The sequence below is a fragment of the Diadema setosum genome, chromosome 12, assembly GCF_964275005.1.
Source record: "Diadema setosum chromosome 12, eeDiaSeto1, whole genome shotgun sequence".
Classification (NCBI taxonomy): domain Eukaryota; kingdom Metazoa; phylum Echinodermata; class Echinoidea; order Diadematoida; family Diadematidae; genus Diadema; species Diadema setosum.
The window spans coordinates 7,264,322-7,408,500 of record NC_092696.1 but is presented as its reverse complement, the minus strand read 5'-3'; the positions used below and the strand labels follow the sequence as shown (position 1 = coordinate 7,408,500).

The following is a 144,179-nucleotide window of genomic DNA, read 5'->3' as shown; positions in this document are numbered from 1 at the left end:
GAAATTCTGAAGCTACGAAAAACATGTTTCTTGCAGCAATTGTTTTATAACCTCTCAGAACAAAAAGGAAACACCAAACCTCTTTCTGATGTGAAGAGAGTAATATGCATTTTATTTTGTGAAAATTAGTCCAATCATGACTAAGTAGCTTTTGTTTGGGTAAGGTCAATTTGAAAATGTGAGTGGAATAACAAAATTAATGGAAATCTTGTGTAATTGATGAAGAGCAATGATCGGAAAATTTATCTTTTCTTCCCTTGTGGGATTAGGAAATACTTTATTGCTATGTCTCAACGTCTTACCCCTAAACCATCTGTTGCTTAATTGCCCTTTCGAAAATCACAGTTACACCCTTGTGTGTTTTTATGTGTAGTATGTATAGTATGTTTGCACGCCCAATGTGTGGTGCATGCATACATTGTATGTGTTCTTGTATATGTGCATGATGTTGTGTGTGAAAATATTCAAGTTTTTTTCCTAATTCAACTTCTCCATCTATCCCTCTGCTGTGCAGTGTGATTCTGATCAATGTAAAATGATATAAAAATTCATTTAAATTGGATGGAATTGAACTCATTTTGCACAAGAAAATCTATGAAAAGTTATCAAAATAGGCACAGAAACTAAGTACAGAAGTAGATGCAAAGATGCATGAGCAGGTAATAAACAGGAGATCTATCTAGATATATGATGTAATGAAAGCTTTAAGTCCATATAATGAATAAAAGTGTAAAATAGAATGGAACCAACTACAATGGCTTGTAAGAAAACTTGTCAGTTGTTTTAGTTGAGTGAGTACTAAGATTATCTAGTAGAGAAATACAATCTTGAAACACGAATCATCAATAAGGATCAGGATATTAAATTTCTGTCTTTTTAATGAACAATAAGTTGTATTATTTACTGCTTTGTGAGAAGAGAAGAGATTGAAATTGCAACCTATTGGTTCTAAAGGGTCAATATGATGATTTTTTTTTTGTCTCAAACAGATTTAATGAAGTACTAAATAACTTTTTACAGTTTTAGAGAATGTGTTACCTATGCCTAAAGTTAAAGGACAAGTCCACCTTCACATACATATGGATTGAGTGAATGCAACAATATTAGTAGAACACATCAGTGAAAGTTTGGGGAAAATCTGACAATCCGTTCAGAAGTTATGAATTTTTAAAGCATCTGCGCAATCACTGCTGAATGAAGAGACTACTACAGTGTATGATGTCACATGCGTACAACGGTATAAGGAAAATAAAAAGAGAATTTCACAAAACTTTGTTTTTTGAATAAAGTGCACATTTCTTCGACTCGTTACTGACGTATGTTAAGGGAAATATCATTCCTCTTGCCTTCTGAAAGAGAGAAGTCGAGTGTTCTTTTGTTATGCGAGAAAAGTGAAAATATTATTATGTTGAATTTTCTTTATACTTTCTTTATATCGTTTTACTCATGTGACATCACAAGCTATCGTAGTCTCCTCATCCAGCCGTGACTGAGCAGAAACTTCAAAAATTCATAACTTTTGAACGAATTGTCCGATTTTCCTCAAACTCTCAGTGATGTGCTCTACTAATATTGCTGCATTCACTCAACCCACATGTCTATGACGGTGAACTTGTCCTTTAAACATTTTTTGGTAACATATGTAGCAAATAGGCGATGCCAATAATTAGACAATTTTTAACTTGACAAATGAGTGCGAAAGTAACAGATGTTGTTTGTGTCTATAGACAAGGAGTCAAATTATAATGTGGAATTTATTTGTGAAAATGTGGAAATATTACATCTGTTCCTGTTCCCCACGTGCCCTGTATTTAGGCCCCATACCAGGAAAGTATTGTAGTTTTGCTAGCATACATGACACGTAAAACATAGCTTAGATTTGTGGTAATAGCCAAATGGAAATGGACTCATTATATCTTTATCTGTCTCTCGATCCCTAACTATCTCCTCCCCCCCCCCCAAAAAAAAAACAAAAAAAAAAAAACACCTGTCGCTCTCCACAACTTGTGCTTGGATGTGCATTGATCCAGTCTTGGTATACATCCCACATCAACAAAGACCCGGAGGAGCTCAAGAAAGACATCGAGCGTGAGAAGAGGAGACAGATGAAGAAGAAGGAGAAGAAATTACAGCAGGAGATTGACCAAAAACGGATGCAGAGTGAGGTATATGCGTACTAATTCATCAATCAATCAGTCAGTCAATCAATAAATTGCTTAATCAATCAATCAGTCAGTCAGTCAGTCAATCAATTAATCAATCAGTCAGTCAGTCAATCAATCAGTCAGTCAGTCAATCAGTCAATCAATCAATCAGTAAGTCAATCAATCAGTCAGTCAGTCAGTCAATCAACAATCAGTCAGTCAGTCAATCAATCAATTAATCAATCAATCAATCAATCAATCAATCAGTCAGTCAATCAGTCAATCAATCAGCCAATCAATCAGTCAATTAGTCAATCAATCAGTCAGTCAGTCAATCAATCAATCAATCAGTCAGTCAGTCAGTCAATCAATCAATTAATCAATCAATCAGTCAGGCAGTCAATCAATCAATCAATCAGTCAGTCAGTCAATCAATCAATCAACCCATTAATCAATCAACCAATCAATAAGTATATAAATAGACAGATAGATAGATGGATAAATGAATGAATGAATCAATAAATGAATAAAGAAATGAGTGGATAAATGAATGAATGACTGAATGCATGAATGATGATAAGGTTTAGGGTTTCATATGATAATAAGTCATCATATTCCTCTGAATCAAGAGTTTAATGATTGTGCTTCTGTGGTTTACCATTTGGGAAATTAATATCGAAACAGATACACACACATCTGAATATTTACCTCATACACACAACCCTCCTTTAAATACTTGTACCTATAGACACATACTCATGAATATCACTTATGTATGTGTGTGTATGTATGTCAGAACTCAATGTTATTCGTAGTGCAATAACTATATTTTCATTTTAAACTTTAAACTTTTGTTTTGATTTCATGAAAACTCCATTGATGCTTTAATCTCCTAATGTCAGTCCCTTTGTGTGAATTCCTATGTAGATTGATGCTGTTCTAGGCGATACAATGTATGAAGAAATCAAGAATCCCACCGTAAGGTAAGACTTAGTTGTTGTTGTTGTTGTTGTTTCACACACATCTTGATTGGGAATAAAACTAACCCAGGTTTCATCAGAAAGGGTACTTAAATCTTTGCCTTGGGCTTGAAAAGAAAAACAAAACATTCTTGTTAATGCTAATTTTGACATGCCTTGTTTTGTAATATATAAAATGAAATGGTTTAGACTGGACTGGTGTTTGAAGTGTTTTTTGATTGTGATGAACCTAATAAAATTAATTTGTCATTTATCTTTAAGCCAAGGAAGCTGCGACATTGGTGACGGAGACTAGAAAATGTATATGTTGTAAAGTATACAAAGTTTGATGCCTTTGATGATATTACCTCCTTTGTGAATTTCAAAGTGTATAATTTCGATATTGCATTATTGAATTGAAATTATATCATTTCATTTAGCAAAAGAAAAATAAGCATAGTTTTACATGGGCATATACACAACAAAATTACATGTAAAAAACAAAACGTACGTGAAGCATGTTGCTGTGGTGTTAAGAAATGGCCCGTTGCTTTTAAATACCTAATACCCTTCACAGGGGCAGATCCAGGAATTCCATAAAGTGTGAGCGCTTTACAAAATTAATGAAAAAAAAAACACTCTATTTTTTATATCTTTTATTTAAACAAAAAATAAAGAGGGGACGCATGACTGCCTAGATCTGCCACTGCTTTCTTAGTGACCATGTGTATCCACTTAACTCACTCCTCCCAAAATGGCATACATCTGATTAATGTCTTTCTTATCATTTTCTTATCAGAAAATTGTATATATCATTAAATGTTTAGAGGCAGGCAAATTGTTTAATATCAAAAGAAGATGTTAAAGAACTATTTCAGCAAGTCAAGGCATTTGGGTCACAAATCATCATAAAAGTAAGGTTAAAGTAATGCAAAACACTGATAATGAGATAACTTGAGTAACATCATAGTTTTTCTCCTGCTAACTTTCTTCCCTAATCACCAAAATATTGGCCGGCAGGAAGCTGAAAGAATCAAAAACAGACCGCTGGAAACCTACGGAAGATCCAGTAAGTCGCATCAAAGGGTTCTTTCTCATTAATCAATTATGTAGAGTGTCAAGTATATTGTTGAAAGTGTATAATTTGTGACCCTCCACCACAAAACCAACAAAAAGTCGCCAGACATGGTTCTTTAGTTAAAGACAGATTCTGAAAAAGCAGACTCTAAGCTTTAAATTGAGGTATAACCCAATTCAAATCTAAATATTGGAAAGAAAGCACACACTCTGGAAAGTGTGAACTGAGAAAAGAGGCTCGGAAGTACAGGGTCGATTCAAGCGTTTAATCTTCACCAACCCATGCTAGCTGTGGGATGAAAGGGACAAACAGACGATGTAAACCACCGAAGCAACAACAATGAAGGGATTATCACATTGAGCTGACATTGAGCATGTTGTGTTAATACATTCTGTCTATGATTAGTGCCAACTTTCAAAGCATTAGCGTCATCCATTCAAAAGTTATTAGACTTGAAAGTGACGAGTGTGCAAAGGATTTCAAAAAAATGAAAAGGGGCCTCTAAGACATACCTGATCATTCTACTCCCCCCCCCCCAAAAAAAAAAGGGGGGGGGGGTTGTAGAAAAACTGCTGAAAGCAAACCTTCCCATTCATGTTGTGATCCCAAACTAAAGAATAATGTAGAAAAAGGATAGCTCTTTCAGAAAATATGAAAAACACAAGATTGACTCAGTTGACCCTTTTCACCTTTTTTGAGTCCTCACATAAAATTAAGGGGTGCGACTTTTCGTTGGTTTTGTGACGCACGGTCACATTTTGTCACATCTTGGATGCATCTTTATATTCCCTCTCCACAAAAATGCAGTTTGCTTTCTTCTCATTATTCTGTAATATTTTCGTTCAAAGCACTCAAGTCCTATGATATTTGTGCCACAGAAATCATGGACTCAATCGTCATTACTAAATTGGCAACTCTGAATTTTACAGTGTGTCCTATAATTGCAAAAGATTGGGTGCAACTGATTACATTCATTATCTCTGTGCAGAATCCAAGACAAAATTAATTTAAAAAAATGCAAGGTTGACAGAAGAAAACAAGAGCTATAATCTTCTGTGTCTTACCAATTTAATGAATGACCTAATTTTATCATTATGCAATTTCTGGATAATTTTACAACTAAAATCAAATTGTTAAAAATCAATTATGTGAGCAATAAATGGCCTAATTGGAAGAAATTTTATTACTTTATTTCATGAGACAATAACCATGAACCTAATAAAAACTAAGAAAAATTAATACATTAAGCATTGATTAAAACCAGGAAGTGTGTTTTCTGAGGCCAGATTGGATATATCAGATCAGAAAAAAAAAAAAAATTAAAGTTACTGTTCCTATGTCCCCCTTTTCACCCCCTAGGTTAACTCGAGGAAACGGAGGAGCGAAATCGCGGATGATCATGGTAGCGGCGAGATACCTGTCAAGCTGGTGACTGCACGCCCTCTTGAGTCCATGGTTTGTATAATTTCTGTCGTAGGTGAAGGTGTAACTATTACCTGCTACGTTGATAAAGTGGTCCTTTACTATTAAACTGCCACACTACCATACCAGAAGCATTAGAATGGATTTGTTGGGGGGGGGGGGGGTGTTACTCTTCAGAAAATAATGAGTCAAAGTTTGAAAACAACTTGGTATCATTTTCAGACTAGCAATATCATTGAAATTTTGTCTTCAAATTCTTTCTACAGGTATTTGATATAGGATTTGAATAGAATAGGATGTCAAATGATTCTATAGGAAATTTGATGCAGGATAAGTTCTAAGTTTAATGTCATACGAAAACATGCAGCACTATGGAGGCAGTCTATTTCTTACAACTTGCACAAGAGTTTTTTTTTTCATTTCAAAGAAATGTTTATGGCACCATTTGCTGTTTCTTCGTGTCATGGTGCATCATGCTTTTTTATTGAATATTTGTTCATTTTGGGTGTAATGTATGGAAACAATAGAAGGAACAAATAAAGAATGTTTAAGACCCTCGATCACTACTATTTGTATGTGATCGCAAGAACACAACCACCTCAAATGACTATTGTTACTGTTTTTGCTATTAATAGTATACTCATTCTTTATGTTGCCATGTTTTATTTTGTTTCATTTTCCTTGTAGATATTTGTGTTGCCTTTCTGATATTTAACTGATTTTCTTTTGTTTCTTAACCTTTAAATTGTAATTGTATTCTTCCTTCTTGTTATGATTTGACAATAGGCTCCAGTTGCTTCAGTTCCAAAGGACCAGCAGATCAAGAAGGAGATACAGGAACTTCTCAAACGGGGAACAAGACCAGCCCCTGTGCCGGGACCCTTTTTTAAGAATCCTCCAGGACTAACTGACGTGAGTTTCACAGTTCAAAATTCACCTGAGTATGTCCTAAGTATGCTAGGGTTGCAAAGTGGCTGGATACTTCCTACTTGGCTCTTATTCATTATTCATTTCTTCTCCCCCTACTGACTCTTGACATCCAATTATTTTAACATACATTATGTATTTGCCTTCATGTTAATATCTTAATCTCTCCTGTTGTACTTATTCTGTTTGTTGTATATGATTTATCTTTTACACTAGTACTTTGCTTTCAGATGGATATGGAGACTTGCAAATCTTAAATATCAATTTTTTCAATCCCCTCTTCAGGCTGAAGTCAAGGAGGTTGCAGAAAAGAAGGAGCGGGAGGTGAAGCTGAGGAGAAAATGGGCGGAGGAGAGAAAACGCATCGAGCGCATCCTGGACGAGGCGTTTTCTCTCAGCTCCCCCACCTTCCAAGATCCAGCGACTCCTCGGGGTAGCTCTCCGTCCGAGAAGCCTTCCAGGAGGAATCCTGTCGCACCCGATGCAGCCGGAAGGAATGAGCGTGGCCAGGGACCTGACAGAGGAAACGTAGACACTCTTGGATCGCTTGATCGGCAGAGATACACTGGAGGTGGCGTGTCAAATTATGGCTATGTGCCAGAATATGAGAGCTACCTCCCAGGGATGACTTCCACCCGGTTACCATGGCAACAGTTGGGAAGCATCCCCATCTATGAGACCCAGCTGGGAGTGAGGGACCCCATGATGGACCCCTATAATCAGAGACCCATCCGACCTGTACCCTTGGAGTATGAGTTCTTGCCCTCGCAGTTCCGTTCAGAAGGGGCAGGACCAGCGTACGATGTGAGTGTGTCCCCTCTCCGGACTAGGGGTGCACATCACGCGACTTCGCCATACCCGCCGGATCCAAGGAGGGAACTCCTCAGAGCAGATCTGGACAGGAGTTTGGAGATATCAATAGATAGTAGCCTGCATCCAGTGGTGGTACCCTCGAGGACTAATGGGCCCATTGGTCCTGCATCCGCCCATGGGCGAGAGGGAGGAGGAGGGGGAGGAGGAGGGGGAAGAGGAGGCAGAGGAGCAGGAGGAGGAGGAAGAGAGCCATCGCAGGAAACAGAGATGCAGCTCATCCGTGAGGAGAACGCATCCATGCAGAGGCGCCTGGCCGAGCAGGGACGGAAACTGCAACAGGTGCTAGCCATGATAGGGCAGCCCAACACGACAGTCGACCAGTTAGGGAGCGATGTGACCATTGGGAGGGAGGGGAAAGGGAGTAAAAATGGAAAGGGGAAGCCGTCGAGTGCAAGGACGCAGCGGAAGGTCATCCCACTGAACTCCACAAAGCCAGTGGATGGGCCAAGCACAACAGCAGCTTGGGTTGTGAGTCTGACCAGCTAATCAATTTCATTGAAAGTAGTGAAGCCTTCCAGTGTAAGGAGGTTAAAGATAAATACATTATATCAATGTAGACTGTAGCCTGTAGATGAAAATGATCATATGTGACCGTGCATCACAAAACGAACAAAAAGTCGCACGCACTGATTTTGCGTGAGGACTAAAAATAGGTGAAATGGGTCAACCTAACCAACATTGAGTTTTTCATATTTTCTGAAAGAGCAAGTCTTATTCTACATTTGTTTGTATGTCAAAGTTTGGGATCATAAAACAGACAGGATTTTGTGTTTTCAGCAGTTTTTCTCAAAAACATTTTGTTGGAATAGTGTGACTAGTTATTTCTCATAGAGCCCTCTTTTCATGACTTGGTAAAGATTAAGCGCTTGAATAGACCCTGTACTTCAGAGCTTGTTTTCTCAGTTCACACTTTCCAGAGTGTGTCCTTTCTTTCCAGTGCTTACATAGGTTAGGAGAGTCCATTTGAATTGGGTTATGTATCATTTTAAAGCTTAAAGTCTGCTCTTTCAGAATCTACTCTTAACTAAAAATCCATGTCTGGCGACTTTATGTTGGTTTTGTGATTCAGGGTCACATATTGTGATGTAGCACTCTAGGTAAGTGAACAAAGTGGTGATACTTTGGTTCATTACACTAGACTATTACTGCTGCTACTACTACTATGACTGCTATTACTACTCCTACTACTACCACGACTACTACTACTAATACTACTACTTCTACTAGTACTAGTAGTAGTAGTAATACTACTACTACTACTACAACTTCAGATACTATGATGGTAACTATCATTTCACGATTTGAAGACTCTGTTAAGGGAATGTTAAGATATGATCATAAAGCAACTTTCCAAGAAGTACTAGTTATGAGAAAGATGCATGAATGACCTCAAAATCAGTGAGAATATTTCATGGTTATATGTTTTAGCCCTCTGCATGCAATATTGTTTACCTGTTCATCGATTTGTGTGTGTAATTTGTGCACATTTGACTCATTGGCAAAGAAAGATTTAATGACAACTTTTCAGTTAAGGACAAAATAAACTCATTGGTAAGGATGCTGTGTCAGTTTCAGTCTCCTGTTTTCACCCTCCCTCTACCAATAAGAGAATGTTTGGCAGAAACCTTCTGTCACCATCTTCTCTGGAGCTAACAACAAGTTTTCTCTCTTTGATTTGAATCAGGAGAAACATTCCAGAGAAAATGACACAGAGCAGACCCATCCAAGGACATCAACCCCCACCAAGGACAGCTCGATAGCACTGAAACCTAAGTCTTCCCAGGGGGAGGGTAGCATTGTCTTGGAGCACCATGTGGAAAAGCAAGGTGATGCATAATTATGTCGTTCATTTTCATCTCCTTGTATGTTGTCCTAAGTTATATTTTTGTCATTACAATTAGAATCCTTGCATATACTTCTCAACACGTTAATAGATCATTGTTTTATATTCCTAAATTAGTGTCTGCAATCTATCCAATTGTTGTTTAGCTTTCATGGATGAAATGCTGGTTGTGAAACAAACATTAGCAGATGCTTAAGCAGCAATTTTTGAATATTGAACTTGTGACCTTACATTTTGAACATATTGACGTAGAAGGCCATTTTGACAAAACCTGCATATATGTGATATACTGACTGTGCCTGTATTACTGTATATGAGTGAGACCCCGTTTACAGTGCGAGGCTCGGCCGCGGCTCGGCCGCGGCCGTGCCCAGCCCCGCTTCAGTGTAAACGCGCAAAAGGCCAAATGCGAGGCCAAAATTGGCCTCGCATTTGGCCTCGCTCTGGAGGTGGTCTCGGCCGCGGCCGAGCCGCGGCCGAGCCCGGCCTTTTCTTGGTGTAAACCAAAGACGCTTAATAAATAAGACACGAAAGTGCGCGCTAATCCTGTACAAAACAAATGGACAGCGCGCGGTCTTCAAGCGTATACGCACATCACCTGAGACGCGCTGCCTTGACGCTTGATAAACAACAGCAGCGGCTTCAGGGACAGCGCGTCTCAGGTGATGTGTGTCTTTGCCTGAGACGCGCTGTCTTTGCAGATGTTGTTGTTGTTTATCAAGCGTTTTTGATTGTGAGATCATGTTGTTGCCAAATTTTCACCTCCACAAAATAATCCTTATTACTCTAAAATCTCGTTCTTCAAAATAATCCCCTTAATCGATAAAAAGCTACGACTATAATTTTTAAATCTTTTTAAGATGACAAGAATACCACTACCTTTGGAAATGAATGATGTTTCTAGGTGTACTGAGTTTGTACTTAGCTCTCTTTTGTATCGTCATGTAGGGTAGCCATTTTGTGTCCATCTTTATCGCGCGCCTTCGTATCTTATATCTCTACTATCTTTCAGCGTGTTTCTACAGAACCCCAAATTCCGGGTCTATCGGATTGTATCCGATAGAGGGGGCTGTAGAAACACACCAGTAACGGTTTCTTTCCGATGCAGATTCCGATACCGATTCCGCTTAACTTAACCGTCTAATGAGGTAGTTCTTTCCGGGGCAGTTTCCAGTGTCAGCGCTGTAGAAACACGCCAGGTTCAATAATCCGATACTGACCCGGAAGACAATCACCAGTTTGACACACACGTGTACGGTAATGTGGCCATGACTTTTATGTTTTGCATGCAGGCTGCCTGCAGCTATTTATCTAACGTTAGTTGGGTGTCTCCAACACGGCCGAGTATCAGGTTCTAACGTTACTAGTCACAATTTGCCTCAGATTTGACAAACTTGTAAAGAAAATACTCTGAATTTTAGCATAAAGAAAAGACACACGAACAGGGGCAGGGGTGTTATTTTAACACCGTTGCGCTGTGATTTTAAAACCAAGGCAACTAACACTAGTAACAGTTAACGTTAGATTCGAGCTAGATCTACTAGACTACTCAGTCTAGAACCTATCGCTAGTTCTACGACTTAGTACGAGTACGACTAACTTGTTACATTCTATTATTGACAATACTGTACTACTAGTACTAGTACTAGCGCTAACAATACGTGTGAGATGCACATTGGGGTCTAAATAGATATTCTAGGCCTAATTAGTAATACTTTTTAGTTCGGAAAAGACAAACTGTAATCAAGTCTAGCACTAGCAAACTAGTGTTAGGGTTTGTTTTACGAACTTTTTGTCATTATTCTAGAGGTTCGTTACTAGGGTCTTTTATAGTTTGTTAATCCGACAAAGAATCAAATATGGATCTTGGTAGGCCTAGGGCCTATAAAAATACGACGTTTCGTTAGTCCGAAAATGAAAGGAAATTAAAACATTGATTTATCGAAACATTTAAAGCACATTTTGTCAATCCAATAACGGAAAGAGTGAGTCCACTTGGGGTGTAACGTTAGATGTCTAGTTAACGTTAGATTTAGAGGCAGGGTGCCTAACTAACAAACTTTAAAATCAACTCTATCTAACGATAACCGTTAACTGTTTTGTGAGGCATCCTAGCAACAGCTACTTCTATTCTAAAATCTAACGTTGACTTGGAATATAACTAACGTTAACGTTACAGTTCTAGTGTAGTAGGCCTAGATGTTCCATAGACCCGAGTTTCTACCTGAATTAAATCCTACCTGCCCGAAGAAAGAGGTCTAACACAGTTAACGTTAGCCCTAACGTTAGGCCTTTGTTCTAACGTTAGGACCCTACTTATAAATCCAATGACACACAGTCGATCCTTAGTTTAGTTGTAACGTTAGGCCGTTTGTGTTTAATACTCTTAACAGTTTATAGACTACTGAATAGTTTAATTTGTTAAGTTAGAGTGGTTCTCTAGGTCTAGGGCCTAATTAGAGGGGCCCTGAAATTCAAATGCATGTAGATTTGTGTTGATTTTAAATACCCTCAAGTTCTCAACATCACTTTATTGGTGAAACGAATATTCTAACGTTATAAACATTCCATTTATTTTTAACGACTTTTTCTTTTCTATTCTTCAGATTAGACTCTAGAGTTCTATTTGGCAACGCCCACAAAAAAACAAAACAAAACAACACACACATTTCAAACTTACATGTTAGTTCTAACGGGCTAAATAACAGCTAGATCTACTTTAAGACATTTATGATAGAAACATGCAACTTCTAATCTAAGTTATGCTGAGTCGAAAGGAATGTGCATTCCAAGAATCCAAATGTCTTTTGTTAAACATTTCTCATTTTCTGTACTTCAGCAATGATTGACAGATGATGTCATCTCAAGAATATTTATATCAGAATAATACTTAGACTGGATCTAGTTCTAACTGCTAACTGTTAACGTTAACGTTAAAACTATTGATTAACATGTTAGTTTTGTCAAGACTCTAGTCTAACATTAACAAGTAGAAGTAACATTAGAGCTAACAAGTTAGATAGTATCCAGTCGCAGTAGACCTAACGACTCTAAGTTAGGCCCTATGGCCTATTTATGGGATCATCTGACAATTGTTAATGTTAGATATGTGTAGTTTTACAATACTGCAACCAAAAGTGTGACATTGTACTACAAATTAAATTCCACTAGAATGACCTCAAAATAAGCTTCATTTTAATGAATAGTGACTTCTTGATATTCAGGGTTGTACAGAGAGATAGTGCACAAAAAAGCTCTGTAAAAAATTAAATCAGAAAAATGTTATTTTGTGTACATTCCTATAGGGAAATCCATTGAAAATGCTTGGTGTCCTATGTAACATCCGTTACATAGAATATTGAAAATAATTTTAAACACATATTGTTGATCACAAAATATTTATGAACTTGATTTGTTAATAATGTAACTAATGTATTGTGATAACAGTGCAGAATTTTACTGTTTGTACTTATTTAGGCATTTTCCAAATATGCATAACGCGTGTCGCAACGCGCGTCGCGATTGGACACGAAAGAGAAAGAGGCAAATAGTTTCTTCCCAAATATTTTATATAATTTATATTCTTTTCTTTTGGATACCTATCCTGGAAAGGAACTCAGAAAAATCAGAAAGGCCAGTAAATAGTATTGGAAATGTACAAAATAAAAGATCAAATCTTCATGTGTAACGGTGGTTACATTGGACACCAAAAAATTGTTGATTTACCATTGTTAATTTTGACATAAAGATGTAAATATTTTGGAACAAAAGTCACATATTTTTCATCCCCCATTGAGCTCATTAAAACAGCAAAAATGCATTGATTTTCAGAATTCCGATCAACCTTTTCTAGGATCTCTGTGTAACGGTTGTCGCGTGGACACCAAGCGTAACACGCGTTACGCACTGTTTATAATGGCATTTTAGGAATGAAAAAGGTTTATTAACAGGATTTTCTTTACATGTCATTCCAAATAGGCATGTTCTGGAATAAGATCAGTCAAAAACACTTATAGAAATATATAATTTAGTTGAGTGTGATGCATTTGATCTTAGGGGTACTAATCATGTCACAAATTTGGTGTCCAAAAATGGCCAATTTTTAAGGCATATTGTTTAAAATATACATGAAAAATGTAAGGTTTCATATGATTTTATCTCCACTGTCTCTCATATATGTGGGCTACATATCCTGAAAGTTTTAAGTCTTAATTATGTTTAATTTTTGAAATAGGGCTAATCAAACTTAATCACCTTAAATCTCTGCAGTATTGGAAAAATACACATATAGATCTATCTATAACGTTACACCTAAAACGTGTAGAACCATTTCTAGGCCCTAATCTAAAATAATTTTTTATCTTAACTTGTTAACGTTAAATGTTAGGCTAGAAATATGCCTAGCCCAACAGTTGAGTAGAGGTTCTAGAAAACTACTTCTAGGAATCCCCTACTCTAACTTGTTAGAACTAGTTAGAATCTAGATAGGCCCTAGAACTTACAGAACTCAGACGCGACAGAAGCTGTGTCTCTGTGAACTGATGTTGTCTCGTCACATGTGATAATCCAGTTACAAAAATCCAATCTTAAAATCCGTGAAAAATTGACGAACCAAAGAATTGGTAGAAAACTAGTTTCTAATCCATATAAACGCTGTGAAGAGCTAACGTTAGAGTAGGAGCCCTAACGTTAAGTTAGATGAAAACAAATTCGTCCAGCAGCCGGTTGTAACTTGTAATACCCACACTAGGCCGGCTGTGCTCAGTTTCGTTCAATCGGTGATCGCATCCGCATCATCAGTAGATGCTTGACCCGGGCTAGGGCCCACAATGCACCAGCCAACTTTCCAGACATCCGGTCACACCTGCATTCAGGTGGAGAATCGGATTCAATCCGATTATGCGCTTTCTGTAGAAACAACCCGGTTCTGCGTTAGCGCACTGCTTGATTACGCGCTTGCAAATGCTAGGTCTATCGGATTCTCTGTAGAAACACGCTGTTTGGTGTAAACGCAAACTGGGCCAAATGCGCGGCCAATTACGCGGCCAATTTTAGTCTGGCTTCCAAACCCTCTGCATGTATATTTTGCTATTCAGAATATTTACCCCCTCAACGTCGAAAACTAGTATAGTTTAAGGTGGTTTTGTCCTGCAAAGGCCTTTGCCCGAACGGCGACTTCGTCGCCACGGAATTCATTTGGCAAAGGGTCTGAAAACCAAACAATACCAAATTGCATTTGTTTACAAGCAGAGCGCCACTACGACAAAATATTGAAAGGTTTGAATCAAAAGCGCGGCCAAGCCCGGCAGTGTAAACGGACAAAATTGCGGGGCCCGGCCTCGCAATTGAGGCTGGGCTCGGCCGCGGCTCGGCCGCGGCTCGGCCCAGCCCTGCACTGTAAACGGGGTCTAATATAGTGTAGGAATTTATCATTTTTTGTGTAGGTTTGTAGTATATGCAAGTAATGATATTCATTTATATCTATAAACCTCTTTGTATTAATGCAGATACCAAGAGAAGCAGAGAACCAGTGGAAAGCAGTAACAAGTGACCTGTTTTGTGAACAGTATTACTACTTCAAGGTTTGCAGTGTGAACGCTCCCTCATATGAATTACACTTGACTCTCTCCACGCCGGAAAGGAATGACAGTGAAATAATTACGTGAGCACATTCCAATACCTCACTTGAAAGTGAGGAATAGTTTATTAAGTGTGAATGTGTATTTTAAATGGTGCACAATGACTATGGAATTGGCAACATGCAGCTGTAAGAATCTGAAAAGTAAGATACATGCCATATGGACTCTGTCATGAGGACAAAGTTGTTTTGGCTCAGTGGTTAGAACCATGAGGTGTCAATCCCTAGGTTCCTGGTTCAATACTCCTAGCTGCAGCAGTTGTACCCCTGAGCAAGAAACTTTATCCTCACTGCGTACTCCTCTGGAGGGGACTCCAGTTCTCAGTCCAGCAAGTGGTTGCTTGCTTTCTACAAATATTCATTGCTTCCTAGCAGCCACGTAAAACAACTCAAAATCAAATCGAATTGAAAGCAGAACACTAAATCACCATAGAACTGACATTTAGATAGCACTGTTGTTATCATTTTTATCGTTATCATCATTACTGTTATGATATCATAATCATCACAATGATGATGATGTTTATTGTTATTGTTACTTACATTGTTATCAATATGACTAGATGTACCATGAGGTGTGCCTTACAAATTGCCAGAGATCAAATGCCATTTTAATCTAAATTATTCCTAATATTTTTTTTAATACATAGCACCTTGCCGTAAAATGTTTGTAGTATAGAGATCACCATACAGTAAAATATATTGCAGCATTATCAGTACATCATATCTAAATATGTAATGCAATCATAATGGCCTGAATTCACACAGGTAATTTGAATAAAAATTCGAATTTTGTTTCTAGACACGCCCAAGTGCAACATAGGCATAAGCATATTTTATATTTTTAAATATATTTTACACTTGGGCGTGTCAGGTAGCATTCATTATTGGATGGCTTCTGATGTATATGATGTCACAATGGGATCGAAATTTGCATATTCCATGGACTAGATTTAAAATGCCTTTGTGAATCCTGGCTCACGTTTGCCAGCTGTGAATAACAAAGGTCCGGGGACATGAATAATTCATTACAAAATGAACTGTGTGCCAAATTGAATATTGTCAGTGATGTTCCTTCAACTCTTTGCTTGAAAGGTTTTGTGCAACAAAGAGACAAAATAGACCTTTTGATCTGAATATCTTGCAGTTGCTTGTTTTGGGCTGTTATACTCATATGTCTCTCTCTTGCTGTCTCTCTCATTTTTTATCCTTAAATCTTTTTCCTCCTTTCTCTGTCTCTCATTTGTTAAAAACATTGCATTAATCTGTTCAAAACTTAATCTGTCAAAAATCGCTTCTCAAAGTAAGAGAATTATGTCACTTATAGAAGAGCTACCATTACCACAAGCTATGAATTATGTTATGAATAGAATAACATGTATGGATTAAGTTTGATGTGCTGTGCAAGAGATTTATTGTGATTTTACTGCTGTTCCATGGATAGGGAGCAAAGTTTTCCACGTGACTTGCCAGTTTGTGAATTACTGTGTCAAATATCATTTGTGTTTTGAATACAGCAAGGCTAATCGTTAATTTTGGATTTCCTGCCCGCTTACGTGAAATAGATGTGATCTGATATTTTCTTTCAACATTATGCGCCTCCCTTAATTCCTACTGAAATATTCAGGTACTATATCTACTCATCTGCATTATGCCCTGAAGATTGAAAAGATAGCACACACATATACCATTTCCTACATATTATTTTCATTTTTCAAAAAAAAAAAAAAGCTTTGCAGAAGAAAAATAATCTCTCAAATAGCTGATGTAATATCATAAAGGCAATGCATTGACAGGGACAGTCATAAGGACACTGCAAGTCAAGGCAGGAAAATCATTTTCATGGGAAACTTCTGAATATATAAAAAAAAAAATGCTACTTTGGGATTCTTCCCGGGGCAACATTTCTTTCTTTTTTTTCCAATCAAATAACTACCTAAAATAGGAGAGAAAGCCATTGCAATACCAGCCATTTGTTTAGAGGTTTACAAAGTGAAATGAGTTGATATTGTCTTCTAGAGTGTTGAAACAAGAAAAAAGCCCACTGGTAGAAAGAAAAAATGAAAAGAAAAATGACCCACTGGTAAGCCCTAAATTGACTGCACGGAGTAGAACCCAGATGAACAGAATGTTTGAAGTTTCATATAAATCAGATTAAAAAGAATATTGAATTTCAAAGTTTAATATATTTTCACTGAATAAAGATTATGACACATGAGCCTATTAGTCAGCCTAGACAATGAAGATTGCAACTCTCAAAATAATTTCCCTTTGGTTTGTGCAAGATGTTTGTTAAGAATGGACATTATTATGATTTGTTTGATTAATCATTAATTGTTACCTGCAACACAACAAACCATTGATATAAATAATGTGTTTTCCTTTTCTCTCCTGTTGAAAGAGAAAAATTAGTGAAGCATTCTTTACACTTCAGTATAGGAGATCATTAGGCTATTACATCCCCTCAGATTTGCATAATGTGGTTACTTCTAATACACATGTTACTGATTTCTGGAAAAAAGAATATACCTTTTTAAATTCAATAACTTTCTTGTCAAGATCTGAGTATGATGAAATAAATAAATATATTTTTTGTTGCTTGATTTCCATATTCGAATCAATCCAAGCACATTGTGGAAGCGCACTTTCAATGACATTATTAGACATGATTATGAACAGTAAATTTAATTTGTCTTTTTTGTGTGTTGGCCTGAAGAAAAAGTTAACTAAACTGGGTATTACATGTGTGGTCACAACAGTTTTCATGTGAGCAAAAATGCAATCTTTTGCCTTCAGTATGTGATTGCTCGTTCTTCTTTGTTTTATTTTTTTTTATAATGTACTCCTGAGTAGAATGCCCAAAATATTGAATTGCCGCTTAGTGCTGCTGATATTACGTCTTCGGTGTGGATCTGAAAAGTGAAAAAAAAAATTGAATAGGATGCATCCATTATCGTATAGATTGATGACTTGTGGCTTAGATGCAGTCATGGTGCTTGCTGCTTGTAAAGTTTGTGAGGAGTTGATAAGATGAATGTGCTGTGACAATCAGCAAATTTCGTGATTATTGTGTCTAAGAAAAGAACATAGAAAATGCCCTTTTAAAATGATGACGTCAAGGGTCAAATGTGAAGTGTGCAGATTTCAACAGTGTGCCAATGAACTAGAAGTGTGCTACAAATGGTGTAATCCATAGATTGACTTCCAGTCGTTTGGTCTGATTTTCTCCTTCCTGTGTGTTGCAAGAGTCCCTTTTATGGATTTACCTTGAATAAGACTAGATTCTTCACCAGAATACCTAATGGCGATGTTGAAATACACCCTGCAATTTGCTAGAAATATTCTGTCAACCTTGCCTATATATTTAGTGGAATCTGAGGAAATTCCTGCAGCTCACGCGAATTTCGACTTTTAAAATAGAATAGATACATGTTCATGGCCATCTAGAAAAAGATTTTTATTCGACTTGGCCAATTTTTTTAACTTGTGCGAGGTCCATTTTACAGGCAAGGTTTACTGTATTAATTCAAGTGTGCAGAAGTTTGACGCTTTTATGAAGTTGCAATATTCATAACAATTTTAAGTTGCCTTTCACACGAAGAGTAAACTCTTGCAAAAAAAAAAGTAAAAAAAAAAATTCTGGAATGATGAGAATGATGTTTTTCAGGATGTCAATAAATAATTGTTGACAAAACAATTTTATTGATTGTTAAATGATATTATGTAATTTACCTCGCTTTGATTACGCGAAAATATCTGTATATAGTATTGTGTGTTCGTAAGTTTGCGAGCGTCTTCTTTACTGAAATTACACTCATTGGTGATGTTGTCAAACCTTGATACGCTTACATTCTAGAAATATTCTTTCTGGAAATACTTAATATTGATGTTTGAGGTTCATTTCTATATGCTATATGCCACTACGTCTTGACTATGTTGTGCCCATATTTACTCAAGTTTGCCTTTTCGTACATATATTTTTAATTCACATGGTTGCAGTGTAAGCATTGTGTTAATGTTGGAAAACAATGAATATTAGTTCGGAATGTGTTTGCAATATATTTATGTCGCTTTTTGAACTCATCATGCCTTGTCATATATTATCATAGTAACTTATCTACCATATGAATTCTTCATGTCAGTTTGTGTACCATAAGACAGCTAAAGGACTATTTTCTTATTCTAAGGGTATTTTACTGCTCCATTCACAGCTGTAGATGATATAGGACATGTAAAAGTCAGTGGTTATAATATCCTTTTTTTATCATTTCTTTCCCCGTGTGCACCACGAGACTGTGTAATGTGAAGAAATATGGTTTTCATTATCTCTGATTACACTTTATTGCTGTGATGATGATGATGATGATGATTATTATTATTATTATTATCATTATCATCAATCGTATTCTCATTATTATTATTGATAATTGGGGTTCAACCTACATTGACACCATCTCCATAGTAAAAGTGAAATTGCACTGCATTTCCATGTTGTCACTGACGGCACATTACATGATGTTGGCAAGGATTACAATAATAATCAAACATGGAAAAAATTATGACCATTTCCAAATGTTGTTCTCAACTTTTCCAATGGTTGGACTGTTGGATTCGCCAATGTAAAATATTTTAGTCTGTTAGTGTGAAAATGTACAATCATGTGACATCGCCAAGAAAAGCATTAAATTCAGGTTTTTAAGAAAAATTCCCCCTTAATGACAAATCGTTAAGTGTTATTAAAACCGGATCGACATTGTAGACCCTAGGTGTGGAATATACAGATAAAAGACTTCCGCTTGTCACCCTCAGTATCCATAGGAAATAGAATAATAAGTTTCTTATTTCATTCTTGAGTTTTTATATTTTTTTGTAATGACAGTGATGTTGATTTCAAGCACTGATTATTGTTTGTTTCGCAGTGTGCCGATTATTGTTTGATTCGAAGTGTGCTGTAACATAAAGGTATTTTACTGTGTCGTGTATGATGAGCCAAAATCATGTATCTAGATTTTTTCCCCTCCAAACAGGCAAAAGAATGGACATTATTCCATTCTGCTTTGATAGTGATTAATTTTGATGTGGGATGGTGCAACCACAATTGAAAATAAACAGCAAACGATAATTTGGCTGTGTTGGGTAAATGTAAAATTGGTTAAAATATAGCTGCAGGAAGCTATGCAGGTTGTGTGTCTTGTTTTCAACTTAGTGAGACAAGATTGTTATAGTAGGAAATACTGGTGGGCAAACCTGCATAAACCTAGCCTTTTGCAAAGGCAGCTCGCAATATTTTGTGGACGTGCACAGCCACAGCGAGCGTAGCGAGCTGCGAGCGGAGCTTACATGTGTAGCTCGTTCTGATCGCTGTGTGCGAGTCCATTGCAAACTGCCTTTGCAAAAGGCTAACATAAACCCCATATTTGAGTTGATCAGTGTGTAAATCTTACAGCTTGTAGACACATGGTTTCTTTATACGGCCTAATTTATCATAATCGCGTGCTGTACTTCATTTATCGTACTTGTTGTATAATTATGTTTCATGATATCGAGAATCAAACAGGGAGTAGTGAGGGAAAAAACAACAACTGTGCCTTCAAAAAGTGTATTAAGTACACTCATACTGTGTTTATACAAAATATAAATGTTGATATAAATATAACTATAAATATGAATATAAATACATACAAATAGATATAAAAAATATATAAATAATAATACGGCATGTCTGGTGCTGGGTGCTACGTGAGCCTATTGTCAATCTGAACGAGTCAGCTAACCACGTGATGAATATTCATGAGTGTCACTTTAATTCACTTTGTGTCTCAACACCATACACTGCCGCATCCGTGTGTAGTGTGTAAAGACCTAGTAGAATTTCTAATCAGTGTATTATTTTTGTGCTAAGCACCAGTATCAAGTGACCAAAGTGTAATGTATGAAAAATATGTACACTTTCACTTTAATATTACTATTTTTCTGAGTTGCCCATCGATTGTAAAAGCACTTGTGTGCCAATTTTTATTGTGAACATGATAATGTATCTGCAATGTCGTGAAGAAGCTTGCCGTCACATTCTCAAATCGTGAGTGCAGTATAATGAACGAAATAAAAGAAAAGAAGATAACGAATCTTACTTTATCGATTGTTAAATATATGTAATATATATATATATATATATATATATCACTCACATATATCTATATCTATATCTTTTATATCTATATCTATATCTATATCTATATATATGTATCTTTCTCTCGCTCTCTCTCTCTCTCTCTCTCTCTATATATATATATATATATATACATATATATATGCTATGTGTATCATGAGGTTGTATTGTATCTTATGAATATATAAAGAGAGAGAGAGAGAGAGTAATTTAGAAGTGAGAGAGAAAACTTATGTCAAAATACAAGAATGAATAAAGTACTAACAACCCGCAGGATGACGCAGAATTTAACCTCACATGTTGGAGAACGGGTCTAAATTCGGTAGGTCCTATACGTTAAATCAGTCATCCCCTTAATTCACATATCAAAAACCACAAGATTCAAGAGTTACAATCGGGGAATTACTTGTGACTCACATCTTAAGCAATTGCTTGAGTTCGACCTTTTGCTAAACGAGCTTGTGCTTTTGCTTGAAGCAATTGCATACAAGTAATTGCTAGTTTTATGCATTCGGCCCAATAAATGTGATGTTTGCTTACGTAGTAGGTTCACAATAGGCAACACAATAATGGTAATGACTGGTAATGTTCTCCCAGCATAACTTATTACTAAGTACGCTCCGGATAATGGTACCTTGGAGCTATACCACACAGGTAGGTTCATGATGGCACCATGGACCGTGCAACTTTGGTTAAGAAAAGAAACGAAGCTTTGGAAGCCTACGAAATTGCTGAGGCCAAGTATATCAAAGATTAACGCTACTTTTACGTAGCTTTGTTCTATAGAAGAGCTGCTGTAGCCGACTTTGTTAAAGCTCGTGCCGACTTCGATGTTGTTGTTGCCGATGATAAAGAAGAGAAAGAGAGAAAAACTGACAAACCTGTAAAAGAAGAGCTACCACAAAAGTTATTAAGTCAGTAGTATGATGCGAGCGAACTCAAATTTTTTTGGTGTAATCACATGTACATAAATATATGTAGGCCTATAATACTTATACACTATTATAATGCAATCAATGAGTTTTGACATTTGCGGGACGCGTTATGACGTTTGCGGGTAATTCTGGGATTAACCTTCATTCACCCACCAAGTTACATCCATTTTTTTTTTTTTTTTTTTTTTTTTTTTTTACAGACAGAAGGACAGACAGGCCGGGGGTGGGGTGGGAAGAAACTCTTCTTACCTCCCTGTACAGATAAACGTTCATCAAATTATAGTACGATTCACTATTTTTTCATTATTCTAATGGAAGCAATGAGTTTTGGCATTTGTGGTTGACGCGTTATGGCATTTGGAGTAAAAATGGAAATTTTGACATTTATGGTTGACGTGTTATGACATTAGTGGTTATTTTGACATTTATGATGGTTGACGTGCATGTTATGGCATTAGTGGTAATTTTGACATTTGTGACCGTGCACCTCAAAACGAACATAAAGTCGCACACACTGATTTTGCGTGAGGACTGAAAATAAGTGAAATAGGTCAACGTAGCCGAACTTGACTTTGTCATATTTTCTGAAAGAGCGGGTCTTCTTTTACATTATGCTAAAATTTGGTATCATAAAACGGGCAGGAAAGTGTGTTTTTTTAGCAGTTTATCTCGAACATTATTTGGTAGAATAGTGTGATTAGGTGTGTCTTAAGAATCCCTTTTTCATTTCTGAAAAACCTTGTCCACACTCTTCACTTTCAACTCTAATAACTTTTGAAAGGATAGTGCTACTGCTTTGAAAGTTGGCATTGATTGTGGACGAAATGTGTTAATGAGGCATATTTAATTTCAGTTTAATATGATAATCCCTTCATTGTTGTTACTCTGGTGGTTTACTTCCTGCTTTTTGTCCCATTCATCGCACAGCCAGCACGGTTTGGTAAAGATTAAGCGCTTAAATAGACACTGTACTTCAGAGTCTCTTTTCTCAGTTCACACTTTTCCTGAGTTTGTGCTTTCTTTCCAATATTTAGATAGGTTAGGAGAGTCCATTGGATTTGAGTTATACATCATTTTAAAGCTAAAAGTCTGCTCTTTCAGAATGTGGTCTTAACTAAAAATTCATGTCTGGCGACTTTTTGTTTGTTTTGAGGTGCAGGGTCACATTTGTGGTTGACGTGTTATGACGTTAGTGGTAATTTTGACATTTGTGGATGACGTGTTCTGACATTTGTGGTTACTTTGACATCAGTGGTCGATTTTGACATTTGTGGGCTCTACACACGTACAATCAATCGAGCAACCAATCACAGAGCGACCTATCCTTCAGCAGACGCTGAGAGCTTCACGCGTACAAATATCACGCACCACAACAACAAAGGCTCATTACCACAACAATGCCTCGTACGAAAAACCTCAACAGAGCCGAGCTGCTTAAGAGAGCTGAGACAAGGGCTGCTAGAGCGAAAGTTTTAGCTGAAAAAGCGGCCGAAAGAACAGCGCGTAAAGAGGCTGACTTCGCTAAAGCTGTGAAAGATCTCTCGGCCGCCATTGAAGAATATAGCAAAGCTTTGGCAGCTGTGGAAGCTCTACAAGCTGAAGAAAAAGTTGAAGTAGAAGCTGTCACAGCTGCTCGCGTAGTTGCCCTTGCAGAGGAATCGGTGCACAGGAAACCCAAAGCACAATTAGGTGAAGAATCTGTAAAAACATTACCCGGGAAAAGTGTTAGATCTATTACACCTATAAGAGCCTTGAACGCACCGTCTACATCGTCTCCAATGTCTACATCGTCTGATGATTGAGCTGAAGAAAAAGTTAAGGCTGAACTGATAGAGCTTCTGTTTGCTGTGGAAAAGAAAGAAAAGAAATCTGAAGAGAAAGCTGAAGAAAAAGTTGAGGCTGAACTGGTTAAGCTGCTGTTAGCTTTAGAAGAGAAAAATGAAGAGAAAGTTGAAGAAGAAGGAAAGGTTGAAGAAAAACATAGAGATAGCGGGGCTGAAGAATTTTTCTAGCTATGAAATCTGCCAGAGCTGTTGAAGCTTCCAAAGCTGCTACCAAGTCCCCTGTACATCGAGAAAGGTCCGTTTGAAAGGATCACGCAGTCCATCGCCCGAGTTGTCCCAAACGTCGAACCTCGTTGAAGTAGATTACAAACGGGTCTTTGGGGAGTAAATGCCTTGGAAGACCCACCATTTTTATGCATAGAGACAGACCACGATGCATAAAGAAAGAACACATACAAAATACACATTCCGCCGTAGGAAAATTCGGTTTTGAAGCACGCACGCACAGTCAATCAAATAACCAAGCTCGCAGAGTAAACTATTTGTACTGGAAATCGCATGCGTATGAGCTTTCAGAGCTAAAGCAGCTGCTGATGTCAACGTTTGTAAAGATTATGGAAGCTAGAAGTTGAATATTTCAGATTATATATTGCTCATGAACGGGTAATTATTGTGTAACCATGATTCCCGGAGATTGTATAAATATAACCTCTAATAGTTGAAACACTGAGAGATAGAGTAACGCTTGAAAGATAGCTATACTACTACCAGCGTTGTTGATGTTGACAAGTACATGGAACCGGTAATGACTATCATGGACACTAGGGGATATGTTATTTTCACGCAATATCATAAATATATACCTCGTCAATATAATGCAAGTTTGGATTAAACACAATCGCCTATTTATACAATATTTTCCTAAATTACAACATTTTTTTTAAGACCTCTCTCACTCTGCCACCTTCTGATTTGTCTCTCAAATTGTTTGAAAAATTGATTGACTTAGTCAAAGAAAAATACGACACCTGTGCTATTACCTCAGTCAACATTTCTTTTTCGTCGCACCTGAAGTTTTGCCCAGATGTGATGGAAACTATTTTGAAAACATTCACAAATTTGCACATCCTTAATAGATTTGCGGGATATCACCAAAACCAAATACTACATTCGGATTCGATAAAAGAGGGTGGACAGATAAAAACCTATCCCAAACTTCGCATCTTAGATATCGGTTATAATTCGGCTATTTTTTTTTTTTTTTTTTTTTTTTGTCTATTGTGATGGTTATTGTGATGTTTATGGTGTCTAACCCCATGTTTTAGGGGTCAAGGAAATGGAATATACTGATTATTCTAGTGTAAAACCTAATCTTCCACAATGATACTAACCTTTTTCCCATATGTATAGGGTTAAATTTTCCTTCTCCTTTACCTCTACTTCAACCGCCATTTTTTTTTTTTTTTTGGTTTTTTTTGGGGGTATTTTTTTTCAAGTCACGTTAACTACCGTACTCTTGATAACAAGACTTAGTTCTAGCTATCAATCTGGTGTTTTCTACCAACAAAAGAGCAGAAAATATACAAATAGGTTACATTATACATGTATGTGACATGCAAACACTGGTATGTGGCTGGTGCATTTAGGGTGCATAACTGTTAACCAGTGCTAATACTGTATCTGATTTATTGTGCCCATTGACATTTTTTTTTTTTGGTTATCAAACCTTTGATAAAAGTGTACAGTTCTACTGTAGGTGTACAAATTGTGAAATGACTTGAATAAGCCTTCTTTGATATACCAATTGTCCAGCACAAAGGTAATGTTTCGGCTGGATGATGCATCCCATGAGCCAATATATTGTACATGGAAGAATCTGCATCAGTAGTACTGTCTGTACATCAGCTTGCTTTGGTCATCACCAGTGCTGATGCTTATCTGTCCCTTCATTCTTTCTACGTGCTCGATTCCATATGCTTCATGCTCTTGGTCTGAACACATACCAAGGTACCTGGTACAAGTGCAGATACAAACTCAGTAGCATGTCATATTTCTTACATTTTTTATTGATGGCTTGGAGCAGGTGCCCTTCCAGCTGTGATGGTTACTCGCACCTATTATCTCCTGTTTCTTATATTTTTATTGAGGGCTTGGAGTAGTTGTTCTACCAGCTGTGACGGGTTTTCGCACCTTCGAGCAGATCAATGTAGGCCCGAATTTACAAAGAAGGTACAATTTTTGTCCATGGTTTAAACCATGGACAAAGACCGTATTTTTAAACCATGGACAAAGACCGTATTTTTGTACGGAGCGCTAAGTGTTGCATGGCCTATTTCGTTACGAAATCAGTCATTTTGTCGATAGTATGGACATGTGGAAATGGGTGTGGATTAGTCTCATGTGTCATGGGGGGGGGTGTTTCTCGGGTGCAGCATTTCTCGGGATCGCGCCCTCACTCGGCATAACGCTTATAGTCGGCAAAAAAAAAAAAAAAAAAATCGATAAAAAGGGTCCAGAGCTAGACTATGGAAGAAGGGATTAGAATACCACCAGCAACCATGGAGCTATACAACCAAATAGGTATGAAGTCATGCCTCACCGAAAGGCAACTCAAAACAGCAATGTAACTGAAACTGCAAAACTTGAGAATTTCTTTATATAGCAGATGAGTATCCGAAATGGAGGTAGAACCTCAGTATAACCAAGGACTCTACGATACGTTCAGTGCCAACAACAATTCCTCTCACCTCGCCCACGAAAAAAGAAACAAACTACTGAGGATCATAAATGATTTGAAATAGATAAAGTACTGAATAAAGAGCAGTCTGACAGTTATCCTAGTATCATGACGTAGCTCATTAATATACATCCTTGTTAAGATTTTTATTTTTCATGGTGCAGTGCGTTGTTTCTATACCAACCTTCAAAACTACACAAGCAGGGCCTATTCATATTTTTTTTTGCACTGTATAATAGAATTCGAATCATCTTTTTTTTTCTCTCTCACTTATATATATATATATATATATATATATATATATATATATATATATATATATAATTGGGCCGTGACGCGAGAAAAGGGCCCTTAGCGTCGCTGCGCGCAAACGCCAGAAAACGGCGCAGAAGTTTGACAAAGAAAACGCGCCAAAAAGATCGACTAGCTAACTGCGCGCACATGCATAGATGCATCAAAAAGTGACAGGATTTGGACAAAACAAGCTTTTTTGAATGTCTTTATGTGGACATTCAGGCTTGGAATTTCAGAAAATGGTTTGCATATCTAAATACGTCAGAGTTCCTTCTACAATGTGGAGGTGAAAACTCATTTTCGGTATTTAATGCCCTAAGGGCCCTTTTCTCACGTCAGGGCCCATATATATGATATATATTCTTATTAAGTTGAGATTGAGATGGAAAAGTCTCCTCTACTACTTTCAGGGGGAAAAGAATCCATAAAAATGTATGAATTTATTTCTAATTTGTAGTGTAATGAAAATGACTGCATTTCCGGAGTTAGGACTAATGAAATGATAATATTTTTCGATATGACTTATGAAACAGAAGAGACTATTATGGACTGATGTTCACTGAGGAGCGAAATTCTCCCATTGTCCTGCCTCTGACCGCGTTGATGTTATTTTGGTCCATTAGAGCGAAGTGTGTCTATGCATGCGAGCTTCATTTATTGACTTACTTCGGCTGATACCTTGCAAGGAAACGTCCTTTTTTTTTGGTCCTAATTCATGTCACGGATTAATTGTGTCCACAGTTTTTATATTATTGCGGGACATTTAAATATGACACACGACGTATAGCCGATCATTCATTTAGGCCGGTAATTCATGGTTTAAAGTACCCTGTTCTCGAGACTCTATAACACATACGTATACACGCACACACACGCACACGTGTGTCATATTTATAAATTGTGTCACTATGGAATCCGCGGGACCCCCTTAGAATGGTTTAAGAGTTATTTAACAGAAAGAAAGCAATTTGTTAATATCAATAGCCATGATTCGCAATTAAAGCCTATTTCATGTGGAGTCCCGCAGGGCTCCCTCTTGGGCCCACTTTTATTTATCTTATACATAAACGATCTTCCAAAATCATCGCAAATTTTGTCATTCATTTGTTTTGCCGATGACACAAGTTTGTTTTTTTCACACCGAGACCCTGATGCATTAATAAATATGATGAATACTGAGCTCAGGTCCGTGCAATCCTGGATTTATGCGAACAAATTATCCTTGAACATAGAAAAAACTCATTATATGGTTTTCAGTAATTCTTTGAATGCTGTTCCGTATGATATCAAAATAAATGATTTATGTTTAAAGCAGGTTAATAACACAAAGTTTTTAGGGCTTTGGATTGACCAAGAATTATCCTGGAAAACTCATGTTAATTTCGTAAGTAAAATTTTGTCTAGAAATATTGGAATTTTCAATAAGCTCAAACATTTCTTTCCTGTTCATATTTTGCAGAGTATATATTCTTGTTTAATATCTCCACACCTTAATTATGGAATTTTGGCGTGGGGAAATGCAATTCACTCATTACTAGATTCCCTTCTTCGTATTCAAAAGCGTGCAATAAGAATCATAAACCACGCCGGATATTTTGCTCATACCAATTGTTTTTTCCATCAAAACAGAATTCTGAAAATTTCGGACCTATTTTATTACAATCTCGGAATTTTCATGTATAAACTAACAACTAATGAATTACCATCTGTTTTTATCCACATGTTCAAAAGAAATCGCTCTATCCACTGTTATCCCACTCGCCAGAGTGACGCCTATCACCTTCCCCATACTCGCACTATTTTTGCAAAGAAAACAATTATATTTACTGGACCCAGATATTAGAATGATCTCCCTCCAGATATCACTTCTTCCTTATCTTTATTCACCTTCAAACGCAAATTAAAACAGTTATTACTTAGTGGATACACACTACCAAGCTTTTAGCAGCCTTTTTATGCTCCCAGTCTTTGGTCCTTGTCCGCAGCACCAAGTTATTCAAGTTATTTCATGATACCGATACATCTTTAAATAATATGGCATTTTTGTTTTTTCAAACACTGCGAGATTTGTATGCAGTCTGGTTTGAGCGATATCTATGTGGTTCATTAGTTTATTACTCATCGATTTTTTGTACTGGTGTAATTTTAGTTGGTCAAGACAAACATATCCGTTCTCCGTGTAAAATTATATGCCTATGAACTCGGGAACCTACAGTTTTACAAGCTTTAAAGCTTTTATGTAGGCCCCATCATATTTCTTATACTTACTAGTGAAATTTTCACACGATATGACCATGTACATTTGTGTCAAGTATATTTTCTTTTCTTCTTCTTCTACAATCAAAAGACATGATTGTATATATATATATATTGTATTCTTGTTTTGTTGTCAATAATTTTGTAATCTCATCATTGAGAAATGGAAATATGAAATAAATAAATTTGAACTTTGAACTTTGAATACACAATACAGCACATATTCTTGCACAAGAGAGTGCATTTTATATGCATTTATCATTAGGAGGCAGAAAAAAAAAAATATACGAACACTCAGACACACACATACACACACACACACACACATACAGGAAAACAAACAAACAAACAAACGAACTCACATGTTCATATAAATCTATTACTCTGCCTTTACTCTGCCTATGCCTATTACTCTGCCTCTATTACTCTGGTGCACGAAGTAATGGAAATTTAAAAAAAAAAGAAACTGTGCAGCACAATTGATTTCCACAGTGCTTTTCCGTTCGTCACATGTTTACCTATTTTTTATTTTCTATTGTTGTTCTTTGTTTTACAATTTTTTCACATGCAATACAAGGTCGTATGTCAGACAACCCAACACTCGCGTATTTTCACTGTAGAGGATACGCAGGGCTCCTGTAGGGCACGTGTTCTTTTTCCCATCCCGCGTTGGAGAGAAAAGGGAACAAATCCATTAAAAATCGCTTGGATATTTTTGTCCCTCTTTGTCACACGAATTGACATATTTATCGTGCTGTATCGGAAATCGTCAGCCAAAATGAACAATTTTATAATTCATTGAGGTATTGGACTCTAACATCATGCCAAAGTGAATTGCAGCCTTTAGAATAGTACTGCACATTAAACTTCTCTAAATAGTACACAATGCCTATATATGTAATTACCATCTTCCACCAATTTGTCACATGTTTATTTTTAATCTGCACTTATACATTGTAAACTTTGTGACTTTTTCATTATTTGCGTTCGTATGTAATGATTACATCGTGTTATTTTTTAGTTGCAATTTCTTCTTTGTATGATTTTTATGTTTTGTTATACTTTCACGGCCTCGCTGAAAAACAGCTCATACGTAGCTGATAGCAAGCTTGCTCCCGCGATTGAACAGATAAACTCAACTCAACTCAACACATGCCGTCCCCTACGAGAAATTTCTAGCAAGCATGACTCGTGGCGCCAGTCTGTATTTTAATAATTATCATCCTCCATCGGGTACGATGGTATAAATCTGTATGATAGTACGCCGTGCTGGCCGCCGTGCGTAAGGTAAGAGGTAATACGATACTGTTTCAGTAGACTGGCAGAGGAGCAGCGGCTCTCAATAATTCAGGAACTTCGGGATGACAATGAGTTACAATGCGGTTGCCTAGCAACAACCTACAATACCATATCGCACCGGTATTGCATACTGTTTTAGCACAGTCCCAGGATTGGTCTATGAATATTTCGAATGTTTTTGTCTTTGTATAATTTTTTTTCCCCGCTTGCGTATATTTTCCTATATAAATACCCGATGCTGGTACTACAGTGTATAATCGCACTCATGGAGTTCTCTTTAATTCAAATTTCAACCGTGCATGCAGTTCTCTCTATTTTCCTCCTCGTTTGTCTCACTGTTTTCTTTTTTGCTTTCTTTTTTATTTCACTGGACCTTCGGCAGACTGGTGTTGCCATGACAACGGAGCTAAGCAGTGTCATCAGGGGGGCATTTCATGAAGCATTTTGTCTGACAAAGTTGTCGGACAAATTTGCTCTCAGCCAATCAGATGCAAGGATTTCAGTAGCTTGTAACAGTTTGTCAGAAAAATATCCGACCAAAACGCTTCATGAAATGCCCCTCAGGCTAATGTTTTGTCAGTTGTTGAACAGTGTATATATTACAAATATGTTGGGTGAAACGTCAAGTTTAAAGAATGGCAGTGTTGTTGACACATTATGCTAATAATGTATTCATTAATTTGATTTCTTCATATCAAGTCAAATCAAACCAAATCAAATCAATCGAAAAAAAAGTCACACTAAAGCTAATTTAAGAGGACGACAGTCATTTCAAGTTCTGAACCAGCAGAACGACCAGATGAAATATTAAGGTTTCTTCATATAGACCCAATTCCACGCTCCATCATATCACCTTCTTCTTCAATCTTTGACTCTAGTAAAGTGGGTACCTCCTTGTCTTGAACTTGGAGACTTGGTGGCGACTTGATGTTATAGTGGGAGTCGTGTCTCGCTGGTCACGTAGACTTCTCCGCGACGCCTTCAAGAGACTCGGAGATGTCTCCGCGACATCCCCGCGACGTCTCCTAATTTGCAGTCCATTCAAGTCGCGGATGTATAAAGAATGTTTTCCTATTAACACTTTTATATCCTAACTGAAAAGCATACTACCTCGACGTTTCATATTTATTTTGCTGACAGACAAATGTTGATCACAATCCTATCCAAGGAACTGTTGACTCTGCTCTAGCACAGGTGACACCATCAATGGCGTTGCAAGGTGAAAGTCATTTTATATATGAAAACTGTAACAATAACCAATGATAGCTTATGAAGACTTTGACTCTAAGGTCTCTATGATTCACAAGCTTTTATTGCAATATTCTTTCAGAGAGCATATCAATGACAATGCCTGTACGATTTCCCACAATCTTTAAAACTAATTTCAAGACACGACCTCTTTTGGATAAAACATGATCCTTTTCAGAACGGTCGTGTACTTTTCGGAACGACGTGAACTTTTCTCCCAATACGCAGTAACTTGCTGTGCAGAACAAACTCTCGAATTAATGATATCCCCTCACCAATAGCACATCATACGCCTTGGACTTGGTAGATAGCAACATTGTCAAACATCATCTGCTCTATTCAGGCTTGTCACTTTTTGTATCAATTCACTCAATAACACGTGATTCCAGCCATAATAACCCAATCACTCTGATCGATATTTATTTTTCACGCTTTTTATTTGATCCAAAAACTGCTTGAAAATCGATAGAGGGAATCGATAAGAAACGCTCCGGACACTGCTAATAACAGACTGGTGTCACGTTCAGCCCGTTTCGTTTTTTATATAAATTAAAAGAAATGTTCTACATCCGGGGTTTCGGGAAACGTCAGGACAGGTACGGTGTAACACCACCATGATTGACGGAAGGATGAGGGTTTCTTGGGGTGCTCGTTCACCATATCCTTTCGGCCTACAAAATACGAGGGACCAATATAGAAGAGACGTTGATTCCAACACGAGCAACAAGACATACCCCTTTTTATTATCAAAACTTAAAAAATAAAGATTAAATCTTGACAGATCTATCTGACTTAAACTAATTTCTTGAAATGCACTAGGTAACTGCAATATTTAGAAGAAAAAAAAAAACATCTTTGGTGTACGTTCAGGAAGCTTGCGTGTTGCTCGATACAAATTTCTTGTTACACGAAAACAATAAGAGCCCACATATCGCCCAAAGAGGAATTGACTGTCTTCCCTTAATAGTACGGGACAAAATGAAGGGAAGAAATAAATAGACGTTTGGTATAATGAAATCAAGACGTCATTCGCTCACAATCTGATGAAACCCAGCAACGCAAGAAACAAAATTTCAAAAGCGGCACTAAAATTAATGATATAGTGCAGTGTTTTATGTACGATCGAGGAGAATGCATGTACAATGAATGTGCAGATTACCATATCACAGAAACATGAGTATGGTCATCTTAATTTCATTTTGTTTAATCGATTGTTCCATCACGGCGACAGCTTTGCATCTGCTCATCTGTGATGTTTGTAAGTTAGAGGTGTAGTCAACCAATGACTACACTTCCAATCCAATCTGTAACAAATCACCTGTCTCTCATGCCGCAAAAGTGTACTGGTGTGACGAAATTACGCCAGACTTTTATTTTGATTCAATCTGGTGTTTTGTTCGTGAGGTTGAAGTTAGCAGTGATGTCTGTGCATGCCACGCTGATTTTGACACAAATGTAAATTCATTTCGCCTCCACAAATGTGTAAATAGTTATATTTGTGAAAAGTGTCGGCCTACTCCAACCTCTCATCCTAACTTTCGAAATGCCTTAATCACGAAGGGAAATGGTAATGTCGCACATAACAAATTACTGATCTTGACGCAAAACAAGTATCAAGAATCATGGCTGAAGACGTATACAATTAAATTCAAGAACTGTGACGTCGAAATGTGACTTGACTGCCTTTGTTTTTGCAGACATACGTCCATATTTACCCCTTGAGAGTGTTATCTTGTATCAGATGGTAATTTACAGCGTCTGTGATCACAGAGTTGAATTACGAAAGCGAATGGTTGCAGGGACAGTCGCTGGTGTGAGAAAGCTTTATGAAAGTGCAATTCTTTTTCTTCATGACTCTGACTGCAACTTCACGGCCGAGTATCCTTGGCCGGATATCAACGGTCGACGTACGTCCCTGACTATAATGACGTCATTGCAAGGGCTTCATATCTAACACAGATCGGGTGCCGGTAAACACTTGGGCGAAACAATGATGCCATGCATCGTGACCAGCCACGTGTGTCTGCTGGCCAGGTTTTGCTGCGTCAAAGGTTTTCACTCTCATATCATCATGACCAAAATAATCTGACTTATATACGGCTTGCGCATATGTGTTATCACACCTTCTCTTTTAAGTACGCTGACTTTTAGATAATACATTGTACATGAACTCTCCCGCCACGATATCTGCGCGCTCAGATAACCTGGAGACATTTGAGAATATTTAGATCTCACATGTAAAAAGTCTGTATTTACTGCAGTAGCTCTGTTATTTAACCACAGCCATATACGGGATCCTTTTGTTTTCCTTCTTTTTTTTTTTTCTTCGTATGTTTCCACAGTAGTCCTATGCTATAGGGGTATAACGTAGACAGGGTTTTCTTCTCTCGTTGCTTCCACTGCAAAGACGAGTCAGGAACGACAATTTGAACCTAATGAGGAATCGTTGCATTGTAATTTAGAACGTCGGGGGCAGTCGTTCGCATTTATTTTCTTCCGTATACTCGGCGTCCCCTCCCCCTCCCCCGTAATTCTTTATAATATCGAGGCCCTGTTTTGTTACCTTCGCGGCTTGTCCAAACTCCACTACAATACACACCAAATGTACTCGCATGTAACATGCGTCATGTTCACATATTTATTGTGATTAGCTCATTGGATGTTGTTTTGGTCATGTATAGATCTTTGGACTAGAGGTGTACGGAACGAACGAAACCAATATTGCAATTCTACGTAGCATTGAATCCTTGAGTTTTACCTTGAACATTATAAACTATTTTGTACATTCCGTAGATTTTATTATAATCTCGACATACTGAATTTCGCATGTGTTTCGTCATCTTTCGTAATTAGCATGTTGTACTAAACGCCTATATTATTTCTTTGGAACCTACATCCTACAAGCATTGCTTTTTAGTAGGTTCCTCATATCTACACATTATTACATTACATGTCCTTATACATTTGTGAAATTATGTCTAAAATTGACTGTTGTGTTAAACATATTTTACGTCGAAATCAAATGGAATACGAAACCTGAATATGAAATGTGGAATACGGAACATGAATAAAAAAAAACACAAAAAAACAACAACTATAAATCACAGATATTAACATGCAGATTTCACACTTAATACATGTAGCCTCCTTCCCTGAAGTTACTGTGTAATGATCGTGCCTATCTCATATTCATTATGTAACATAATTGGAAAGGAATTGTATCTGATCGACGAAAATAAACACCTGCGTCAATGAAGGACAATTTACTCGATCAAACAGCTTACGATGAGAAACTCAACTTGAAGAATCATTAATTTGCATGTAAACATGATTGTGTAACAATTGATGAAACAATATTGAAAGAACGTAATAACAGTTTCAAAGATGTTATCTTATTTGCATTATAGTTGCAAAAAAAGTCTCTATGAATAAATTATGCTAAGATATAATGATTACAGTAATACTGTAATCATTATATCTTAGCATAATTTATTCATAGAGTAATCATTATATCTTAGCATAATTTATTCATAGAGACTTTTTTTTTTTGCAACTATAGGAATAAAAGCTAGTACTTACATAACCTCCGATTATCCAGATATGCATACCAATGCCGTCTTTTATTACTATCATAACCACAATTCGTTACACCTGTACCTCATCCACTAGATCACCTTTAATGACAGAAACATTGGATGTTGTTTTTGCGGAGCGTTGAAACTTTTTTTTTTTTAATTATCATCACTGTTATTGCAGGAGGAGAACGAGGTAATTATCTTGTGGGCATACGAATACTGTCGTAATTTTCTTATAGCCCTATACAAAGTTTGAAGGGGGGGGGGTATGACCTCAATTGAATCTTCTTCTGTCGTTCCAAGTCTATCTGCTTTCGTATCTGCCGTACTAAGTTTTTTTCAAGGCGCGTTCCGGCTCTAAAAGGGAATGATACTTCATTTACGAGCCCTGTCGCGGTATGTTGAGGCCGCCGTCGAGACTTCTACCAGGTAAAAATGTGAGTAGACTGCATGGACTTGCGGTAGAATTTATTGTATTAAGTGATCTTGGGAGTTGCGTTACAGAGTCATTTATCCACTGTTCTCCCGGGCCGAGCCCTGCCATGGCATGTTGAGGTCCTCTGTGTGTGTATGACTGTGTATGTGTGCATGCGTGTGTAGGCCCATTATAGCGTGGATTTTGAGGGGGATAAGAGTGGGTGGAAGTGTGTAGGGGATCGGACTAATCCATGGTAAGAACATCATGCTCTTCCTTACATAAGACAATGACTGCTGCTTACATACTGGTAGTACTTTGAAATTATGACAACTGGACACAAATGATACAGCAGCATGAACATTAAGAACACAGAAAATGTTTCGTTTGGCGTCATTTAATGCACAATCATCTTCGCATGAATTATTGAGACCATTAGCCAGTCTTCTTCCAACCATAATGCACCATAGTTTTAGCCACATCTCATTTCGAAACAGATGACTATACATTATAGGACTACACAACAATCTGTTTACTGTTTACTAACCATGGACTGGTCATCATGTATAAGCCTCCTGTATAAAGTAAAGCCTGGGTAAAGATACATGGGATTCAAACTCAACCTCTAGTGGCATACAGATGTATCTGTGGGATTTCAATAAAGTAGGACGTGGTCAATATCGTAACAATGCACTGGTCCAACATAAATGGCAGAAGAATTATCACTACCAGACCTTTTCCTGGTTTACTTAATTACTTCTGAACAAATGGCGTTTATGTGTTGTTGTTTTTTTCCTGCAGACAAGAGATTTCTTATCGAGAACAGTTAATCAACTACAGAAAGTGTTCTCTTTAAATATAAGATATCTGGTCGGAGTGATTGACTGTATCGAAACGGGATGCGATTGTCATAAAGGTCTTCTGTGCATTCGCTATTGGTATTTTACTAGTTGATGCCAGGCGGGTGTAGTGTACTAGTAATTTGTGCATTTTTTTATTTGCTGCAGAAGCGGTTGGATGAAGGGGGGGGGGGGGGCGTTTCGTGATATACACACTCATCTTCTTTTGGCTTATGGCTCATTTGACGACAAAAATATAGAGAAATGAATATTGCACGTATAATGTATTATAACCCAGACATATATAAGTGTGAGGTTGTGCATGGGCAGAGCTCCCAGTATCGATCTACGATACACTGGTCCTAACCTTGCTATATCGTCGCTTAAATAGGTGGGCACTTAAACATTAATTCAGACTGAATAAAGACAATGTATCAAGATTTAATGACAACGGCAACAACAGCAAAATTTAATGTCGTTACTTTTTAGCCTAGATAACCGTAAAAACCGCATTCTTAATGAAGGGGTCTCACTTTTGTGCGTCAAGGCATGAATCATATTTTTAGAAACGAAAATATTGCCGCGCGTATTGAAAGAAAATTAATTTCTACACTAATGCTCAGGCTATAAATAGGTTGTGGACGAATTTGTGGGTAACGGCCACGCCATTTTCTTGTCTCCGTTTGCGTCCCGATCAAACGCACGGTAGGTAGTGAAGGAGCGTCCTGTATCGAGGACGTCTGGTAAGACACCCACGTGGTTTTTCCGCGCGAGCTTTGACGCATTCGTAATGGCGTACGTGTCCTTCCGGTAACACTTCATCGTGGAGATACACAGCACTTCCTTGCAACCCCGCCTGAAGTTCGGGTTGTAGCACGAGTAGATGAAGGGGTTCCACGCGCAGGCGGCCAGCGATATCCACAAAGTTACCGAATAAATGCGAAAATCTGATTGGGCTAAGCTATCCCTCATGGCACAGACAAACCACTCCTGTGAAACAAAAAATGGCAACCATGAAATGAAAAACACTCCGCTGACTATCATGAGCATCTTGACAGTTTTGACCTTCGCGCGCGGAACGCTATTCATAGTCCGATGCAAAGAACGTCCACCCACTCCAACGGTCCAAATGTGACGAAACACACGAGCATACGTTATCACGAGGATACAAAGTGGCAAGAGGTATTCCACCAACAACAGTGCTGTGACATACATGATGCCCGCTGCTTCGGATGATACGAACGGCTGGCAAACTTCCCGGGTGTCTCCCACCAGAGTCACTGTCGAGAAAAAGTAAAAAGCTGGGCAGGATATCAAGATGCCAAATGACCAGCTGATGATTATCATTTTCTTTGCTTTCCCTCGCGTTATTTTGAAGCTGAGGGGATACAGTATCGTGTAGAATCGATCGATACTTATCGCTACAAGGACGAATACTGATGCACCCGGTTTCATGTACTGTAAGAATCGAACGAACATGCAGAGGAACGACCCGAAGACCCATTCACCGGCCACGATCCCTCCGATAAGGAAGGGCATGCAGAACATGGCCATGATAAGATCCACAACGGCGAGCGATATCACGAAGTAGTTTGTCGTGCTCTGCAACCTCCGGCTTCGCTGCACCACAATCAAGACGAGTATATTGCCGAATATGCACACCAGGCACATCAGGGAGGCAGCGAACGCCTCCAAGACGGTACCGAAGCTCATGGTGGTTACCGAAACGCCTTCTTGTTCCTGGTCCAATTTTGGTGATCCACCAACCTTCGTATCAATCCATAATGTAGTATTCCTCTGGGCAGGCCACCAACTTGTCTGTTCCAATTCTGTTGTCACTTCAGTTGTGTAATTGAAGACATCCGTGGCTGGTACACTGCTCATTCTACGGCGTCCTTACCTGTGATAATAGAGTATGAAAATAAGACTAGAGTTTACATCCGAAGGGTCATTAAGACAGCGATCTCTCTAAATCCCGTGGATTGAAAGTCAATCTAATAGATTGTAGTCAGGGACCAATCCAAAATTGGATTGAAAGTTTCAATCGAATAAGATTGAATTCTAACTCTATTAGATTGAAAACTTCAATCCAACGTTTGGATAGGTCCCTGACTATAAATCTATTTCAATCTAAGGAATTTAGAGTGATTGGTCTCATTTTGCCCTGATGCCTTCTTTAGCCCCCACCTTTGTTTGAATAAGGTACGCGTGTGTCCAAAATTTCTGACCCCTGCCCCTTTGGCGAGATTGTCTTAGACTGTTCCTTCCTTGAAGATCCCCTATATCCAAAACACTTTCCAAAGCACTCCCAAATCTCAAGACAGCTCTCGTTCTAATCTCCTATCTCAATTCAGACATCCCACCTTATCCCAGGTAACTGCTATTACAGTGTCTTATTATGTTATGCTATGTTATTTGTAGGCCCATCTATACTTTTCAAAGTGAAGTAATGCCGAATGAAAAATAATCTTTTTCATATGATTTTCGAGGTATAGCCTCCTTTGTAATTTCTCGAGAGCACTACAAGAAAAAAAATGTCCCTTTTTGAATGTCCCTTTTTTTCCCGGTTCCAATATAACACCAAATAGTAATGCTTGGGTCGCGCGAAAAAAATACTGCTTTATACATAAGATATAGGGAGCATACATGCAATCCCTAAAAAAGGGGGAGGCTGGGGGTGGCTTCAGAGTTCACGCTGTTCTCCAAGATAGCTCCTACATTAGGATTGCAGCACTGCCATGCACCCACTTGTATACACATTGGGCGTGAAGGAGAATCATAATGCATATCTGTCCGCAGATGTGCACACATGTGCTGGGGTTGAACTTCAGGAACTATTATAGGCTATAAGTATACCTGCATATAGGACAACGCAGGGATAGTTTTATTCGAAACATTTTATCTGAATCAATGAAAGATAAAAGTGATGTGTTCCTGAGCATCCATACGATTTAGTGTCTTTTCATCAGGATAAGCTTTTCAAAATATGGGAATGTCACATCAGAGTAAAATGATATTGAAATGTCTTGTCTGAACCGACAAGACCGAGCTTGTTCAAATAGAACAAAGAATTTTGTATCCATGTTTCATTGCAATCACTTTAATACATTGCACAGGCTGTAGTTAAAAATGGGCGATGATAGTAAAAAACAGCACCACCATAACCAACAAAAAAAAAAACACCACCAAAAATGCAAGAATAAAAAGCTGTTTTCATCTCCCTCACGCCGATCATCGTCGCACAATCTAAAGCTAGCTCCTTTTTTTTTTTCATTTCGACCGATTCAATATTTTGTTCACTTTATTATCCAGAATGCACTCGTTATTTTCGTTTAAAAATGAAATTATATTAAAAAAATACTACCAACACGGCGCCATTAAGAAAGCGAAAGACACGTAAGCACACGTCCTCGCACCTAGTGAAGGGTAAACTTCAATTTCTGGAGAAGACAATGCAGACAAAATCAACTTTCAGCTCAGAGATTTCCATCGCAGGCTCGCTGCCTATTTAACCCGTTGTGTGCCGCCTTGCAAAGAAAAGCGCATACGGACTAATCATTGTCCAACTTCCCTAGAGCAACGAGTTATAGATTTCTTTTCTGCTTTCTCGGACTTGTTCTGGAATAAAAAAACACGCAAAAGGCCGAATTTATTTAGTGTAGTAAGCACGTTATCCTTGACCCAACTTTAATCTTCTCATCGTATGAGCTACTCGTTCGCTGTCCTTGCTGTCCCTATTCTCTACATTCTATACGACGTTTTAATACCAAAAAAAAAAAAAGAAGTATGAGGAAAGTGAGAGAGTATACAATTGTGTTGACGTAGGAGAGGGTCGAGGTTGTTATGTTTTGGGGGTTTTCTAATGGTACAGGTAGATTTTGCTATTGTTATTGTTGTAGGAAATAAAAACAAATGAAATTAAAATGAAATAAATGAAGATTGCGACCTGATGTGCTTGGTTATTTTGGATTTTGTATTATGGCGGAACTGTACCATGAGTATAAATTTAGCCCAGTGAATGCATGGGACAGAAGTATCGGATTATACCTGGGTAGAATCTGATGGTAAGAGAGAGAATGGTTGATATTTCAGCGCATAGTTATCGTGGCAATACAGTGAAATGAAATTAGGAGAAGCAAATCTAACTGCAAGGACATTATAATGCAGTCAAGCTTATGACGGAAGCCTACACTTGGTTGCTGCTGCAGCTTGTAGGCAATCCAATGTTATACAATGTACAGTATCAAAGGTCACATGCAGCGACATATTGTGGAAAACAATACTACAAAGGTGTATTATTCTTGGTATAAGACGCCGTCAGAAATCATGTGAGTTTCGTGCTGATAGTGCTATTCTCGTGTTGGTACAAATACTATCTAATATCATGGAGAGATAAAAGAAGAAGTTTTGATGGTGATGGGATAGTAATAGTAGCTGTAACAGTTAAGCAGAAGCTGTAAAAAAAAGACGTACAATTATAGAAAAAGAAACAATGGAAGTGAAATATTTACACCGTTTTAAAGGGTGTGTACAGTTCTGGTCGAGGTGAAGATTTAGCTTATAACGTTTTGCAAGATATTCGGAAACCACTTTATGATATGTCAAATAGCATGTAATTCTAGGGGGTATCAAACGTTTGTTTGATGAAAATCGGTTGGCAAATGGCTGAGATATCCAAAAACAAGGTGAAACAAAGAGATCCTAATATAAGGCGTGGCCTGTCACTTTTTTTTTTTTTTGATATCTCAGCCATTTGAAAACCAATTTTCATCAAATAAACGTTGAATCCTTCTTAAAATTACATGCTCTTTCATATTTCATAAGAGGTTTCTCATTATCTCACTTAGGAATGTTCAAAACATGAATCCCCACCTCAACCAGTACTGTACAGTCCATTTAAGTCGTTATAAGCCTATGTATAAAAATGGTTGAAATCCTTTTGTCCGTTACGTGTATACTAAATAAAAAAAAAAAAACACCTCTTGATGTTGAAGAAGCACTGTATAGTACAGTAAGAGACCAACAGCGAATAAAGCAAAAACGCAATGACATTTAAAATGCAATGCACGAGTACGATCACTTCGCCTCCATAAAGGTGTGACATAAAGTCAAATTTAGCGAACGTGAGTCTTTCATAATATGTCATCCCTTCTTCACCGTGGAAAATGTCAGAGGGTGATACATCAATGGCGGGCGATCGGGCCGGGGAAGGCGGACATCAGCTCTCGACTCTGCTAGCCACTTAGCACGGCGTCTCCAATTTCCCTAAAATGTTTACGCAACGGGCGTAACGATGAGAGGTGAAGCTAAATGAATAGCGAGGTGTTGATATGTAGGCATTTCAAAATGATGACAGCGTTGCCTACCTGAAGAGTGTTTCACAAAGAATGTAAGTCGACCTTAAAAGTTAGAGTTATAGTAATACGCTGCGAGTGTCTTCAATGTTGTTCTAACTTCCTAATGAAAATTGAAATTTTTGAGAGTGTATTTTTTTTTTTTTCACGCAGCCGCTAAAATACAATTTGATAAAATAAATGAGGATTTTTCCTGTATTTTGAGATGGATGCTGTTCCGAAAAGCTGATGGAAGTTAGTGACATACCATAATTTTAGGTTGATCTGAAATCTTTGAGACATCACCCTGAAGTCCGGATTCATAACTATAATCGACTGAAGGTAAATGTTTGCGGTTCCTTGGCATAACTCTTGGCACAAAAAGTTGGGTCTTTTCCCATTTTTCAACAAAGGCTACTTTTTGCTACAAGTGCAAAACATAACACGCTCGTATTTTCAAATCTAATTTCAACGCCGTTCACGTTACAATATACAAAATTATAATTTTTCTATTAGAATGCCGATATGTAAATATTGGCATTCTATAATAAAAAAAAAAAGAAAAAAAGAAAGAGGAACGCTGAAAAATCTTCCGTCGAAAGAGCATGTCCACATGGGCTAACAGAAGCTCATGGCTATTGTAAAGGGCCTATACTCGTACAAAGCAGCACTATAGTCACCAATAGCGTAGTAAAGACAACACAAACAATAGATACAGTCATTAGAATCTTCGTCCGCCATTTCGCCAAGAACAAAGCATACAGTACGTGAAGCGTGACACTCACTTGTATAGCAGGCGAATAAATTAGGACGCCAGTAATACGATACGTGTGTGTATATGCTTGCTATTACAGGCGCCATCTTTGTACCACTGCTTGCAACGTGAATCACAGACAGACAGACACACACACACACACACACACACACACCGGTGGGACATCATGTGCATCGGAAGCACAACAGAATCGCTTCAGGCAATTATTCATTATTGTATTATCTTGGCCATAATGGCGCACACGAGCCAACATGCGTATTGTGCACACGTTGGGTTCCACCTACTGGTGATAATAATCTCTAGTTCCTCAGGCTCCATTGTCAACCAAACACGGTCAATCACGGCCCGATCTGCATGTTTCTACGTGTTGAATCCCCCGTGAATCGCAAGTCCCCTAATAAAATACGTGTGGTGCCTGACAATGATATCATATCTTGTGCACACACTTTCTTCATATCTACGGACGATGTCACTGAAATATTGATTCGGAGTATACAATGTAGATACCAAAGCAGTGCAGCTATGGCTATATTGAAAATAGTGATGATGATAATGATGATGCTGATGCTGATAATGAAGATAAAGTTGGTGATAATAAGAGTAATATTGATAATTAATGATTTTAAAAATACCGACAATAATAATTCATCATAAAAACTACCTTAATTACTGTCTGGGGATTTCCAATTACCCAGCTTTACATCTAGGCAAAGAGACACGTTCTTATTGCCCAGAGATTTGGTAAGCCCAGACGAGAATGAGACTCATGTTCTTGCGTTACAAAAAGGAAAAATTAAAATCTTTGAGTGCAACACTGTACAACCTTACCCACAGCAAGCCAGTTAATTCACTCAAAATACTACTAAGAACAGCACTATATCCTGGCTGCTACTTCTCGTGGTGCGTGAACAGCATAATATTATGTTAACGCTGACTACAAACAGTATCTGGAAATAAGATCAAGCCTTTTTCACCGAATGGCGTGTAGTGTATGATGCGAAGCGCTTTCACAAGGCAATATTATGAGGTTACAAACTGTAGAGGTTGGGCAAAATATGTCACACAAATGTTTACAAAAACAACTCTCTTTGAGTAAATTAGCAATTCAGAAGTTCGTCGTTTCGAATATGATTGGTTGTTATTAATGCGTAGACATGCACACACGACACTGTGATCCTTCATCACAGTTATACCATGACAGCGTTGCAAATAGTCACGCAGTAAAATCTCAAACCTTGTGATTCAATGCATTGTTCACAAAAAATGAACCGAAAGTTTGCTACCTAAGCTAACTCCTTTCCAAACTTCAATGCCTTATAATCTTTTGAAACTCTCGATAACACCTCGAAGGCTTGACCGTGTGGGTGCGATATTCTGATGCGGTGCATTGGCTTATTGTCTTTGAGGAATTTAAATTGGCTAGTCCACTACCACCGTGCTTGATTGCATCGAAGTGTTTGTCTTGAAGTTAGCTCTTTTAATGTTTCTCGTTGGTGTTAGGGGGGAAAATAAGACAGTGGCTGGCCAGTACATGCCTCACCAACCCTTTTTGTATCCAGCTACAAATTCGACGTCTCCTCGGCTATCAAAATACACTCTGCATACGTGTTAGTCGTACATTGACAAATAACGCAACTGTGATGCCATTTACTGCATGGATCTTGCCTTTAAACACACACACACAAACACACACACACACACACACGCACACACACACACACACACATACAAACAAAACAACATCTGCTGTATTATGTCAACGACTTGGATTACAGTGTGTAAATAAATGTCATGCCAAACTATACGCTGCAGCGCCTGATGATAGAAATAAAAAAAACAAAACGAATACAGGAACACAAAAACAATCAGACCTTAGGGCAATCGTGTGAGAAAACACAGCAAAATAGCAACATGAACTACATAATCCATTGCACATAGGATTAAACGGAACCTTGTGAAAAAAGCATGTAATCCTAATAACAGAAGATCTGAATTCTAGTCCACACCATGCCAACGTTGTCATGGAAACGTATCAGACACGAATAATTATATGGAGCACTCATTAAACGGAATGTGTGGACTTTGTACTCATTGGGATGAAGTTCGCTGTGTTGATTTTTTCTCCGTTCAATGCATGCGGTGACATTGGATTCGCCATGATTATTTGACTTCGGTTTTAGAATTTGAGGAGCAGTAGTATTTGTGCCTATACGACTAGCAGCATACGACTCAAGTCATTCAAATCATTCATTTAAATGAAAGAAAAGAGGAACTGCGTGCATTTATAGCCCTTACGGCTGTAAAGTCATTATCACCGATTACAAGTCGAATTTATGCAGACCACGTAAGCCTATGTACCAAGATGCATTACTTTTCAGCATGAAAAAAAAAGTCAGCTTGTGATCACAAAGTCATAACGTAATATGATCAAAGGATCAAAGGCGCCATCTTCGACAAAGTCGAAAGAAGATCATAATCATTTTAAAGCCATTTCAATTACAATCCTTTTCTCAATTACAAATGACCATGATCATACATCACGTTTACATTGTTAGGTCAGGCACAGAGGCCCGAATTCACGAAGGTGGTACAACCTCGTCCATTGTTTAAACCATGGACAAAGACCATGGAGCGCCAAGTGTCGCATGGGCTATTTCGTTACGAAAACAGTCACTTCGTAACGAGTAATATTCCATGCGACACTTGGCGCTCCATGGTCTTTGCCCATGCATGGTTTAAACCATGGAGCTACTAACAGAGAGTAGCTCCATGGTTTAAACCATGGACAAGATTTTACCACCTTCGTGAATTCGGGCCAGAGAGGACTGGTATACAGTTCTTTACGACAGGTCTGAAGGTATTTTATCTCACGACCAAAAATGTCTGGATAGAGAACTTACTATCTACAATTAATAATTGTACACACACCTTATAGACTGCAGATATGGATTATTCGCTTTTTAGGCAGCATGCTTGTTATCAGAGAAAGCATCTAATGGACCAGGGCTCGAAACAAACTGCTTTCCTCTGTTGGCCCGTTTGGGTCATTAAAACCTTTAAATTTCAAAGTTTGGTGGCGCGACAACTTTGCAGGATCCAAGAGGAAGAAGGTTTCCCCCAATTTTACCGTTCTTACAAGATAAGCAATTAATTTTGTATTCAATTAAATTCAATTCAAATAATTCATTTCCATATAATGTAAGACCAGGTATATGGTCTTATCGCTTATGGCACGAGTAAAGAATTTCAAATTGCACGTATTTCAATAATAATATTGTCATAGTAATTTTGTCGTGGTAATTATTTCGATCTTAAATTGACAATTAGTTAAGCGACAAGAACCATGTATTCATTTCATGAATTTGAATAAAGAACCATATATTTTTATCTTTGTATGGGAAGAGATATCCACAACAAAAGCACAACTTGTAAGTTTTTGTTAATCACTCTAGAAGATAAGAGAATCTCAAGATCAGTCAAGGATTCCATGTATGAAAATCTTGACATAATGACGACAGATGAAACGGACGGACAGACAGAAAGGACAAGAACGAAACAAGGACGGACAAAATATATAGGCCTTATTGTGTAAATATTAGTCCGGCTTTTATGTTCAAACGAAAATAGAATAATGCTCAACAGAAATAAACAAGCACAGAGGAAAACAAAGAAAAAAAATAGCCGTATATGTGTGTGTGCATGCAGACAGGTGTGGCACGTGCTGACTACAATTTATTTACCTGCTATCATTTCGCGTGATATCACACGGTTCCAGCGGAAAATCTTGCTCAATCATTTGAAGAGTTTGTTTGCAAAAACCGATGAGTCCATATTTGCCAAATGGAGATATTTGCGATTAAAGGTCAAGAAAAATAAAGGAATAAGAAACATTTTGCTTCTTTTGACCATAACTTCAAAAATATACCTTATATGTAGTGACCAATATATCATTTAAAAGGTATTATTTTGTACTTTATGACAGAGATCGTACTTCAAAATCTTCAAAAATGGACTTATCTGTTTTTGCAAACAAACCCTTCATTAATTTGTTACCACGGAGTACTCTGCATACATTATTTGTCCGGCGATGTGTCTCATAATGAAGGACTCACGCGCTCAAATTAGAGACAACGTATCATGGGCAATTTCTACCTACAGACAACTACAGTAGTAATAATTGCTGAGTCCATGCATACAAGCACAATGTGAGCTAAACAAACACGGTTTCCCTGCAACAAATTACCAGAACAAAGCGTGTTCGCATAGACTCATAAGACTGCCGCAGCCGCGCAGAATAATGGATGTTATTCGAGGACAATATTGGTACAACGAAAGTTAATACGGGTGATTCCCCTTATATATGCATTGCCATCAGTCGTACGACAGGGTCGACAATGCTCTCAAATTTAGAGAGAGAAAAAAAAGTAAATATATTACAACTACAACAAAATCATGAAATCTATCAAAACAATGCAATGACTGTCAATGTGTAGATAATGACAATGAGTTTTCACTGTCTCAGGAAAAATATAGGCCGAGTACCACTGACCCCTCGATCGCGCGCCGTGGATGGCGGTTGCCATTGACAATGAATGGGTTAAGGTATCTCAGGTAGCATTGACAATTACAGCAGGATGGATGATCAATGCCACAGAGATATTTTGTAGCAAAAAAAAAAAAAAAAAAGAAGAAGAAGAAGATAATATGGGAATCATTTAAGCGCGAGACGATTTTTAGCGTGCGCCGTTTCTCATTGACGTCAATCGGAGCAACGAGCAATGAACGTTAAGATGCAATTTGGCCGACTCACTTACCATGAGTTATATCCATGGCTTTCTGAAATCTCGGCAGCACTATTAGAGTGCCTTACTCCAGTGTCTGCAGTATATCTATCTTCATAAAAAAACTGTCTCTAGAAATGTTTACTTCAATTTATGCTTTAAAGATATCAAATATTGGCAATATAGGGATACTGAATAAGCCCCTCAAAAAAAAGTTTGGAAATCTGAGTTCAGTTGTAAATTTCTCCAGTTTGTAAGCACTATGCAATACATGCTTGATATCAATGGAAAGATTATTAAATTTTCTTTAAAATGATATCCTACTCATTATGATTGTGCTATCAAGTAAAGGGCTGTACTCAAAAGTGTCTGAAAAGGTCTGCATTGAAAAGTTGCGAAATGAATAAGAACGGTCTTTATGAACGAGAATGGTCGTGAAGATTAAACAGAGAACATTTTTATTTGTGTGTGTGTGTGTGTGTGGGTGTGTGTGTGTGTGTGTGTGTGTGTGTGTGTGTGTGTGTGTTATGTCTTTTGTTCTCAACTGGTCAGCCATGAAGGCAAATTTCAACAGACATCTTAACTTCACATCCAAGTTTTCAGTGGTGCCATGCCAGGCAATTTTGATAGCTCATCAAGTTTTATGGTTGTACCGATGCCACGTGAAAGCAATGTTCAAAAAGCCCGCGCCATAGGGCAAATTAAAGCTGAGATGCTCCAGAAAGATGACAACTCAAGACCACATAGAGCGAGACTTGTGCGCAGCTTTCTCGAGAGAGAGGGCATCACTAGAATAGGCTGGCCTGCATGCAGCCCCGACCTCAACCCCATAGCACATTTTTTGATCAACTTGGCCGAGCTGTGGGGAAGAGGGTCGCAAATGCAACGACATTGGTAGGACTCCGTCAGATACTGGTTGACGAGTGGAACGCCATTCCTCAGCAGCGAATCACGAAGCTAATCAACATCATGAGGACGCGGTGCCAGGCGGTGGTGCAAGCACTTGGCTCGTCCACCAGATACTGAGCCCCGATCATGTTAATTGACAATTATAAAGACAAAGTAAACATAAAGTACAGACAAAATAACGACAAAATGAAGACAAAATAAAGATGAAACTCCAATAAAACCAAGACCATGCCATTTCACTTCTTTATGTCTTTGTTGTGGTTAATGTGGCGAGGTTCTGTGAGATAAAATGGTTTGAGTCATAATCGTTTGTGTTTGTGTATTTATATGTGTGTCTGTCTGAGTGTGTGTGTGTGTTCGTTTATCTGTTTGGTTGAACGCATACATGTTTCACCCCATAAAAATGCTGATGTTACAGTAAATAAATCAGGGGCGTCAAAAATTGGGCCATTTTGCAGCTTTTAAATTCTGACTTCATCTCATATTTGTAAGCAACGCACCTCCATGTATACGATAATCATAACAAGTATGGTATCATTTTGAAGAGAATTAAACAATCATTGTGTGGTACTAAGCACAAATAAATTATTTCTAAGGAAAATGAGAAATTGATCAAACTCAGATTTCCAAAATTTTTTGAGGGGTTTATATAAGGCGTATCATTGTATTTTTCATTATAAGGAATGGGAATTAAGGAGCATCCGCATTAAAGACATGAGAAGATACATCTGTCTGCTTGATGTTAATTTGTATCTTTAAATTTGTTCGCCTTTGACACGTGACCATAATGTCACGTTTGCGGTACAGCTGTACTTTTGAACTGTCACATGTTGGTATGAATTGCAAAGTTATGTTTACTGAGTACTTTATCAATAAACACCGCTTCTTCGTTGTTGCCATTTTTTTTCAGTTTTCTTTGCTGAATTGTGCTTATATCTCTTTTATTTCGGTTTTTTTGTGTAATCAATGGTAAAACAATAAGAAATCACACTGGATGGAGTTCTTATAGGGATTTTTTCTGAAGTTAGAAAATATTTACTACATACGCTTGATCGCGAAACATTGTATGCAAGTTAGAAGCCTTATCATCTTTTGAAAGTTCCTACAAATGATTATGTAGAAAAATATATGAAAAAAAAAACATACTACATGAATATTCGTTTATCAAAAGATCATTTTTGATGAGTTGTGAATGCCGGTGTGCCTGACAACAGGATTTTACACAGGTTTTATACATGCTTTCCAGAAGTCAAAGTGTCATAGTCAACTGTGTTTCGGTTCAGTTATTCATAATCTATGTCATAGGTGCTCTGCCAATGGATTCCTTTCAGAATTTTAACTTGGGTATCATCATTAAAGGGGAAAATCCAGTCCAAATATATGTTAGTCTGATACAAAAAGAGTAAAATCTTACGAGCTCAACGATAACAATTTGACTGAAATCGGATGAAAAATAAAAAAGTAAGAATGACATTTTGAAGTTTTGCTAATTTCTGCAAAACAGTTCATGTACAGTGGATATGAATATGCAAATGAGTGAGTTAACCATGTCATACCCTCACAATTTTCCATTGATCGTGTACAAAAAATGATGGAAATTCAATGCTTTTGTCATTGAAGTCTGAAACGTGATGTTGTTCCTGGTTGAATAACTTCAGAATAGTGGTCAGGTAGATATACCAGGATTTGAGCCTTGGGCATGCGGTTGAATGAAAGACTGGACATTTCCAAATTTTATTTACAAACTATATGACAAATTGTGATGGAATCAGATGCTCACTTTGCCATTTGCATATTCATATTGACTGTTCAAGAACTGTTTCCTGAAAAATTAGCGAAAATTTGAAATGTCATCTTCCTTATTTTTCACCCGATTTCGATCAAAATTTTACCATTGAACTCGTATTATTTTACTCCTTCTTAACAGACAAACTAATATCTGGATTGGATTTTCCCTTTAAGTCTCTGAGAACATTCAATCACATAATCTCTTTTTAAGATGCTTATCAATTTCACATAGCATTATGGCTAGATCAGAGCGTAAAACGGAATGTCATGTCCTCTAATTGCGTCATGGTGTCATAGATGACCCCAATGACGGGACATGACTTTTTGTTTTATACAACATGTATTGGTGATTAATCATCCTTGTATAACTCATTTGTCGTAATCAAGTTCTATTAATTCTTTCCTTAAAGTTGCTCATGATGATAGGCATAGGTACATAATAAAAGTTTGCTCTCAATAGTCTTATATTTTGTTCGTTTTGAGGAGTTCTTTTATACTCTAAGGCGTTAGAGTGTAATCGAGAAATTGTCCGTATACATATTGTTATGTTCCTGGTATCAGTGGTAGGGCATTTGTATTGACAATGACATTTCTTTTTATCACAACAACCTAAATCCTCGGAAACGATTCGCACGGATATCGTTTACCATTAAATTGTCTGGAATTTACTATCAAACGTCACAAACCTCAGTGATTTGAGCTGTGATGTCCTAATGGATGAACAAAATCCAGTATAGGGGCCTTCATCATTATCATGTTTTCACTATAAAGTTTATAATAAACAAATGAAGAGTTGTACCGTAAAACGAGCTAACACCATTCTTGTTAAATTTGAGATATTTATGATTCAAGCTATTAAAAAACAAATGAAATAAAAAGTAAATACATTATATCTTTAATCATAACTTCTACAATAGTCATTGCTATGTCACAAGTGAGGTATTACCAGAAAGGTTTAATTTTGCTCTACCTGATGATGGACTTATTTTGAAATGTTTAAAAATGGCGATTAGCTCATTTTGCCGTAAATCTCTTCAAATATTATCAAGCCAGATTAACCCGAATAGTGAAAGTATGAAGACGAAACCGTCCCAGTCAATTTTATGGAGCACACAGCGGGGGCTGCTGTCTGTCCCTTTAACGCGTCCATCAGCCAAATCGAATGTCAACAAGCGTTGAATCTCGACAACCGTTACCATGGCAACACTTTGCTGTGGATTCACCGTCATTAAGGTACACACCATAAAACCTACACAGCTTTACACCACAGGCAGGTAAACAAGCTCGTACATACAGTAGAGCTGTACTCACGGCACAAGGGCTTTACTGCATGATCTTCTGCAGTTATATCACATACGTGGTTGTTATATAAACGGCTGCATACCTCTTTTTCTTTTTTTTAAGCCTGCACACTACCAATATTGATGGTGATATAAGTGTTAGATATTCCATTCGCATGAGCGTATATTGTACACATTATATCCCGCAACAGTACAATACATGCCCGAGTTGATACGAATTCCTCATGCATGTATTTTGATCGTACGTAACCCGACAGTATAAAGCTGCGTTTATAGATTCCAGTTGTGATGCCTTCATCGCTGAGCACTGCGCTGTGTGTATCCTCAATTCTTCTCACGTACGATGACCACGGGTAGCGGAGAAGTATACCAACTTAACGTGTGCTCCTGAACATTAAACTCAAACTTGTGACTTATTTCCACCTTTAAGCTAACCATTTTCAGCTCTCCTTTGTAAACACGGACATGGGTATTATTTTCTGACATCTCCTACACTCGATCGATGCAAGCATGCGTTTTGTACAAGTTGGTGTACAATCACATCTAAGAAACTAGAATGTGAAATTCAACATAAACACTATTTTAGCTCCTTTCTACAGATGTACGACACAGATGTTTACCATACTTACGTCTGCCTGTCTTATGCTATATCCGGCCCTCTGTCTTCTTATATAATTATCCGATTCAACTCTAACACTCTTCATAGCCGTCTATTTTCAACGCGCTCTGCGATTCCATTTAGACTTCAGTTCGATTGGGTTTAGAGACTCCCATCTCTACACGGGAGTTATCACAATGTACGACGTTGCGCGCAGTGAGTATAGAAAGTAAGATGCCGAGCGAATCTCATTTCCCGCTGATTTTTTCCCCTCTCTCTCCTCCTCTCTCGACATCGCATTACCATTCTTGTCGTGGTCTCTGAAACGATAATTCGTTTGCGTTGAATCTACGTGACCCAAACAGTGGATTCTGGCGGAGGAGCTGCGTTACTCGTGGGTAACCAACGGAGGAACGCGTGCGGAGGGATTTAGCTGCCCGCGGAATCCTTATGGCGCTGTGCACAATCTGAGTACACATGGATGCTGGTTATCGTCTGGGCTCCGGAGTCTCTCAGTGTTATTTGTGTTAATACAACTCCGTTTGTATCAGAACGAGCTGTTCAGTCGAACGCAATCTACCGCCTCCTCCGAGATTTAAGAGAACACTTATTGCTTTAAAGAATCTCTCCTTCCCTACCTCTCACCCTCTCTCAGTCTTCTCAATTTCATTTTTGCCTGTATGTGGGGGTCTGGTTTTTTTTTTTTTCATTTGGCTCCCTTTGCCAGACGTTCTTTTTGTCTGTCTGTCTGTATGTCCTTCCCAACCCCTTGCATCTCACTTATGTAATGTCTTAAGAAAAATTTTTCTTTATTAACGCCACTTTGAATAACTATGTATTCATCTGGTGAACGATATCACATACATAAAACGTCGTGTTTTGATCAAGGTATTGATTTATCTATGTGTGTGGGTTTTTTTTTTTTCACAAGATATCTACTCACAACCATTAAAAATGATAACGCTTATCAGTTTGTATGCGTCGGGTTATACTGGGTGCACCAAATCTTATATAGCAAGCATTCATCTCTTGTGATAATAGAATACAGTTGTAATCCTGCGTACATTTCACCGTACGAAAGGTGTATATTGGTAAAGGAGCGCGCGTATACCTCGATGGGCTTTACATAGATCGCTCAAGATTCATTGGATATTCTTACAAGAAACAAAATATTTCCCCTTCTTTTTCCTGCCTCTCTTCCTCTCCCTCCTCATCCTCCCGAGCCTCCTCCTTCTCCTTCTTCCCTTCGTCCTCCTCGCCCTTCTTCTCCTCCTCCTCCCTCTCCTCCTTTTTCTCCTATAGTTGTCCTCCTCTTCCTATACTCGCCCTCATCCTCCTCCTCCTTATTTCCTTCTCTTCTCCCTTATCTTCTCCTTTTCTTCTCCTTCTCCTCCTCCTCCTTCTCCCCTTCGTCCGCCACCTCCTCATGCATTCTCATCCTCCTCCTCATTTCCCCCTTCCCTACTTCTCCTCTCCATGCCCCCTCCTCCTCCTCCTCCCCATCCACTTGTCCCCATCCCCCTCCTCTCTCCGCCTCCCCTCCTTTCCCTTCTCCGCCTCCACGCCTAATACTCCTCCACCCCCTCCTATAATGCTTCTGTTTAACTTCTCTCCCAACTATTCATATAACGATACAAAGTCTGACCAGGGACGCATCTCAATATCCTCTCGAGTGCCATATGGTCCCGTTGCCTTCTCCGGTATACCCTGGGACTAAAATAAAGATTTACAATGAACGCCCTTTGCAGTTATTGTGAGATATCTAAGCAATAATTTACTGGGTAGACATCGCACTCAAGTGCGCTGTTTGTTTGGCTCGTTTTTCCTGCCAGTTCGGTTCTTGCTTTCATCATTCTTCCTTTTTTTTTTTGTCTGTCCATTTTGTCAGATATCATGATGTCAATATTATTTATGGAATCCTTCACTTATTTTGAGCTGCCCTTTCTTATATTCCATCAGAGTAAGTAACACTATTAACAAGCGAATGAGGCCTACTTCTCTTGTGAATTTCTCTTTTCAATATATAACAATATATTGATTAATTTTCATTTTATTTGAACACGGTGGTAAAAGGCATGTTTCTCGTCCGGTGGTTTTTATTCTAATTGCTTACTTGGTTCGTTTATCGAAATATAAAGACAAAATTACTTTGATTGTATCATGTATTATTAATTTTTTTTTTTTTTGCGAGAAATTCCTTTACCTTGTATTAATTTACATGAAAATAAAATTACTTAATTTGAATTGAGTTGAATTGGCGGCCTAAGCCTAAGTGATGGGCAGTCAGTGTTACTCATGAATAATAATGCTCCAGCCTTTCTACAGGTGATGATATATACTCCCTATTTTGACACACCCTGTACGGTGCAAGGTACAACGCTGATTCTCTTCCTTCGTGACGTATACCACACGCGCACTCCTACTGCTCCCTCCTGAAACGCTCCAATTTGGGTTGACACGTTGTTGCCAATGGCAACCGTTTTTCGGGTTGATCACTAGTGCCTTCTGCAGCTTCACTTGAATCCCCTAGAAAAATGTGGCCGTGGCCACTTTTATCAGCGCAACGATATGAAAAGCATGCCTGTCACTGGTTTGCTCTGACAAAAAAAAAAGTCTGTATCATAATAAAATGCATTTTAAATGGCTGCTATAGGAATCGATGTAATGGTGAATTTGTAATAGAAGCAAATGATGGCAGTGACATGGATGATGACGATGATGATAACAATGACGACAACGACGACGACGATGACACGGACAACGACGACTGCATCTCCAACAATGATGATGATAATAAAACCATCGATGAAAACCACAGATCAAAAAATAATAATGCTGATAACAACTTTGACATTATAGCCATATCAATGGTAGCAATTACAACAGATGCAGTAATAATATTGCGATCATGGTACAGAACAAGAAAGAGCCTGCTTCCGGGTAGAAGCTTGTCAAGCCAAATCAATAAAGATCCTAGTAATCCAGTCTCAAGTATCTTTATTCTTTTTTTTTTTTTTTGGGGGGGGGGGAAGAACTCATCCTAATCAAATGCTTATCATCGGAATCCATATTTCGTATTGTGCGTACATTATTTTGCAAGAGCCTAGAAGTGTGACTTGGTAGTGACAAATCTTTATTTTTCTCACTGCATTTTTTATTCCCTTCTTTGCCTTGATTTTCCCGATATTCTTGGCTGCAGTGTGCTTACTTGTAAACATAGTAATGGTATTCCTCCCTTGTGTTTCCCCTACTGCTCCTCCGTGGATAGGAATAAGCGTGTGTTGAACTGGATAAAACGGCAAACACACATACACGCGTACGCACACACTTTCAAATAAACTCTCGCCCCCTACACACCCCGCCCCCCTCTGGCACACACACACATACGCACCCACTCGTCACGGCCGGGGCCACGTTTTTAAAAGTGGGGCCCAGTTTACATTTCTGGTGCCACTTCCGAGTTTCATCAACTACCAAGAAAAAAACCAACAAAACAAACAAACAAAAACCTTCAGCGGTATTTTCTTTCACCACTTCTGACCCGATTTCTCTTATCTCCTGTCAAGAAAAAAAAAAAGAAAAAAAAAACACTCTGGCTTCCAATCAATCGACATCTACTATACAAGCAAAAAAAAAGGTTAACCAATTTCATTTTTTTTTTCTGGTGCCACTTCTGGGGTTAAAAAAGTGGGGGGGGGGGGGGGCAAGTGGTTAGACCCTATGTATTCCTATGTATTATGCAAAAAAGTGGGGGCCCGACCCCCCCCCCCCCCCCACTTCCCGGTTTCGTCGTCCTTATGCTTGTTATTGCACAATTTTATGTCCTGCGTCGTCCAATTGAGAGCTCGTCAATGTGATTTCGCTGCGATTAATTCACGATGTAAAGGCCCGGTCCCACTGGCCGATGGACACAAAACGTATAGTATGCGGAAAGTAAGTAGTAGTATGCGGAAAGGACACAGCGGACGAGCAAAATTTCGGGGATGGCTCCATCCGCTTTCATCCGCTCCAGAAATTGACAATATTGGCGAAAATTGGCGAAAATAGAACGGGAAAAGAACGAACGTGGGTAGTATGTAGCGGGGATGTTAAACGGATATTCATCGGAAGCCTAGCGGATGAAAGCGGATGGAAAACAAAATAGATAAAAATAATGAGGGAGGGGGACGTGCACCCCCTTTAATTTTTGTAAAGGCGCCTCCCCTTTACGAAATTCCTGGATCCGCCCCTGTAATACATAAGTGATTTCTAATCATGAAAAAAAAAAACCCCATAAAATCTGAATCTCATCTCAACGAAAAGTGTACCATCCCTATAAAGAAATTGTATAATAATATTGGATGTGAGAATTCAGCTTTAAACTTTTTGCGAGATACTTGTACTTTATTAGAAATCACTTCATGAAATGCCAAGGAGCATACAATAATTTCTAACATGAATTCATCGTTTATTTGATGAAAATCGGTTTTGAAATGGCCGAGATATAAAAAGTCAAGTGAAACAAAGCGATTCTAATTAAAGGTTTGTCCCACCATTAGGATCACTTTGTTTTGGATATCTCAGCCATTTCAAAACTAATTTATCAAATAAACTTTCAATTCCTCTTAGAATGTGTATGCTCTTTCATTATTTCATAAGAGGTTTCTCATCGTCTCCAGAAATCATATTTTAAAAAATAAACAAACCGTAAACCTAACGCCAAACCTCAACGGAAACTGTACCATCCCTTTAGGGAGACATTACCCCTGTGTTTAATGTGGAGTCCGTGTGCTTTCACTTCTGATCGAAGGTGATGTTCGAAAAGTGCTTTTAGCCAGAAGAATCAATATATCTATGGTGTGAACTGTGAAGAATTCATCTTTCATTACGACAGGGTTGATAACGGTGTGGAGGCTAATGTACAGAAATATGTACACACACACACACACACACACACACACGCGCGCGCGCGCGCACACACACACACACACACACACACGCACGCACGCACGCACACACACACGCACACACACACACACACACATATACATATATATATAATAAACTACGTCTTTGTGAAATATATCAGGATTAACAGACATCCTTGCCATATCTATTTCGACTCGTTTACTATGGCGCCCGGTATGATGAAAATATTGTACGCATTATATGCGTACACTCAAGGGGGAAACTGGCATCTTGGAATATTAACGAGAATACAATGAACATGGGTGTTGGAATGTCGAGATTGCCCTTAATAGTCAAGGCAAAAAGGCCCTTATAGTTGTCTTAGGATTCTGGACTCTTTTTATATCTTTCTTTGAGCTGCTAAACAGCTGACAACATAGGTCAAAAGTTCACACACTTGTTATTCCCACTAACGCTCCCTAAACATTCTGAGATGAAATGCATTAGCTGAGAGCAATCTTTTTTCCCCTCGGGTTCGCTTGATCGCGCCATCACTCGACGTGACGCGTACAGGTTTAGCATAGCAGTTTCAACAAAGATATAGTAGAAAGAGTCCAGAATCTAGACTACACTTGCCCATAACGTGTAACCTCTTTGGAATAAGGGAGTTCACGGTTGTGATTTGCGCATGTTCAAAACAAAGGTCATATGAGACTGTCTGTATTTGCCACTGACTTTAAAATGCCATTACAATACATGTGTTTTGGACTGAATCAGAACGTTAAGGTGTAAGTAATTCATTCATCAACACTGATTAGCAAAATCTCTCCATGCATTTTGTGAGCATTGATTTAATAGCATGCTTTAACAAGGAATTCTCGATCACAACACATGTCCATGTTGTTTGAGAGTCTGTGGTGTAGGGGTCAAATGAGACACGCGCTAACTATGAACTCCATTATAATAATCATGGCAAGCACATAGCGAAAAAAACAAACAAACAAACAAAAACAAAACAAAACCATCTTTGGTTGATTTTCTCTTTTGACATGCATCAATGCCAATTTTATTTGTATTTCCTTTCATCATTTGGACGTATCTGGGCACATATACAAATAGTTCCGTATAAAATTATACATAAATCTGTTCATATGCAACATAAAACTGCATACACTAAGAGGAATTAGGTGGAAAAACAAGAATGGAAGATATTTGCAATCGAACAATGTAGAAGAAACAGGTCACGAAAGTGAAGCCTCGTATTCGAATAAGAGGTCCTAAAAACAATCTTCAGAATTTACGCGAACATGAAAAAAAAAAAAATGTATTATGCAATCTGGCATAAGCCTTTCACTTGTCCGTTTAAATTCTTCTTCAAAACTCTTGTATTTGTACTACCATTGCAAACATACATTACGAACAACTATAACAGCATCACCAGTACCTACGACGTACAAGGTCTACGCCAAAGAATAGCACACATGTTTTAAAACAATGATACACATCTCACAACCAAAAAAGAAAGCCATGATTAAAAACATACAAATCAGATTGTAATCGATTGCATGGGAATGCTAACTACAGAATGTCGACCGAGAAAGAAAATAAAAACGCCCTAATCATGCAAGTCTGAGGTACTTGACAAGAATAGGTATAAAATCGCGTGGCGTGTGGATACAAGTCAACTTGACTTTTTTTCCCCTCTGAATTTACTTAATGTCTCTCCATAAAGATGTACCTCCAGATTTTGCGAAAGAATGCAATTCATCCACAAAACGAGGCACTTAATCGGGGATACAAGAGTTATATTCCAGTGAATCGTGAAGAAAACAAAACGAGCACTAGTGCCTAAAAGTTCCTCCATTATATTTTCAGGAAAAGCAGCATTCTGAAGGAACACATGTTCAAATTAAATACACTTTTTGTAGATTTCATGGTCAAGCAATTCTCTTTTTTTATGGTATCTCAAGTACACTATAGAGTGCATTGTTGAGTTTGCTCTACACATCTAATCCTACACTACTACTGAGGTTGGGGGAATACATAAGTGAACTAATATGTACACAAAGAGAATTATACAGGAAGAGAAATGAAAGACACCTTTGCCACAGATTATTCCAAAACTTTCTCCCTAGCACAACTTTTGGCATGGATTTCCCGCATGTACAAGCATTCACCTAGGTCTCAAGCAAATGTCCAATTCGATTAATATGTCATAGTATTTTCAACATTATAATTGAGCATACAGCAAGCTTTCAAATTATCCAGTTTCTAGGAAATGAAGTCACTTTGCATTTGAATTAAAAGAAATTCCCTACATAATACTGACTGGATCTTTGGAACAGTGCAAATTAAAAAAGAGCTTGAAGTGCGTATAAAATAATTTTCATTGGAAATTTAGAATTGCACGTTTATGTCTTCAATAATCAAAAACAAAGATCTGACCCGAAAGAAGTGAATAAAACGGCAAAAAGAAAATCTACCATCCTCCAGCTGTTTAATAATACTCGGCAATCAAGACTTGGACGAATTTGCACATACAAGATCCTATATGATTGCTGTCTTGTACAACTGATATGCGCAAAGTTGTTACCTGTATATTTTTTCACTCTTTATAATATACCATGGAAAGGAAAAAGAAGTAATGTTGTTCTGGTTTTTTTTTTATCTTAATGGAGAACGGGAATCTCGTCCATCTTGGTGCGACGTCGTGGAATGGCGGCGAATCGCGGTACGATGTAGCAGAGGAGACCCGAGAGTGTTAGAATGACCACCAGCATGACGGACATACAAATAATAACGGAATAGAAGAGGGCGCTATTACCGCTTGACCACGCCTGGAGTTCATTTTTACCGTGGACTTCCGGCTGGTGTACATTCACCGTTTCTGCAGGTTGCAAATCCAGAGAGAGAGAAAAAAGTGAAATGATTCTCGGCTCGCTGACTGTTTAATCTTAGTGCAAACTGTATTTCCCATAACCTAAATGACACGTAAGGTTTGAACTCACATGTGCTTGTACAGGCAAAAAAAAAAAAAAAAAAAAAAACAACAACCAAACAAACAAACAAACAAGTTAAATGACACTTCACTAGCATGCTACGTCAAATTAATTCTTTCGCCTTCACACACTTTTAAAACATCGTACCATGGTAACGAGATATTCTCATTCCAACAAAGTAGGAATCTGAATGTGTCACAGTATAACAAGATTTTATTAAGCACCTATGTGCATACAACAGCTTTTCCCCCTGCAAGGACACCTAGGAAAGGGCACAAATGAAATGACAAGATTTAACCACGCGCGTTTCTCCAATGTTAAGACGAAGTATTGGTGGAATTGGTCAGAAATATACTTATACTTGTCGACCTTAATACATGTACCGTCTTAAGAAAGTTCTTAACAGCAAGTACAGATTTAAAGCAGGAATGACAAGCGATAATCTTTTCCTCTTGCGACTGCCTATGTGTACTCAAGTCTGATTTTGAAAATCAATGAATTTACGTTCAAAGGACAATTTTCTTCGACCCGTCGGACATCACAAATGGTTTAGAGGAGGGTTTTCAAGTTCATTTACTAGCATGTATACATCTCTCACCGTTTTCACAGAGGTTTCCGTAAAATCCAGCCGGACATCTACAAGAAGCCGTGGCCGTAGTGTCGTCCAGTAGACACATTCCACCATTCTCACAGGGACAAATGTCTGCGGTGGGGGAGGGGGATGAAAAATGTAAAAGTTTTCATTTTTTTTTCTTTTTAAATGACAAGATTATACCTACCTCTACGATTAAATCAAGGGTTTGTATAATCAAGTTGAATACTTTTAGACAGAATTTTGTGAAAATAATCGCCACAATACTACACCACGTAAGCCAAGGTCGAGTATTTAAAGTAGAATGTACCCCTGAACTTGAAAGGTTTTGGAATCGGCCAATGTTAACTTGGAAGGCTGCCATATATTTTGTCCACATAAAATGTGAAACATCCTTTCTTTACATTTTCACTCCCTGTTGGTGTTCCTGAAAGCATGCTATTACCGTGTGCAAACCTGGGTCTGACTGAATCTAAATTCTGTTACCGAGTTTATTTATTTTTCTCAAAACTATGTAAGAGATCCTTTCAAAACATCATACATCCGTAGCAAGCATAGTGTCTTTTAACTATGTGCAACGTTCGCACGTCCGACTCAGTCGACTGCGTGCCAACTTCGGATATTCTGCTCAATCCCACAAACCCGCCCAAACTGATTGATAAATCGCCAAATGCAGCAGTACAATGAAAGCTTTTATCGCACTTTCGTTCGTCTCCCATATAGCTTGTATTTTATATGGTGATTAACTATCAAGCGGTGTTCCGTAATAGATTTGTGTGGAAATTCTAGGTTTCTGTCACTGTTTTGTGTGCAAAAGTCATGCCTTTACAGTGATTGTATTTACTGGTCATTTCCAAGAAAAAAAAAGTCATCGATTTGTCTTACAATTTTCATTAAAGCAAAGCTTGGTATTTTCTCTACAACTCTGCTCATTACATGTTCAGCTGAACAGACATCTTTAGAAGTTACATAAATTTGAAAAACAATGTTTTCTCAAAGCATGACTACGTTGGTGTCTCAGAATAATGTGGCACACACGGAGTTTCCACCATGGCACACGAGTTAAATCACACACATAATAAACACAGACATCAACAGGTAATCTTTGTCTGGTAGTTGAACAAGGAATTTTAAGAAATATGTTCTACTAACTCATCATAGCGCTCAATACATTCCCTTCTGCTCGTTACTGAACGGAGACAGTAAAATGTGAAAAAAGTTTCTGCTTACCACTCAGGTCCAGGAACTCGGTGTCCCTCCGCCTTCTGCTGGCGATACACAGGTACTGGGATGGAATGTAGAAGCACTGCTCAGATGGGGAACATGGATTGCTGGAGCATGGGTTGGCACCCACTAAAAGAGGAGGGGGAGGGGTGATTAAAGGAGACCTCCGGATGATTTTCAGATTTTTACATTTGAACAACTATACATTAGTTATACCGAGGACAGCGTTTCAGAATTTGTAATAATTGGGATGAAGAATAAGAATAATTTCAAAATTTAGAACAAATTGCAATGAACAAGGATGATGACATGGCAGAGTCACCATAAGAATGCAGGAGTTGGGGCTCAAGGAAGCAGAACAAAAGAAGGCATGCATAGATTATACACAGGTGAACTCGCAAGCAAGCGGTATTGTAATGAAATTACACTGCTACATTTCTGAAATATGTGAATCTTCCATGTCATCATCCTTGTTCAGAAAACGTTAAGGTTTTTCAAAATATTGTTTCTCTGCTCAAGAACCACAATAAATTGAAAAAATCTATACATGGAGTTGTCGATTTATGTACTACATGATGTGAAATTATGACACTTGTATGAAAATCGTCTGGAATGTCCCTTTAATGAGTATTACGGAGGGGGTAGGGGTGGTGATCACATTACGTCATTACCGTTCACATCATTATCCGAGTCATACCCCGCTCTCGACAGTTTCTGGTATTTTTCTCCCTTTTATTTCAGCATACATAAGATGTATTAGATTGCCCGCTATTCATGAGCCCGATTTGAATCTTCACATCGTTTTTTCACAAATCACTTTAAACATGGTAATTGGACATTTCGTTTTATAATGCTAATGCACAACAGAAGAAAAAGGTTACTCTCGAAATGGGGAAAAAAGAGAGGGTCCGTCGTCAAAATCTGAGAATGTGGAAACGTTGCTCTCCAACGTAACTTTGACAACTCCATCAAAAGAAGGAAACTTAATCTATGATTGCAACGAGTGCTAACTTGCGAGATCTGAGGTGTAGAGAGCTATCAAGATTAGTTGATCTGTTTTCCGTGCCATTTACATCGTATGAATTTTGCACTCCTATATTTTCATTTAATTTCATAACAAAACCCGGGAAGTGCAGATATTTTTTTTTTTTCACAAAGAAATTTTATTCATATAAACATTCAGGTACGAAATAAATGTCACATACAATTATAAAGACAAATGATGCAAATTTGACACGCAACTGCAAAACAACTAAATAATGTAAATGCGATTCCAATTAATATTAGATACAAAACCTTAGGTTTCTCATCATTCTCTTTGCTTGCATTGAAAATTGACAAAATTGGCTAAAATGCAACGATTTCTTTTTATTTCTTACAGAAAATTATTTTGCGTACAGATAACCACGTTGTAACAAGTGCAGATACTTCGTCAACATGTAAACATGGCAAAGATGCACAAACCTTGAACACTGATAGTGAACGCGCAGGTAGCGGACAGGCCCTCCTCGTCAGTGAACGTGTAGGAAATGGTGTGCGTGCCGACAGCGAATACATCTCCAGGCTGGTTGGTCGACGACGTCGAGAACGAGCCGGAGTCGTCCGTGGCCGTGGGCGGGTTGTAGTTCACGGCAATGCTGTCGCCAGCGGGCGCGGTGAAGTAAACCTGCCCGTCGGTGGGGCAGAATGTGACGACGGGGGCGGTGTTCGTGCTCGAGGGCTGCACGAGGATGTTGAAGCTGCACTCGGCCGTGTTGCCGGCGGCGTCAACGGCCGTGTAGGTCACCAGAGTGTTGCCGACGGGGAAGGAGGAGCCGGAGGGGAAGTTGCTGGAGACGGTGGGTGTGCCCACGTTGTCGGTGGCGGTGGGCGGGACCCACGTGACGACGGCGAAGGAGGACCCCGAGGCAGCAGTCTGGACGATGTCCGTGGGGCAGTTCGACAGGACGGGTGGAGTCACGTCAACTGGAGCGACCACTGAAGACAAAACGGGGCAAAGTATTTCAGATTGAGTTTAACATGCTATCACCTAATAAAATCACCTGTGAGTACTAACTTGGCAGATTTCGTCAGAACTTTTGAGGTTGTTTTCTTTGTGATTAATTCAATCTGAAACATCTTTCCGTGATGATGATTAACCCTATAAAGCCCAAGGGGGCACATTGTGCCCCCTACCATATTTTCGTTTGCCGCTCCAATACCCTTTATCCAATTTCAACCAAATTTGGTGACTTTTCCTAAAATCTTATTGCGCATATTTTGATGTATAATTTAGCTATGTCCGATATTGCTGGTTGCCATGACAACCATAAACTGACAACCATGTTCGTCAGATTTTGCATGATTTTCTGTTCCAATTTCAGTTAACAGTATAATAATGGATGAAATGGGGGTTTTCTTGGCTGTAATTTGCTGAAGAACCAAAGGGTGAAGGAATTATGGTTGTGAATTACCCTGAAATGGTTTTCTTATTATTTCCTGTATTTTCTATACGACATAGGCATCAAACAATAGATATAATGAAAATAATTGAAAATACAGCATTTTCCAAAGACTACCCTTTTATTTTGTGTTATTTTCACACAAACTGTGCCTGTAATATCATTTGTTTATAATATTATCAATCTGCAAACTCAAAATTACAATATTTTGGAAATATGAAATGCAATACCAATATAATGTATTCATTCCAAGCAATACATCATAGGTTTTATATATTTCTTTATAATTATTGTAATGAATAGCGCCCCCATGTGTTGACCTTGAGAAATTTCAACCATAACAAACAGTGAAGGCTGACATGCTTTTCCTTCCCCCCCCCCCCCCCCCCTTGGGCCTGGCGGGGGTCAAAATAGCTTGGGCTTTATAGGGTTAAACCACCGTCTATAAATATATAAGTAACCAATATACCTCTTACTCGCACCCATCTATATAAAAAAAAAATAATAATCCATTACGACAGTAACTCCTTATGTGCAATACTCGGAATATCACCTCAGTCACGTTAGTATTTGAATTTGACTTCATCGTACCATTTTTTTCTGATTATCTGTTTAGGTCATTCAGAATATTAATGCTGTTTTCAGACGGTTTCTCCAAATAATTCTTTTTTCCAAAGCATTAATACACTGCACCAACTGGTCCGAAGAATGGGCTAACAATCCAAGGTCTATGCAACAGACGGCTATGAGCAAAAACCAATCCTTACCCGACACAGTGACAAAGAATGAGCAGACATCCTGGTTTCCGCTACCGTCAGTGGCGGTGTAGACCACTTGGGTGGTACCGACGCTAAAGGCATCGCCGGGGCTGCGGGTGGAGGTGACGGTCACAACGCCAGAGTTGTCGGTGGCGGTGGGCGCGGTCCACGAGACGAGGGCCTCGGTCACGCCTGTGGTCACCTGAACGCTGACGTCAGCCGGGCAGTTCGCAAAGACCGGTGGTGTGGAGTCTCCAGTAGCTACAATTGAAATTCACAGACAGCCAAGTTTATGTGGTTGTGATTCTCCCCATTGATATAATCTCGAACAATGTTTAACGGATGAAATGGCAAATTTACCTTGAAATAGCTGATGAAAATAATGAGAAATTCAAACGCATTTGCATTTCATTGAAAAGCAAGTATAAAAACTATGTCTACCTATTGCAAAAAAAAATAAAAAATGGAGGCGTCTTTTACTTGTCCTTTATGAACTTTCACTAAGTTTGAGTATACTTTGTACAAGCCCGAATTTCAAAAGATGTTGCGCATTGATTGTTACAAATCCGTACTTTCTTGTGCTTCGGCAGGTTTACAAGAAAAAGACAATGATTCTAACTAGCTACCTGAGATACAGTTAAAGGAGACCTCCGGATGATTTTCAGATTTTTACATTTCAACAACTATAAATTAGTTAAACTGAGGACAGGGTTTCAGAATTTGTGATGATTGGGATGAAGAATAAGAATATTTTCAAAATTTAGAACAAATTGCAATGAACAAGGATGAATGCATGAGTTGGGGCTCCAGGAAGCAGAACAAAAGAAGAAGGCATGCATAGATTATACACAGGTGAACTCGCAAGCAAACAGTATTGTAATGGAATTACACTGCTACATTTCTGAAATATGTGAACCTCCTATGTCATCATCCTTGTTCAGTGTAATTTGTTTAAGGTTTTTCAAAGTATTGTTTCTCTGCTCAAGAACCACAATAAATTCCAGAGATCTATACATGGAGTTGTCGATTTATGTACTACATGATGTGAAATTATGAAAATCGTCTGGAATGTCCCTTTAACTAGTCGCCGAGTTTCAGCTGGAAAAACACAGAATCATACAACTGGTTTATAAATTGCAGTGTCTCACCCGACACCGAGACGACAAACGAACACGTGGCCGAGTTGCCGTACGAATCGGTGGCCGTGTAGGTCACAGCTGTGTCGCCCAGTGGGAAAGCGTCGCCGGAGTTGAAGTTGCTGGCGATGCTGACGGTACCGTAGTTGTCTGTGGCGGTGGGAGCGGTCCAGGTCGCCGTGCCGCTGGTGGCACCGAAGCCAACCACGACGGTCTGGTCAGAGGGGCAGTTGGCAAAGACTGGAGCCTCGGTGTCGCCTGGGAAGAGAAAAAATGGAGGTCAAGTTGGGTCAGCCTTTTAAAATTTAACATGGTACTAGAATTGATGTACCGATAGTTACCACAAGAGGACCTATTATTTTTGTAATATCAAATAGGTTCAGAAGCTGTTGTGTTGAAATCATATTCAATTTATTTTTTTTTTCATTCTATTTTACTATTATTATTTTGTGTTATGTTTAATATATATATACCCCATGCATGGATATCAATTTAAGGTTACTTCTTTATTACACCTTGAAAACTCGAAGAGTCTAAATCTTATAGTCTTACAAACTTCTCGACGTTATAAAAAAAAAAAAGGCCGGAAAAGTCGATAACGCACAGAGTAGAAGTCGACGTACGTATCTCCATTTTCACGAAGGTTCATTCCACAGCCTGCAAAAGCAAGCACGTCCTCACCCCAGATGCCAGACAAATAAACAAAACGAAAACAGACAATTGTACCAATGTCTTCTTAAACAATGCAGTGATACTTACGGACTACAGAAATGTCGAAGGAACACGTAGCGGCATTTCCGCTCGGGTCGGTAGCCGTGTAGGTAACGGTAGTTGTGCCGACGGGGAAGACGCTCTGATCCGGGCTCACCTGGACGTTCACGCTGCCAGAGTTGTCGGTGGCGGTGGGCACTTGCCAAACGGCAGAGGCACTCGATGCCGAGGCCTCGACGACGATGACCTGAGATGACGGGCAGTCATCGAAGACGGGACTCACGTTGTCTGTAACAACTGTTTGGGAGTGGAAAGAGAGTGCAAGTGGCACATAAAGACAATTTAGATTGTTACTTCGACAACTTGAATGACAATTCCACATCTCTTTTGGAGTACAATCAATTATCTTGTGCCCCATCTTGTGCACTCCATGTGCACTATCCTGCTCATTTTCGGAATCAACTTCATATCTGGTTTGCACTGGGTTGATTTTGATGTCAGTTCTTGACAGGTTACTATTTTGGTGTTCTGTCTAACAATAATAGTACGATTATTTTCGACGCCTGTTATGGCGAATCGAGCCCAGGCATCGCGGTAAAGATTCCACTATGCTTGCATGGAAGAACACCTACATTTTGTACTGCCTTCACAAAGTGAAATGAATACAATCTCTGCGCTCCTTACCGCCATCCGATGAGACAACCACGTTGAACGAACAGGTAGAGTAGTATCCGGCGGCGTCGATGAAGGTATAGGTGACGGCCGTGGTTCCCACGGGGAAGGTGTCACCTGGAGAGTAGTTGTTCCTGACAGTGATTGGCTGAGAGGCGTCGGTGGCGGTTGGTTCCACCCAGCTAGCGGCTGCGCTGGACGAGCCATCGGAGATGGAGACGCTAACGTCGGAGGGGCAGCCGGAGACGACTGGTGCGTCGGTATCGCTACCATCTGCAATGATTTTTGACAAAAGTCGAATAGAATTCTAAGATAGCTTCGAAAGACTTCCACAGCGATCAAAGCATTTTAAGTTAGAAAAACGATGACAGAAGAAATATCTTACTTTGAACAGAAGTGCCTTCCTGCCATATGTAATATAGGTCAAGCAGAGAATACAACTCGGCCGCTTCACCGTCATATACCTTAGCATGGCGAATCCGCACCCATCTCCTTTTCTTCAGCCATCCAAACGTTGCCCCTTGCCATGTTATATATTTGTTTTATATGTCTCGGTTTATCGGGCTTTTTTCGTTCTCCAAAATTTTCGCCTCGATATCGACTCTACAGATTTGCAACAGCGCCAGAGCCGTCGACAAGAGGCTAGTACAATGGTAGATTGTAGACTTCATTATTATAATAGCAGTCACACCTTTATATGATATCAGAAACTTAAAGGACAAGTTCACCTTCATTAACATAAGAATTGAGAGAATGTAGCAAAATTAGTAGAACACATCATTGAAAGTTTGAGGAAAATTGGACACGATCCGTTCAAAAGTTATGAATTTTTGAAGTTTTTGTGCAGTCACTGCTGGATGAGAAGACTACTGCAGTGTATGATGTCACATGCGTACAACAATATAAGAAAATATAAAGGGAATTTCACAAAATTTCATTTTTTGAAAAAAGTACACATTCTCTTGATTTGTTACTGACATAATATATGGGTAACATTATTCCCATTGCCTTTAGAAAGTGACAAGTCAAGTGATATTTTATTATGCGAAAAAAGTGAACATATGTTGAATTTTCTTTACATTTTCTTTTCTTTTACTCGTATGATATCACGAGCCTTAGAAGTCTCCTCATCCAGCGGTTCCAACACAAAAGTTTTAAAAATTCATAACTTTTGCATCGATTGTCTAATTTGCTTCAAACTTTCACTGATGCGTTCTGCTAATATTGCTGCATTCTCTTAATCCTTATGTTAGTTAATGAAGGTGAACTTGTCCTTTAAAGAACATGGAGGCCCCTAACCATTAGGCATTACAAGGCACCCTTCTTTGAACACAACATCTATTGCATTTTGAGGCGGTGGGCACGGAGATTTTTAATCTGCGTGACATACCGACACTCACCAGTGACAACAATGTCGAATGTACACTCGCTGGTATCACCGTTGACATCTGCGTACTCGTATGTGAAGGTGTACGTGCCCAGCCTGAAGTACGCCGCTGTGTATCCTGGCGAGGTTACCGTGGTAACGGGGCCAAGGGAGGATGTTGCCGTCGGCTCGTTCCACGTGACGTAGGCGTAGGTACCGAAAGGCAGGGAGGCTGGAATGGCCACGGGACAGTTGTCGATGACTGGTCCGGCAGCCACCACCATGTCCACTGTAAGGACCACAAAGAATGATAAGTTTGGATACTTTGTTTCGTTTCGTTTATTCGTTTCAATAAAAGGATAAGTGGTTACAAAACACACAAAAACAGATGAAGTGACATAAAGCAGACAAGCGAAATTAGATTTACATATTTGCCATATCAAACAGTTCATGGAAATGAAAAAGAGAACTAGAGAAAAGCCTTGAGGCCTTGTATGAAATAAGTTTTCTCAGGTATGTATGAGTACTAGAATATTATGGAGGCACACTGGTTTTTTCGCAATTTCGAGACAAGAACAAAAACAAAAGATATTGAATCGGGTATCAATGAATAAAGAAACATTTGACAGATAATCTCTTCTGTTGAGAATGAGAAGGGCGTTAAGTTGTCTTGAACACTATGGGTTTTGTGGCAACTTAACGCCCTTACCATTCTCAACAGAAGATCTAATAATTGCAATGTAGGAGTAGTTGAAAATCTTTCCGACCACACCCTTACATCCAAGAGTCACGTGTTTAGATAGATTACATTAAAGTTAGGCCTACCTAATAAATTCAGTCACTGTATAGCAACAGTTGCTGGACGACCGATCAACTAATCAGCAGCTACTGCAGTGACACAAGCTACACAACAAACAGTTGCTACAATTATTGCTAAAAAGTTATATACAGTAAAATCATCTTTCTAGGTAACTATACACAGCCCAGTCGCCGTACGTACGTAATGCGACATAGCGCACTAACAGCGTCTGGTCGGGCTACTTTCTAGGGTCATTAGTACGAGTTGAATTTAACGATGGAAGCACGAAACATGATAGCATAATGTTTACAACTCTAGCCACATTGACTGCACCAACAAAGCCCGTGTCCAACAGACGGCAACAGCAATTATAGCTTGCTATTGTGATTTCTACAACGGCCAACAATAATAACTTGAAGTTTGTTATAAAAACACACATTTTAAGTGTCATTTTAAGCAGCGCAAAGCATACCAAAGTGCTCACAATCACACCGAAGTCAACCACATCTACTTTGTTATCTTCTGTAACGATCGCTCCTTACAACTGCACTACCACTATGGTAAAGGGAGGGGGGATCCTTACAAGTATTTGCACTGTCCAAAGTTGCAGGGCTGCTACCGAAGCTGTTGAAGGCCTGGACGGTGACGAAGTAGAGAGTGGACGGAGCAAGACCGCTGAAGGTGTAGCTGGTCGCATCGCCCGCCAGGGTTGCTGTCTGCTGGTTGGCAGCAGTCGTCGTGCCAGCGCCGACATTGTACCCAGACACGTCGCCAGAGGGCGCCGTAAATGAAACAGTGATGGCGTTAGAGGAAGGTGTCAGGGCGACGTTGCTCACGGAAGCCGGGGCCTGTCCGGTCTCTGATTTGACATCAAAGACGAAACAAGTTACGTGTGAGTTCAAACAGTTTTGTTTTCTCTTTACGTCATTTACCATGAGATGCTACTTGTGTCTTACTATTTAATCTGTTCTCAACGACCGTCACAGATGTCAACAACAAAGCGACCAGCAGTAATCTAAAAAGTACAAGTTCGATTTCAATCATGTAAAAGATTGTATGAAATCTGACTAGATTGGTAAGCATTTCTAATCTCCCAATATGGAATCAGCAAGAGCGGGAGAAGTAGCAAAGCATAAAGTAGGTACTTTTTTTTTTCTGGACAGACGGAGAAATGATTGATGAACAGTTTGTGTGTCCCTCTTACAGCCTTGGGAATTAGATTCCTTTTCGCAAGCTGGTTTATTTTAGAAGCAATCAATTCAGACGGCTCCTCAGGGTAATGAAACTGGAAGCTTCTCGATAATAGGGGTGAATGAGCACTAAATTATAGCCTTCTACTTAATAATTATGTTTAGACTCTGAAAAAGTTCAAACCGTTATTCTATATGTAGTTTGTTTTGCACTTAAAAAGCTACATTACAGTAAGCTTTAGATAAGATGTTTGGAAACATTCTTAAAAAAATACATTTCGTGATGTTTGCAAAAGGGACATAATTTTTTGTAAGACCTCCAAGTCGGACAGGCTACAAATTAAACTCACCAGCTTCGGTCACACCACCTGCTGAGACAGCTGCACTCAAACCAGCGGTGCCAGTGGCAGCCAAACTAACGGTGTATGCCGTGTTGGGTGTCAGGTTGCTGGCGGTGTATGTGGTGGTGCCCGCCCCGAGGTTCTGGACGATCAGACTAGGGTTGGTGGGACTGCCAACTGTCAGTTGGTAGCCGGTGTAAGCACCATTGGGTGCGGTCCAGGAGGCAGTGAGGGTAGTGCTTGTGGTGGCAACGCTCAGGTTGGACGGGGCGGGGGTCTCGGTCACTGTTGTGGTGGAAAGAAACACGGAAAGAAGATAGAATGACCTGTGGAGATCTCGAAACTAATAACATACCAGAACTAGGAATGTCGCTATGGCGACTGGTATGCCTACGCCATAATGCATGATTCTCCTAATAGGTCTACAGTACATGTGGACAATGTGTGATTACATTTTCACAAAATTGGCAAAATATTTAAATGACAAGTTTGTCACAAATGTGTTGAATGTTTATAGTTCTTCCTTGACCTAGGTCTAATTCGATGAATAGGAGAGCATGTATTTGGGGATTTAAGGACTTTAACTTGACTTTGACACATTCATAAGTATATGCATTGAGCAATTTTCAAGGTATGAAAAAAAAGTGCAATTTCTGTATTGAATAGTAAATTGTTACCATTTTCATCTGGCCTTTGACCCTAAAATTCATAAGATAATCACTGTCAGGCGGAACAGGCATAAATATGTAGTAAGTTTCAAGATAACTTCAGCCACTTCCGAGATATGGAGGAAAAAGTTAGTTCAGCACTTTGACTTGATCTTTTACCTTTTGACCTTTGAGGCAAAAAAAGAAAAAAAAAACTTGTCAGAGAATCTCTATTAGGTTATACATGCATACACCAAGTGTAAAAAAAAAATAGTCCTGCTCACATTGCATAAATATGAGGGAAATAGTAAAATTGACCTGACCTTTGACCCCATGGACCCTAAATTTTCTAGATAATCACTGCCAGTCAGTACATGTATATATACTATTTCCATGAAGATACCTTGAACAATTTCCAAGTATGGAGAAAAAAAATGAAGCTTTAATAATCTTGACCTTTTGACCTTTGACCTTTGACCTCATGACCCCCAACTTCCACCAGATAATCTTAATTGGGTAATACACGTATGCACTAAGTTTCAAGAAAATATCTTCAGGCATTGCATAGATATAGTGGAAATAGTGAAATTTTACGTTTTTTGACCTCAACCTTTTGACCTTTGACCTTGAGCATGTGCACCCAAAAGTTGATAGGCACAACTTCACCCCCTAATACATATACATGCCAAGTTTCATTAGGATACATCAAAAGGTTTTTTTAGTTACGCTGTCCACAAAATTCATTACGGGCGGACGGAAGGGCGGACGGAAGGACGGACGGACGGACGGATCAGGACGGACGGACAACCCGAAAACAATGCCTCCGGCACCACTTCGTGGAGGAGGAATAAAAACATCTATACAATCGTAGAAGGCATGAGTCCTCGTTTCAAAACCTCTCAGTTTTTTGTAAGTAGCAGCGCTTAGGCTTTGAATGCATTCTTGTTTTAAGAATTACAATGGCGTCTTCAGGTCGTTGCAACGTCCCAGCCATAGTTATTATGGAAAAAAAAATCCTGAAAAACAAAACCTAAACATGATGAGTTGATACGCAAGTTTGCAAGTATCACTTGGTCATCTGTTCCATCGTTTGTGGAAAAAAAAAACACGTTGTAAAAAAATAAACTACTCGACAGAGGTTGTTTAACAATTTCTGTGCCAAAGTTTGGACAATGTGTACGACACTAAGTTTAATTGTGTGTGTGCGTGTATGTCAACCGGCGCTGAAAACAAGAGGTTAATATGACGATATCTCACCTGCACTTGTGGTTGCAGTCCCGGAGATGGATGAGCTAAGTCCTGCATTGCCAGTGGCGGCGATGCTGACAACATAGGCCGTGCTGGGGGAGAGGTTGGGGATGGTGTAGCTGCTGGCCGAGGCTGGTAGAGCCTGGGTGAGGAGGTTGGGGCTAGCTGCCGAGCCGACGGTGATCTGGTAGCCGTTGAAGGAGCCCACGGGCGGCGTCCAGGTAGCCACGATGGAGTCGGTGCTGGGTGTGAGGGCCAGGTTGGTTGGGGCTGGAGTCTCGACAATGGAAGTCTCTGTGTTGTCAGGCAGGCAACAAGTAAAACATTGAAGCAAGCGAGAACACATACCGGCAACATTTGATTTGACAGTGTTTAGCGCAGTGAACAGGCAATCTTCCAAATCGAAATGGACTTTAAAAAATACACTCTAGATTCAAACCGTGCACATGCATAGAAGATTAACTGTTGAAAAATATTCATAACCATCGTACTGAACTTCAATCCTCCTCAAAACGCTACTGTTAAAAAAAAAAAAACAGTCAAATGATGTTCCCCAAAAGCAATGACGTACAAAAAAGAAAGAGAGACTTACCAGTAATGATCACGTTGAAGACACATTGTGCGCTATTTCCAGAGGAGTCGGTGAAGGTGTAGGTCACGGCCGTGGTGCCGACCGCGAAGAAGCTACCTGGTGCGGCCGAGCTGCTGGTTGTCACGGAGCCAGAGTCGTCGGTTGCTGTGGGAACGGTCCACGTCACAGTGGTGCCAGAGGCGCCGGCAGGTGCGACGGCAGTGATGGCCATGTCGGGACAGTCCGAAATTGTGGGAGGGGTGATGTCGCCACCAGCTGGCAAGGACCGAAAAGGAACGTACATGTGATCATTTCTTTGAATTCCTTTTCTTATAATTCTGAAAGCTACTGCATTTTAAGATGAAACTAGAAATGTCGCTACGGCGACTGGTGTATGCCTCCGCCATAATACATGGTTCTCCTAATAGGTCTATAGTACAATGTCTTGACAATGTGTGATGACAGTTTCACACAATTGGCAAAATATCAAAATGACAGGTTTGCCACAAATGTGCTGAATGTTCACTTTCCTAGAACTAGGTTCAATTGGATGAATGATTAAAACGTCAGAGTGCAGGTATTTGGGGGAACTGATGATTTTCACTTGACTTTTGACCCTTTTACAAGTTTATGCATTGAGTAATTTTCAAGGTATTGAGAAAAAGTATAATTTCAGTATGAAATGGTAAAATAGTATTATCGAAACCTGGCCTTTGACCTTTGACCCCACAGTTCCAAAGAGAATCACTGTTAGGTAGAACATGCATAAATATGTAAGTTTCATGACAATACCTTGAGTTATTTTTGAGATATGGAGGAAAAAGTGCAATTTAGCACTTTCACTTGACCTTTGACCTTTTGACCTTTGACCTTTGAGCAAGAAACTTCCCACAGAATATATATTGGGTTATACATGCATACATCAAGTTTTAAAAAAATCCTTCAGGCATTGCATAAATATAAGGAAAGTAGTTATATTTTGAGGAGTTGACCTTGACCTTTGACCCCTGACCTTTGACCCATGACCCCAAACTTCCCTAGATAATCACTGCCCATCGGTACAAGCATATATACTAAGTTCCATGAAGATACCTTGAACCATTTGCAAGATATGGAGAAAAACATGAAATTTCAATTTTTTTTTCACAAAATAACCTGTGACCTTTGACCTTTGACCCTGTGACCCTAAAATCCACACAAAGTATCATCCCCCAAGGATATACCCTCATACCAAGTTTGATGCAAAACCACCACACGGTTCTTGAGATATCGACAAAAACAAAACGGGACGGACAGACGTACAGACGTACGGACGTACGGACGTACGGACGGATGGACGACCCGAAAACATAATGCCTCCGGCCACTTCGTTGGCGGAGGCATAAAAATGTCAGCAAAAAAACAAGGGTTTGTATCCCATATTAGCTGGAATCTAATTCATATCATTCAAACTTTGTAACCGTCTGTGAAATTGTGTAACTTGTATACTATGTATCACGAAGAGTGACATTCATCTGTACCTGAATGTTTTTAATTATGTGAAAAAAATCTTTCATAGACAAAAATTTGAGGAATTGATATTGATTTATGTTGTTGGGTGGCTCTCGAGATTTTCAAGGACGACCATTGACACGAGAAACTCCTGGTATGGGAGCTAGCAAGCGCATTCTCATGTACCCTACATCAAACTCTTCCTCGATACTGTTGCTCATTTAATCAAGATTTTACATGTTTTCAGAACAAGATCGTACTAGGATAAAGTTTGTATTACAAAGACCTGAAGCAAACAATGACGAATAACCTTAAACCCAACATAAGCAACCAATGTAAAAATTCAACATCAGTTTTGCCATCAGTGAGTATTAACGCATTGACTCATCAAGCCTTCTGTATCTTTCTTTTTTTTTATACTAATTTACTATAGCATGTGACGCACAAATCAACAGCCGTTTCCTTGTGGTCCGGATGCCTGCAAGAGTATTATGAAGTATAAAACCTGCTATAACTCACCAACAACTTGCACGGTGAAAGTACATTCACTGGTGAGGCCAGTATTGTCGGTGAAGGTGTAAGTCACGACGTACGTGCCGACGGCGTACGACTGGCCGGGAGAGAAGTTGCTTGACACCGTTGGCGTGATGCCGGAGTCGTCGGTCGCCGTGGGGACGGGGAAGTTGACGACTACCTCGGATGCGCCCACGGTCGAGTAGGACAGTGGTCCCGCAGGGCAGAATGTGATGGTCGGTGACTGGTTGACAATCTCTCCTGCAACACGGATGATTTAAATAAAGTTTTACATCTAGGAAGTAAAAACTGGTACGCGACGACTGTATATGCTGCACTCGAGTGGAAATTTTCTCGAGTTTCCTTTCAGTCACCATTCATCTTAATGCTCTGAAATGTTATCACTTTCTTCTCTTTGCAAACCACTTTCTGGATAAAGATTCTTGACACCGTATGTAAATCTAATTTTTATTTGGCAAAAAAAAATGTATTTTACTTATTGACCTTTGCAAAATGGATAACACAAGTAAATAAATAAACAAGTGCGGTAATGAAGTATGCTTTTGAATAAGTTATATCAAGCTCGCCTTTTTAAACAAATCAAGTCTGAGAAATCCAACGTTATACTACACTACACTATCACTACACTGCACTGCACAGCGCTACACTACACTTGTACAAATTTGTTGCGGCAATAAAGAACTTACGGAAGACGGTGACGGAGAAAGTACACGTGTTCTGGTTGCCGGCATCGTCAGTGAAGGTGTAGACTACCGTGGTGTCTCCCACGGGGAAGCTCTGGCCAGGGTTGTAGTTGTTGGACACGGAGACGGTGCCGCTGTTGTCGGTAGCGGTAGGCTCCGTCCAGGTGGCGGTAGCTGTGGTGCCCGTCTCGCCGGCGCTGACAACGATGGTGTTGGGACAGTTTTCGATAACGGGTGGAATGCTGTCAGTTTCCTCCACTGGATTACAGATACGAAAAAGGAGTGAAGCTTGAATAATGTACGCCTCGACAGTTGACAAGCCATAATTCATCATTACTTGAGAGATATTGCGGATTTTACAGACGTGGGGATGTTTCACAAGCATCTAAGTCATGAAAGTCAAGATCGACTTACACTATGGTGTGGTATGCTATGCTATGCTATGGTAAACTATGGTCATTGTTTTCTCTTTTCAGTTTTATCTGTTCCCACCATCCACTTCAAATTGCTATCAAACTTTAGAGAAAAAAAAATCTTTCTCCCTTACTTTCATTTTATTAATTAATGTCTGCCTGGAAAAAAAATCTCAAAAATATTAATTCTTATATATGAAAGTTAAAATATTATCAAAGACACACACAACTTAGCCTCTTAAAATTCTAGATCGACTTTATTCTTTGTGAAACACCACCTGATGCATACGTGACATGGAAAGAATTCATTATTCCACGTCTTTGTTAGTAACCTATCATAGTTTGATAAGGTATTTGCACCACTGTCACCCAAAGGATGACGAATGTGAACATTGCAAACACAAATTTCCCAATTTGGCATGTAGAAAAATTACTATTAGTGGGAAATGCAGCTGTCGGGTATTTCAGATACAGACAATGACATAGGTCAATCGAAAGAGCTTACGTGCGACGGTGACGAAGAATTCGCAGCGGGCCAGGTTCGCGCTGTTATCGGTGAAGACATATGTCACAGCTGTGTCGCCGAGCGGGAAGAATGATCCGGGCACGTGGGAGCGGAGGAGGCGCTGAACAGTTCCGGCATCAGTGGCGGTGGGCTCCACCCACGAGGCGGTGGCGCCACTGCCCGAGGAGACAGTGAGAACGATATCCTCGGGGCAGTCATTGATCGTGGGCGGGTCGTTGTCACCTGGATCGGAGAGAAATGATAACATATTAACATCTCCCTCCTAACACTGAAGGTTTTCTTCTACTCAGTGTCGAAAGTAAAGAGAAGTCAGTCGATGTTTACACGTCGTTCGAATACTCCGTCATAAGACATGCAATAATTTTTTAACCATTTGCAAAAAAACAAAATGGTAAAAATACGTCTGCAGTACCTTGCTTTTCGTCCACAGGAATGGCTGATCTGAACACACAGAGCAAACAACGCAAAATATAATTCATTTGAAAAAAAAAAGTGTGTCCCATTCTGGAGACTTTCTCAACGGCCGGTCTTAGAATCCAGGGATCTCCTCGGTACAAGCATCCATTGTCCATCTCTGTTGAAACGGATGCATTTATCATGCCTGGACTGCTGACACAAATACGAGCAGGTCGTGAAGGATGGGTAAAAACAGCAACGTCGAAACCAACGTTTATAATAACGAAAAAACAAACAAACAAACAAAAAAAAAAAAAAAACGCCATTAACAAAGAACACAGGAAATCGATCCTGCCAAGTCCGGAAAAGGTCTTCATATGTTACGGAATGAATGCCTTCCTTGATTTGGCGCCATTTATGTTGCTACCTACATAAAAAAAAAACCAATAAACCACTCTCTTCTTTAGACTCCTGCTACTCACCGAATGCAATCTCGCATGTAGTGCCTGAGAAGCCAGTCGGACAGTCGCAGGTGAAGAAGTTGTTGTCTGGAGTACACACTCCACCGTTCTGGCATGGTGCGCTGGCGCATGGGTTCGTGGCTACCAAGAAAGAAAAGTAAACACATGAATAAAGAAACCAGATTAATGTGGGTAGAGGGACACCGGAATTTGAAAAAAAAAAACAAAAGCAAAAACAAAAACAACACTAAACCTACCGTGCAATTGCACATGGGCTTGAGGCTATTAAAAAAGAAACAAGATATCCACCTAAACATGACAAAATATTAAAGGAACCCACCAAGACACCTGAATTTGAAAACCGTTAAGAGTCCGGTTCACGGCAGCTCTTTTGAAATAAACCTTGTGACGTAATTGTACAATCTCAGATAGTGTTCTTCTGTCGGACCACGGTACAAAAAGCAGCACCGGATTCACCAACACCGTAGATATCAGATTTTCTTTTCCTCCCTACATCGATTGTGTCAATTTACGCGAATCACCAATCTGAGCAAAATATTTGTGTCATTTCATTTTCACGACAGAATCAAAACGCAGAACGAGAAAACTTCCACAATGTGCTTTGTTCTTTATTTTACTTTCTCTGAGTAAAATTATGCACTGTCACACTCAACGGCACATCAAGTTTTCTCCCAATGTGTCAATTACGAAAAGTTAATTTCGATAAAGGCACAGGAAAAAAAAAATAAAATCAATATCCCAGAATCTAAATTCATTTAGAAGAGCATGTCACATTGATGAAGAAGGTCTCCTCCCTGTTACCATGACAACTTAGTATCGATTTTATATAAAGAGAGGAAACATACACCGATGTCAAATTCATGACCGATTTATCAAATCATTTTAACACTTACATGGCGTCTCACAGTTGTGACCCTCCCAGCCCAGCGGGCAGTCGCAGTAGAAGTCGACATCTCCCGACAGACTCTCGTACAAGTTGCGGCAGATTCCGCCATTCTCACAAGCCACACCGTTGCTGGTGGCTTCCAAGGTGCAGATGTCCAACACCGGCTGGTCAGCTACAAGGGACAGTATCAGACTTGGGGATCAGTTTCACTTTCAAAACATTCATACGGTCTACTTTACTTGCACTGGATGGATTTGTTTCAGCAGCAAGTGCGTGCAAATAAGCACCCACAGGCCCCATCCCCCAGTATGCTTGTCTCATACTCTCAAGTCTCAAGGATGGAAAAAGGTCAAGATTTTGACACCATCAAAATTACCCCCTTATTACCAGCAAACGGAATGGAAGTTGGCAAATTACCCCCATCACAAGTTCATGGAAGGGAAGAGTGTAATGCAGGCAATGTGTACATGTAACTGTGCTACCCTGCTCTACATTATATATACTTATACTTATTTCATTTTAAAATGGGAAAGTTAGTGAAAGATCTTGCATGATTTAGTAGGAGACGTGAAAGATCACGACCTTTGCCAGATGTGTGTATGAAACCTACGACTTACGTCAAGTGTTTTGTGGTAGCAAGGGTAAACTTCAGTTCCATCACCCCTTCATAAGGTCTTCTGTTGCAGTATCTTACAACAGTAATTCCGTTCATCCAATCTTATGTTAACCTTTAAAGCCAACGAGACGCGGAAATGTTCTCTCTTACAGGCTGAGCTGGTGCGCGCCATCAGCCAGACAGTGGCACTTTGCAACCAGAATCGATATAAAAGGAAAACTAAACACTTACTAGTGGTTGAGCCACAATTGACGCCGGTGAAGCCCTGCTGACAGATACAAGCGTACTGGAGGTTGAACGTCCCCGGGGTTGGGTTGTCGCTGTCGTAGCTGTTAACGCAGTCGGCCCCGTTCAGGCAGGGTGATGCTGAGCAGCTGTCCAGTCCCGGCGCAGTCACTGAAAAGGCGCAAAGAATGTATCATTTTAACAATTGAAATTATTATTTAACTTACACCACCGCGAAATTTATCTAATTTTCATGCATTTATTGTCTGAAAAAGACTCAAATCAAGGAACTGCTGTTCGGGGCAAAGCCACCTCGAACGTCTGTGTTCTGTCCAATGTTCATCAATAAGTAGCTGACCCTCCTCCCCCTTTTTGTGTGTGTGTATTCTGTGCTAATCAGCATCTATCAAGGTCATACAGGAGAGCGATTATCCCTCGGAGATGATCTAATCTCCCAGGTACATATTATATAATTATGTATATCATGATTTATATCAGTTCTGTTTCAATGAATGCATGCACTACCCTCTGGTTACATTAGATACAGAAGCAAATGACTTTTTACGTTGATCACAGAAAATTCAACGTTAACTTTTAGAAAACAAGGGATCAATTCCATTGGTTGACAGAAGATCATAGAAAAGGGTGGTATTTATTTCTTGCCAGCAAACGAGGCTGCAATCGATACTCACGAGTTGAGAGCTGGCAGTTGATGCCGGTGAAACCATCGCGGCAGAGACAGAGGTAGGAGTCGGAGTCCTCGTTCACACACGTGCCACCATTCTGGCACGGGAAGTTGTTACATGGGTTGGTGTTGATGACGGAGACTACAGATACGGACAGAACACAAAAGAAAACAGAATGAAGTGGTTGACATACATTGAAGGAAAAGTACTCTACCGTTTTTCAAAATTTCATGATACTTGTATTACAATTCTTACAACTTTTAACTATGCTGGCTTTTGTAATATTATTTGTACTCTTTGGTAAAAAAACAAAAACACAACTATATCTTTTTGTGTTTGATAGCTACTGGCAACACAATACAGATTATTTGGAAGATATTTTCGATCAACCGGGGAGTCCAGTCAAAACTCTCGAGATAATGTTAACTTTACTACTGTCAAACTGTGTCTTTTAATTAATCGAAATCAAAAGAAAGAAGATGGTAAACTCGAGAAGTTATACTGTGAAAACATCGTTGTTAGATTTAACACCATGGGTGTTAAATCTAACACTGATCAAGCTTCAATAGAGGACCACACCCACAGGTGTAGAAAATGTATTGTGACGGTGTTAAAAAGTGTTCACCTGGCACTTTGTGGTGTTAATTTGACACTGTGGCTGGTTATATTTTTGACACCGCGCTAGAGTTAATAAATGACACCGCATGGTGTTGATTTGATATTGGTGGTGTTAATTTCAATGGTATGACACCCGTCCAGCTTCAACAGGAGACCACACCAACTGGTGTTACTGTGGTGTAAATGTATTTACACATTTTTTCAAAAATCAAGTACTTTATCGGAAAATTCTTCATTGTCTTGTTGAAGTTCAGAATTGACAAGAAATTCAGTAACTAAGAAACTATCAAAAAAACAATTTTATATTGAAATGACACCCGGAGGTGTTAATCTAACACCATGAATAAGCACCGGAAATTTAACACCAGCTCGGTGTTTCATATTTAACACCGGACTTTTTGCAGTGTATATGCTGAACTGCCTGATAAACTCTGTAATAGTCCGAAAGTGGAGTCTTGATACATACGAGAAATTCAACGAGGCTTCTCTTACCCTGTTCGCAGTTGACCCCAGCGAATCCGTCGGGACAGGCGCACTGATATCCAGAGCAGACACCAGCGATGGTGGAACACACCCCTCCGTTTTGACATGGGTTGTTGTCACATGGAGAGGGAATTGCTAAAAATGAAAATATGGAAAAAAAAAGCAAAATGAAAACATTTTTGTCCGAATATTGATTTGATTTCCAATAGGGCATGCAAATGTGAATATACGGTACGAAAATCCATAGTATCAACTCTATATCATATCAAATTCATTCTACTAGGTGTCAGAACGTTCGTCTTTGTTCGTTCATAGAAATACCAGCTGATGAATGTGATCTCAGTACCATTCTCCACAATCGATCCATAGGGTGTTTTTCATTGTACACTCTAATTTGTAGTGGTAGAATAGGAAATCTAATTTGGCATCACATAATTCGATTTTTACTCATTAGTTACCAACATTTGTGCTTCAATTTCAAACAGTCAAGTCTGTACACTATATAGTTTTAAGCCGTTGAGGACGAGTCCGAGTATACTCGGGCAAGCGTCTATGGGAAATGCCTGTTGTATCAAAATCAAACCGTCCTCAATGGAAGGTTTTATTGGTAGGAAAACTGACCTTGTTCGCAGTTGAATCCTGTGAAGCAACCGGAACACTCGCAGCTGTAAGAGAAGCAAGTGTCGCCCAGGGTGGTACACTGCGCCCCATTCAGGCACGGGTTGGGGGAACAGGCATCGCGCACTGTTGTAGGCAAGAACATGAGCAGCGGGTTGTGGCTTACTGCAACTCTGAGCAACATACATTCGAACAATTAAAATCCTGTTTAGTAGCTTTAACTTATTGTATCTGAAAACTGGTTGGTCTCTAGAAATATTTTAAAAACTCAAGGAGTGAGTCAATGGCTATCTACAACCGACTATTAATGCCCCCCACTCTCAAATTCTTTGTGAAGATTAATTTACAGTAGTTCAGATACTTAGCGACTTGTCCTAGGTTAGTAGAGCTAATGCCAAGGAATGTTACAGGTGCACAACAAGCAGTTTCTCACTAGATAATAGGGCAAAAAAGTATTTAAGTCATATTAGTTAAGAAAATTGCGTGGTGTCGATTTCTGCTTCAGGAAAATGTCATGAAACCTACATGATCGTGAGAATAAAGTGTGCGACAGTTTCCTATTGCAATGACTGGGTAGCTTGTTGTATGCGAAATTGACAGTAAAATGGCTGGGTTTTACTGCCAGCTTTCAGGCAGATCTTAACTCATAAAGTAGGCCTACCACAAGGAAGGCCAAAATTATGAACCTTGGAAGAGTGTAATTAAAGAGCACCAACCATCCATCTTCAAGGTATGAGCTAGGCCTAAAGGGAGGAGGAAGCACTTTACCTTCATCGCAGAGGTCGCCGGTAAAGCAGCCAGAGCACTGACAAGTGTACTCGGTGCAGAGATCGCCCACGGGTTCACAGGCGGCGCCGTTCTGGCACTGGTGATTGGAGCAGGCGTCAAGCTCTGTAGGGAGGACGACGGATAGAAAGACACGGTTACCATGGCAACGGTGGGTCCATTCGCATGGTGAACACAAATTTAGCATAAATGAATTGCATTCCCCTTAGGTGAAGTGTAGTTTTTTGCGTCCTAAGCAGCCAGAGGTAAATAAATTCCTCCATTTTCTGTAAATCACTTAAGAAAACAAATTAAGGAAAGCAGACTCGAGTTCTGATAATGTAAAAATATCTATCAAATTCACCCCAACAAACTCGCAAGGCATTCTATTTGGTTGCACAAACTGCATGTATTTGTCTTATCACAAGATATTTACTGAATAAGAATATCCGATTTAGATAGATACAAGTTACTTTTGAATTTAAACATTTTCACTATTAAGCTATCCCATTCCAACTTCCCTAAAGGACATCGGAAATCATGGACTTACTGGTCTGGCAGAACTGGCCCGTGTAGCAGAGAGGGCAGCTGCAGGTGTAGGTCAGGCACGAGTCGGCGTCCACGACGCAGGCCGCTCCGTTCTGGCACTGGTTGTTATCGCAGGCATCGACGGGGATGTCGCAGAATGTGCCGACGAAACAGGCCGGACACTCGCAGTAGTAGTTATCGCAGGAGCCCGGGTAGGCCACGCAGGCACCACCGTTCTGGCACAGGTTGTTGTCGCAGGCGTTGAGCTGCGTCTCGCAGTTGGTTCCCGTGAAGCATTCGGCGCAGACGCACTGGTACTCTGTCAGACTGTTCACCACACAGGCACCGCCGTTCAGACAAGGGTTCGGGGCACATGGTGTGTCTGGGAAGTTGATTTTAATTTCATTTGAGTTGGATATACTTCTCTATCGTTGCAACTGATACATTCTTCGAATTAGAAACAAAAATAAATTCTTTCAAACACGGCTACTGCAAGTTTAGAGCAGACTAAACTTATTACAAAATACATTATATTGCGTTAAGACCTTCTATATTTTGAATGTCTGATTAATGCATCATACTTCATATCATCTTAGCATTTTACGGTTTAGGATTGCATTCAAATGCACATTCATGAACAGATGGAACGCATCACATTTTGCAAAACTTGGCACCTCAATTTTCTCACTTTTGTAAGACACACAACTACCTGTACAGCATCGAGATGATACTTTTTTATGTAAAGTCTGTATGAATATAGCATGGCCCAGAGTATTACATTTACGTCAGAACTTGAAGAGAGCCTGAAATGTGAGGGAGTATTAACGTGACCAACTCACCAGTAAGGACCGTGATTGTGAAGCTGCAGGAGCCAGTGTTGCCGGCCGTGTCGGCGTACTCGAAGATGACCGCGCTGGTGCCAACGGGGAAAGAATCGCCGCTCTGCGCACTGCTGGCAACTAGATTGGTGGCGCCAGCGTTGTCGGTGACGGTGGGTGGGTCGAAGTCGACAAAGGCAGCGTCGACTCCTTCCAGAACGGTGACGACGATGTTTTCTGGGCAAGTGACCACTGGACCAACCTCGTCAACTGTACAGAGCAAGAAGTGAAAAATGGCGCATTTACTTAATGTAAATTCATTTATTCTGCATGCGACATAGTGGCAATGGCTTTGTACACATTATTTTGAAAGGGGAGAGCTTGCGCTTCAAATCCGCAAGAGTAACAGTTAAGTAGGAAACAAGAAATCATGCCCAATTCATTATGTGTTCAATTTATGATTAAGTGGTATCAGAAGCCGCCAACGAGTTCTTCTCACACACCTGTTACGACGGTGACGACGAAGGAGCAGGTGACTTGGTTTCCGGATCCGTCGGTAAAAGTGTAGGTGACCTGGGTGGAGCCTCGGAGGAAGAAGGAGCCCGGGCTGATGTTGCTGGTGACCGTCGGGGCCACGTTGGAGTTGTCGGTGACCACTGGGGTGGTCCACGTCACGGTGGTGCCGGCGACCTCGACCGGAACCGAGGAGGTGATGTCGGATGGGCAAGACAGAATTTCCGGTGGAATTGTGTCAACTGGAAGACAGGAGAAGAACAGATTAATCAGTGACAGTAACTTGGTAGCACAAACATCCTTATTTCATCAACTTCGACGAATACGTTTCCTCTTTATCAAAAAAAAAAAAAACACAAAAAAACACACACAAAAAAAAAAAACACTTGACAGAATTTTCGGACCTGTGGGCCTATAGTTCACGCCGATGGTGACAATGATGACCTCCCGCCAGACATGTTCAGTAACAAGAACACCAATGCATTAATAGCCGTAGAAAATCACTGGAGGCGGCTCTGAATGAATACATAATTTTCACTGAATGTGCGTATAGCAGAGATCGAGTTGGACAGAATACTGGACATAGACTGGAAAGGTGGACTTACTCTCCGTGACGGTAACCACAAACTGGCAGGTAGCGGTGTTAGAGGAGGGATCAGTATAGACAATGGTCACTGTGGTCCGGCCGGGGGAGAACGAGTCCCCGGAGGCAGCAGTCTGGGACAGGAGGGCCGGTTGCCCGGAGTTGTCCGTCACAATCAGAGCTGGCCAGGATACCGGGGTCAGTGCCGTGCCCAGAGGAGTGTTAACCCTGATGTCGTTGGGGCAGTTGGTGATGACTGGATTCTCCGTGTCGACTGTCGAGGGAAAGTCGGCGAAAGTTTTTTTTTTTTTTTTTTAATTCACTGTCAGCTGTGGTTATTGATAAATATTTAGCATCAGCGTATCTTGATTCCGACATTCACGTGTTGTTGCTTTTTTTTTTTTTTGTAAAAGTTATAGACACTGGTAGAATTTTGTACTTCCAGAGGGGTTATAATGCACAATTTAGCATTTTAAAATGCATGAACAATGTCAATTAGTTTTCAAATGTCGCTCCTAACGAACAGCTCACCATAACAGACCATTCAGGAAGCAAGTCAGAGTGTGGACTCGACAGTGTAGGAGCAATCAAGCCTTAAAACTCAACATTCGATGATTGCAAGAGAGCTTGAAAAGTTCCCTTCACACTGAATAGCTTATTGAGCAATTGCCGTTCATAACGTTCAGTAAAGCTTTGTGTGCTCCTCATCTTCCATCAACCCTTAAAAAGAAAGGATGTTTTATTGGAACTTCACGAATAAGTCTGAAGTGCTTTTATGACGACAAACCTTCAATAACAGTCACAGTGAAAGCACAGGTGGCGGTGTTGCTGGCCTCGTCCGAGAAGGTGTAGGTCACCACTGTGGCACCGGTCGGGAAGAAAGTATTGGGCGACCGTGTGACTGTGACGGAAGGCTGGTTGTTGGAGTTGTCGATGGCCGTGGGAGCCACCCAGGAGATGACCACACCCCCGCTGTTGAGGGGCGTGGTCTGGGTGATGTCGGCGGGGCAGCCAGAGATGACTGGTGGGGTGGTATCCTCTGTAAAACAGAAACGAGGACGTTCAATTGTAAAGTTCGTCTCAGATGTCTCTCGAACTATGAAATGCTTTGCTTTCTTCGTCATCAGACTCATTACACACATTATCGTTTTTTTATTCCTCTTTGCGACATGTGAGTTGCAGGAATGTGGGGAAAAAAATTGACAAGGAGGGCGGTGATGTTTTCACCACATCTGGCACTTTCCTGTTCGATATGGAGACTAAATATTTTCCCTTTACCAAGTAGGTTACTAAGTCACATCACGTGTTCCTAACCTGTAAATTTCGGTACTTATGCGTTTGTATTTGATGCCTTCTGAAGTTGTAAAAGCTTTTCCTACTACTAATAAATTCACATGTTATTAGGTAATTATTTTAAAGCACTTATGTAGTTCTACACACGCGATTTCACTAGGTGCATGCTCTCTTGAAAATTACAAAGTTTCACGATCTATTCCTACCTGTCAAAATGATGACGTTGAAGACACATGGGTCGGCATCGTTTCCGGAGGCATCGGAAAAGATGTAGGTGACCGTGGTCGTGGATCCCACGGGGAACAGGTCCCCGGATGCTGCCGACTGGGAGGAGATGAACTGGGTGCCGGAGATGTCGGTCGCCGTGGGCACACTCCAGGTGATGGCGAGCCGAGTGGCCGAGTTGACCTCGATAGTGCGGACGATGTCTTGCGGACAGTTGCTGACGGTCGGCGGTGTGGTGTCAACTGCGTGTTTAAAAAGACGGAGGAATATCTTGAACACTATGCTTTTTTAGGGGTGTTTTCACTAGCCATTCACAAATTGACGCGTCTTTTGTCTCGCGCAGAAATGCTGGCCGAATAGTTTAACAGGACCCCGTTTCATAAAAAACTTGTTACCAATAGCAAGTTACGATTGTTGTTACAAGCTACTGAAATCCCTACATCTGATTGGCTATGAAAGCAAATTTGTCATAGAAATGTGACAGTTTTTATTGATAACAAATGAAACCTGACTCAGGTTTTGTTACTCGAGAACGATGGACCTTTCATCCTTCCTTATTGCACTAGATTAAGTGACCTACAACAGCTTAAGCCTAATCCAACATCCGTGTTCGAGTTTATAATGCCCTCAAGCCTATGTGACAAAGGGTTCAAAGGGTACTCACTCGTATTCACAGTCACTGTGAAGGAACACGGTGCAGCGACGTTTCCGGATGCATCAGTGAACAGGTAAACGATGGTGGTCGTGGTGCTGGCGTCAAAACTATCGCCGGGCTGACGGGTCTGGGACTGGACAGTGGCCGTACCAGAAATATCCGTGGCAGTGGGCTCTACCCAAGTAACCTGGGCGGAGGCGGTTCCAAGCTCGATGGTAGTCACAATGTTGCTGGGGCAGTTCTGGACATCTGGTGGAGTGGTGTCGACTAGGGAAAAGACACAGGAAAGACAAAAGGTTCATGGCAGCTCGGAGTTTAGTTAATAAATGTATATCTACGCAAGAATGAAGCATATTTAGAATAGACTTTAGTGCTGGAAACATTCGGTAACATCTAAATATGAGGCCAGAAAGAAAGAGGATTTTTTTTTTTTTTTTAGGACATAACTTTGTGTGAGGGGAACTACTCGTCATTACAGTTTTTCACTTTCCTGGGAGTCATCTAATCCTCAAGAGTAGCCCCCGTTCATCAACAAACGGATGTCGGCCTTCAGCTGAAGAAATGGATCCCTTTCATCCAGAGCTTTTTTATATCGCATAATTATTTGCAAATTAATGACTCCTGTCATAAGTATGCAATTATGATGGTGGTTGTGGTGGTGGTGGTGATATGTGTGTGTGTGTTTGTGTGTGTGTGTGTGTGTGTGGGGGGGGGGTGACAGATTCTTATTCCACATGGTACCTACCGGTATTGACGGTGATGACAAACGAGCAGGTTGGAGCTACGTTGCCAGAGGCGTCGGCAAAGACGTAGGTAACAGTGGTTGCCCCGACAGAGAAGAAGTCTCCCGAGCTGTGAGACTGACTGATGACTTGCTCCGTGCCTGAGATGTCGGTTGCTGATGGCTCGGTGTAGGCTACCTCCACGCCTGCTGTGCCCAGCTCGACAGTGCGGGTTACGTCGTTAGTGCAGAGCACAGTCGGGTGGGTGGTATCATCTAAAAGGAGATAGGCAACGGAAAGACCACATGGAATGTTGACCAGAAATACCAAAAACCAGTGCCTTCATTCTGCTTATTCATTTAACTTTTCATCAAACATGTCCAAAATCTGGGTCATTTGTTCTCTATGTATTCGAGGCCTTATTTTTTTATTTTTTTTGGTTCCAATACTTAGGACGGAAAATATCGAAGTTTGAATCTGAAAATGGTACTATCGTAACATGGTTGGATCTGTGGCTCGTTCATGGCAAAGAAACAGAACCATGTAGTAACTTCCGATACACTGTACACTAAAGTATCCGAAAAATGATACTGACCGGCCACTACTGTGATGGTGAAAGTGCAGGGAGCGGCGTCATTGTCCGAGCCATCGGTGAAGATGTACGTGACCGTTGTGGTGCCGACGGGGAACAGGCTTCCAGAAGTGTGGGTCTGGCTTCTCAGAATGGTCACTCCGGAGATGTCGGTGGCTGTGGGCTCAGTCCACGTGATAGGAGTCGACTGCGTGCCGAGCTCGACGCTCTGGACGATGTTCATGACGCAGGTCACAGTGGGCGGCGTCGTGTCAACTGAACACGGGGTAGAAAAGACCAAACACAGCCGTTAGAATGATGCGACACTACACAATTCTGTGACTTGGCAGAATTTGATGCAACTTGTGAATTCATGCTACAGCTCCGAATTTAATTTTGGAAGCCGAGACCATAATTTTCTTTTCTTTTTATTTTCTCTCTCTCTCTCTCTTTTAGATTCAACCCTACGTTCTCTATTCCACCATTTTTCTATCATGCCAGTACCTTATTGCGTATTCTGGATTCTCGATCTTGTTTTTTGTAACTGCGTTAAGCGGTGTAAGATTGTAGAAATTTCACATCCTCGAACTAGCCAGTCATTCTTTTGCTATCCTGCAGATGAGAGTTGAAAGTGCGTATTCCCTGCTCTTTCAAAGTGGCTCTCTCTATACACAGATGGGTTTATCATAAAGTAAAGGCGATGTGCAACTCGACTATATTGGCGCTTGGTAGATATCCTCCAGAAGGCTCCGTTAGAGGTGCTTAGACTGGAGGTCTATCCCTCCCCTTCTGTGGCAGGGAACTTTATTGTACAGTGTGTGTACAACGCTGGGGGGGGGGGGGGGGGGGAGTCTGTACCAATCGGCACCCCAAACACTAAAAATATTTAAATGGAATGTCACAGTGAGGAGCCAACATACCAGCAAAGACAGAGACAGTGAAGGTACAGCTAGAGTCAGTCAGCCCGCTGTTGTCGGTCACTGTGTACGTAATCAGTGTGGTCTGTCCCACATCGAAGAAAGAGCCCGGTGCTACGTTGGCGACAATGGAGGCGATGCCTGAAAGATCCATGGCGGTGGGAGGGGTCCAGTTGATGACTGCCCCTTGGGTGCCGAGCTCCACAGACTGGGCGATGTTTGTTGGGCAATTGGACACCGTTGGCGGCGTGGTATCGGCTGTAAGGTTTCGATTTGAAAAAAAACAAACCACTGTCATTAAATATCCGACAAGAAAGAGCATGTAAACAACTTTTTTTTTTTCACAAAGAAAATTTATTCATATAAACATTCAGGTATAAAATAAAATAATGTCACATGCAGTACATAAAGACAAATGATCGAAATTTGACAGGCAACTGCGAAACAATTAAACAATGTAGATACGATTCCAATTAATATTAGATACAAAACCTTTGGTTTTCTCAGAAATATATTCGTCTCCTTTCTTTGCTTGTTTTAAGAATTGACAAAATTGGCCAAAATGTAACGATTTCTTTTTATTTCTTACAGAAAATATGAAGTATTTTGCGTACAAATAAACCACGTTGTAACATTTTGGATTTTCTGTCGAACCAAGTATAAAGGAACTTTTAGTAATTTGAATCTTATTCTGTAACATAATTTCTTGTATTTGAGCAATAAATCTTTGGGTAACGTCACATTCCCAAAATAGATGTGCGATTGTTTCTGTGGAGCTGGAACAAAACGTACAGAGGTGTGTGTCAGATAGCCCCATTGCGAAAAGGAATTTGTTAAAACCAATATTTCTATGTAAAATTTTGTACTGAAAATAACGAAGTCTTTGATTCAAAGTAGGTGTATAAGAAACATTATATATTTTAGTCCAGTCAAAGTTTTGATTAAAAATTTCTTCCCTTTTCCTTTCTTATTTAGGTGGTTGAAATATCCTCTCACATAATATTCAATGTATATATCGACATATCTTAATTCTTTTAAACAAATTATATATCGTTTCTTCTTGTTGCATCTTTATTTCATTATCATTTACTGATTTCTCTTCAATATATTTTTCCATTCTAAGGGGATTGCATGAATAACTGAAAAATACTCTAAGAAATTACAACAAACGCCGTATTTTGTCCGAAACTGTTCAAAATTTAAAAAAGATAAACCATCATCACTCAATTGTTTAATCTTTATTATACCCCTTTGAAACATGTAAAAAACTTTTTCAGTAGATACAACCAGCATTGGAGGAACGGACTTCCCCTTTTCATAACCCTGAAGTAGTCGATAAAAACGCCCATATCTGACTGCGCAAAGTAAAATATTACTTTTGATATCAATATATGAAGAGTTTGTTTGCAAAAACCGATAAGTCCATTTTTGAAGATTTTGAAATAGGGTCTCTGTCATAAAGTACAAAATAATACCTTTTAAATGATATATTGATCACAACATATAAAGGTATATTTTTGAAGTTATGGTCAAAAGAAGCAAAAATGTTCTTATTATTCTCTTTGTTTTTCTTGACCTTTAATCGCAAATATCTCCATTTGACAAATATGGACTTATCGGTTTTTGCAAACAAACTCTATATATATGTATATATATGTATATATAATATATATAATATATATATGTATATATATATATATATATATATGTATATATAATATATAATATATATATGTATATATATATATATATATATATATATATATATATATATATATATATATAATACATTGATATAATATATATATACACTTGCCCAATGTCGGGCTAAAGTAATAGACATCAAAATGAAGTACCCTATTATCCACACATTCTTTTTTTTTTCTAGCTACCACAGAAACTTGACTCCACATAAGGAATTAAAATACACTCAAATAAAGATTGTCTTTTCTGTAATAGTCATTAAAGAGAGCTGACAAGGCCTTGTGATGGTGCAAGTGTGATTTGTGAACTGGTATACTGAAAAAGAAATTAACAAAAAGATTATGATTATCTTCTTACTGGTTGCAACAGTTACAGTGAAAACGCATGGAGCCGCCTCGTTTCCGCTGGCATCGGCAAAGATGTAGGTCACGAAGGTTGTTCCCACAGGGAAGTTGTCTCCGGGGGCATTCGACCTGGACTGGAGAATGGCCTGGCCCGAGATGTCGGTTGCGGAGGGCTCGCTGTAGAAGACGACAACGCTTGTGGTTCCAAGCTCGACGGTCCTTACAATGTCCTCGATGCACGTAACCGATGGCGGGGTCGTGTCGACTGGGGGCGGGAAGGGGGGGAGCAGATAACAGAGATAATTATAATCGGCCAACAGAGGGCGTACTATATCAGCTAACATGGACTGCAGTTACAGGGAAGCATACTCCTTCATGAGTTTTCGTTTTCAACATCGGCTTGGCAAGGCAATGCACTTTCCCGTCTCACAACAAAGGCGGGAAAAAATCTCATCGTTTTCAGACAACAAAACCGAGGTCTCACATGTCACTAAAATAACGCAAAAGCAAAGGGGACAACCTTTGAGTTTCACTTTATAGTCCCATTCGCGGTGGTGCAGACCATGTGAGCACGCTAGATAAGTTAACGCAAATTAGCGTTCGGTTCATGTTGTTCGTGCTGAAATCGCTCCCTCTTACTGCAATATCTGCGTGCATGTCAACACTTTACTACAAACAGACAGGTACTTCAGAAATTATCTGGACTACATTTGTGAATATCGTCTGGTGAACGACCACACAAATTTAAGACAAATCAAGAGGTACAGAAAAAATATGAGCTAAAAAGCAATCCTTGTAAACTAGATTTGACTCACACACCTGTGTTAACGGTAACGGTAAAAGTGCATGGGTCAGCAGTGTTGCCGGAGTTGTCCGAAAACACGTAGGTCACCGACGTCACGCCGACGGGGAAGAAGTCGCCGGACGACGAGGTTTGGCTGACCAGGTTGACCTGGCCGGATATATCAGTGGCTGTGGGCTCGGTGTAGAAGACCGCGACGCCGCTTGTTCCCAGCTCAATAGTCCTCACAAGGTCAGACTGGCAGGTCACCGTTGGTGGCGTGGTGTCAACTGTAAAATATCAAAATCGTACATGGATGTGTCAGCTAACAGGGCTGGAAGTGAAAATTCGATAGATCACTAACTAGCGTACGGCAAAAAGCTAGGGATGGACATTAACATTGAAAAGGATGACTTGTTAAATAAGGCAAACATTCTACTATGTACCATACTGATGACGATAGTAAGTTTTGTATCGTATCCGGGCAATTACCCCCAGAGGGCAATTACCCCCCGGCCAATTTCTGGTTGGTGGTAAGGTTAGAGTAAAGATTAGGGCTAGGGTTAGGTTTAGGGTTAGGATTTTAGTTTAGGGTTAGGGTTAGGTTCAGGATTAGGATTAGGATTAGGGCCAGGGGAAGGGTGCGGGGTAATTGCCCAGGGGGTAATTGCCCTAGACACGTTTTGTATCACTTTGTCTCACATCAGTATATCATGAACAGCCATCGCTGAAAGAAAAATAGGCATTACTCGTGGTTTTTAATTAATTCAAGATACTGCACGTTCTACCGCTTTTCGATTACGGTCTTAAACAGTTTGAAACCCAACTCTAGGCTTTTCTTTTGAAATGCCATATTTTTGGCACACCTATAGTGCAACATGTTTTAAATCTGTCATTCTGCTTTTCAAGGTGCCACTTTTGGCAGTAGACACAGCATCGATATGAATGTACACAAACAAACACAAATACACACGGACCCTGTGTCTCGGATCTGTTCCATTATGTTCTGGTATCACAGTTTACTGGTCTTGAAATAGACTTGCTCCAGGAATAAAGTGAATTTCTCATTGTAGCAATACACTCCTGGTTTATCTTCATAATATGAAAACATCCACAAACGTTTAGATAATATCAAATGGACTATAATATATAAACGGAAATCAAGTCTAAATTCTTTGCTTACCTTCTACAATCGTGATGGTGAAGGTACACGGGTCGGCCTGGTTGCCGGAAGCATCGGCGAAGATGTAGGTGACGGTGGTGGTTCCCACGGGGAACTGCTCGCCTGGGGAGTTCGTTCGGCTAACCAGGGTGGCTGTTCCGGAGATGTCGGAGGCCGTAGGCTCGGGGTAGCTGATCTGGACGGAGGAGGTTCCGAGCTCCACAGTCTGAACGATGTTCTCGACGCAGGAGACGGTGGGTGGAGTAGTGTCAACTGTCGGGAGATAGTTGAGGATCAATGTAAGGCATCGTACAGTTTCCTTACGTTGAATAGTATATCGTTTGCGGAATGAATACCGTCTTTGTAACATGAACTTTTTTTTTTCAAGAAATTGGGATCATTCATGTCAGATCCAGATTAGGGTTCAAAGAAATGTTTGAGTTTGTAAGCAAAACAACGACGCCGCATGGCTTTGACTAATGATTTTCAATCAAATTGTGAAGACTCTGTTATCACCCCCTTCAAATTTGATATTTTCTTCGCCGATATTCTGCCTTCTGTCACCTTTCTTTGTTATGTCTTTGGACTCCCATTGGCCAAAAAAAAAAACCTAAGTGTCAACGTGACAACTCACTCAACTATTCCCCAAAGAAAGCGATCACCTGTCTATAGCGGTCACCTACTGTCTATGGCCACTAAACGCAATTCTTAGGAGAGGAAAGCCATTCAATGGCCATGTCAATAGCGGCCATCTGTCTACAACTGCAACCTTTTATAAGAGTCCCCATGGTTTGCCGCCATAGACAGGTTTGTCTGTACATACTATGTTTGATAGGATATTGCATGAATAACTGAAAAATATTCTAAAAAAATTACAACACCGTATTTAGTGCGAAACTATTCAAAATTTTAAAAAGATAAACCATCATCACTCAATAATTGTTTAATCTTTTTTACACCCCTTTGAAACATCATTTTCTTAAATACAATCTCATTATCTATACGAATTAATGAATTAAACCATAATCCCCTTAGAATGGAAAAAATATATTGAAGAGAAATCAGTAAATAATGAAATAAAGACGCAACAAGAAGAAACAATATTGTTTAAAAGAATTAAGATATGTCGATATATACATCGAATATTATGCGAGAGCTAGGATATTTCAACCACCTAAATCAGAAAGGAAATGGGAAGAAATTTTTAATCAAAACTTAGACTGGACTAAAATATATAATGTTCCTTATACATCTACTTTAAATCAAAGACTTCGTTATTTTCAGTACTTTACATAGAAATATTGGTGTTAACAAAATTACTTTTTGCAATGGGGCTATCTGGCACACACCTCTGTACGTTTTGTTCGAGCTCCACAGAAACAATCGCACATCTATTTTGGGAATGTGACGTTACCCAAAGACTTATCGCTCAAATACAAGAAATTATGTTACAGAATAAAATTCGAATTACTAAAAGTTCCTTTATACTTGGTTCGACAGAAAATCCAAAATGTTACAACGTGGTTTATTTGTACGCAAAATATTTCATATTTTCTGTCAAAAATAAAAAGAAATCATTACATTTAAGCCAATTTTGTCAATTCTTAAAACAAGCAAAGAAAATAGACAAATATATGTCTGAGAAAACCAAAGGTTTTGTATCTAATATTAATTGGAATCGTATTTATATTGTTTAAATGTTTCGCAGTTACCTGTCAAATATCGATCATTTGTCTTTATGTACTGCATGTGACATTATTTTTTTTTGTACCTGAATGTTTATATGAATAAATTTTCTTTGTGGAAAAAAAAAAAAATGTTTGATAGGATAGCTATGTTAGTGTACTTTTGCCGGTAATTTTCGAACAATGTGAATTTTTTTGGACATGCAGAATATGCGCGATGGAATGAAGCAAGCGAAGTCAGAATAACATTATCTAAAACTAGAGAAGCACTCCCAGAGCGCAGACCTCAGCCAAGCAGCTAATTTCAACCATGATCTTGTTCTCCCATACAGATCAGTAATTTCCTGATTCCACCCAGGGAGGTCTTACAGAGATGGAGAGGCAACTCTTCATAATTCATGCAAACACATGTTTGGGTTCAGGGCGTTACGATGGGATGTCTAGCATTCCATTACGCTTTGAAGTCATGCTCGGCACCGCTCTAGTTGCAAGACGAAGTTCGGAGACGAAGAACGCATTTCACCTTTCGTTGAATTACAAGCTTTATTTCACCGCAAAATTTTAAATGAAATACTCGAATTGATTTAGAATAGTTAAGGAAAAAATTCAATAATATCAACATGTATTTCTAGTTTCTTCGTAATTCGCAAATCGAAAGGAAATGAAAATTAGTCCCTCTTAAAAACCTAATTTTTTCTATAATGCGCACATTTCCGCATGTTAATTTTCTATCTGTTAATAAGGGGATATTTTGATCTTTCAAATAAAGTACTCCTTTAAAGCGTGTTCCAGTGTGTTTTTAAAATATTTGCTGTTAAAATTGTGAGTTTTACCCTGCATTTTGATTCGCTGTTCCAATTCAAGATACACAAATTCATTGTTGCCATCACATTGAAAGAGAGAGCGAATTGGAGTAGGAGCAAATATTTCAAGATGTGAGAGCGCTAGTCCCGATTATTGATGCTCTCTTTTGTCAAAGCACATGGGCAACACCTGTAGTTGAACGCATAACTTCTCGGCGGTGCCGCGCATGACTTCAAAGGAGAGCTTTAGTTGCCTCTCCTTCTCTAGCACCTCCCTGTTCCATCCATACATATGAATGCTGAAAATCGCTCGAATTCCCAATCGAAGCCTTTCGTTACGTCATCAACCCTCAGCTTCATTGATCCTACCTGCCAAATATCTAAAATCCTTCATAAAGTCCATAAAAATACTGAATCACTACCAATATTTAATCATCCGTTCCTCGTGTCATTCTCAACCTTTCCTACAAATGCAATCCAAATCCGTCTACAACATTTTGAGTTATTTTGCACACGGACAAACAAACAAACGGTAATGAAAACACAACATCCTACCTTGGAGGAGGTAATAAAAATAACAGCACCAGCTGCAACTTGGACTTACCAGAGAAGACGGTGACAGTGAATGTGCAGGAAGAGTCCGAGTTTCCGCTGTTGTCGGTCACCGTGTAAGTGACGTCAACGGTTTGACCAACGTTGAAGAATGAACCAGAGTCCGATGAGGACACTATAGTTGCAATGCCGGACAGGTCAGTTGCGGTAGGTGGAGTCCAGGTGATGATGGCGCCTGGCACACCCAGCTCGACAGACTGGACGATGTTGCTGGGGCAGTCGGTGACGGTTGGGTCGGTTGTATCAACTGGTGTGGGAGAGAGAGAGGAGTGGAATGTGCTTAATAGCGATTGATGGATCAAATGATGCAATAATGCCGCAATGGTAAAAGAGTAGACATCTCACCAATAAGGATGTAACATTATTGCCCATTTTCCTGGGTGTGTCCGCCTGGCGGAGTTTGAATGCTGCTCTAAGAACGGAAGGACCTTTAACATATGTGGAATGCCAGTCTTGTAACTCGTGGAATCGGTGTTCAATGATCTAAGGGAAGGATTTTCTGTCATATCTTATGACGGGGAGGCACGACAACAAAGAGCACAGCTTAGCTGGGGTCGCTCGGGATAACCATCAAGTCTGTCGTTAGGGAGGCTGATAGACACACTGCACCTATGCAGCTTCATTGCTTCTGGCCATGATGATTCATCGAGATCCCAAGTTGCAACATGCATGGTGAGAGATCAACTACTCACCGGTCGTGACTGTCACGGTGAAGCTGCAGGGGTCGGCCTGGTTCCCGCTGGCGTCGGTAAACACGTAGGTAACCACCGTGGTACCCACGGGGAAGTTGTCGCCTGGGGCGTTGGTCCTGGACTGGAGGAGGGCCTGGCCAGAGATGTCGGTGGCCGTGGGCTCGTTGAAGAAGATGGCAACGGACGAGGTGCCAAGCTCAACGGTACGGACGACGTTCTCCACGCAAGTGACGCTTGGAGGTGTGGTGTCCACTAGAAAGGTATCACAATCGGTATCGGTATACAACATGCACGCATTAAAGCTGTGCATAAATCACAGAGCCAAAAGACTGTTCGATTTCTTGACACACGAGTCATTATAGAGCGTCAGGTATGCATTTCATTTTTCACTATACAGCAACGCTATGTCCCAAAGTAAAGTCTTACATTATGTCTCTTTTCAGTCCGCATTATTGTTAATAGAACAGGGCCTCCGTTGAGTGAAACACGTGCAGCAACAACAAACGTCAGGCATCAACCAATCAGAGTTCAGTATCTAGAGGATTGTGTCCAATTTTCAAGTTATGTTTGATCGCAACTTTTATGCAACAGGGCCCACTTTATACGTAGTTGAGAAATACCGTTTCTCTTTTGACACCTCCCGAGCAATTCCCCACGATATATTTGGTAAATGTTTGCATGTACCTAGTGCCTTGTATCTATTCCTTTGGGACACATTTTTTGAAAGTCGGGGCAGACCAAATGCAGAACTTTTGGGATATTTCATCAACCAGTTTGAAGTGTCATAAAAATAACGCTGTCCTACCTGTGTTCACTGTGACGGTGAAGGTACAGGGAGCGGCTGTGTTGCCGGAGTTGTCTGTGAAGATGTACGTAACGCTGGTGGCACCAACGGGGAAAGTATCTCCCGGTCCGGCCGTCCTACTGAGGAGGGTTGCCTGACCGGAGATGTCGGACGCCGTCGGCTCGGTGAAGAACACCTGCACGCTGCTTGTGCCGAGTTCCACGGTTTGCGTGATATCACTGATGCAGGTCACGGTGGGCGGGGTGGTGTCAACTGAAATATTCCAAATTGTATCAATGAGAAGGGGTTCAGCACACGTTACCGAGCTCACAACGTGGGGTGAGGGTTAGGATGGGGGTTAGGAAGGTTTGAAGTAAAGGGGGAGGGGGTATTTTATTAGCTTGTCAACGACACGTGAGAATTTAGTAGTGTCAATTGAGCATACCGAGTTCCAAAGTATTTTTGGGCATGGGTTACACCTCACTCTTCGAGCTCACTTGGGATGGGGTGAAGGGGATTCCAGGAAGGAGGGGAAGGGGTTGTGATATTTGTGAAATCCCTCTTCTATGCAGCAATTCTTAAGGCGTTTCGAATTGATCTCCAGGGGCTAAATGCATTGATCACACCTTTCTGCACTTTTACTTTTGTTTGTATCACAACTTACTCGTATTGACTGTAATCGTGAAGGTGCATGGGTCGGCCGTGTTTCCGGAGTTGTCGGTGAAGATGTAAGTCACAGAGGTGTCGCCGACGGGGAAGGAGTCGCCTGGTGCTGCGGTCCGGCTGAGCAAACTGACCTGGCCAGAGATGTCTGCCGCGCTGGGCTCTGTGAAGAAGACCTGGGCACTGCTCGTTCCCAGTTCGACTGTCTGAACGATGTTGTTGGTGCAGGTAACGGTCGGGGGTGTGGTATCGACTAAGAAAGAAAAAAGAAAAAAGAGGGAATAATCGGGTGTAAAGTGAAAGATAAAACATATACGTAATTCCATTCTGATTATGTTATACGCACTCGATCTTGCCCGTGACGATTCTTTTTTCAGAAAGAATTATATTCGCATGATAAACATTCAGATTTGAAAGTCATCATTTTTTTTCACATGGCAAATAGCATAGAAGCATTATTTAAAAAAATATGGCCATGTGAAAGAAGATCCCCCCATTGGGTAGATAACATGACTTGGTTCTATTTCGTAAGTTGAAATTCAAGCAAGTCGAAGAATTTCCTCCGATTTCTTTGGATTTGACCCACGCGAGGTTGGCGATACATACACTAATGAATAGACATATACATTTCTAGTATGGTAAACCACATCACACATGTTCGTTTGCTTGCAAGGAAGTAGGATACCTCCTTGGTCCAAGGACAAGGGTGCCTTTTTGATGAAGCAGCACAAGAAAGTGAAAACCCTGACGCAATGATAGGCGGAACCGTAGGTACCACGTCACGTGATATACTTTTAACCAGGGTTATCCCCCCATTTTACCAACCTGCAGTGACGGTGATGGTGAAACTGCACGGATCGGCCGTATTGCCGGAGTTATCGGCAAAGACGTACGTGACGGTCGTTGATCCCACGGGAAAGAAATCGCCTGGAGCGGCCGTGCGGCTTACCAGCGTTGTCTGCCCGGAGATGTCGGTGGCGGTGGGCTCCGTAAACGCCACCTGGGTACCGCTGGTTCCGAGTTCAACGGTCTGCACGATGTTATTGACACACAGCACAGTAGGTGGGGTTGTATCAACTGCAGACAGAGACGAAAAGGAAAAATTGAGCAAAACCGATACAGTCCTTTACTACTGATGTCTTGTGGATAAACTCACCGGTATGTTGGTGCCTAAACGAGATACCATCTTTATCTTGAATGGTTGAACATAGCTAGAGAAACAGGCATTAGAGCAGGACTTTCTGAATTACGGAAGACGCCGAAAGAATGAGATTCTAAAGGTGAGGAGAGCAAGAAGCAAAAGTCTTTGACCTTCCAAGGGCGAAGGCTGTATGTCAGTATCTAAAAGAATGGAATACCTTTGTATGCTAACAAAGGAGACAAAAACCAATTAGCACAAAAGACGGAAGAGATCGATTTATCTAAATATACTGGCCATGGGAAATGTCTCTTTCCCAAAGACTGCTTATTTTGCTCTAACACGTGTTACCCATCGATGACTAGCGGAATATAATCAGGGCTACACTTCAAAGGGGTTAACACTCTTTCAGCCACATACACTTAAATTTCAAGGGCCAAGCATAGACCAGGTTAATTATTTAACATGCCACTTCACAGTTTCGATCCGAGCATGTGCAGAAAAAAAGATCATTGCAGACCTTCTCTTGAAACGGTTTTGAAACTGAGGTATTGGAAACCTAAAAAAAGGGCTTCATGACAACTGTTATAAATGAACCAGGTGCAGATTGGTATTTACAGATGAGTTTCAGCAACCTTTTAACAAAAGCTATTCATGCAGTACTGACATGTAAATTACCACTTCCTGCATGGCTGTTTTCAACTGCTCTTCCTGAAGACTATTCCATGTCTTGCAAAATGTATGGTTGGAGAGGTCATTGCAGACTAGTGCTAACGGTGAACTGGCTCATATTAGCTAGTCCTAAAATCCCATACATGTTTTCCAAAGACATGTTGCATGTGTTGCCCGTGACTCACCGGGGAAGACGGTAACGGTGAATGAACAGCTGTTGTCCACCAGACCACTGTTGTCGGTCACTGTGTAGCTGACCTGGACGGTCTCGCCGACGTTGAAGAATGTGCCGGACTGGATGTTGGACACAACGGACTGGATACCGGCAATGTCGGACACCTCTGGGGGTGACCACGTGATCACAGTGCCGGCCTCGCCAAGCTCAACTGACCGGGCAATGTTGTCCGGGCAACTAGTGACCATCGGGTTCATAGTATCGACTGCAAAAGAGATCACATTACAACTTCTTATGCTCTTACATTGCATCGTTTTATGTATCGATCAATGCTGAATCAATTGCATCATTTGGAAAAAAGGGACAATTGTCGGGTTTATTATCTTCTGTGTAGCTTAGTTTCAAAGTCAAGCTCAAGAACAAAAATGTTATATGTGGCATCGATTTTTTTCTTCGATGCATCTTGCACTTCTTCACTACTAATTCACACTACAACTACGGATGCTCGGTGACAGTTCCAAGCGAAAGGCTCATGCAGGCTTACACGTAGCACAGACGTTCAGATTTATGCTTCAATGCTTTATGCGGTGAAAGGGTAGCGATACACATCTAACACCAGCAAATCACACGATGAGTGTAAAAGTCTAAAAACATGTTCCGCAACATTTGCTTTACCACAAACACTGGTGGATTGACGTCACTGTCCACTAACTAATCTTTCCTCAGATACTAAGCAGTGTATTTATTGCGCAATGTCCATTTGAAATATAGGGACGCTTGCTAACCTGTGGTGACTGTCACGGTGAAGACACAGGGCGCGGCTTGATTACCGCTGGCATCGCTGAACACGTAGGTTACAACCGTCGTCCCCACGGGGAAAACGTCGCCGGGACTGTTGGTGCGCGACGTCAGGATCGCAGTGCCCGAAATATCCGTGGCCGAGGGTTCCGTGAAGAATACGGCGACTCCGCTGGTGCCGAGTTCGACGGTCTGGACAATGTTTTCCGTGCACGTCACGGTTGGTGGCGTTGTGTCAACTGTAGGTGGTAAGAATCAACAAATAGTTACAACTTATGGCAGTTATAAACCCACTTTACAAATACATAATAAATTTTATGTTGAAAAGTTCTTCATTTTAGTTTTTAGGCAGTCATTGACGATTCTGCTGAAGTATGCGAACCAGGCTGATATTACGGCTGTACATGTATTTCTGTACTACAAAGCTGTAGCCAACACACGTTCTATTGGTTCGTTTTATTCTTCTGTAGTTTAAATTTGATACAACCAATACTATACCATCCCTTAAATACTGTGTGAATGTGTAGTGGGGCTATTATAAATAAGGCAGGATTACGAAGATTGTCATACACAAAGGACAATATTGTTCGAGTGTTAACATCTAAAGCCTTGACAGAAGAAAAACCCCTCCTAATGTTCATGATTGAAAGGCAGCTTCTACCAGCTTTTACATTACAAGGCAGGGTGACGGGATTCTAGGAGTGACATTCCAGGAAGAAGAAATCCATTCAACTCTTCACTAAGGGTTACAAGATGTTTACTTTCTGTCCAGAGATTCCCTACGTTTGTTTGTTTGTTTGTTTGTTTGTTTTTTGTAACAACTCACCTGTTGCCACGGTAACCGTGAATGTGCAAGGAGCGGCCTGATTGCCAGAGTTGTCGGCGAAGAGGTAGGTCACTGTTGTCGTGCCGACCGGGAACGTGTCACCTGGAGCTGCAGTCCTCGTGATGAGATTTGCCTGTCCCGACAAATCGGTAGCAGAAGGCTCGGTGAAGAAGACCTGTGCCCCGCTGGATCCCAGCTCCACGGTCTGGACGATGTCGTTGATACAAGTCACCGTTGGTGGCGTAGTGTCAACTGCGGAGAGCAGGAAAAATACAGAATCACTACTCGAAGAATTGCAGTTTTCGCGGGAACTCGGCGAAACAGCCTTGCAATAATACAAACACACCATCCCCAACCATCCCCCGAACATCCCAAAACAAAACGAAAACTAGAAATGTCGCTACGGCGACTGGTATGCCTCCGCCATAATGCATGGTTCTCCTAATAGGTCTATAGTACAATTTCTTGACAATGTGTGATGACAGTTTCACACAATTGGCAAAATATTAAAATGAAAGGTTTGCCACAAATGTACTGAATGTTCACTTTCCTAGAACTAGGTTCAATTGGAGGAATGATTAAAACGTCAGAGTGCAGGTATTTGGGGAACTGATGATTTTTACTTGACTTTTGACCCTTTTTTAAGTTTATGCATTGAGTAATTTTCAAGGTATTTGTAATTTTCAAGGTATAATTTCAGTATCAAATGGTAAAATAGTATTATATCTTAACCTGGCCTTTGACCTTTGACCTCACTGTTCCAAAGAGAATCACTGTTAGGTAGAACATGCATATGTAAATTTCATGATGATACCTTGAGTTACTTTCGAGATATGGAGGAAAAGGTGCAATTTAGCACTTTCACTTGACCTTTGACCTTTTGACCTTTGACCTTTTGGCAAGAAACTTCCCACAGAATATATTGGGTAATACATGCATACATCAATTTAAAAAAAAAATCCTTCAGGCATTGCATTATGTGTAAGAAAAGTAGTGATATTTTGAGGAGTTGACCTTGACCTTTGACCCCCTGACCTTTGACCCATGACCCCCAACTTCCCTAGATAATCACTGCCCATCGGTACATACATGCATATATAGAGTGGTGTTCTACTAAGTTCTATGACGATACCTTGAACCATTTGCGAGATATTGAGAAAAAACATGAAATGTCAACCTTTTTTCACAAAATAACTTGTGACCATTGACCTTTGACCCCGTGACCCTAAAATCCAAACAAAGTATTATCCCCCCAGGATATACCCTCATACCAAGTTTGATGTAAAACCACCACACGGTTCTTGAGATATCGACAAAAACAAAACGGGACGGACGTACGTACGGACGGACGGACGACGCGAAAACATAATGCCTCCGGCCACTTCGTTGGCGGAGGCATTAAAAAAAAAAAGAAAAAAAAAGAAAAAAAAAGAAAAAAAAAACGAACCTCAACCACTTCGAACTGCATTCGTGAATACTTCTTGAAGCTTGTACCATGATGAAACGCTTGAACATTTCAGCATAGGATTATAAGAAATGCATAAAAAAACTTAATATTTTTAGTCATGGTAACCTAGAGGCTTCGCGTCTCTATTCCTTTGGTATTTGCCCACTGACTTGGGTGGCACTGTCTCGCTCACCTGACGTTACGGTCACTGTGAACGAACAGGGCGCAGCCTGGTTTCCGGAGGGATCCACAAAGAGATACGTGACTGTCGTCGTGCCAACGGGGAAAAAGTCTCCGGGAGCGTTCGAGCGGCTCAGCAGAGTGGCCTGACCGGAGTTATCGACGGCTGTGGGCTCAGTGAAGAACACCTGAGCGCCCGTCGTACCGAGCTCGACGGTCTGTACGACGTTGCTGACGCACGTCACCGACGGCGGGGTCGTATCGACTGCAATATGAAGCAAAAGACCAGTAGTAAAACTTTGTACGTGGTATGGGTGACCCTTTTCTCGGGACAAGAGCGCACAATAGGCTCGATTTTTTTTAAAGCTCCAGATGAACCTTTGCCACGGAGGGCGAAAAGGGGACAAATATTAAACAAACATCGTTCGCAATGACAGACGAGATCGAGAAGTGATACATGCTATGATGCATATTATGTCTGATGACGGGCGTGACAGGGTAATGGAGTTTGGTACTGAAAAAGAAACATGTCCCAGTTTTCAGTTGTCGTTGGACATTTTTCCAGCTTGCCTAAAGAATCCCCCTCAAAAAAAAAAAAAAAAAAAAAAAAATAAGTCCAAGAAATTAATTTGTACACTAAAAGCACTATTGCTACACTTACTGCATTGTTTCCACGAGTTCAAAAGCATTTTTGTTTCTTCGGGAAGCATAGTAATAGTTTAAAGCACCACCCACCACCAGTAAATACTGAATGTGTGGGGAGGGTTTTTGATTTGCCAATTTAGATTGTTTTATCTCGGTTTAAGTAGTCAGTTTTGAGTAACATCTTCACTCTACATGCTATCATTTTAATGACATGCTATCATTTTAATGACATGCTTGATGCATTAATGGAAGGATTTTTATGTCACCTTGCGAATGAAAACCACTTCTAAATGTTTGTACCTATAAATTGCTAACCAAGTTGTTCAAGAGCTATAAGCCAACAAACTAAACATCTGTTTATGAATTCCTACGCCATGCTACTCTGTGTAAAGATGTGGTGAGGCACATCTGGACTGTCCACTATAACGAGGAATATATTGTGTCATACACGGATTGGAAGTGTGTGACACAAGCAACTTCCAGATCAATGAAATGGACGACCATGCAGCCTAGATCTGTATTATTTTTGTTCGTGATAAGTAGGCCAGTCTACGTTAATCAGGCATTAATTCTAGAGTTAAGACAACTGCTCTGGTGCGACTAGGATTAATTCAAATTCTACGTATTGAATAGCGAGTGCAGTGGTCTAAATTATTTGTATTACTTTTTTATGTTTGTTGCACGTGCCTCTAATCTTCAGCATTCTACGTGTGCAGTGTATGCAATCTTTCTAGAATATGAAGTTAAAAAGAAACTAGAATTCCAGTACAAAACTCGACACAAACTTCCAGACGAGCTAACATTGCCACTAGAGAGTTTAAAGGGCAATGTACTAGCATCAGATAAGTGCCATGCAACGCTACTAATCCGACATAAATGTTAATGATTCCTAAATGAAAAACAAACACAAGGTATTGTTGATTGATGAAAAAGGCAAGTGGGATTGTTCGTTAATACCGAGTGACTATTGTTGACTTTAAAGGGAGAGTGGTGATGTTGAGATTGGAATGGGGCATGGCGTCCGATCTAAAAGAAAAAAAAAAAATGTAAGCCGTTAGTGTGGATGATTATCGTCGACGATGTTGGCCTACTGAGACCACGATGTCCTGTGTCTAAGGTGAACAAACAGGTGGTAGTCGATGACAATGGGCTGGACTGTATTCTATATATCTACACTCCCGAAACCGGGGCGACTAAATTTGAAGCACCTTCAAGAATTGTGATAGTGAACGACCCGTTCGCAAGGTTTCCGGAAAGGTCGGAAAAGACATATTCCACCACGGTCACCCCTAGGGAGAAATTGTCTCCGGGCCGGGCCGAGCGGCTTACGAGAAAGACCGTGCCCGAGTTATCCGTGGCGTTCGGCTCGATGAAGTCAACGGCTTCGCTCGTCGTGCCCGTCTCCACTATCAGCACAATGTCTTCGTTAGTTACGACTACAGGGGGCGTCGTGTCCAGATCTGATCGAGGACGGTTAGTGCACAGATAGTTTCATACCGGGGGAAGAGAGACAAGAGAAGCAGACAGATAGCAAAAAAAAAAAAAAAAAAAAAAAAGAATTAAATAGTGCAAAGGTTATTACAAAACATTGTTATTTGCACAACACTTGAATCATTAAGACTTAAATCATTAAGACATTAAGGGGTATAGATGTTGTGTGTCTCGCAGCATAAGTTATTAATCGATATAGGATTACTGTAGTCAATTTGCAAACAAGTTATAACCAACCAGCAGTACCGTTCATGCAGTAGAAATAGCTAGGGGTAACAGAATCAAAGATGTAAGGGCAGGAAAAAATCACAGCTTTCCAGTGCTTTACATGAAAGATTTTACACATGCGTTGTTAAACATTGCATAGGAAATCGCGACAGTTGAAAAAAGCATAAATTCATGAGCACAGAAAAAAAAATCACATGCAATTTGACCCAGTTTATTATCATAGACGCCACCAAGCTGCAGAAATTATGACGTAAATACCTGCTACGACAGTGACAGTAAAGATTCCTACAGCCGTGTTGCCAGATAGATCAGAAAAGAGGTATTCCACTACCGTAGTCCCGAGGAAAAAGAAAGAGCCCGGTTGGGCCGTGCGGTTGACTAGAGTCACGAAGCCCGAGTTGTCTATCGCGGTGGGCTCCACATAAAATACCACAATCCCAGGCGTGCCTACTTCTGTTTGGCGAACAATGTTGCTACTATTGACCGTCACGACAGGAGGAATTGTGTCAACTGGAAAGTGAGTATTGATCAATGCGGGACGAGGGAGGGGAGGTGGGGATGGGGAGATTTAGGTTGGGCGTGATATCAAAAAAAAAAAAGGGGGGAGTGTGGTAGAGAATCAATGTTATAAATTAGACCATTATCATATTAAAGGAAATTCAGAAAGGAACCTAATTTATGTATTTAAACTGAATAGGCTCTTTCACTACAGAATATGGAATAGTTTTTGGTTGCCTCGGGGTAAGTCTCAAGTAGAACTTTAATCTCAGCAGACAAATACTTTTTAAAAGAACCGCGGCATTTTAACGCCCTCTCGAACGAGCTACTGCGTATTGAAACTCGTCAACGGTCTTGTAAAACGGCTTCTGTACCCCCTTGTGAATGAAAGATATTGCGTCAAAACGGTCTCGGTGGATTAAAGTTATTGTTGTGTGATTGAAACATATCTGGAGCATGATCAAAAAATCTGCTGGTTTAGTATATTAATCATTAATAAGCGGGGAAACGAATTAATGGTGGTATAGGTTAGGGCGGTCCGCGGACTACAGTTATTTAGTTAACTTTGCCCAATGCCTGGCAGCCCTTCAGGTGCATCCAGTGTTTAGGTATTTTTGTGTTATTGTATTGATTGATTATTTTGAGTTTTGTAATTGATTGTGAATTGTATGTTTTCTGCCAAATAAAATAATAATAATAATAATAATCAACGATTAGCAGTCAGTAAGTTATGGTCAGATTATTTGCAGTGTAGCCGCAATATTCGTACAATTGCGTGTTGGATATGCGCAAGAAAATTATCCCATTTAAAGCTCCGGAAAAAAGGGGTATACCTTCAACAACGGTCACTGTGAAAGTTCCCGTAGCGGTGTTTCCCGCAGGATCAGAAAAGACGTATTCCACAACGGTAGACCCAACCGGAAAGAAATCGCCCGGCTCAGCCGTGCGGCTCACAAGGAAAGAGGTGCCCGAGTTGTCGGTAGCGGTAGGTTCGGTATAGGTGACAGTGGTACCAGGTGTACCCACTTCAACTTGGCGAACTATGTTACCATTGTTTACCGTTATAACGGGAGCGATAGTGTCGACTGCACACCGGATGGTGAAAAGATGGAGAGAAAAAAAAAAAAACAGATACACAAAGTATGGAGACACAGAGCGAAACTCACACAAGGGACCCAACTTTTACCAACAAAAAGAGGAATAAAAGTTCACGGGTCACTTGTATCGAGATTATACAAAAAGCAAAAGAAAAACACGTACAAGACAAACAGATATATTGATAAAGTGAACTGAAAAGATCATAAGACATGCAGAAGCTACGGATGCAGGTACAGAAATATAACAGCCACTACTAAGCTTACCGTACACAACTCGGATACAAGAACCCTAACGCTTCTGACTTTTCACCGAGATTATTTGAGAAGCATTTGAACGAACAGGAGTTTGAACAGAGGGATTTTTTATATACGTTTCCGTCGAGTACCTGACTGATTGTAGAAGAAAAAGATACATGCAACGAAAACTTGTCATTTGGTAGTATAACTCTCTTGCGGAAATTCACGAGTTAAAAGAACTCTCGACCTTCAAAAACACATGAACTGGAAGAGTACAAGTAACACATTCATGTTGCCACCGACAAACACAGAAAAGAATTCTAAACATATCTTGATAGGTTTTTAGGTGAGCATGACTACAAGAGAAAAGAAATGTATAGATCTGTAGCAAGACTATTCCCGACATCTTGATAAAACCCGTGCCTGTATCTTTTATTGATAATGGTTGTTCTGGTACCTTCCACGACGGTCACTGTGAATGTTCCCGTAGCAGTGTTCCCCGAAGGGTCAGAAAAGACGTATTCCACAACGGTAGACCCAACCGGGAAGAAGTCGCCCGGCTCAGCCGTGCGGCTCACAAGGAAAGAGGTGCCCGAGTTGTCGGTAGCGGTAGGTTCGGTATAGGTGACAGTGGTACCAGGTGTACCCACTTCAACTTGGCGAACAATGTTTCCATTGTTTACCGTTACAACGGGTGCAATAGTGTCGACTGTGTGAATGGGATAGACCGAAGGGAAGGTCAAGATATTTTTGACAGATTTCACTTCTAATGGACGAGCGACAAAAACTGCTTAATCCTTGTACGACAACAAACAATTACACTGCAGTACACTGCATGTAAAATGTAAACACGGTGATAACAATGTTAGCCAAAATACATAGACCGAAAAGTGACAAACTGAACATAAAGAACAATCAAGATGTCCGTCGCTCTAATTTAAGAAAGCAAAAAGCTGAATCGATACGATATGATGTGTGTGATTGTGTGCACGTGTTAATAAAACAGAAGAAAAACGTAAGCTTGCATGAGCTTTAAACTATATGAATAGCGTCGAAAAATAGTATGTGCCAACGAAGTGCAAACATGCAAACATTTATGACATTTAAACAAATTAATCAGCTCCTTGATTGAAGCCTCCTTTACTGTTCTGGCTACCTTCAACAACGGTCACAGTGAAAGTTCCCGTAGCGGTGTTTCCCGCAGGATCAGAAAAGACGTATTCCACAACGGTAGACCCAACCGGGAAGAAATCACCCGGTTCGGCAGTGCGGCTTACAAGGAAAGAGGTCCCAGAGTTGTCGGTGGCGGTAGGTTCGGTATAGGTGACAGTGGTACCAGGTGTACCCACTTCAACTTGACGAACAATGTTACCATCGCTTACCGTTACAACAGGTGCGATAGTGTCAACTGGTGGGTAGATAGACCAAAGGGAAATTTGAGATAACTCAACAGACTGTATCACGATGATCGACGAGCAACAAAGACTGATTAAAAGACAGGTACGATAACAAACAGTAGTAAACACTACATTTACAATGTAGATACAGTTTAAATGTCATAAATGGAAACATTTATGACATTTAAACAAATTGATCAGCTCATTGAATGAAGCCTCCTTCACTCGTCTGGGTACCTTCAACAACGGTCACAGTGAAAGTTCCCGTAGCGGTGTTTCCCGCAGGATCAGAAAAGACGTATTCCACAACGGTAGATCCAACCGGGAAGAAATCGCCCGGCTCAGCCGTGCGGCTCACAAGGAAAGAGGTGCCCGAGTTGTCGGTAGCGGTAGGTTCGGTATAGGTGACAGTGGTACCAGGTGTACCCACTTCAACTTGACGAACAATGTTACCATTGCTTACCGTTACAACGGGTGCGATAGTGTCAACTGGTTGGTAGATAGACCAAAGGGAAATTTGAGATAACTCGACAGGTATCACGATGATAAACGAGTAACAAAGACTGATTAAAAGACAGGTACGACAAAAGACAGTAGTAAACACTGCGTGTATAATTTAAACACAGTGAAGACAATGTTCACCAAAATACATAGACAGAAAAGAGACAAGCTGAACAAGCAAGACATCCGTCACTCTAACTCAAGAAAGTAAAAAACCTGAATCGATACAGTATCAGAATGATGGTAAGGACGGAAAAGTAATATACACGAGATGAAGAGCTTTAAAGGGTGTCTTAAACATTATGACTTTCTGACTTATGCACCTGTATGTGTTACTAGAAAACGTGAGCTTGCATGAACTGTAAACTTTATGAATATCATTGAGAAACACTGTGCAAACGAAGTGCAAATATTCAAACGTCTACAACATTTCAACTGATGACCAATGTTCAGCCCCAAGAAATAAGCCTATTTTACTCTTATGGATACCTTCAATAACGGTCACCGTGAATGTTCCCGTTGCAGTATTTCCTGCAGGATCAGAAAAGACGTATTCCACAACGGTAGACCCAACCGGGAAGAAGTCGCCCGACTCGGCAGTGCGGCTTACAAGGAAAGAGGTTCCAGAGTTGTCGGTTGCGGTAGGTTCGGTATAGGTGACAGTGGTACCCGGTGTACCCACTTCAACTTGGCGAACAATGTTACCATTGCTTACCGTTACAACGGGTGCAATAGTGTCGACTGTGTGAAGGATGGGGGATAGACCGAAGGGAAATACTGTAGTTGACAGGTTATCTTTTATGATAGACGAGCAGCACAGAATGATTAAAAGACATGCATGACAACAATTAGTAGTGAACACTGCATGTACAATGTAAACACAGTGAAGACAATGTTTACCACAAAACATATAGACAGAAAAGAGAAAAACTGAACAAAACGAACGTTCAAGACGTCCTTCGATTTAGCTTTAGAAAGTAAATGGCCGTATCCGACACAGGATCAGGATGGTAAGGATGGACAAGTGATTTTCAAGAGATGAAGAGCTTTAAAGGGCGTCTTTAAAATCATATTACTTTCTGACTTCTTTACAAGTGTTAATAAAACAAAGAGAATAGAAAACGCAAGCTCGCATGCGCTTTAAACTATAATGAATATCCTCGAGAAACTCCATGTGCAAACGAAGTGCAAACATTCAAAAAATTGCGACATTTAAACAAATCGATCAGCTCCGTGAAGGAAGCCTCTTTCACTCCTCTGGGTACCTTCAACAACGGTCACTGTGAAGGTTCCTGTTGCGGTGTTTCCCGCAGGATCGGAAAAGACGTATTCCACTACGGTAGACCCAACCGGGAAGAAATCACCAGGTTCAGCAGTGCGGCTTACAAGGAAAGAGGTCCCAGAGTTGTCGGTAGCGGTAGGTTCGGTATAGGTGACAGTGGTACCAGGTGTACCCACTTCAACTTGGCGAACAATGTTACCATTGTTTACCGTTACAACGGGGGCAATAGTGTCGACTGTGTGAAGGATGGATGGATAGACAGACGGGAAATTCAATATTATAGTTGACAGGTATCACTTATGATAGACGAGCAACACAGACTGATTAAAAGACATGTACGACAACAAACGGTAGGGAACACTGCATGAAAAATGTAAAGACGGTGATGACAATGTTAGCCAAAATACATAGACAGAAAAGTGACAAACTGAACAAAAAGAACAATCAAGATGACCCTCGCTCTAACTCAAGAAAGTAAAAAGCTGAATCGATACATTATGATGGCGAGGATGGACAAGTAATTTTCAAGACAAGAAAAGTTGAGGGTGTCTTAAACATTATCTGACTTGTTTGCATGTGTTAATAAAACAAAAGAAAACGTAAGCTTGCATGAGCTTTTAACTATATGAATATCAACGAGAAACAACAAGTGCCAACGAAGTGCAAACATGACATTTAAACAAATTGATCAGCTCCTTGAATGAAGCCTCCTTCACTCGTCTTGGTACCTTCAACAACGGTCACAGTGAAAGTTCCCGTAGCGGTGTTTCCCGCAGGATCAGAAAAGACGTATTCCACAACGGTAGACCCAACCGGAAAGAAATCGCCCGGTTCGGCAGTGCGGCTTACAAGGAAAGAGGTCCCAGAGTTGTCGGTGGCGGTAGGTTCGGTGTAGGTCACAGTGGTACCAGGTGTACCCACTTCAACTTGACGAACAATGTTACCATTGTTTACCGTTACAACGGGTGCGATAGTGTCAACTGTCCAAAGGATGAGCACAGAAAAAACATAAGAACATTGTACAGACAAGCAATATTTTCTAACACAAACAACTTGCTGGATGCAAGGACTGGGCCATTAGCGTTGGACGGACAGTCTAACAGTACAAACACAAACATACACACTCGCTACACAAGTTCTTTCACATTGTTCTCAACACTACCTTACTACTACGGCATACAGATCAGAAGAAACGTATATTCACACCATACGACAGTTAATAGGACCAAGGAGGTTTTATACATGGAGTTCCAACTGGCTGTAATTTATTCAAACAGTTGTCAGATTTCTATTGATGTACAAAAGAATTCCACAGGTGCACTTGTGCCTTTGATGATCGATGTTCCAAGCCGCCATCTTGCTGAGCAATCTGAAGATTCATTTTGAACGTTATCATAATGTTCGCCATATTTTGCTTATCTATTTATTAAATGAAATGAAATTTCACTTAATAATAAAGCATGTAAAACAAAAGTCAATTCCGTTTAGAAATTTGCACAAAAGTGTAAATCAGAGCTGTATTATGTGAAAGTGTTTAAAACTGTACCATCCTGGAAAGCTGGTTTTATCACTTTTCGACTTAATTTCCCAAAATGAAACTAGCATATAATAATCTTCAAGTATAATTCTTTATTGATAGATATATCAGATTAGTGCCCGCGTATGCCCAGTCGAGTAATTTTCATTTTCATTTCAGCATTTTTCCTCAATTTCTGTTCGCGCATCCTCGTGTCTGTACCACCTAGCTTTTATAAGAAGGGATAGCGAAAAGTAATTACCATCACAAAGACGTATTTTCCTTTGAAAGTGGCTGGTGATTATGCAATGAGACAGGAGTCAATTGTCTTCGTATCGGCGCGGCAGATCCTCTTTGGCACATGCTTCAAATATTTTTGAGCGGCGGCTTCGAACATAGATCAAAGGGAATAACTCTGTTGTTACTCCATCTCTTCAACCTCCTTGATAGGACCAACTCAACATGCAGGGTTGTACGTCGCTACTCATCAATAATTGATCTGAAAAATATGACAGTATATCTTGATAGAATAGTTAAATTTCGACTTTTAATAGCTTGTAGAACCTTGGCAGACTAAGGATCAGACACGGCATTACCTAAGCGATGATTCACTAGCCTGCATATCGCATTTTGAATTATAACTTTTTAAACGCAAGTTCATAGAATTTATCAGACATTTGAACTTGTCTTACTTAACCAATATCCAACCCTGTCCGCCAACTTCACATGCATCACCCGTAGTGTAAGGTTTTGCATTACTAACTCAAAAGCTGTGAAAAGGTATTGAAGAGCACACAATATGGCGCTTATATCAGGGGAAAGTTCATTGACATTTTGAACTTTCGAAATTCACCATTATTCAAACTTGACTGGCTTCTTTAAGTGATGTACCTGTGGTGAAAACTTGGTTGTCATAGCTCATAGCTCAAATTCGTACTTTATCGGCATTTGCAATATACTTGTGGATCTGTGGAAAGCTACCGAGGGTAGACCACAACACTGCACGTGTTTTAGCAGGGCAAGACAATCCACCCCTTTGGGGAGTTAAAATATCCAAACTTGACAAACATTTTTAGGTCATATACTTGTGGTGTGAGTTTGGTGGTCATGCGCAGCTCAAAACTGAAGTGAAAAGGGACACCACATTGTTGACGAGGTCGCCAACGACGACGAAGGACAAGAGGAGCCAATGTATCACTTCTGCTACTCGGGGAGACAATGATGATATGTTCGATGGAAATTATCTCTTGACTAGATTCCATTATTTCTATTGGGTTTAAGAATTTCCAAAGGCACAGAAAAAAAAAGTATATCAGAAATAGCCCAATAACGGTCATTCGAATCTTCTGGGTACCTTCCACGATGGTTACTGTGAAAGTTCCCGTTGCAGTATTTCCCGCAGGATCAGAAAAGACGTATTCCACAACGGTAGACCCGACCGGGAAGAAATCGCCCGGTTCAGCCGTACGGCTCACAAGGAAAGCTGTGCCCGAGTTGTCGGTAGCGGTAGGTTCGGTATAGGTGACAGTGGTACCAGGTGTACCCACTTCAACTTGACGAACAATGTTACCATTGTTTACCGTTACAACGGGTGCGGTAGTGTCGACTGCACAATAGGGGACGAATTGACAGAGGAAAGGGAATGAAGCATGGTTGCACAGAGTGATAAAAATGAGATGCAAGACGCAGATATTGACATAGATCTCGAAATTTGACAAAACAATGCAACGATCATGACGATGAAAGAATTCTTTTGTCAACGAGATAGTTGCGCGCAGAAGCACAAGGAGCACATGAAATGATGAAAAGCTTAACCACTCGTGAGACACATTTGAGATAAGATTCAGAGTACATACAGGCAACAAATTGTTAGAGATTGAACAGTGGATTGCACATATGAGATAAAGCAATAGGAACAAGCTTCTTTGAATTTAACGCAAGGATTACATTGGTAATGATAACCCCCAACATGTTATGATATTGTTAACAAGTGCTGGGAAAGTAAGACTCCTTCCAAAGATTCGTTGCTCCATCTCCGCCACAGACACAATGTAATCCCGCTAATCTCCAGCAGGACAGCTGTACCTTCCACGACGGTCACCGTAAATGTTCCCGTTGCGGTGTTGCCCGAAGGGTCAGAAAAGACGTATTCCACAACGGTAGACCCAAGCGGGAAGAAATCGCCCGGCTGGGCAGTGCGGCTCACAAGGAAAACGGTGCCGGAGTTATCGGTAGCTGTGGGCTCGGTGTAGGTTACTGTGGTTCCAGTGGAGCCAAATTCGACTTGACGGACAATGTTACCATTGTTCACATTTACCGTAGGAGGGGTGGAGTCGACTGTTGTATTGGAAATTATGAATTAGATAGGAAAGGGTGGGATACATGCAGAATAATGCACGAACTGACAAAGATGATCAACAGAAATAGACATGCGATAGAAATAGACATGCAAGAAAAAGTGCGTATTTATGATATAACGGTGCTAAATAATATTGCCCTTCACCAGCAATAGAATTTATTGATCTTCAAAGACACTTAGTACCTCGGCCTAAACTTCTCTTTCCTTTCATGAGGTATAAGAAGATTGAACATATATCGAAAGGAGAAAGGATACAGAATATGGAAAATCTTTTAAATCTCAACATGGAAGTACAAATTAAGACATAGTGCAAGATATAGGACCGAGAGACAATGCGACAGTGGAGTACGAGAGTTCAGCATTGTTGCGTTGTATCCTTTGTAGGCATGATTAAATATCTTGACGAGATAACGTCAAAATTATAACAGGTTGACCATAGCTTTAAAGGTGCATGGTCCCGGTGTTATAGTCAAATGTGTACGCGGGCGCACGGCGCAAGAATCCTATAGAGACCTACGCTATCGACTTCTCTTTGGCGCTTACGCTTTGGCCCACTTTCCCGAGTCCGAAGAAGTCCGATTCACTGTAGTCAGTGGTCCGATCACAGTTCGGTTCATGATTCGGCTGAGGAGGATGACAGCTTAAGCAAACTTCTTTTGTGATGTCATAATAACAAGCACATATGTACGCACCCTGACATTACTACAGACTGCGCGATGCGCAAAGAAGACAACAAAGGCAACGTTACTTAGCAACACCTACGCACTTTACTCTTAATGACAGCTCAACTTCGGTAATCTTCGTATCAATGCCAACGATGATCGGCACTATCATCAACAGCGCCATCTACACTACCGGGACGTTTGTTTTTTTTTTAAGACGGCACAGATTGGGGCATGGCGCGTGTTAAACCTATGGGAAAAACGTTGGGTAAGGGTTTTTGGTTATGGTTATGGTTAGGGTTAGGGTTAGGGTTGGGGTTAGGGTTAGGGTTAGGGTTAGGGTTTGATGGTTAGGGTTAGGATTAGGATTAGGGTTAGGTTTAGGGATAGGGTCCCCGATAGATTTTTAGTTTCCCCAATCTGTGCCGTCTAAAAAAAAAAAACACGCTACCGGGACTATGCACCTTTAAGTATATAGTTTCTTGTAGATCCTGCGTGAAGTCTAAATGAATTGAAAGAAAGGGATAAAAGAAGGAAGAAGAGATGTTACTTTATTCTAAGTTGTACCTTCTACAACAGTGACAGTAAAGGTTCCCGTAGCAGTATTGCCAGAGGGATCGGCAAAGACATATTCCACGACGGTGGATCCAACCGGGAAGAAGTCTCCCGGTTGAGCCGTACGGCTCACGAGGAACACAGTACCGGAATTGTCGGTAGCAGTAGGTTCGGTGTAGGTCACCGTAGTTCCGGGTGACCCAACTTCGACTTGTCTCACGATACTACCGCTGTTTACAGTTATAACCGGAGCCGTAGTATCGACTGCGAGGACGAATTATAAACCAGGATGATACATACATGAAACAGTGAAGACACATACGAGAGAATGAATACACGTACGAAAAGTAAAGCAGGCATGTGGTGCGCATCTATAAGATAGAGTTATAGGCAATGCATTACATTATCGAGAGACGTGAAGAATAAATATGGAAAGCATAAAAACATGCAGAATGGAAACATATATAAAAGACTTATTTCCAAAAACTGCTCTAACCATTAATTTAAGCATACACTGCAAACCGGTGTGCAGAAATTGGTTAAGTAACCCCGAGGCATTGAAAAAAAAGGATCGCAGGATTTTAGAACACAGATTAGGCGACAGACCTGGTAAGAAATTGAACGGCATCGCAGATAGGAAAGAAATATTTTCGTCATGCACATGGTAATAGCAAAGAAATGCAGGTTGATACATTGGTTAGTTTTTTTTTTTTTTTTTTTTTTGGGGGGGGGGGGAATCGGGGAATCAGCAGTTGTTGGTGCCCTCAGGTCCAACTGAAAATAAAAGGGGGCTCTCTTTACCGGCAGTGATCGTCACTGTGAAAACACAATTGGTGTTAGCATTCCCAACACCATCGGTGATCGTGTAGGCGACCGTGGTCGTGCCGAGGTTGAAGAAAGCTCCCGAGGAGACGGAGGAAGTGGTGGAAGCCACGCCAGAGAGATCGGTGGCCGTTGGCTCGGTCCAGGTCACCTGGGCACCGGACGTCCCGGTCTCGACGCTCTGCACGATATTTGACGGGCAGGTCAGAATGGTTGGTGGGGTGGTATCGGCTGCAGGGATGGAGAGAGGGGGAGGACGAATGGTGTAATCCAATAATAACACCATGAATTTCTAGTATCACCATATTGTGAAGTATTGTTGTGAAATAATGATAACTTTTAAACGCCATTCACTGTTATTTTATTCTTATGATTATTGGAAAATCAAAAGGTGGTTTAAAGGAAGCTCCAATGTCGTCTACTACCCGAGGCAGCTTCCGTTTTTTTTCCAAATCTCCCATCATTACTTCCGGTTTGTGAGGTAGGGTATGGGGAATCTAATCCAGCTGAAGCGGCTTCGCACCGCAAACATCATTTCAACACGTGGATCCTGCGCATACTTGAACCCGCGAGTTTACGAAGTCAGCCCGCTCTTGTGCTTGATGATTTTTTACATTATATGTTACCGAAATTTAACACAACTATAAAACTGTACTTATTTCATAAGTATTTGATTTTGGTTTCCGCTTACGCGACTTGGGTAAAGATCAATGTCTGTACAATACTCCACAGGTTGTGACCAGGTATAGACTGACCATATATTGACGATCAATTTTCCGCAACCGTTTCAGGGCAAGCGTCCTATCGCAGGGTAAATTTAACCTAAATGGATACGAGCGGTTACTGCACTACTCGTACTCCAGGGGCCTGTTTCATAAAACTTGTCATCAGTGACAAGTTGTCATAGATGTGACAAGCTACTGAAATCCTTGCATCTGATTGGCTAAGAGCAAATTTGTCATAGAAATGTGGCAGTTGTCACTGATGACAAGTTTTATGAAAGGGACCCCAGGATTTGTTATTTCCTTGGCTCTGCTTCTCATCAAAGCTCAAATCGTCGACTGTGAGGGATATCTGTGTAGATATTTGTGTATCTGCTTGCAATAGCTTAGCCACGCAGTGGCAGCGGACTCGTCTTTGCATACTTTTTTGCTTATTTTTGTTAGTGTGGGTTCCATCGTTTAATCCCCCTACTTGCGGCCCTGGAAAACAGTTGGGTTATTACTGCAATCGCAGTGGTGTAGAAGGAGAGATAAAGAACAGAGAGTAAAGACGGTGATCATAAACAATTATCATTACAGTCGAAACAAAATACCAGGAATGACATAAAATTCGTAGCAGTGACAGCCTCGGGTACGTTGTATGGCCAAGGTCTGTGTGGTGTTGGTATAAACAAAGCAAAATACTCGAACACAAGCAAGTACTCGTTTTATGTTTGCTCAGTGACAACAGCATTATCTCATTAAGCATTGAAAATGCATGGAAAATGAACTGGAAAAAAAATTATATAAAGATATCTGAACTCATTTCTATGTTTTGTCAATGAAATGGATCCACATGTTGGGAATACATTGCAATCAAAATTGTGATACATCGTCTGGGTTGACAACCGCATATGGGGTGATATATCAACAACCCAGTTTTCAAACGATATCAAACAACTGACGTACAATTTGCTAATTCTGTCAGAGCACGTAATCGTAGAGACATCAATTAACACACACACACACACACACACACACACACACACAAAAAAAAAAAACGCTTTTGCATATCGGTAAATTAATAATGATGCTTCCGTACTTGCAACAACGGTGACTGTGAACGAGCACTGGCCGACATTGCCGAACTCATCCGTCGCCGTGTACGTCACTGTTGTGGTCGTTCCAGTGTTGAAGATGCTACCAGGGGTGCTTGTGGAGACAACGGTGAATGCATTGGCATCGGTTGCCGTGGGTACGGTCCAGGACACGGCAGTACTGGAGGTACCAAGCTCCACAGTCCTCACGATGTTAGCCGGACAGTTGACAAACACCGGCGGAGTAGTGTCCACTGTTGGTAAGGGATACCAGAAAACCCCCAATACAAATCAATTTCTCATTTCATTCCTTTCAAGGAATTTAACAATTTGCAAGGCACTGGTATGGTCACATGGCTTTAGCGTTTTACGAAATCGTCAAAAGCCAGTCGGTAGTTAGAACAACGGTTTACGAATTGTCATAGCAATACAGCTCTGAGTTGAAATATTCTCATGTCAACAGAATATTCCGAGAAACCTCCCCTTCCCCTAAATCATTACTCCGGATAAAGGTGATAATTGATAAAAAAAAAAAATACAGTAGTACGTAATGAGGCTGAAATACATCGATACTGCGTACATTTTGTGCATTTGACTTTGTTTGGGGTTTTTGCCTTGTTTTTGTTTTTTGACATGCAAACCTAAGAAAAAGTCGGGCTTCATTTATCAAAGAACAGAATTATGCTTAAAAGTCAACCCACGAGAGACAGTCTTGCTTGCACACTGGACACTGGAAGCGTTTATTAGCCTCTTGAAAATATATGTTCGAAATTCTTTGAGAGTTGAGACATGATCATAGAATAAGCTTTTATAATTATGCTCGAGTGTGTTGAAATCACACATTTGTTTGATCATTAGCACACAACCCAATTGGTAACAGTTCGAAATTTTCTGAAACTTACCAACTCCTTCTCAGCTCGTCGTGAGCCTACCGAGTACATGTTTGACCACTTTGAAAACTCCTTAGTTTTTTTTTTTTTTTTTTCCTTCAGAATCCACGCCCTTCAATTTCTATTAACTTTGTTTCGGCACTCATAAAAGTCAAGCACTGAAATGTACTTCGTATTAATTGCTTTAATGAATAGTTTAATTATACACAGGTATGTATTTATATTTTGCTGCACCTGCAATTTTCCTGGAAATGAAAATTAAGAGAAAATGGATAAAATGAATATTTTTCTGTCTTACCGAGACCATTCCATGAGATTTCAAATCCATTCCTCTGGATGTTCTTGTCGGTACCAAAATACATCCAAGCCGTATCTCCCTGAATGGTGAAACTGTCTGGTTGCACCGAACCCTCGAAGAAATACCAGTCGGGCGGGCTCCCGATACCGTCTAGTTGGGAATCCGAGTACTGCAGACCTGAAAGACAATACAAAAACGTTTCAGATGATAAGGAATACCAGTCTTACCACACACATGCAATTACACGTAAAGTAGCACGTTAGGTTCATCCTTTAGAATACAAGTATCTACTACGCGAACCAGTCTCCTGGACGTTGGTTTTATTTTGACTTGATTTGATTTGACTGGTTGATTGAATTGATCATCTTGGGACATGTAGACACAATGATAATAAATATTATAATATACATACAACTGCAAGTTGTTACAAGTTCACTTTGTATCTTTTGGATTAATAACTTATCACAGAGTGTGAATAGACGTGTTACAACAAATCATACAAATAGATAATCAATGAATAATTACAGTCCCTTTCGGCCATATAAACAGTGTTTGCAAAAAACGAAACAAGACGACAAAGGGAAATTTTTAGCCTTAAGTACCAACTTCTTTTTAACTCCAAGTTTCAGCAGAAAAGAAAACCTAGACATGCTAGATGGATATATATACCCACTTGTATTACTCGTGTTAGGTGGCCTTTATCTTTCTTAAGTTAAGATCAAACAAAAATATTAAAACCCAAAACATAAAGCACACTACATACCTGCTCCAACATACAATTCATCTTTGAACTCTTCAATGTCGAAGACCGGGCTGAAAGTGAAAGTAATGCTGGTGGCTCCAGGGATGTACAAGAGGTACAGTGCCCTGTAGCGGTTGTTGTACAGTCCCGGGTAGTTGACGGAGGAGAAGGTTCCCGATCTGCAGGAGTCGCCATAGCACGTAAAGATTTCCTGACCGTCTGTTCAATTTAACCACAGAGTGACAAGAAAATGGAATCATCAGATTAAGACATTTACAAAAATAGAAATGATCAAGCAATAACTAATGAAGAAATGAGTAGGGTGGTTGACATAAAAACATTAGGGAATATCAGCTACGAGTTCTGAAATATTGCCAAATTAGGTGAGAACCTTTGCACAGTCTATATCTTTTTATTCCAATATGTAAATTATGTTCTGCCATATTGTAGTGTATCTTACAAAATGCAAAGTTATTGCAAGAAACTGGCAGGTTAGAAGCTTCATTTGTGAAAGCGTTACGTATAAGATAATTAGTAGAAATATGAGCATAGAGAATTGGATTCCATCGGGATTCGAACTCGAGACCTCCGGATGCTAGCCCGGTGCGCTACCGACTGAGCTGTAGAAAGTCCTAGTACAGAGTTGATTCATATATATCAAATTATCTGTCAAGGAAACATAGAACCTGTAATTACACACAAATAAGAATGTAATTCTAAATAAGCAATTTTCCTAACGTTTGTTTACTTCCCTTAACTTTACTTTGCATTCGTTCGCACACCCCCTCGTATATACAATGGGCCGTTCATCTAATTTTGCAAACTGCACGTTTGCCCGTTCTCCCATCATTTTCCATTGTTCAGCCCTACTTGTACTACTTCTACGGTGCTTCACATCAAAGCCTGTACAGCAACTGGATGCAGCAGCTATTAAGTTATTTTTAAAAGCAATAATGTACAAAATGATTTATAGCGCAGGTGCACAGATACCAACCATGCATTGCGTCACATACCTGATAGAGCGGAGCAGTCAGCGCCCTGCGTAAAAGGAACCGAACATTCACATGCATATGGCAGTTCCCCGTCGACGTTCCTTACATAGCAGTTCTCGCCGTTGGGACACTGGTTCACGGCACACTCTGTAGGAAAATTCGGAGGAAACACCCAAAATATTAAAAGATGGTCAAACAGATGCGTTAGACCAGGGTTCCTTTTCATGAAACCTGTAACAGACACATTTCTATGACAAATTTTCTCTCACCTAATCAGGTGCAAGGATATCAGTAGCTTGTAACAACTACCGTAACTTGTCGATAACGAGTTTTATTAAACGGGGCACGTACCGTCTGCCTTCAAAACATGATCCTTTATTGTTCAAGTGGCAAATCTATACATTATCCACACGACTGCGACATCTTAGATTCTGACAATAAAACAAGAATACACGTTCAGTGTGAAGATCATTTATATAAAATTATATTGGGTAATGGATTGAAAACCCTGCTATGACGTACGGCAAGATTAAAAGCATGGTCACGTAAGAACAGTCTCATCGGATTAGGCGAGTTCGGCACATGTAGACATTTTGATACAGACAAAGACCAAGGAAAAAGATTGCAGCGAATTGAATGACTAGAGGTCCTTAGGAGGATCAATCTCCTTTAGACCAAAAGAATGAAAAGAGCACTAAAGTCTTCTCAACAGAGGAATTCCTCTTAGGATAGTAAAATTGCAAGTGATGTAAGTTACTCCTTCCGCGAATTCATTTAATACCCATCCGCAAAATGTAGCTAAGATTTGAATTACCTTTTTTTTTCTCTCTCTTCGTCGCTCAAAACAGACAACTAGATAAAGGGCACCTTAAGTCAAATTTGGTTTCTCCCTCATCCAAATTGTGACAAGCCATACACGGTAGTTCTTGCGAGAATGCTGTCATAATTCCAACGAATATTACGATAACAGAAGTTTCATACAATCCACCAGGCCTGATAACACACACGAGGTTACTGAGGTCTGTCTGATGCGATGGAGGTATGCATCACATTTGAATACATCAAGTTTTGTTTGAAAAAGGATTATTCTTTTTCCTTTTGTAAGAGAGATTGCACGCATTCCCATTCGCATTCCTGCATAAGACGACGGACGCACTCGCCGTTTATTCAGCATAAATTAGCACGCTCTATTCAGCAATTGTTATCACTTCTCTACTTGCGTTTGTGTGTTGTGTGTACACAGCTTCTTATTCATCTGAAGCCCCACGCCATTTCGTTTGTTCTCGAATCGAGGCTCTTACTGCGCGCATGCGCAAAACTGTCACGTTCATCTTGAAAGCAAACTAAAAGCTCCCCGCAAGGTTTTTTTTTTTTTTTTTTTTTTTTCAATCCGTTATCTCCCCTCTCGCCACTCTCACAGAAGACAGCAAGTTCACCATTTTGGGACCCAACCCTTTCGTCACTTAATATTTATGTTTTTAATTTTGTTGGTTGTTGGCAGTTGGTGTGAGAATACCCCTCCCGCTCTCCCTGAAATTCTTACGGACCTATAAGACAAGAAGCGCAATATTGTTATGCATAATGTATAGTAACTTTAATACTTTCACACAAACAAGAGGAAGTCCCTGCAACAAGAATTACGGCGACTTCGTGGTCATTCCCTGTGGCAATTCATTCTCTCCTCTTCATCGCGCTGATACATGGCTACGTTCTTGAGTTTCTTAAATCAGTTATGAAACTGGTTTCCCAATACTACTTTTGTCTCTTTAATCTGTGCATTTTCCTTTCATTGATCAATCATTTTGTTTCCATTCCCTAGCTTCTCCTTTTCTACATGATAGTTAAAGTAGACTTATTCAGTAGTACACAATGTCAAGAGGGGCTGTCAGTATGGCCTCTAAACCTTGTTTGCTACTGGAATGTTTTCATCTAACTAAACAAAAGGAAATGGCGTGTTCTCCTTTGTTGGAATGTTGACTTTGGGCAGAGCTTGTGGCAATAAATCGTTGGGGGCATGTAAAGTTTCTAATCATTTGATTGAACAATTTTGCAGAAGGTTCAAGATACGGTGTTGAGCTGATTCAGATGACGGGGAACTCTGCCATAACTGCTGCAGCATCGCTGATCCGACACTCCCAAGCAGAACAAAACATCAGGACCAATCCTGTAAAATTCGCGCTTCATGAAATGCATTTTGCCACCTGCAAAAGTGGACCGCTATCGACGGCACGGGCGTGGCAATCGCTAATCGCCGGCCGGCATGACATAATAGTCGATGTGGGATACAGTATTAGGTGTTATGCCATGCGATCCACATCGTTTCCTCCCTCCACGATTCACGACTTTTGAGGGTGAAATTTTGGCCTTAATCCGGCACATTCCTCATGCCTCAAATTTCTGCCTAATTATTGTTCTTTTCTCAGCTTGGGAACTCGCCTGCCGAGAATCGAAGAAAAGGAATCGAAATGGCTTTTAGCCAGGTTTTAACCGCATCAGCAGTGGCTTACAATTAAGCTATTGATTTGAGATGAAGCATTTACTTTTGCAATCAAACCTGCTTCACCTACCAGTGGTTCCGGTGGACTAATAAAACTTCCAGCATTCAATACGTTGTATTTTCCATTTCCCTTTTCCTATACAGGTCGTTGTATTTAATTCCTGCTTGATCACGTAGATTGGAATTAAGAGTGTCAAGGAAATGAACAAATTGAACCATTTCTTATTACCAAACTGGTCGCGTATAATCATGTCATAATAATGCCCCCTGTCAGTGTATCTGATGGCTACTTTTCATAAGGTAACTTCGGAACAAGCCATACCAACTACTGGTACAACAAGTCCAATACACAATGCATGTAAATCCAGTTTGAGTGTGATGTGTCAGTGCTACGTTGGGCAAGTCTCGGGATTTAGTGTTACTATGTGTGCAGATGTTTTTGTGCTGTTAGAGATGAAATGAAAATGACATGGTAAACTGCATTAGAAAATAACTGTTGTTTTTTTTTTAGAGTATACGAGCTTGAAGTTGATAATTGATATCCATAACAGTCTTTCAAACACTACGTTGTTTTTGAGGCAATAACAGTTTTTTCCTAATCTTATGTGGTAAGACCAAGTCTACCAAACATTAAATTTTCAATGCTTTATATTTTTACGGAGTTTCTCGTCTTTTTGCATTGTGGTTGTAGACATAGCCTTTGGAATACGATACGGGTAAACTATCGACATGCTTTACTCTCTGGTTTCGCTTGTAAGCAAATATGTACAAAATGTTCGTCTTTGCTATTTCTCCTCCCCAATGGCACTGACAATCAACTGTGGCTTGCCCAACGCAGCGGCAATCACATTCCATTTCGTAAGATTCCATACCGAGTGCACAGGTGAGCACTTCAGCTGTAAAAACCAAAGTCGATCTTATCACTTCCAGTTTAAATTCTGAAACATACCTTTCCGTTACATCAACATGTTTTGCTCAAACAGTAATGCCTTTTATCTATTTTTTTTATTTTTTTTTCTATTTTTTGCAATGAAAGTGCATGTGTTCCGGAATGCACATGCTATTTGTAAGCCAGCATTTGCAGAAACGGTAGACAATTAGTTTCTCCCGATTCTTTGCCTTGAAACAGACGTCGTAGGCGAAATATTTCTCCTGTGAATGTTACAACTGCATTGGTAGAAACTAAATTCTATAGGAAATGGAAGCCCAAAAGTTAGATTCTTGTCGCTGTCACCCCCTATCCTAACTAACGGAATAGTATACTCTGCCTTTTTATTGCGGCCAATTGAGGCTATTTAACATGTTGGTTTTATTTACACTAAGTGCCAGACAGACACTTGAAAACATCTTGTTCTTGTATGAGGATACCTTTGCAACCTTCCCTTGTGCATTTCATGGATTTCTGTTGATAGAGCTGACCCTAATCATGGTGACCAGACATTTTGCTCCTGCATTAATTGCCCCAGTCTTTTTTCCCCCAAGGACTTGAAGTTAGGGTTGTAATAGGGTTTACGTTTATTTGGAAACCTTAGATTGAAGTAATTAGTTGGATTAGGATTGTCTTTGGATAGATTTTATGCTTGGCTTAGAGTGCAGATATTTCATGGGAACAATTTTTATTGTCGCCGGAGCAAATGCCATGGGACCGACCTCGACACCTTCCCGTTTCCCTTACCGAAGACTCCAACTACCGGTATTACATCGAGCTTTCGTAATACAGGGCGCTCAGCCTATAATACGCTTGTGTCAAACGTCAAAGCATGGAGCTACCCATGCTCCATCACCCATGTCAGTTACACAACACATACCGAGCTTCACTTTTTTTTTTCTTTCGGTAGAACATGCTAGATGAATGCACTTGCACAATGCTCTCTTTATAGAATTCTGTCTTTACGTATTGCATTCGTAGGAGAGTATTGAAAATGTAATTCTGTCAGAAAAGAAGACTTGGTTTATGCCGCTTTCAAAAATCTATCAACGCAACGGCTTGAGAGAAAAAAAAAGACCACTGGAAACTGGCTTCAAAGCGTCATAGAGTTACGCAACAGAATTGTGTGTGTGTGTGTGTGTGTGTGTTGGGGGATACAAACTTTGGCCAAGCAGCAAAGTGTGGCAGTAATGTTAATGAGTGAGTCCCTACATCGTTCTTGCTTTGTAACATATCTTTTGCTGATCCGTGCCCAGGTCCCACGTTTTCCTGGGTTCTTTTGCCGTGACTTTAAGCTGTTCACACAGAATAGAAAAGCATCCGAAATATGCAATTCCTGTTGATGATAGTATATAAAAAAGAATAATTCACTGTTGACAGTGCAGTATGCTATTTTCTGTCGAAAAAAAAGAAAGAAAGTCTAATATTGAACTCCACATTTGCAACTTGGAATACATAACTTTACAGCTTCAATGCTTTCCAGCAGTTAAAGATTTTGCTGTTTTTATTTTTATTTTTTTTTAAAGCACCCATTCGGTTTATGTCTTTACTCAAGATCCAGGCGCCACTCCAAGTGGTATTCCACAAGATGTAAAGACGCACTGTGAAATGACAATATCGATCTTAATCAAATGCCTGGTTGAGAGCTATCTCGTCACCAGACTTATTTTGCCAAAGGGCCCAATTTTACTTTTCACTGGGCATTATCATGCTCAATGACAGGTTCTAACGACGGCTCGTCCGCGCTCATCTGCATTGAACGGTTGTTACTAATGCACTGTAATTGTGTGTGCACTTCAGTTTGAATACCTTGCAACTGGTCTTCGCTGACGGGAGTCTTATCAAAATAACTGACGCGGAATTTGAACGATGTCACAATTTTATACAACAAATAATGCTCATTACTTGATTTGTTATTTGCGTGTAGCAATGTCATCCATTTCATCAACGGCGTAAATCCGTACTGAGGAGTGGGGGGGGGGGGGGATGATTGGCGATAGTCACCATCACCACGATTACAAGCCCATAACCGGACCGGCGCAGCCCTGGGGGGGGGGGGAAGCTTGCCCCCCCCCCCCCCCCCGACACACACACACTTTACAGGGATCAAATGTCCCACTCCTTTCCATGCAAAGTGGGAGGGAAGTGGCAGCAAAAATATGACGACTTTTTGGTCTTGTTTTTGTTTGTTTGTTTGTTTTTTCTTGTCAGCCGACTTTCGGCGGAGAATCAGACCTTAAAAGTATGAAGAATTTTTTGTTGTTGTTTCTCTTGTCTTTTGATGTTCTTTCTTCTTGGCTGACAGGCGATTTTGCGCCCCCCCCCCCTTTCAAAAACGTAGCGCAGCCCTGAATAATGCCCAACTAAATTCAATAAAATGATAATAAGGATATCCATTTCTTGAATAACGCAGTAGATACTTTCCTGTAGCTATTAATTGTATTCTTCAATTTTCTTGATTTAAGTCATCACAGGGGCATCGTTCCGCTTTAATGATGGGGGATAGGGGAGGGACTTTGAGTTTGAATATCTGTGCGAGGGAGCGGAGCGCCCTGGGGGAGGGTGTGGGGAGGGGGTTTCCCCCTCCCATGCAGACGAGGAAAATTTGGCATTTTCAGACCTCAAATTCAGCGATCTGGTGCACACTTTTGGTAAAATTTGGGATCTTTTTCCTATAAAAAAAAAACAAGTAAGAAAAAGAAATATTCATAGATAATTGAATGACTACATCGTGGTATTTCAGCTCTTGCTCCGCCTGTGCGACATCACTGTGAAGTAGTGGGGCCTATCACCGGCGTAGCCAGGATTTGATCTTAAGGAGAGCGGTTAGATGCGAGGGAGAGATGCGAGCGAGGGGGGAGGGTGTGTGAGAACTTTTTGCATATTGATGTTGTAAATGGTGCAATTTGATTAATTTTTTTTTTTGCGTGTTCTATCGACTTGAAACAGTCCAACATGTTTAAGGCAGCTGTACATTTTATGTAGATTATTATTGAACAATTTTGCCTATAAAATGGTATCATTTAGAGAAACTTCTTGTCTTAATTCTTACACTGAAGATCATGAACGCGATCATGAATGTTGACATTGTACAGTCCAAAAGCGGTCGTTTGTAGCTATATATTTTTTTCGCTTTGGAAATTAAGGGGGGGGGGGCGCACCAGGCGCATTTGCTGGCAATTTAATATCATCAGGAGAATGACATAACGATTAAATGCGAGCGAGCGAAGCGAGCGAGCTTGAAAATTTTGACATTTTACAGTCCCCAAAATGCTTTTTGTAGCTACATTTTTTCGCTTGCAATTACTCGGCAGCAACATCAGGAGAATAGCATAGCGATTAACGCGAGCGAGCGAAGCAAGCGAGCTTGAAAATTTTGACATTGTACAGTCCCAAAACGGCAGTTTGTAGCTATATTTTTTCGCTTAAGAAATTAAGGGGGGTGGGGCGCACCGGGCGCAACTGCTGGCAATTACTGGCAGCAACATCAGGAGAATGACATAAAGATTATATGCGAGCGAGCTTGAAAATTTTGACATTTCACAGTCCAAAAACTGCCGTTTGTAGCTATATCTTTTTCGCTTTGAAAAATAAGGGGGGGGGGGGGCGCACCGGGCGCAACTGCTGGTAATTACTCGGCAGCAACATCAGGAGAATGGCATGACGATTAAATGCGAGCGAGCGAAGCGAGCGAGCTTGAAAATTTTGACATTTTACAGTCCCAAGACTGCTTTTTGTAGCTACATTTTTTCGCTTTGAAAATTAAGGGGGGGGGGGGGCACCGGGAGCAACTGTTGGCAATTACTTGGCAGCAACATCAGGAGAATAGCATAGCGATTAAATGCGAGCGAGCGAAGCAAGCGAGCTTGAAATTTTGACATTGTACAGTCCCAAAACGGCAGTTTGTAGCTATATTTTTTCGCTTAGGAAATTAAGGGGGGTGGGGGTGCACCGGGCGCAACTGCTGACAATTACTGGCAGCAACATCAGAAGAGTGACATAAGGATTAAATGCGAGCGAGCTTGAAAATTTTGACATTTCACAGTCCCAAAACTGCCGTTTGTAGCTATATCTTTTTCGCTTTGAAAAATAAGGGGGGGGGGGGCGCACCGGGCGCAACTGCTGGTAATTACTCGGCAGCAACATCAGGAGAAAGGCATGCCGATTAAATGCGAGCGAGCGAAGCGAGCGAGCTTGAAAATTTTGACATTTTACAGTCCAAAAACTGCCATTTGTAGCTGTACTTTTTTCGCTTAGGAAATGAAGGGGTTGGGGGCGCACCGGGCGCAACTGCTGGCAATTACTGGCAGCAACATCAGGAGAATAGCATAGCATGGCATGACGATTAAATGCGAGCGAGCGAAGCGAGCGAGCTTGAAAATTTTGACATTTTACAGTCCCAAAACTGCTTTTTGTAGCTACATTCTTTCGCTTTGAAAATTAAGGGGGGGCACCGGGAGCAACTGCTGGCAATTACTCGGCAGCAACATCAGGAGAATAGCATAGCGATTAAATGCGAGCAAGCGAAGCAAGCGAGCTTGAAAATTTTGACACTGTACAGTCCCAAAACGGCAGTTTGTAGCTATATTTTTTTTTTCGCATAGGAAATTAAGGGGGGTGGGGTGCACCGGGCGCAACTGCTGACAATTACTGGCAGCAACATCAGAAGAATGACATAAGGATTAAATGCGAGCGAGCTTGAAAATTTTGACATTTCACAGTCCCAAAACTGCCGTTTGTAGCTATATCTTTTTCGCTTTGAAAAATTAATAAGGGGGGGGGACGCACCGGGCGCAACTGCTGGTAATTACTCGGCAGCAACATCGGGAGAATGGCATGACGATTAAATGCGAGCGAGCGAAGCGAGCGAGCTTGAAAATTTTGACATTGTACAGTCCCAAAACGGCAGTTTGTAGCTATATTTTTTCGCTTAGGAAATGAAGGGGGTGGGGCGCACCGGACGCAACTGCTGGCAATTACTGGCAGCAACATCAGGGGAATGACATATCGATTAAATGCGAGCAGGGAGGTGTTTCTCTTCCCACCTCCCTGATTCGAGCGAGCTTGAAAATTTTGACATCTTACAGTCCCCAAACTGCCGTTTGTAGCTATATTTTTTTTCGCTTTGAAAAATAAGGGGGGCACACCGGGCGCAACTGCTGGCAATTACCCGGCAGCAACATCAGGAGAATGGCATGACGATTCAATGCGAGCGAGCGAAGCGAGCGAGCGTGAAATTTTGACATTTTACAGTCCAAAAACTGCCGTTTGTAGCTGTACTTTTTTCGCTTTGGGAATTAAGGGATGGGGGCGCACCGGGCGCAACTGTTGGTAATTACTGGCAGCAACAAATATCTCGTAAACACATTTATGATGTAATCTGGGGAAATTTCAATCCCAGAAGTGTATAACTCTTTTCGTACTATTCTGGCAAACTGTTGATGATATGTCTTGCCTTTTCTGTGGGATTGTTTAATTAGGGATTAAAGAATCCATTTTTCTGTTCGTGAGATGAATGTTGTATATCAGTAAAATTGGCTGCGAATAAACTTGTCTTATTAATCTATTGATTTATGTTTGTTAACAGGTGAACTTTCTAGTGCTTTTTTGCACATCTCCCATGAAAATAACAAGAAATCTGGTTAATAGGTCTGAACCATTAATCTAAAGCAATGTTCATTAGACTAAAGGAGGTACTTGCATATTATGGCAAAATATGGGAATCGACACGCGTTCCTTTTTTTTCTGGAGGCAAACGAATTATACTAACTGAGCAAAATCACTGCCAATATGGAGAGGGTAAATGTGTTGCAATTCCTACGACTGAAACTCGTACAAGGCTGTTCACGAACTCGTTTGTTATCTAAAATTTTAGATCTTTGCATTACAGTATATAGCCTATAAGCTAGCTAGGTGGGGATGCAGCTGGTCTGATGCGACGAGACTACGAACAGTGGATGCGCGCGAATACGCCGCCTATGATCCAGTTGTTTGTCGTTGTTTTCTTTTCTTTTTTAAATCGGTGGCAGTCTTCTTACGCGGAAAAAAAAAAAACTGCGATCGTGGCGCCTAGCGGACGCGGTAGATGCGTCCACTGTTTGTAGTCTCGCCCCATCAGGGGTATCGCTTGGCAAAGACAATTATCTCGCTGCATCATACGTTTCAGCAAATTACAAAGACAATAACTGCATTCTCCGCCTAGATTATAGGCTATGCAATAATCCATCATGCTGAAATCAACATCACCACATTTCCTTTTGTTTGTTTGTTTTTTTGGTCCTACATCTTTTTCTTGGGAGAATTTCAGGGGGGGATATTTGTACAGGCCATCCCCCCCTCCTTCAAGAGTGGGGGGGATATATCCTCCCCATCCCCCCCGGGATTTACGCCCATGCATTTCATGTACCGCTTGAATATATCAAAAATATTCAGCTTCGCGTCGTGTATTTCTTACTGTAATAAAACTAATATTGAGTTTACAATTCTCACCAAAGTCCTCTGGAAACTGTAATAGTTTCTTTACAGTAAATCCTGGTGACGCGAAAACTTGATATATCGAGTGATTAAAATCGATGTTTTCATTCTACTGTCTGCGGAATACGGGTGGATCATGTACAAACTTAATGGGAATGTTCAGAACATCTCAGGACTAAACGATTTTTATCAACGTTTTCGATTTTTTCAATGAATGTGACTCTAAAGTCTGTTGTAATCCGAAATGTTCAACCGATTCTCGCCTATTTATACACACACCCTTATGCCATATCATGCATTGTGATAATCTGCCCGAGTTTCTACTGAACTTGTCGAATTACCGCCGAAAGGAAACATAATCATTAATCATAGCGGAACAGAAAACTATTTTTTCGTCTCACCTCCCTGCATGAATCGAGCTATTCGTGATAGGGTATATCGATGGTTCTCCCATAACGGTCCACTTTTGGATCCAAATTGATATAGACGCGAGTTCTTTGATTTGCCTGGTTGCTTGTGAAACACTAAGTGGGCAATTCCGCGGTTAGTAACGTTACATTTGAACAAATTTAGATATTTGTTTTTACCACTAAATTACCACTTATTCATTTCAAGTCAAAATTATGTCAAAAACATGTTCATCCTTCCCAGGTTTATGATACAGAAAAGAATGAACACAATCCAAGAAATATTAGAAAAGCTATAGCAACTTAAAGGGCTGGTTAGTAACGTTACGAAAAAAGGACATGACAAAAAAATCAATGTCTTGTAACAAAAAGTGTGCAAAAATTCAAGTTACTTCAAACAAAGTGTTACATTAATTTCAATTATTGCATCATGACAAATGTTCATGCAAATTTTTTTAGCAGTTCGACTGATAATTTTTTAGCTAGACCCCCAAAAGCATGGTTAGTAACGTTACGGTTAGTAACGTTACATTTGTCCGGAGTAATTCCGCAGGTCATTTCACCCTTTTGTAATTGACAAAATGTCACATGACTTCTTGAGTATTTAAATGTATTCATCTTTTACCCTTTAGCAAAACTTTGAGGAAAAAATTTCAAAGGAACCCATTGTAATTTGCATTTAAGTGAATTTCAGCGTCCCCAGTCCCACATGTACATTTCAAATGATGGTTTTAGATCTCGCAAAATCAATAAATACGAAAAATAAAATCTACTGAATTTGAAAGACCCTAATGATTGGTGAACATCCATGGCATTAGTTGATACCTAGATCAAAGGGTAAGATAAAGAGGCACATTTCTTTTATCCATGTCATGTCCACCTAACTGCGGAATTGCCCAAGTACTCTCTAAAAAAAAAATCGAGTGAAAATTTTCACTCTTGAAGGAGTGAATACAAAAAAGAGTGAATTTAGAGTGAAATTGGAGTGAATTTTGAGTGAAAATGTTCATTTTCACTCGTTTTAGAGTGACGTCAGGGATCACTCCAAAATTTTCGAGTGATCCCTGAGGTCACTCCAAAATGAGTGAAGATGAACATTTTCACTCGAAATTTACTCCAATTTCACTCTAAATTCACTCTTTTTTGTATTCACTCCTTCAAGAGTGAAAATTTTCACTCGATTTTTTTTTTTTTTTTTTTTTTTTTTTTTTTAGAGAGTAGGTCGACTTGTAGGTAAGCAACCACGGGACGTATAGTGTCTTTATAATAATGTTCCTTCGAAAGGATTATAATAGAAAACGATGGAAACAAAGTATAATTATTACCTATAGGAGCGCTTCCGCTGCAGTCTATAGCGCCTCAAATGTATTGTTTTCCATTGGGAGCAGTGATTTAAAATAAAAAAAAATGTTCGAGTTCTTACTTTTGATGCATATGTGTCTGTTAGGTGTATCACAAAACATCCTACCATAAGAGAAATTTCGAAATAAAACCTATAAAATATAAGATGTCACTTTTTTTATCAATAAACCATTGGAACTGCAAACGGTTTACTTTAAAAACAGTTTTATTAAACTTATGTTCATATTTTATTTTAATACTGAAGATTGGTTATACGGATTAACAATTTTGCATTGGTTGTTAACTACCCCTAACTCGTATTTTAAAACTATTTTGAAGAGCTGAAGCAGTTTTTTTCTTCTTTTTTTCATCTGCAAACGGTTAATGCCTTCAAGCCAGTAGTGCCCCAGTCACATATAAACACAGATGCTCAAGGATCTACACAGTGATCCGGGGAAATCCTGGGACGTGCGGGGACATCCGGGAAGATCCGGGATTTGTACACACGGTATCAACACGGCAGCTACACGGATGAGGCCGGAAGAGCGCGGCGTCTACACGGACCAACACGGCATCTACACGGATCAACACGGCAGCTACACGGATCAACACGGCATCTACACGGCAGCCGCACGGACCACCCCGGATTGCTCTGCCAACACGGCAATCCCCGGATGACGCCGGATGTTTTTGACCTCCAAAAGATCTCTCCCCGGATCAGATCCGGGGGGGGGGGGGGGGGTCCGGGGTGATCCGGGATGTCTATGTGACTGGGGCATAAGGAGGACCACGTGGTTGATACTCCCTGGTCTTACTCATTGCGCTAACGCAGTTATCCGCCTTGTACAGTTAAAATGTCTTCAGGCTATCCAATAGTTACCTACCGATGATTACCTATGATGTGTACATCTCATTCAAAGCAAAGCACCTTACCCCCTTACCTTTTCCTTCTGTCAAAGAACTGCAGGACAAAAGTTTGTCTTCTCTTTCATTTCCAGAGTTTAATAGACGGATTTGTTTAATGGATTTATTTGCCATTTGGCGCGATGCGAAGATATGTTGGGAATGTAAAGGAGGAGTCTGATTTAATAGAATGAAGACCTGTATAATATGGACTAGATTATTGGGGAGTCAGATGAGTAGTGAAATAAGCGCTATTTTATATCAAGAGGGTATTGAACGGGGTCGGTAGACAGTGATAGAAATGACGAGTAATTACGTGTGCTGAATGAGCATAGAGGAAGGCAATTTTAGCGAAGCGGTGCGCAGCAACAAAATGCTCGTCTCTGGGAGAGGGAAACTAGCTGGAATTCTTGACGTAGACGATTTTACTATACATCTTCCGCAGAGGCTAGGCGGACTTGGGGATTTGAAGAAAGAGGGAGGAGGGGAGAAAGAGGGAGAGAGGAGGAGGGGTGGGTCAGAGACAAGGAGAGAGAGAGAGATTGGGGAGGAGAAAGGGAAAATAAATGGGGAAAGACAGAAAAGATATAGGAAAAAGTCTTATACTCTTACCCCCCCCCCCCTTTTTTTTCTGAAGGAGGTATGAAAATGATAAATAGTAAACTAGGGAGGTGGAAGAACAAAGTAGCAGAAAAACAAAAGGACCAAAAGAAACAGAAGATGCCGCAAACCCCCAACATATTATTGCCATTTTTTCCAACTCGGAACTCAGGTGGCAATCATGAACTTTAGTCCTTAAAGGGATCGTATAGTTTTGGTTGAGACCTAATTTCAAGTTTCTAACATTTTTCTTTTTTGTGAGATAATGAGAAACTTCTTAATGAAATATGAAAAAGCACGTAATTTTATGAGGAATTCAACGTTTATTTGATGAAAATTGGTTTTGAAATGGCCGAGATATCAAAAAGAGCGATTCTAAGAAAGTGTGGGACCCACACTTTATTACGATCACTTTGATTTATATTTTGTTTTAGGATGTTTCAGTCATTCCAAACCCGATTTTCATCAAATAAACTTAATTCCTCTTAAAATGGTATGCTCTCTGTACTAATATCATAAGTGTTTTTTTGATATCTCGCAAAAAGTTAAAAGCCCAATTCTCATCTCCAATACTGTACCATCCCTGTCATTAAGCAAGGAAAGAAAACAATGGTTATGTCATGTTCTTTTAATGCAGGAAATGTATACCTCTACAATCGGAACAGAAATAGCGCAATCGAGCAAAGATAAGATCTATAAGTCACATGAGCACATCCCTGATATCCTATAATACATGATATGCTTATTGTAGTAAATTTCCACCAATAATTTTGCTTGTCTTGTTATAATTCACGACCCATTCTCCAACGTGCGCAAGTCTGAGAGAGAACAGAAAGACTCTTATATTTTTTTTTCCACTCGCTCTCCTTTCATCTTCTCCACCTACGCTGAAAGCCTTTCCCCGTAACAATGCGAAAAAAAAAAATCCTTCGGTTCTCAGTTACGATTAATTCTCCACCTCTTAGGTAGACGCTAAAATCCTCGACTTCGGACGTCAATAAACACCAAGGTGTCTTTATTATAAAAGAACTTTAATTCCTGACTGACTAACTTGACAATTACATGATTAAAAAATGTGCAACATAAAGAACGTGAATAGACGACTACTTGTGAATATAAATAAAGGACAAATGTTTAAGACTGTTGCAAAGTTTTGCAGGCTGCATTACCGTGCGATTTCCCGATATTTACTACGATCTGCAAGGAATAAAAGATAGGTCTGACCAGATAGTACCGCCGCGCCTCTCTCCTCAGCATCCAACGATGTGCCCGAAGCCGCTCCCAGCCCCCTTCCTTCTTGGTGTGGGAAATGTTAAGTTAAAGTGGCGTAATCACATCCACAAATACGCGCATTCAGGACACAAAACCTTGCACATTTGTTGTTCCTGTTCACTCAGTCTCGGGAGAAATAATCCCAGTGAGTTGTTCAACCGAAACATCAAGAACACTCGCCTTTGTCAATAGCAAAGATATGTGTCTGATTAAGAAAGCTTCGCTTAACATTTACACATGCAAGCTCACCCAATCACAAAGATTTCTGCATTCCTTTCCCAATCTATAGACTATTGCACAGCAGAACAAGTCGCCACGCATGTGAGGTCAGCCATCCAATGTTCAATACGAAGATTCGGGAGTCCTACGCCTACGCTCAGCGTATAAGGGATAAGTTTAGGCTAATCTACAGGGGTACCAATAGGAACTCTTTCCAAAAGTTCTTTTTATATAAATATAAATTTAAGTTTATTAAAGATGACAATTAATAAGCGATAATTCAGATCTAAATCACTCCGCATGAGTAGAAAAACAAACGAAACCAAGGTAAACTTAAAGGCGTATACAAAGGCCCTGCCGCAAACTGGGTTGATTACTCTAAACTTGTTTGTCTAATATTTAATTTGTACAAAGACTCAGACGTCACAATGCCACGCTACCACAAGAACTTTCCTTCATTTACTTCCAAATAATCTTGTTGGTCGTTACCATGGTAATTTAAACGTCTCAGTTATCCTTACCATATGCTTACAACAGTCAGCCGTTCCGCCTTATGATCTCAGTTTATTTCGAGAACAAGACAAAGAATGTGTTATTAGATTTCCTGGTCCTGTCGCTACCGAGCTCAGAAAATTAAATGCAGTGAAGAATGAAATTGAAATCCTAACACATAAAAGCATCACTACACTGACCATTGTCAGCCGTTTATGTTTATGTGGTTGCGACTTTGCACTTTGCACGGGATTTCAAACCTTGATGTATTTTTTGTTGTTGAGATTTTCAGAAATTTTACTTGCAGTTTTGGAATCAAAAGAAGTTCATTTCGGGCCGCCCTCCTCCCCCCCCCCCCCGCAAAAAAAAAACAAAAACAAAAACAAACACAAAAACAAAAAAACATGCTTTAGTCATGTATACTAGCTATAGAATTTACAAGCTGCAATTCCTACCATCTTCCTAAACCTAACTTAAAGGTTGTGTAAACAGTTCTTGTTGAAGTGAAGATTTAGCTTTTAACGTTTTGCGAGATATTCAGAAACCACTCTATGAGATGTCAAAGAGCATGCAATTCTAAGGGGTATCAAAAAGTTTCTTCGATGAAAATCAGTTTTGAAATGGCCGAGATATCCCAAAACAAGGTGAAACAAAGATCCTAATAAAGGGCGTGGCCTGTCGCCTTTTATTATGGTCACTTTTTTGGATATCTCTTTTATTTTAAAACCCATTTTCATCAAGTAAACTTTGAATCCTTAAAATTACGTACTCTTTCATATTTCATAACAGGTTTCGGCAAGAGTTCCTTTTGAGACAGCCGCCCAAAAGTGAGTGCGTGCATCCGTACGTATCGCAAGCAAGGTTAGGCTAGGTAGAGTTGTATAGATCTGCACTGATTTAGTACTAGCGTGATTGGGGTGGCTGTCTAAAAAGGAAGTCTTTCCGAGGTTTCTCATTATCTCACTTAGGAATGTTTAAAACATAAATGCCCACCTCAACCAGTACTGTACAATCCCTTTAACATCTGTTAACCAAGAGAGAGGGGAAGAGAGAGAGAGAGTAAATCAATCATGAAATTTGAATTAATTTGCATTTATTGAAATATCTTTTTTCATACAGGTCCACAGTGTAAAAATACTCCTGTTATAACGAACACGATTATTGGGAAATTCCAGTTAAAACTTACGAAATAAAACTTTAGACCGCAAAATCATCTGCTCTAGATCCGGTTTTGTTTTTTATTTCATTGCTCATTTTTGTTTGGTTATAGCGAAATTCCGATATAAAGTTTATTAACGAAAGAAAACTGCCCTTCCCGAGGACTTTGTTATAATGGGAGTAAACTGTAATGTAATTGTTCATTTTGAATGGCTGTTACCAAGAAAGAGAAGACGTTGGTGCATTGTGAGCTTGTAAGAAAACAAAATTAAATATTTAGTTGGGCATCCTTGCAGACCGCCAGGCAGCGGAAATCAAGAATACCAGAAACGCCGCATCCAACAATCGCCGACCACACCCACGGTCGAGAATTTGCCCACGACGAATTGGTGGGAGCAGTGCAAAAAAAAAAAAAAAAAAAAAAAATACCACGCTTTACAACAGCACACTCACACACGCACGCACGTAGACATTCTACACACCGTCCCATGTGAAAAGACTTACCTTGCGCATGGGCAATATGCACGAAGAGGATACATCCCAACAGAGCTAGAATCCTCCTTGTCTCCATGGCACAAGACTTTGGTTCCCGTTCCCTTTTTTCTTGTCCAGAAAATTTAAAAAACACACTCTGAGGTCCTGAAACACAGTTGTACTTCAGGGACCTATTTCATCTCATTCCCCGCAACAGGTTGAAGCAGTTCCAGGGAGTCTGCTCCAAAGGAAGGTGAGGCTGTGTCCCTACGTGGCACGTCTGAAGCTGATGGTTGGCAGGCGACCACTGAAAAGACCTCTCGAGATCCTGGATCGACTAGACCAGGAGAGCGAAACGAAAAAGGAGAAAGCCCAGACCCTTTTGCAATGGGCAGATGGGCACTGAAGTGTGCAAGAAGGACACGGTTGATCTGCGCGGAGCTGCTTGCCCGAACCTTGGGGCGCCGCTTGCTGTTCGAATTCGGAGTTCAGGAGCAGAACAATGCGGTTCTGCCCGATGTTACAAAAAAGACTGGGCGGACACCATCAAGCGAGGCTGAAGTAGTGAGTCTGATTGTTATCAATATTTTAAGCAGTCCAGACAATGGCGCGAAACCTCTGTCACAATGAAAGGTATGAGCCACCTCTCGCTGGGTTACGTCTATATAGAACACAGTAGGACCTTGCCACGACCACGCCCTGGTATGGGTTCCAGCATTACGAAACGAAAGAATAATCAGAAAGCGAGAACCAATCGCATCCTTCGGGTCGTCTTATTGACCGACTCACTTTCTAGCTTTCATTGCAAATTGTGACACATCTCGCAGCCCATTCAAAACCGACATTCTTTAGCAAAGCCACACACATTTGGTATTGACTATCTTCCACCGTATTTAAAGACTATACACACACTCACAAATACACTCCTTTTGTAATTCAAACGAGCCCCCGAGTAGTCAACGGTCTCGATTTCTCCACGTGAAGTTCCGTGCAAACAATGGTAACGGAATGAGCCGAATGAGGGCCACTATAGGCCAAATGCTATTCCCTCTTAAGTAATAAGGTCAAAGAGCCGAAGTTCAGACAGAGGATAAAAGATTTGTATGGATTCCAACAGTAAAGGCTTTACGTCTCAAACCCTCTTCACTAAATGGTGACAGACATGATTCGTCTCAAATTTTAGCGTAAGACTATAACGGTGCACGAAATTTGATTTAAATATCCATTATTATACTCACCCAAAGTTACGGAACTAAAGATTTTGACTTTCCAATTGGTGAAAAAAACAAAACAAAAACAAGTTACCAATCTCTCAGCAGGCCATCTTAGATTTTGTACATGATAGAGCCACATTCACCGTGACGGCAGCTGTATTTCGATTACACCTGTATAGTCCCTGTTAACCCATGTGCATCTAGTGCTGATTGGCACAGAAAACCCACTGGTATTGTACATACGGCCCCAAGTCCTTAGTACAGAAAGGGTTATAGAATGTTTTCCATCATTATCTGAAAACAGAAAGCAGGTTTTACGGCAGCATGATATTACCAAAATCACAAAGTTTATTATTATACCTAACGGTTTACAAAGCCTTTTTTTTTTTTACACTTATCTCCGCTTCTACTTCACCTACTCATTCCCTACATCCTCCTTCCCCTCTCTTTACCCCTCCCACCGATACGGACACACATAAACACATACGCATAAAAACGCACCTAAAACGCACAAACACACACACACACGCACACACACACCGTCATACTCACATATTAGCAGCTAACATGCTTTGACAGCTATTTACATGAATTGATTTAGTGTTTGCAATGTCGCTTGTTCCTCGTTAGTATGACTTTATTCATCACGGAGACACGTTTTGTTTTTGTTCCTTTTCTCATTATTGTCTGCCGGCAGTCGTCATGGACTCATGGTTAACATAGTGCGAGAATATTAGAACAATTACTGTACATGACTTACTGTACGTAATGATTAACCGCTTTAACGAATTTCTGAAGCATGTCGAGTTGTAGACAGAGCAATCTGATGCAGAGCTCACGGTTTCAAACAGATCGACGTGATTAGGTAATGATCGCCATCCGGTTATAACACAGGACCCTCATAGGCGTTGTAGAGATTTGTGATTTGACTGTGTACTCACTGAACAATCATACAAGCAGGGGTGTGGTACATATAGTCAGAAGTTTGGTAATCGGGTTTTGTTTCTAGATAAGCTGTCTTTTTCTCCTTTTTTGACTTGTTGATATGCTCATAGCAATCTACTTCCCTTTCTCTCTCGTTCCTCGAAAATAAATAACACTGAAACCACAACGTATACACCATAAAATCAATAAGGTCTGCAGGGCGAAGGACAACTTGACACGATTGATGTAAAAGGTGCTTCTGAATAAACGAAAGATATTCGAGGAATACCATAGCAGAGTATTGTGTATTTCTCCATTAAAGGAGATCTCCGGATGACTTTCAGATTTTTTTTTTTTTTTTTTTTTTTGCATTGATTGAAAACTATAAATTATACTGGGTACAGAGTTTCAGAATCTACAGTAATTGGGATGAGGAATGCGAATGTTTTCAAAATCTATAACGAATCACAATGAAAAAGGATGATGACTTTGCAGCTTCACCATAAGAATGAACGCGTGGGGGCTCAAGGAAGCAGAACAATAGAAGAAAGCATGCATAAAAACGAATGAATTCTACATATAGTGAACTTGGAAGTGCGCAGCATTGGGATGGAACAACATCGCTACATTTCTGAAATATTTGAACTTCCTATGTCATCCTTGCTCAATTTAATTTGTTTTTGCTTTTTTTTTCGGAGTTTTGGTTTTGTCTGCAAAAGGATCACAATGAATTCCACAAAAATGTATGTGCCACTGTCGATTTATACACTCCATTTGAAAAAGTCAAATCATACAAATCATTCGAATATCCCTTTACGCCTGAAAAGACCGGTAAGTTCACAATTTATGTAAATTTTATGCAAAGTTTATCGACAAACAGACCTGTTCTGTAATGTATTATGCATGTCTCGCCACAGGTTTGCCCGGCCTAGCTAGCAACAACTAAGCGAATTTCTGCCTATAAAGCTTTAATAGGAGGGAGAAGGTTAATGGAATATTTCGTTGCCAGGCTGTTGTAAAAGAAACATCCATAAATTGTGATAAACAATTATTACAGAACCAGTTTTGAACTCTTGGCAATTGTAACGCTTGTTCTACATGGGGTCATCGGACATGCATTAATGCATGTAATCTGGATTTTGAGTTACTCATTTCACATAGAAGGCGTCATTCATATGCGCGAATGAAACAAGTAATGTTCACATAATGCACATTAATGTACAGCTGTATTTATATGGAAATGTGCACACAATAGAACGTTTCTGTATAAATGTTTTCAAATCCTATGCGTGTTATTGCCTTCACAGCCACGGAGCTTGCTACATGCTTTCCTTGCTTTGCAGCATGGATGCTAAATGAATTCTTGAACAGTGAACTTAATTTGAGGGAGCAGGTGGGTGAAATTTTCCGTTACAAGTGTAGACAAATTCAGTTCGGGTACCGTTCCTTATGGTAATTTGTAACTGGGGGGCTTCAAGTGTGCCTAAGACCCCGTTTACAGTGCGGGGCCGGGCTCGGCCGCGGCTCGGCCGTGGCCGAGTCCGGCCTCAATTGCGCGGCCGAGCCTCGCAATTTTGTCCGTTTACACTGCTGGGCTCGGCCGCGCTTTTGATTCAAACCTCTCAATATTTTGTCGTAGTGGCGCTCTGCTTGGAAAACAAACGCAATTTGGTATTGTCTGGTTTTCAGACCCTTTGCCAAATGAATTCCGTGGCGACGAAGTCGCCGTTCGGGCAAAGGCCTTTGCCGAAGGAAAAAATCCTTTGCAGGACAAAACCACCTAAAACTATACTAGTTTTCGACGTTGAGGGGGTTAATATCCTGAATAGCGAAAGATACAGGCAGAGGGTTTGGAAGCCAGACTAAAATTGGCCGCGCAATTGGCCGCGCATTTGGCCCAGTTTGCGTTTACACCAAGAAGAGGCAGGGCTCGGCCGCGGCTCGGCCGCGGCCGAGACCACCTCCAGAGCGAGGCCAAATGCGAGGCCAATTTTGGCCTCGCATTTGGCCTTTTGCGCGTTTACACTGAAGCGGGGCTGGGCTCGGCCGCGGCTCGGCCACGGCCGAGCCTCGCACTGTAAACGGGGTCTAGGGCTGCGTTCACATAGAAGTATACTATTCGGGTATTCGGGCTCGTTTTTCGAGGGCACGCGAATAGCTTGAATCGAACGATAGGATTTCCTCACACCGGTTCACATAGGAGGGCACTATTCGAAAGTACCGAATAGCTGCGAAAAGTATAGCAAAGTGGGAATCGAACTTGTTCGATTTTCTTGCAGCGTATCCGTCTCTCGTTTATGAAATAATGACAATTTTGGTCTGGATTTGCCCTTTAGCAAAAATAAGCATGTAGACTGACATTCTGATGCAGTTTAGAAATTGTTAATAAGATTTGCTAGGATGTAGGAGGAAGAAATCCTCACTGCATGGGATGGTGAGTTGACGGTGCGGGTGATGGTGTATTCGGGGCCCGAACAGCGAATACCGAATAGCGAATAGCGAATAGCGAATAGCGAATACTTCTATGTGAAAGCAGCCTAACAGAAGATAATTTATGCACTGACATAGCTTCACACCGGGCTCATTGCATAACCCATCAAAAGTAATTGTATTCTTCTTTGCAAGCCCCCTAGTTATGGCCGCCATAAGTTACAGTGTTCTGAATTCGGATTCATCTCTATAGGAAAAGAAACACACGTGGATCTTACATATCTACATTACATAGACGATCTTTTCTGCATGGGGAGATCTGTCACAGACACTACGTTGCTTTTGGACTGTGGTACATTTGAAGAGTTTGTTTGCAAAAACCGATAAGTCCATTTTTGAAGATTTTGAAGTACGGTCTCTGTCATACAGAACAAAATAATACCTTTTAAATGATACATTGGTCACTACATATAAAGGTATATTTTTGAAGTTATGGTCAAAAGAAGCAAATTTTTTCTTATTATTCTCTTTATTTTTCTTGACCTTTAATCGAAAATATCTCCATTTGACAAATATGGACTTATCGGTTTTTGCAAACAAACTCTTCATTTGTTTCTCTAA

At 40.2% G+C, this 144,179-nt stretch overlaps 2 protein-coding genes across 2 annotated transcripts; both read right to left on the bottom strand.

The window, feature by feature from the left end:
• Positions 1-36,713: 36,713 nt before the first annotated feature.
• On the bottom strand, positions 36,714-38,329 carry LOC140236055 (probable G-protein coupled receptor 19). The gene has a single exon (XM_072316028.1). The coding sequence runs from the start codon at positions 38,317-38,319 to the stop codon at positions 37,060-37,062; it is 1,260 nt and encodes a 419-aa protein (XP_072172129.1). The 5' UTR covers positions 38,320-38,329; the 3' UTR covers positions 36,714-37,059.
• Positions 38,330-57,833: 19,504 nt separating this feature from the next.
• Positions 57,834-139,087, bottom strand: LOC140236330 (uncharacterized). The gene is made up of 62 exons (XM_072316285.1): positions 139,021-139,087; positions 122,247-122,372; positions 121,255-121,452; positions 120,492-120,668; positions 119,309-119,557; positions 117,485-117,736; positions 116,696-116,947; positions 115,193-115,444; positions 114,462-114,713; positions 112,320-112,571; positions 111,575-111,826; positions 110,799-111,050; positions 110,046-110,297; positions 109,568-109,819; positions 108,869-109,120; positions 107,911-108,162; positions 106,838-107,089; positions 106,069-106,320; positions 104,229-104,480; positions 102,589-102,840; positions 101,750-102,001; positions 100,975-101,229; positions 99,805-100,056; positions 98,981-99,232; positions 98,338-98,589; positions 97,533-97,784; positions 96,833-97,087; positions 93,762-94,013; positions 92,617-92,868; positions 91,811-92,062; positions 89,753-90,007; positions 88,857-89,108; positions 88,285-88,536; positions 87,549-87,806; positions 86,866-87,126; positions 86,154-86,405; positions 85,389-85,640; positions 84,774-85,025; positions 84,292-84,540; positions 83,475-83,834; positions 82,928-83,050; positions 82,163-82,285; positions 81,551-81,676; positions 80,447-80,581; positions 79,761-79,925; positions 78,921-79,085; positions 78,028-78,147; positions 77,129-77,371; positions 76,214-76,468; positions 75,513-75,767; positions 73,524-73,778; positions 72,941-73,225; positions 70,089-70,364; positions 68,741-68,995; positions 67,353-67,613; positions 66,717-66,965; positions 65,970-66,215; positions 64,831-65,082; positions 63,087-63,599; positions 61,629-61,751; positions 60,405-60,509; positions 57,834-59,694 (listed from the first exon to the last, which is right to left on the bottom strand). Exons 1-62 carry the CDS (start codon positions 139,085-139,087, stop codon positions 59,477-59,479), a joined length of 14,514 nt encoding a protein of 4,837 aa, XP_072172386.1. The 3' UTR covers positions 57,834-59,476.
• Between the last annotated feature and the right edge of the window lie 5,092 nt (positions 139,088-144,179).

Excerpts from the sequence above, each read along its gene's own strand:
- LOC140236055 (XM_072316028.1), bottom strand. The coding sequence starts at position 38,319 with ATGAGCAGTGTACCAGCCACGGATGTCTTCAATTACACAACTGAAGTG.
- LOC140236330 (XM_072316285.1), bottom strand. The coding sequence starts at position 139,087 with ATGGAGACAAGGAGGATTCTAGCTCTGTTGGGATGTATCCTCTTCGTG. Across the intron at positions 87,127-87,548 it reads CACAGTGACTGTGAATACGA|TTGACACCACACCGCCGACC; the intron begins GTGAGTACCCTT and ends TTAAACACGCAG. Across the intron at positions 77,372-78,027 it reads TACATGCGAGATTGCATTCG|GTGACAACGACCCGCCCACG; the intron begins GTGAGTAGCAGG and ends TCTCCGATCCAG.